The 121,068-nt window shown below is 40.4% G+C and overlaps 1 protein-coding gene across 4 annotated transcripts; it reads right to left on the bottom strand.

Annotated features, from left to right (window-relative positions):
- Nucleotides 1-368: 368 nt before the first annotated feature.
- LOC105026828 (son of sevenless homolog 1) lies at nt 369-101,183 on the bottom strand. Of its 4 annotated transcripts, XM_029122203.2 has the most exons (24): nt 100,179-101,183; nt 78,161-78,286; nt 74,435-74,566; nt 71,317-71,481; nt 70,798-71,007; nt 63,360-63,503; nt 62,694-62,804; nt 62,069-62,167; nt 58,034-58,161; nt 48,904-49,565; nt 28,585-28,666; nt 26,001-26,123; nt 22,260-22,363; nt 20,598-20,820; nt 16,400-16,519; nt 15,039-15,201; nt 14,544-14,661; nt 14,124-14,296; nt 12,027-12,143; nt 10,560-10,610; nt 9,292-9,562; nt 4,654-4,698; nt 2,124-2,245; nt 369-1,897 (listed from the first exon to the last, which is right to left on the bottom strand). In XM_029122203.2, exons 1-24 carry the CDS (start codon nt 100,263-100,265, stop codon nt 1,331-1,333), a joined length of 4,143 nt encoding a protein of 1,380 aa, XP_028978036.1. In that variant the 5' UTR covers nt 100,266-101,183; the 3' UTR covers nt 369-1,330. The 4 variants fall into 4 exon arrangements, with proteins under 4 accessions (XP_028978036.1, XP_028978037.1, XP_012988438.2 ...); XM_029122204.2 differs by lacking the exon at nt 4,654-4,698; XM_013132984.4 differs by lacking the exon at nt 10,560-10,610.
- Between the last annotated feature and the right edge of the window lie 19,885 nt (nt 101,184-121,068).

Raw genomic sequence — 121,068 nt, 5'->3', positions numbered from 1 at the left:
ATAACAGGTATGTAGACAATTTGGAACACGCGTACATTATGCGCGGGAGATCAAGTTTGCATATTACATAAAATTTGTGTAATATAAAAAAAAAAAACTAATTTATTAGACATCAAGTTAGGATTTGAAGTAATATTTAACAATTGTTTTGACTAATCACAATATCTATCTTTTTTTTCTGCAACCCCTAAAAATATTCTTCACAATTTCTTTCTCTGATTTTTCTTTGGCCCATGAAACAAGGGTGATTGTGTTGGCACATCAAAAAGACTGCACGGTAGCATTAAAATAATATACTAAACACAGCAATTTTGCATTTTGAGTAGTAGCTACCTTTTTACTAGTTTCATGGCCAACTTGCAACAAGAGTGGTAGAAACACTTTTATTCCCTTGTTTAAAGAAGGCAATCATAATTTTCTTTACATACTCATTGGCCAAACAGAAATTAATCATAAGATAAAAGTACTAACACAAACAAAAGAACAATCACTTCTTGTGTTTCTTGAATGCTTGAAAAGTACCTCTTTGGTGTGGATAGGTACCTTAAATCATGGTACTGTAGTCAACTAGTGGCACGCACACACGCTTGCTCGCCTCTGATTAAGAGTCTCTACACAAAACCTAAAACAACATTAACAACAAGAGTCCCTTTTTCGATCCGAATGTGGTGGACAGAACGGTGTCCTTTGTTATGGGTAAGTCAAATGGGTTTGCGACACCCTAATGGCTCAAGTTCTCTCTGGTCTGTCTCTGGTCAATATGGGTAACTTTAGTCAATTGTTCAACCCTATCACATTCCAATATGTCACAACACTATTCAGTTGGAGTCTGTTCAAACTGGTCAACAGTCTTTATCGTCCCATCATCCTGCGTGCAGTAGACCTGTGTGGTCCTGGTTCATGTTTATGTAAGGGTAGTCCACCAAGCTCATGGGCAAGCAGTGTTGCAACCGATCCACTTAAAAAAAATGTTTTTTTAAATGAAATAAACATTGGACAATGACAAAGATACATACAAACAAACACAACAATCAACAAAGAAATGAAACCAACAGTAAGACACCCGGAAGGGTTTTTTGTAGGCAATCTCCAATGGTCTGCACTTGAATGAAAAAAAGACAATCATCTCTCGTTTGAAGGGCACATGATTATTTTGCCATCTAGGTAAGAATTTACGCTGGCACTCTTTTTTTTTTAGCGCGTCTTAAAGTTGACATAACAATTTATTACATTTTTGTTCAAGTCTGAAGTCTTTAGTGTTAGTTAATTTCAGCCAAAACCCCAACGCCCAACTTCTCTACTCCCTCCCCAATTCACACACAAAGTCAATTTAAGAGGGGTTGGCATTCTCCAGCAGAGGGAGGCCATCCCGATGGACAAGAGAAGGATGTGACACAGACTCCCTTTTGTATGTTTTGGGGGGGAGCTTTGGGATGGCTTGGGAGGCACTGCTGGTGCTCTGGCGGGGGGGCACAGGGGGTCCGGCTGAACCTCCCAGGGGGAGAAGGGCCGAGTCACCAGAATAGTCCGGGCCACTGGGCCCAAGGAGCGGAGGAGAGGGCAAGTGCTTCCGCGAACCCAGCGAGGGAGAGGGGGTGGGGGGTGGCGGCGGCGTGAGTGGGCCGAATGGCGAGGAAGGAAAGAAGGTCTGGCTCAGCGTGGGTTCATTGCTGCGGGCACGGCCCTGTGGAGGCGGCTGCAGGTGTAATGGGCTACTGGAACTGGAGAAGACGTCCGGCGTTCTCACAGGCTCCCGCGGTGGAAGGGTGGGCGGACTGTCGGGTGGCTCTGACACTGAGGTGCGCTCGGCTGAGTGCGAGTAGCGTGGCGAGAAGGCCTTGGTGGTAGGCTGCCGCGGGGGGATAGCCGGAGGGCTGTCCAAGTGCTTGGACATCATCTGGATTGGAAGAGATACGCAGATTAAAAAGGAGAGCCAAGGAGAAGCACCAACGTCATGGAGAGTTCTATCTAGTTAGTTGAGCATGGTGTTTTCAACCCCAAGGTTGTGTGTTTGTGAATGTAAGTCATAAACCATGCCAAATATCTATCAATCAAATCCCCCTAATGGTACATTCAAGTCCCTGAAAAACAGAAAAAATGGAATGATAAGAAAAGGTAGTCACCTTTGAAGGGGAAGACTCTGCGGGCGCAGACTCAGGGCGTCTGCGAGGGGGCACGGGCGGGGGGACGGGGGCTTCTTCAGTGCTTCTGTGAAAACTCACCATGGAGGAAACCGACGACGACCCTGGGATAGGAGGAATTCAAGTTTCACAAATCAGTAACACTCATTCCTCAAATCTCAAAACAACTCAGGGATGAGCAACTCTGGTCCTCTGACAGTCACTATTTTGCCTAGCACTGGACTGATCCAAGGTCCAAATTAGACACTGACTACAAAGAAAGACAAATCAGCAGACTGTCAAGTGGTATACCCTAAAATAAGGAGACGCTTATGCCACCAAAGAAGGGAGTTGCTCATCCCAGCTCTAAGCTTTTCAAATGTTTCAGATTTTTACTGTCGCAACTTGGTGCCACTGTAAATTTAAGACCAGCGGGAAAATGATGGTAATCCAGAAACTTTTTGGAAAGAGATTACAGAATTTATGTTTAAGGAGGCAATCATGAGTGAACTACAGTTAGGTCTATTTGGATACTGATAAGTTTTGTTATTTTAGCTGTTTACCAAAATATATTCAATTTATAGTTGAATACTGAATTTGGGCTTAAAGTGCAAACTCTCAGCTTTAATTTAAGGGTATTCACATCCAAACTGGAGGGTTTAGGAATTACAGCTCTAATATGTAGCCCCCTCTTTATCAAGGGATCAAAAGTAATTGGACAATTGACTCAAAAGCTGTTTCATGGACAGGTGTGGGCTATTCCTTCATTATTTCTTCATCAGTTAAGCAAGTAAAAGGTCTGTGGTTGATTCCAGGTGTGACATTCGCATTTGGAAGCTGTTGCTGTGAACCCACAACAAGCAGTCAAAGGAGCAAATAGGTTAGGCTGCAAAAAAATAAAAAGTAATAATCAGAGAGATAGCAGGAACATTAGGAGTGGCCAAATCAACAGTTTGGTACATTCTGAGAAAAAAAGCACACTGGTTCTGAAACTCAAAAAGGTCTGGACGTCCATAGAAGGCAACAGTGGTGGATGATCATAGGATGCTTTCCATGGTACAGAAAAACCCCTTCACAACATCCAGCCAAGTGTAGAACACTCTCCAGGAGGTAGGCATACAGTGGATATAAAAAGTTTACACACCCCTGTTAAAATGCCAGGTTCTTGTAATGTAAAAGAATGAGACAAAGATAAATCATGTCAGAACTTTGTCCACCTTTAATGTGACCTATAACGTGAACAATCCAATTGAAAAACAAACTGAAATCTTTGAGGGGGAAAAATCTAAAACTGGTTAACCTGGTTGCATAAGTGTGCACACCCTCTTATAACTGGGGATGTGGCTGTGTTCAGAATTAACCAATCAGATTCAAACTCATGTTAAATCTCATTCTTTTACATCACAAAAACCTGGCATTTTAACAGAGGTGTGTAGACTTTATATTACCCACTGTATCATTATCCAAGTCTAACATAAAGAGAAGACTTCACAAGAGCAAATACAGAGGGTTCACCTCAAGAATAGAAAGGCCAGATAAGACTTAACGAAAAAATATCTAAAAAAGCCTGCTCAGTTCTGGAACATTCTCTGGAATTCTCTGGACAACCAAGATCAACCTCTACCAGAATGATCGGAAGAAAAAAATAAGGAGAAGGCTTGGAACAACTCATGGTCCGAAGCATACCGAAGTATTAAAAATGAAAATGTTATTTATGACTGTGTTTATTTGTCCAATTACATTTGAGCCCCTGATATAAGGAGACTATGAAAATCATTGCAATTCCTAAACGTTTCAGACAATATTTTTGTTCAACCCCTTGAATTAAAGCTGAAAGTCTGCCCTTCTATTGCATCTTGTTTTATTTCAAATCCATTGTGGTGGCATACAGAGCCAAAATAATAAAATTGTGTCAGTGTCCAAATACTTCCGGACCGAACTGTTTATCATGGTTGGGATAAATTCCAAATAAATTCCAGTCAACTCAGGAAGAACCCAGAAAAAATGTCCTTTAATGTGTTTCTACATGCATCAATTGAAAGTTTGACTCAGATTAAAACAAAAGTAAACCCAGAGCTGAACTACATCCCATTGAGTGATGGTTTACAAAGAGGCTTGGAGCAGAACCTCACAGTGACAATGTATTTGGGACAGGAGAATGGAATGGGGTTGAAGTTACCCTAGAAACTAATCCAAGGTCAGTTTAGCTGGGAGGTTGCCTGGTAATGATGTGGTAAAGAAGTACACTGATCCTAGATCAGTATCTGAGGGCAATATCGACTTGGAGCTACAAAACAGACAGGCAGAAACGGTCCATGGTGTGGATTGATAGTGAGACGGAAAGGCGCGCCGGTGAGTGAAGGTGGGAATGACGAGGGGGATGTTAGCTGCATGCGGTAGGTAGAGGCAAATGTACACAGGTGGGGGTTCAGAATGAGCGTAAAAGAGTGGAATGAGGTAAACAGTATAATTGGATGGGGTGGGGTTAAGTGCTACAGTAGATGACACTGACAACACAAAAGGTAATACTAACGTGGGCCGTGTGGTAAGGAGACCGGGGCAAAAATGCTGTCGCAGTCTGGGGAGGGCAGAGAAGAGAGGAGAGAAAGACAAAAGGCCCTGAGAAAACAGATTGAAGCGGACAGACCGGTATTGTTTCGGTCACACCTACTCCTACGTGTAAAGCCAGTATATTCACATGAAGACCAATCAACAAAGTCTGTTTTGTTCAAGTAGTTTTGCTTGGACCTTGTGTTGAATTGACAACTATGCAAATGTCATGTATAATTTAGGTTATCCACCCCCAGAATGTAAATAACATGAAACTACCATCAATGTGGCTAAACACTATGTACTTGTGGGCAACATAACTTTACCAAGACCTAACTTGTGGTCTGTCTGTAAAATCTCAAAATCATGTAGGCAAGTATCATAGCTACAGTGGGGAGAACAAGTATTTGATACACTGCCGATTTTGCAGGTTTTCCAACTTACAAAGCATGTAGAAGTCTGTAACTTCAACTATGAGTGACGGAATCAAAAACAAAAACCCAGAAAATCAAATTGTATGATTTTTAAGTAATTCATTTGCATTTTATTGCATGACAAGTATTTGATACATCAGAAAAGCAGAACTTAATATTAGGTACAGAAACCTTTGTTTGCAATTACAGAGATCATACGTTTCCTGTAGTTCTTGACCAGGTTTGCACACACTGCAGCAGAGATTTTGGCCCACTCCTCCATATAGACCTTCTCCAGATCCTTCAGGTTTTGGGGCTGTCGCTGGGCAATACGGACTTTCAGCTCCCTCCAAAGATTTTCTATTGGGTTCAGGTCTGGAGACTGGCTAGGCCATTCCAGGACCTTGAGATGCTTCTTACGGAGTCACTCCTTAGTTGCCCTGGCTGTGTGTTTCGGGTCGTTGTCATGCTGGAAGACCAAGCCACGATCCATCTTCAATGCTCTTACTGAGTGAAGGAGGTTATTGGCCAAGATCTCACGATACATGGCCCCATCCAACCTCCCTTCAATACGGTGCAGTCGTCCTGTCTCCTTTGCAGAAAAGTAAAGAATGATGTTTCCATCTCCATGCCTTTTGGTTGGGATGGTGTTCTTTGGGTTGTACTTATCCTTCGTCTTCCTCCAAACACGGCAAGTGGAGTTTAGACCAAAAAGCTCTATTTTTGTCTCATCAGACCACATGACCTCCTCCCAGTCATTGGCAAACTTCAGACGGGCCTGGACATGCGCTGGCTTGAGCAGGAGGACCTTGCATGCGCTGCAGGATTGTTATCCTTGACGGCGTAGTGTGTTACTAATGGTTTTCTTTGAGACTGTGGTCCCAGCTCTCTTCAGGTCATTGACCAGGTCTTGCCGTGTAGTTCTGGGCTGATCCCTCACCTTCCTCATGATCATTGATGCCCCACGAGGTGAGATCTTGCATGGAGCCCCAGACCGAGGGAGATTGACCGTCATCTTGAACTTCTTCCATTTTCTAATAATTGTGCCACCAGTTGTTGCCTTCTCACCAAGCTGCTTGCCTATTGTCCTGTAGCACATCCCAGCCTTGTGCAGGTCTACAATTTTATCCCTGATGTTCTTACACAGCTCTTTGGTCTTGGCCATTGTGGAAGAGGTTGGAGTCTGTTTAATTGAGTGTGTGCACAGGTGTCTTTTATACAGGTAACAAGTTCAAACAGGTGCAGTTAATACATGTAATGAGTGGAAAACAGGAGGGCTTCTTGAAGAAAAACGAACAGGTATGTGAGAGCAGGAATTCATACTGATTGGTAGGTGATCAAATACTTATGTCATGCAATAAAATGCAAAATCATTATTAAAAAAAATTCTGGATTTTTGTTTTAGATTCTGTCTCTCACAGTTTAAGTGTTTCTATGATAAAAATGACAGACTCTACATGCTTTGTAAATAGGAAAACCTGCAAAGCGGCAGTGTATCAAATACTTGTTCTCCCCACTGTATATAGTTCTGGTGCTGGAGATAGGAGATAACACAATGACATGTTACAATGCTTAAAAAAAAATATACAAAAATGCATTCCAGATCACCCAATCAGCAAATAGAATTGTATGGAAATACTTATCTAGAAAATATGCAAAACATTGTGACAACATAAATATTTAGTTTACATTTCTTCAAAGTACACAGTTTGCCATCAGATTAATAAACTTTGTTCCATCAACTACCATGAAGCTGCTTCAGTGTTGCACTGTCGACTATATTCTGACAACGTGTCTACTTTTAAGGTCTTTTTTTTCAGGTTGACTAATTCCTGATATGGATATTTCAGTTCAGCCTGGTAACCCTGCCCTGCTTTCAGACTTGCGTTGCCTTTTGTATTATTGTGGAAAAATAATACTTATATTTTCTAGCTATCTAGCCACTCAGGCAAACATTTTCCTAGCATTGCAGTGGGCTTTGTAGTCAACATGATTCTCAACAGATTTCTGAAAAAATAAAAATCCATGTTTGATAACATTACTATGGCGTCAAAATGCACACCAAAAAAATAATTCTAATAATTACATTATTTAACAATGATTATCATAGGAATATGTGGTTTTGGTTGGACTTACACCTTCACAACAAGAGACTACAACGTATTCTTAAATCTTAGATCTACTGGCTAGATATTAATTTGGGATGGGGCTCTCCGCAGTTTAATGCAAGCAGGGGCAATGTACCTGTTCAAAAACACACACCCAAGTGTGGACACATGCAAGAGTTCTGAAAATGGGGACGTTACTGATATAATGTGAATTACAGGTTAATGCAGAATGGGTTAGTAAGTTTGGAGTTCGTGTCTGTACATAGATAAGGCTAGTTTGCCAAGTTATGTTTTCCCTGAAAAATCCACAAAGATAACACTCAACTGCACTTCAACTCCTCAGAGATATTGCACTGTTCCTTCTTTCCATGGAGTAAACGCTGATCTAACTATATGCCTAGGCTTTTGTGTAAAAAGTATCATTTTATGGTAGTGACCTTACTTACTAAAGTATCTGTCATCTTTGATTCCCGCCCAGCAAACATTTCATGATATTATTCATTATATACCAGTCATACACAAACTTCACTAAGTGAGCTCACCTCAAAACAACGATGGAGTCACTCTGACTACAGCCTAGTAAAAATGGTTGTTGTACTAGACTCATAATGTGTTTATGAGCCAGCTATTTCATAATGAAAAGGAGGTAATTGTCTACAAAAACATACTTAAACTACAGCATAAATCACTGCTCAAAAAAACTTAAGGGAACATTTAAATCACACATCGGGCCTCAATGAAGGAAATATATTAAAGATCAAAATCTTAACTGTACATTGTGGAATTTGTTTAGAACAAAATGACGTAACAACGGAAACCGAAATCACCAATCGATTGAGAGCTGGATTCAAACACAAAAATCTAAATAAACAATTGAAATCACAGGCTGTTCCAACTTGCGTGAATTTCATCACGACAACTCAATGTAATTCAGTAGTGTGTATGGCCCCCACGTGCCTGTATGCACTCCCAATGTCTGGGCATGCTCCTGATGAGAAGGCAGATGGTGTCCTGGGGGCTCTCCTCCCAGACCTGGATCAGGACAACAGTGAGCTCCTTGACAGTCTGTGACGCTACTTGGCAATATCGGATGCCCCAAAACGTAACGTCCCAGATGTTCTCAATTGGATAAAGGTCTGAGGAATGTGAAGGCCAGTCAATGGCATCAATGCCTTCGTCAGCCAGGAACTGCCTACACACTCTGGCCACATGAGGCCAGGCATTGTCCTGCGCAAGAAGGAACCCAGGTCCCACTGCACCAGCCTAAGGTCTGACGATTTCATCCTGGTATCTAACAGCAGTCAGGGTACCGTTGGCTAAGCGCATCGAGGTCTGGGCGACCCTCCAAGGATATGCCTCCCGAGACCATCACTGGCCCACCGCCAAACCGTTCATGCTGGATGATGTCACAGGCAGCATAACGTTCACCATGGCTTCCTGAAACTATTTCATGTCTGTCACGTGCTCAGTGTGAAACTGCTCTCATCGGTGAAGAGAACGGAGCACCAATGGCAAACCTGACAATTCTGGTGTTCTCTGACGAATCAGTCGGGGTGGATAAGGAGAGAGCAATTGTCTGTGGTCACCACCTGTAAAACCATTCCCTTTTTGGGGGTTGTCTTGCTGTTGCCTCTTCCAGTGCACCTGTTGTCACTTGCACCAAAACAGGTGATTTTGATTCACAATCACTTATGATTCCTAACTGGACAGATTGATATCCCTGAAGTTTAACTGACTTGGTGTTATACTGTGATGATTACATGTTCCCTAAATTCGGACTGGTGTCGTTCTTATTACAATAAATGAGTATAAAATAAAGCAAGAACTGCCTTATCGAAAGTCAAGTTTGACGTATTCTTTCACTAGACATTGTGTCAGTATGGACCGAACTCTCTGGGAACTAGAGTACCACTGATCTGACATCAACTGCTCAATAAGGTTGACGCGAAGAATTGGAAACGTTGCGTTCACTTATCCTTCAGTATTCATCAAGGAACTGAAATTCTAAATCTTGAAATAGAGTCTAACAAACTCCCCCACATTTTTTCAATAGCACCCACCTGCCCCAACCCCAGCACAACTGCTCCAAGGACAACTTACTGGAATGGAAGGGGCTTGAGGGACCCTGGGGCGAGTCGAATACGCTCCCGACGTCTGTTGAGCTGGAGGTGGCAGAGGCCGGGGGCGGCGTAAGGGGCGTGCGGGGCGAGTTGGGTGCTGAGGCAACGCTCTCTGTTTCACTGTCGGGGATCCGGCTGTAGCTGATCTTCCGTGGCTCATTCTGCAGTGGCGTTGGGTGGCGCATGGTACCCGGGCGGACCGAGGAGGGGCGCACACCTGGCGACTTAAGCGGGCAGGTGTATTTCTTTGCCTGAAAGAACAAGAGAGAAAGGGGGGAAAAGATGTGAGTCAGAGATGCCTTACAACAATTCATATCAGGGTTACTCAACAACTGGTGTCTGGCTCTCAAGTCCTGCTGGGTTGCATTCAATTCTGCTTAAGAAAATGTTTTCGTTGACAAGCATTTCAACAGAATGACACCAAATTCTTGTAATAGGGACTGACAAGAATTGCAATGATTTGTTTGGTGGAAATAATACACCCTCCGCTTTTCTCTACTTCTTAATACATAGTAGACAGGTATGTGCCTCTCTAAATCATGTCCAATCAATTGAATTTGCAGCCGGTGGACTCCAATTATGTTTGAGACATCAAGGATGATCAAAGGACACATGATGCTTATGAGCTCAATTAGGAGTGTTACGGCAAAGGGTCTGAGTATTTATGACCATGAGATATACGTTTTCTATTTTTTTTTAAAGGCATACATTTTTTTAAACTGGTTTTTCGCTTTGTTGTTATGGGGTATTGTGTGTAAATAAATAAATATAAACTACAAATTAAGTTGATAAAATAACCAAATGTGGAGAAAGTGAAGGGGTCTGAATACTTTCTGAAGGAGGTGTTTGTCTTCACGCTTTTTTAATTGAAAGTGTAGAAAGAATCCAACTCCACGCCACAGTGTATATGAGGGCTATCCAATTCCAGTCCTGGAGAGCCGAAACATTTCTGGCTTTATCCTCTACTAATAATATGGGACTGATTCAGACCTGAGATGCCAGGTGAAGGCAATCAACAAGCAAGTAGAACAAAAAGTGTTTCTGCCCTCCAGGACCAGATTTTAATAGCCCTGACGTATACGCATGTCGGAGGCAGCGTATTAAAACGCAGGACCAACCCGAGGCCCCTGCTTTTCTTTTCTACTTTCTGGTTAATTGATCAGTTCATGTCAGTGATTGGGGAAATATCTGGTTAGTGTGTTACCTATAATAAAACACAGGATTAAATTCTTCCCGCTAAATGTCTACCTTAAAAGCGGGGGCGTGGCTTCCATAAAGGCGGCTGGGGCGCCGCCCCACCTGGCAGCAATGAGATAAAAAATGTAATTCCACAAATAGAACTAACTACAAAATTAGATGTACAGTCCCCTCCAAAACGAATGGTGCCCATGATATGGATCAGACACTTACATTTCAGTCATTTAGTAGATGCTGTTATCCAAAGTGACTTAGTGCATGCAGTTTAAGATAGACTAAAAGGCTATATTAGATAGACACTGGTAAAGAGCTATATTGTAATTTTCTAACATATTACATATTTCATAATTTTAAGTTTAAATGGATGCTCCAAAACTCTAAATGTCAACATGATTGGTACCATTGTTTTTAGAACTAAGTGCATCCTCCTGTTACAAGGATTACAGCACGGAGCCTTTTCCTATAGTTTTTCTTTGTAAATGAGAGATGATAAGATATTGGTTAAATCGAAGAACATTCCTCAATACAGATACTTTAAAGATCCTTGAAACATTTTTGGTCTGCTCTTATGGACTGCCCTCTTCAATTATAACCACAGTTTTTTAATGGGATCCCACTGTGTAGACTGAGATGGCCATTTCAAAATGTTGATTTTGAGCTCAATTAACTATTTTGTTGTGGATCTGATGTGTGCTTGGGTTGACGTCTTGCATATGTTCCACTTTCAACAAGTTCAGAAGAGTCAAGTGTCTTAACGCTCCATAATTGTTCAAAATAGTTAGTTGGCCGATAATTGTGGACGGAAGACAAAGATACGAAACTGGGTCGTATTTTTTAGATACATCGGCTGGTGGGGCCCCTGGAGAGGTTTGGGAACCACTGCTCTACACCATAATACTGGCATGAAGCAGATTACATTTAATCAGTGATTTACTTGAATTCAGAGCAACTTAAAGTGCCTAGGAACAATTCCCAGCAGAGGTAAATTGGCCACAAACCACAAAACCCTCATGCCCCACTGCTTAAATAACCATCTACATGTACTAAAATAAACCAATTCACACAACTATTGTGTAGCTTGTGTAAACATTTTTCAAAAGACCAACAAACATGTGTCACCTGAACATTCAACTAATAATGATGATATAGTTTTACAGCAGAACCAACACACTCATCTAAGGTATTTATTCTGCCAAACAGAACTTCATAGTTGAAGGCCATTTAGTTAAACAGATTTTATTCTGGACAGAGGTAGGTGCCTAAGTGTTTTGTGAAATAGAAGAAAACAGGAAGAGACCTACCAGAATTTGTACAGAATAATAAACATTTTGTTTGGCGGAATGATTACACCGTTAGTGAGCACCTTCAGAGGCACTTTAAAGGTCTGAAGCAACAATGAGTCACTGATTTACAGTGGATTTCCCATCCGTATTGTGCATTTCTTCTAAACGTAAAAGTCACATTCAGGGAAGCCTAATTTCTAAGATGAGGCAGCGCAGTGAATAATAAAACACTTACAAATCGAGGCAACGACCGGGCATTGCGAGGCTCAATCTCCAGCGACTTGTTGAACAGGTAGTCAGCAAACTCCTTCTCTGCCTTGTCCTCCATTGGGTTCAGGTTCTCAAAGAACTTCTATAACAGAAAGGTAGAAGGCTGTATCAGTAAGACAAAAATAAATCACTGTTGATGTCCAAATGACCATAAACATGAGGCCATGATTACATACCAGGAAGTGAATCCTAACTTTCAACTGTCACTCAGTTAAGCACTCAATTGAAATGCAAATTTTTCCAAGAGACTAAGTCATACATAATGATGAAAGAGCCCACGAATACTTGTCAAAACACTAATGATAAATACATTGCTCAAAAAATTAAGTAAACATGTAATCTTCACATTATAACACCAAGTCAATTAAACTTCAGGGATATCAATCTGTCCAGTAAGGAAGCTTAAGCGATTGTCAATCAATATCCCCTCGTTTAGTGCAAATGAAAGTGACAACAGGTGCACTGGAGAGGCAAAAGCAAGACAACACCCAAAAAGGGAAAGTTTTGCAGGTGGTGGCCACAGACAATTGCTCTCTCCTTATCATTCCTGACTGATTCTTCTCAAGTTTTGCATTTTGCTAGTGTCCTTGTCACTACTTGTAGCATGAGGCGGTACAAGCCCATTCAGGCTGCACAGGTAGTCAAGCTCCTCCAGGATGGCACAGTAATGCGTGCCGTCGCAAGGTTTGCTGTGCCTCCCAGTAGTCGCAAGAGCATGATGGAGATACCTGGAGATAGGACGTTACACAAGGAGAGCTGGACAGGGTCGTAGAAGGGCATCAACCCAGCAGCAGGACCAGTATCTGCTCCTTTGTGAGAGGAGGAACAGGAGGAGCCCTACAAAATGACTTCCAGCTGGCTACTGGCATGCAAATTTCGGACTAAACTGTCAGAAACAGACTCCATGTGGGTGGCATGAGGGCCTGATGTCCATGCAGCTTGATTGGCATTCGCCAGAGAACACCAGAATTGGCAGGTATGCCATTGGTGCCCTGTTCGCTTCACAGATGAGAGCAGGTACACACTGAGCACATGTGACAGATGTGAAAGTCTGGGGACACCGTGGTGAACATTATGCTGCCTGCAACATCATCCAGCAGGACCCCCAAAAACATTTTGGGGGTACAGTAACTGAAAAAGGTTGGGAGACACTGTTTTGGATGATGTGGGCTAAAAAACCCATGCATTTATACATCTTGCTCGAACTTCAAACTTCTACCCCACAGTCAGCACACAGCTTCGGGGGTTTGTCTGAGCAAGACCGGCAAACAAAAGGGTTGCACTGCACACAGTTCTCATTGGTCTTGTTCTGTGTGCACTCGGCGACTTGACACTTCTTGCCAGGGGTGAGCTGCCGAGGCTTGGGAAAAGGAAAAGTGGGACATGGAGCCTCTTTGGCATCTTGCTTCTTGGCGTTCATGTAGTTTTCACAAATATCACATGCAAGATCCATTATGAAATGTCTTCTTCTGAATGTCTTGTTGAGACACTGCTTGTACAGCACGTGCGCGTTGATAGCAGCCAGGTCTAAAAGGTTTTAGAACACTGCAACAGTCCAGTGAAAAGAGCCTCCTTTTACATCGTTGGTATTTATTTTTGTGAATAATTATTTAGCCTAATACGTTTGTAGAATCTTACCCTTCAGTAAAATAAACAGAGAAAATTCAAAGAGAGATGATAGGATGTGTGCCATATGGTTTTTCTCTCCTAATAAAAACCGTAATGGTGAAATACGTTTGTTGAATTGATAATTGGTGATCGTTGGTATTTTTTTTTGTGAATAATTATTTAGCACAGTAAAAGCCCAATAGTAAAATCCTAGAAATAAGTAGTTGATGAGTTCCATGTACCCCTTTTATATCATGTTTTTTATTGATATATACATAGCTACCGTCTAAAATTCTAAATATATAATGAATTTTTAGCCCATAATGCTTTAGCCTTAGGTTGGTCCATAGTGAAAAGACTGATATTGAAACATTCTCCAAAAGGGTTAACTATGCACGCTGACCAAATGCAGTCTTCTATGGAACAAGCACCAGCATAATTTTTTGCTCCTCACCCTGATATCGCTCTCAACACGTAAACAGTAGGGCTGGTTCTGGTACTGCTGGATCTCGCCAGTGATCTCGGCCACTTTCCGTCGCTTGCTGAAGTTGATCAGCTCTTTGCCGTGCCTCTTCAGGAAGTCTGGGTTGCCCTCCTCTGTCTTCAGGATATTTGTCAAGTAAATCCCTGAGGAGGAGGAACGTGAGAAAGGACAATAAAAAGCAGAGCAGTGATAGTGATGTCCGTGGAAGGGTCATTCCTTTGAACGCCTTCACTCGGTCAACGCTGACTGTGCCTCTTGGGTAGAATTCCCGCGATCGCCTAGACTTCATAATAAATGTATAGAACATTTTCTGGAAATGTCTGAAAAAGGGATGCTAACTTTCTGTTCACTGTTATAAGAATGGTAGAGTAAAACTATTTTAGAACGAACCAAAGAAGGGCACACAGGGGGGATTAATAGAGCGTAGTTTTGCCAAGTACTTCTTGTAGTGGTCCTCGCTCAATTCATGGGCCTCCTCCAGGATCTTCCGTTGTCGGCTTGGAATTTGCTAGAAAAGGGAAGAAAGTGATCTTCAAATAAGATATCATACATTTATATTTAGCCTCATGTAACCACATTTTGTCTTTTGCCCCCTTCCAACACACACAACTCTCCCCTAAAAAGGAGCAGCAGCAACGGTAACAGTCTTGCAGTTGCCTGAAACACTTGCAGGTTCACAAAGCAGTACTTTTTACAAGGTGATTTTACTTCACAATTCTCAATGACATTGTTGAAGCATTAGAAGGAAAAACATTTTTACCACTAAAACCCCAAAATATACCAGTTTTGCAAGACTACTTTTACTCTTCAAATCACCTGAAAGGCTTACGATCGATTAATAAAAAATAAAAGAGTAGAAGAAAGAACCCCTGCAGCCTTGCTCACTTCAAAGGTGTGGTCTAGCCGGTAAACTGGTGAAGAGTTCATGGCACTGACCACCTCCAGCACACCATTGAAGTTGTTGAGCTCCTGGAACACCTGCAGGATCTCAATGATGCGGGCCACCACCGCCGCCCGCTCCTCCAGGTTCTCGGTCTCCACAATACACCTGGGGGGTGGGGGGGGGGGTTGGTTAATGTGAAGTCTGACAAATTAGGAATGGTCTGCTTTGGAGAGCCCCACTGAGTTGGATGAATCAGATTTTACGGTGTAATTTTAAAGCTACTTTAAAATTGGATGACTTGGTGCATGTATGGCAATAGGGGGCCATTAGACGACATTTTACTTAAAGAAGTGTTTAATGTGTAATTGATGTGTGTCAACGTATATAGTGTAATATATAGTCAGATTATTAACTTCCACAGCTGTTGGTTGAGGAGTGACAAAATGTATGCATTAATACTAGTGAACAAATATTTGCAAATGTTATTTTCTACCTTCAAGCAATAACTTTGCCGATAGTCATATAATTTGGATGTACTTACTACTATTGATTGGTTGTACCACCTCATTATCTTAATATGAATGCAGTAACTTCAAGTTGCTCCGGATAAGAGTAAACACACTAAATAGCTATTATGGTGGTGGTTTAAAATTACAGTTTGGTTTCAGTCAACTTGGGAAAAAAAGGTTTAAAAAAGGCAAACGAAATAATTTTCATATAACCAACTCAGTTGGCCCTGAAAACTAATCAGGAAAACGAATCAGGAAGTCCCTAAAGATATTTATCTCTGAAATGCCTGGCGTGATATCAAAATGTAAAATCGGACGGGATTAGCAGCAGCAACTGATGTTTGTTTCCTTTTGCACATTGAGAGTCAACATGGGGTGGCTTGTTTTGGAAGTTAAATTGATCCACATACGTAAAATGTACTTGTTGTTTCTATTTGTTCTTTATTTAGACAGTAAAGAGAAGACGCTCAGTTTAAACCCTGGTCTCTGGCGATGAGCTGTGCATGTGACTCCTGCTGATGAGTGTTACCACTGCATCACACCTCTCCATGTAACATTTTGATTTGAGTAACTCAGAACCTCTCACTCTGAGCGATGTGAGTGCATGAATATTCTTACTTGATCTTACTGGTACCCACTAGGAATCGAACCCACAACCTTACGCTATGTTCTACAAACTAAGTCGACAGTAATTAAACATAAATCATTCACAGGACACCCGGATGAACTGAAATGTAAAAGTGGCATAACATGCAAAATTAAGTTACACCAATCATCTTACTAAACACTTTGTCAACAGTAAGTGTAGGGACTACTGTGGTATTATTTGAGGACAACACAAACGCCAGGCTTACTTTTCAAACCACAGTGTGAGGTTGGTTGTGTGGCGGATCATGCGCAGCAGGTTTGGAGAATTCAGCTCCTTGTCCTCCTTCGTCCACACACTGCCCACAAGCTCTGACGGCTGCACCGCCCTGTAGATTGAGGACAGGGTTAGTGGTAAATCAGAGACCTAGGAGTAGATTACCATAGTCTACACTGCTCAAAAGAATTTAGGGAACACTTGAATCACACATCAATGAAAGAAAAATATTCAAGATCTAAATCCTTACCGTAAATTGTGTAATTTATTGAGAACAATAACTTAACAACGGTCAATGAAAACCAAAATCATCAACCGATTGAGGGCTGAATTCAAACCAAATCAAAATCAATGTTAAGAATTGAAATCACAGGCTGTTCCAACTTGCGTGAATTTCATCACGGCAACTCAATGTAATTCAGTAGTGTGTATGGCCCCCACGTGCCTGTATGCACTCCCAACAACATCTGGGCATGCTCCTAATGAGATGGCAGATGGTGTCCTGGGGGATTTACTCCCAAACCTGGATCAGGACAACAGCTCCTGGAGAGTCTATGGCGCTACTTGCTGGTGTTGGATGCACCGATACATAAGAGCATCCCATGCCCAGCTTTAGTGCAGAAGAATACAAATTGTCTGCCAGTATAATGCTGCATTCATCTTGCCATCAATTTTCACAAGATTCCCTGTGCCTTTAGAGCTCACCCCCCCCCCCCCTCCCTCAAAACATCAGTGAGCCACCACCATGCTTCACAATGGGGATGGTATTCTGTTCACTATAGGCCTTGTTGATCCCTCTCCAAACAGCGCTTATGGTATTGACCATAAAGCTCTATTTTGGTCTCGTCACTCCAAATTACAATGTGCCAGAAGCTGAGGCGTGTCAAGGTGTTGTCAGGCGTATTGTAACCAGGCTTTTTTTGTGGCATTGGTGCAGTAAAGGCTTCTTTCTGGCAATTTGACCATGCAGCTCATCTTTTTTCAAGTATCGTCGTATTGTGCCCTTTAAAACAACTACACCATCTTTTTCCAGAGCAGCATGTATTTCTCATGAGGTTGCCTGTGGGTTTTTCATTGTATCCCGAAAAATTCTTCTGGCGGTTTTGGCTGAAATCTATCTTGGTCTACCTGACCTTGGCTTTGTATCAAGAGATCCCTGAATCTTCCACTTCTTAATAAGTGATTGAACAGTAATGACTGGCATTTGCAAGGATATCTTTTGATATCTTTTCCATCATTATAAAGTTCCATTTGTTTGTTACGTAGGTCTTTTGACTGTTCTTTCTGCTCCCCATGGCTCAGTATTTAGCCTGCTCAGTGCATCCATGTGAGAGCTAACCAACTCACTGACTAGTTAAATACAGACACTAATTGCAATTTAAAAAGCCACAGGTGTGGAAAATTCACCTTTAATTGCCATTTTCACCTGGGCATGTCACCTTGAGTGTCTGTAACAAGGTCAAACATTCAAGGTTATGTAAACTTTTGATCAGGGCCATTTGGGTGATTTCTGTTATACTTATGATTTCAAAAGGAGCCAAACAACTATGAGATAATAAATGCCTTCATATGATCACTATCCTTAAATAAGAGTTTTTTTGCATGATCAGTCATATTTTCAAAATCAATGCCAAAGTTTCACTCTTTCTGCTAGGGTATGCATCCTTAGGAGCACAACTGTAACATCCCAGAGGGTCTCAATTGGATTCAGGTCTGGTGAAGGTGCGGGCCAGTCAATGGCATGAATGCCTTTATCATCCAGGAACTGCCTACACACTCTGGCCACATGAGGCTGGGCATTGTCCTGCCCAAGGAGGAACTCAGGATAAACTACACCAGCGTAAGGTCTGACGATGGGTCTAAGGACTTCATCCTGGTATCTAACAGCAGTCAGGGTACCGTTGGTTAGCGCATTGAGGTCTGTGCGACCCTACAAGGATATGCCGCCCCAGACCATCACTGACCCACCGCCAAACCGGTCATGCTGGATGATGTCACAGGCTGCATAACGTTCACCATGGCATCTCCAGACTCTTTAATGTCTGTCATGTGCTCAGTGTGAACCTGCTCTCATCTGTGAAGAGAACCGGGTGCCAATGGCAGACCTGCCAATTCTGGTGCTCTCTGGTGAATGCCAATCGAGCTGCATGGTGCTGGGCTGTGAGCAAAAGTCCCACTAGAGGACGTCAGGCCCTCATGCCACCCTCATTTTAGAAGGCTCTGGCAGTGCTCCTCCTGTTCCTCCTCGCACAAAGGAGCAGATACCGTTCCTGCTGATGAGTTGATGCACTTCTATGGCCCTGCCAGCTCACCTCGTGTAATGGCCCATCTCCTGGTATCTCCTCCATGCTCTTGAAACTGTACTGGGGGACACAGCAAATCTTCTTCCAATGGCACACATGGATGTGCCATCCTGGAGGAGCTGGACTACCTGTACAAACTGAATGGGCTGCAGGTATAGCCTCATGCTACCAGTAGTGACAAGGACACTAGTAAAATGCAAAACTTGAGAAGAATCAGTCAGGAATGATAAGGAGAGAGCAATTGTCTGTGGCCACCACCTGCAAAACTTTCCCTTTTAGGGGGTTGCCTTGCTTTTGCCTCTCCAGTGCACCTGTTGTCACTTTCATTTGCACCAAACCAGGTGACATTGATTCACAATCGCTTATGATTCTGGACAGATTGATTCTGGACAGATTGATATCCCTGAAGTTTAACTGACTTGGTGTTATACTGTGATGATTATATGTTCCCTTAAATTTTTTGAGCAGTGTATAACATGTCATTTGACTGACGCTTTTATCCAAGCAAGAGTTACACAAGCAAGAGATACAAGACATTTTAAGTGCCTGGATGGTTCCTCTGATCCTTTGGCACTGGCTTTTTTTGTTGTTCCAAAGGTCAGAAACAAAACATTTGATGAGGCTGAGATCTGGTTTTTGAGCACTCGTGTAAGTAATGCTAAAAGAAGATTTTTTTTAATCGCTGCAGCACTTGCAGGCCACAACTTTCTAGTATCCTGTGTGCTGTGCCACAACACACTCCCAACTGACTGTGTGTCAGTGGATAAGGGCACACATCTACTTAATCCTGTCTTTGCAGCATTGGGAGCTTCCAGTACCAGCAACATGGCTGGAAATACCGGTGGCCATTTTGGTTTCATAAGGTGGGACTGTTCTCTTGTTGCGGGGAACAGACTACAGTCACCCCATAGGCAGATTCTGGGTCAGTAAGGCTTCCCCCACTGATATATAAAGATTGTGAGTGGGGAAGCTGATTCCAGATCTGCACTTAAGGAATCTTCACCCTGGAGCGTGGGAAAGAGATGTGAGGGAATATCCTTGGGTACGGCCTACCCTGGCTGTTCCCACAGGCCCAGTGACCTAAGAGGGGAAACGTGTCCCCTCTCATTGGTGTTACACTACTGTGTGCATGTGAAAAGAATTGTGTGTGTAAGGATATGTCGAGGTAAATGGTGTGTGTGTGACCTTTATTGTACTAAACAACTTTAAAAAGACAATGGGGAAAACATAGAAACCCGACAAGAGCTAGAATGAAGACTGCATCAAGTGTGACAGATCACATAAGGATGACGTCCACTTAACTTAAACAATATCAACTTGAAGCACTGTTCAATGTAAGAAACCCCTTGGTACAATCCGTGTGTAACAGCAAATTTTTTTATCCTCAAATAATATTCAGAACTACAGTTGTAATGCATCTTTTTTTTATTCATCTGTAGTAATTTAGCAGATGCACTTATATCCAAAGTGGACTTACAGGAGCATATATACTTTGGATACATTGTCGGCTCTGGGGTATGTGCAACTGATTTGTTTAATTTACCGGCCCAAATTCCTTGCGCACCAAGGCATCTGCTGCCCAAGGTAAAAGAACTGTCAGGACATAATGACCAGGTATTTGGAGGAGTAAATGAAGTGGTACAGTCTCCTTCTTTCATTCTGCATCTTCCAAATAAATATGTGAACATAAGACATCATGGCTTTCTTCTAGCCTGGCACTTACACACTTGAATAAAGTGATCAGCAAGACGACATCTTCGCTGTTGCACCTGGATTGTACCAAGGGGTTTCTTACATTGAACTGTAGGTCAAGTTGATATTGTTTAAGTTAAGTGGATGCCATGCCACAGACTGCCATGGACGACCGTCCCGTCATGATAAGCATACCTGTAGAAGTCGGACTCGAGCAGTGTGAGCTGACGGGCGATCTCAATGGGGTGGAGGGTCATGAGGTCAAACTGGTCCGTCTGCCCGGGCTTGCTGAGGTGCCACTCGATGGGCGGTGGTGAGCTTTCAAAGGTGATGTTGTGGCTGGGCCCGTTGGCCTGCGCCTGCTTTTTCCTTTGGATGATCTTGGTTATGGACTCCACCCACTTCTTCATGGCTTTGCCTGAGAATAAAGAGGAGTCAAAGAGAGGTAGATTGTCACTCAAAGGAAAAGAGACTAAAGGAGAAGAGTGAAGAGGAAAGAGAAATAAAGAGAAGAAAGGTCCCAAGTGGCACAGAGGTCTAAGCTGAATCGTGGCAACAGGTAGTTTGAATCCTGGTCGCGACATACAGACAATACCCAAAGTATTATAGAGGGGGTAATTTGGCTCAGTGCTAGCTAGAGCTGTTGGACAAATGATGTTGGACAGGGTTGCCTTGTCACGCTGTGGTAGGTTGGGTCCCTGTGAGCTCAAACGTGGTTGTTGGCCGGGGAAGGCTCCTCCAGCATGTATGTGCTGGCAAATACTTCCTGGTTAAGCAAGCAGTGAAATACGAAGCTAAGTGCATGGCAAGATGTGTATTAGGGTACAAATTACTTTTTTCTTTCATTCGTAAATTACATTGATACAAAATAACTATGAATAAAGGTGACAATAACTTTTTCATTAAGTGAAAAGACGAGAGAAAACCAGAAATAGTCGCAATACTGTATAATCTTAAACAGTTTTAGTTTAGGCTTACCCTGAATGTTGTAGCCAGCTAAGTTTCTGTCTGTCTTGACCCAAAAAAGCATGCCCAGGTGCGTACTTCAAAAATCCACAAGAAATAGTCGCAATATAACCGTAAACAGTATTATTGTGGCCCACAATTAAAATGTATAAAAGTTCTTGTTCTCACTAGATTCAAACTCAGGTCTTCCACATAAGAGACACTGTCTTTAAACACAACGCCAGGGCATTAAACGTTTCATCAGTCACTAGACACCACTGAGCATTGTGTTAAACTGACTAACGTTTCTTATTAAGTTTACCTCCACTACAAAAAGCGTCTATGAACTGTATGGCTTTTGCCACTGGCTTATTAGCCAGTAATAGGCTTCCTAGTATCTACTAACATCCTAGGAATAGTCATGAGAATTTAGCAATTTCTAGCGAGACTGAAGGTGAACTTTTCCATTCCACAAACAGTCGCAATATAACCATTTTATTTCAGGCTTACTATAATGTAGATACTGAAGGTTATAACCAGTGAAGTTTTAGTCTATGCGGAATAATTCATAACGCATATTTTGTTTCGACTGTGAGGAGATACGAACACGGGTCCTATAGTTTGCAGGTCCGCTTCTCTAACCACTACGCTATATAACAAGGGGTACTCAGTCAGTCAGTCAATCAGTCACTAAGAGACATTCGCTCTTTTTGAAATAACGATTATATAATGGTTGGGGTCGCGAGAATTTTTAGATATTGAAATGGGGTCGTCGGCCAAAAAAGTTTGGGAACCCCTGGCTTAGCCCAAGTTCCGCATCACAGTGAATGCATGTTAGCTAGACCAATGCAGTAGTTCTCAAACTGTGTACCATCGCACACTGGTGTGCCTTGCCACCATCTATACACATACCTCTCACCAACGCGATGAACTCCTCCAGACGTTTGAGCAGCTGGCCATCCCGCTCAAAGTCATAGAAGTGATGTTCCACCCAATGGCGGCATACATTCAGTACTCTACAAAAAGACAGATAAAATAAGCGTTTGACCAGAGAGGTATACCACAAAGGAGCACTTTATTAACTTCATACACTTACATAAAAATCAAAAAGGCTAAACATTTTGCATTTCTGTTGTCAAGTGGTTAGACTCCAGGCTCTACGCTACATTTTTCGCTCTCTTCAGAAAAGCAGGGAGACATTCTCTTTGTGCTCTTTATAACTTTGTCCCTCCTACATGTGTCTCTCACTGTTTCTAACGTATGTTAATTAAGCAAGAAAAATCACAGAATACTAACTCCAATCTCATACTTTTTATTTGATTAGACTCCATTTAAAAATTTCAGATTGTGACCTAGCCTAGCAGTTATACACTGTCCACCAGAGAGATTGGCCCCCTTGGTAATGATGATTAAAAAAGAGGCTATAGGAAAAAACTTCCTTGTTATTAATCAGCTTGATCTTAAACAAAACTCAAGGAAATATAACATTTAATTGAGACAAACATACAAAAAAAGAGTGAAATAACTGAAAACATGTCTTATATTCTAGTTTCTTCAAAGTAGCCACCCTTTGTTTTTTTGATAGCGCTGCAAACCCGGATTGACTGACCTTAATTTGTTAAATAATGATGGCCACTCGTTTCTCTTTACTTAGCTGATTCTTGCCATAATATGAATTCTAACAGTTGTCCAAAAGGGCTGTTGGCTGTGTATCAACCTGACTTCTGCACAACACAACTGATGGTCCCAACCCCAATAATAAGGGAAATAATTCCACTAATTAACCCTGACAAGGCACACCTGTGAAGTGAAAACCATTTCAGGTGACTACCTCATGAAGCTCATTGAGAGAACACCAAGGGTTTGCAGCGCTATCAAAAAGTTTTCAGTTATTTCGCACTTTTTTGTTAAGTACATAATTCCATATGTGTTCATTCATAGTTTTGATGCCTTCAGTGAGAATCTACAATGTAAATAGTCATGACAATAAAGAAAATGCATTGATTGAGAATGTGTGTCCAAACTTTTGGCCTGTACTGTACATTCTACAAATGCATTAGGATAAATAATGATTCACAAAACGAAATACCAACGATACCAACGTATCAATTCAGCAAACATATTAAAGGTTACTGTTTTTCATCAATACAAACGACAAATTACTTTATATTTTCCTGTAGGCTAATGTAAATCATTCTTTGAAACTGTGTACATGTTGTTTACATTCTTTTACAGTTGTCACATGTACATGTCAACCTCCGGAACCTCACAGCTGCTATCCTGGCATTTCAGTTGCATATGCTGCCTTGCACGTTCAATTTGGACATCTATATATCCCACTTCACATACATTATTCTTAATTGTTTCACTTGTACATTTTTTGCACTCTTCTATTTGCACCTCTGGTTAGATGCTAACTGCATTTTGTTATACTGTACTTGTTTAATGATAATAAAGTTGAATCTAATCTAATGAATAGCAATGACATTAATGGATGAATGGGCGACAACCCCCTGAATCAAACCAGACATCTATGTGACTGAAGTGTAATGATGAAGAATGATGATGAGGGTATAGGAATTGTATACAGCCATCAGCCACAACATTATGAGCACTGACAGGTGAAGTGAATAACACTGATAATCTCATTATCATGGCACCTGTCAGAGAGTGACTTTTATTAGGCAGCAAGAGAAAATTCTGTCCTCAAGTTGATGTGTTAGAAGCAGGAAAAATGGGCAGGTGTAAGGATCTGAGTGACTTTGACCAGGGGCCAAATTGTGACGGATAGACAACTGGGTCCGAGCATCTCTAAACCTGCAGCCATTGTTGGGTGTTCCTGGTCTGTAGTGGTCAGTACCTAAAACAAAGTGGTCCAAGGAAGGAAAAGCGGTGACCCGCCGACAGGGTCATGATGCACGTGGGGAGTGAAGGCTGGCCCATTTGGTCCAATCCAACAGACGAGCTACTATAGCTCAAATTTCTGAAAAAGTGAATGCTGGTACTGATAGAAAGGTGTCAGAACACACAGTGCATCGTAGTTTGTTGTGTGTGGGGCTGCGTAGCCGCAGACCAGTCAGGGGGCCCCCATGCTGACCCCTGTACACCCATGCGCACCCTTTCATGGTAACGGTATTCACGTTTAGTTCACAATGGCAGACAGAACCAGACGACTCGAGGCCCTGACAACATTGCAGATGCTGCAAAAAGAGGTAGTCAGATTGAATTAGATCTTGAAATCCACATCTCAGATTTCGGGTCTTCATCTGATTCTGATAATGAACAGCCAACTCCAATGCCTGAGCCTCTAAATTTCGTTATTCATGTATGTCACGGTGTGGTATGCAAGGAGCCCAGGTGCAGGATGGATGTTAAACAACGGTTTACTAAGCTGAAAAGCGTAATGCTTTATACAATGAAGGGCAAAACGGCGAGAACTGAAAGGAACAAGCACACTAGGTGAGGCAAAACAACGAACACACAAACAACTAGCAGAGAATACTCCACAAAGACTCTGACAAACACAAGGGCAGTTATAGGCTGTGGTAGTGAGGATCTGGCGTTCGTAATGATAATGTCTCTTATTTTACCTTGTACATCATCAAAATGAGATAAAAGTGAAAACTAAATTCTAATGGATTTATCTTTGAATAATTTAAGTGCTGTGTAATTTTCATTTTGTACATTGTAGGGCCTAATAAACAAATTTACTATAATGTAGTTCTTAGAAAATCGTTTTATGTATTCTTTTTTTAGTTGTTTTTTTCATATGATAAGACCTTCAATACAAACACATTCTTGTTTGTTTTCAAATTAATTAACCATTTAAAACAATATTTTTTTAAGACTATTCCATATAGTTTGATGACCCAGTAGATGAACTAATGCTCTGGCTGGATGGTGAGGCTGCAGAGGAGAATGTCCATGCTAATAGGGCTGATTCGTATACTAATGACCAGAAACAGCGTTCGGCTCTGGCTGATACTGTTAGTCTGAAAGGCTTGGCTGTTCTAGTGTTAACGGATGCTTATCGCGCACATGGGTTAGAGTGTTTTAGCTGTTCATTTAGCTAGCCAGTGTGTGTGTGTGTGTTACACTGTACAGACTAAATTGGTGCCAAAGTAAACATTTATCGGCAATACAGAAATAACAATGTTACTGTCTAGCTCCCTTACCTTGGTGGGGTTAGTCGAAATATGTAATCTGTAAAAAGATGGAGCACATCTACCACGCAGATTGTGTGCATCCATTCAATATGAGACAAGAGTTGCTAGCATTACTGTAGTAAGCAAAATTTAAACAAGTGTACAACCAATGCAGGAATTTAATGTTTCGGATGACTTTTTTTTTTCCATTTTCTTTTGCCTTAATTTGGCTTTGACTTTGTAAAGACAAACACAAACCCTAGAATAATTATTGACAGCTCTCTAATGCCTGTACAAACAGACCTGACTAACTAGACACCCTACAAAACCTACTTTCCAAATAAATTTTGTGCCCTGAAATATGAGACTATGTATGAAAGGTATTTTCATTTCTAATGAAAAATACAGTAAGTACACAGAAACCCTCAATTAAAAGCTGAAAATCTAAACTTAAATGAACATAACTTCTGGAATTCAGTGTCGTTTATGGGAAAGGTTGAAAGGGTACCTGAGTTGGACTGGCTGGACAAACTCCTTACGAAATCGCTTCAGTTCAGCGCTGAGCGGTTGGTCTCCGTTCTCTATAGCCATCTGGTCTGCCTCTGTGGGCTTGGGCTCGGGAATTTCAAACCTGGAATGTTGAAGAAAACAAAAATCCCAACTGAAATCTGGGATATAGAGTCATGATAAAAAAATATTGGTACCCTTGCTCTCTTAAAATAATTCAGATTATATACAAAAGATATGCAAGTTGAAATTGGGGTTTACAATATTCACTGCTATTATTAAAGAACCTGTGTTTTTGATTCACAACCAAATATTTCATTTTATATACATTTTTGATATCCAAGACAAAAATGATTTGCCTTTAGCTTAAATAACTACAATCAAGCGCTTGCTATAGCCATGGATTACTTTTCTGAACATATACACTGGCAAATAGTCCCAGTCTAATACTAACTGCTCCAGTTCTCCCAGATCTGAAGGTTGCTTCCCAACTGCAGTTTTCAAATCTCTCCAAAGGTTTTCAATAAGATTTATAGTGAACTCCAGAAGTATTGTGCTTCCACAAAATTAAGCAAAAGTGAATGAAAAAGAATATTCTACACAAACATGGAGTAAATTTTTCAGCTCAAATATAAGTGGAAGCTGTATAATTTCCTTACAATATCTGACAAGATAAGCACACACTTTTGGAGGGATCTTGGAGCACATGCAGCATATTTCAAGATCCTTGAAAGTCAGTTTTGTGGACTGCCCTCTTCAATTCAAATGTGTCAGGAAGTGTGTCAACATAACTTACAACTAAACAACCACTTACCATTTGCTAGCTACCAATGACATCAACGCTGTGTGTGGTGGCTACAGTAAATAGTACCAGTCACCAAATTCTGGTGGCTGTTTCGTCAGTATGCAGTCAAAATAAAATCTATGCTAGTGTGACGGATTACTGAATGTAGTTTGAAGTGCTTTTTGAGTTTGGTTCTGCTTGCAAAACAGCATTTGTGGCTCAGGATGTGCAGTTTCAATTCATGAATTTGGACAATGCTAATAATGCTAATTATAGACTGGGACGGATGTAGGAAAAAAAAAGGAATTTCACTCAAATATAAATCTAAGCCGAATTATCCCTTTGAATTAATGATGCCATTAATCTTAACAAAATGCCAATAGTAGCAAAATAGCCCCAGTGCATCAGTGATGCACTACATTGGGAGTCAAGTACTTTTTGTTGTATGTAGTCCCCTTTTGTATTTTTCACTTCTGACCACAACACACAATTCCAATAACGCTTGGTAATTTGTGGGTTGGGCTCAGTAAGGGCTTCTTTTGTGTAATACTTACAAAAAGTTTGTTGACAAGGTGGTGGTGTCAAAAAGTTGACTTGATATCACTTTGATTCCACCAGACCCCTAAAACTCAACTATGGACCATGAAGCCAGTTCCAGTAATAAGGGACTTTCGTACTGAGACACCATTATGAGTTAGAAAAGAAAACAAGCTGTCTCCGGACCTCATATTATAAGAGTTGAGTCCCCTGCACTAGACTGTGCAGTTCTGAAACTGATGTTGGATTCTTCTTTGCCAAAACTGCCATGACAACTGTTTTAGACTTCTGAGACTTTTTGGATAATTGCATAGAATTTCATAACAGGAACAACGTTGTTTGCTTTTATTTTAAATATTATTTAAGGATTCTAATACTTTTGAAATCTAAAAAAACATACTAATTGGTTTCTGCTGTTCACAGGAAATCGTTCCAGAAAAATTAGGGCAGGTTCAGGTGTGTTTAGGCAAATAGCAATCAGGCTTTCTTACATCTCTCTCAGCAGTGGTTCTTCTACCATACAACCCCTTTCACTGAGTTGGCAACATATTGGTGCAGGTTGAAACTATTGTACCTTGTGCCTGAAGGTCAGCTTGAATCTGTGTGGCAGTAAATCGAGGTAATTGCTCCACCATTCAAACAATCCTTCCCTCTCAAATTTCATCAAGTTCTCTCTTGCAGCAAAATGAGGTGAGGTCGGCTACAGAGGCATAGGCCTTAAACGTCTTAATTACATTTCATATGGTGGAAATAGAAACATCAAGGTCTGTGGAGATGGGCTTGTAGCCTTGACATTATCCATGCTTGGCAACAATCTTGTCTGACCTCCTTAGACAATCTGGTTGTCTTTTCTCTATTGAAACTTGATGAATGATTGATTTTCAAATTGAAGGCATATCAACAGCTTTAAATCAAATGATTTCTAAATATACCTAGGTGTCAATAAAATTGCCTGGGACCTTTAAGGATTTCTTTGTGACATAAAATAAGACATTTTCTGTTTTTGTTCTGCAAACCAAAGAAAATCATTGAATATCAAAGTGCAAGCCAGCCAACACATTTGGCCATGGACTCTATTTTCACCAAACACTAAGTGGAAATACTGGACACCATTAATACATCTGTATTTTGCTCAAGAACTAAGTCAAAAACCAAGGACAGTTTTTTTCAGAAACAGAAATCATTTGCCCAGCTGAAAGGCAACCAGGAGGGTTTCTGTAGAACTACAGTGGAGGCCAAGTCCAGAAGGGTCCATTATTCTCACCTCTCCATGAGAAGGCCCAGCAGCTCCTGAGGTTTGCAGAAAGACCTGTACGTTGTTAGAAATGTTCGGACGAAATTGGGATCTGCAGGAAAGAAAAAACCAAAGGATCGTCAACCATTCTGTACATCATGGCCAGTGGCGTGCAAGTCCCTATATTGACCTTACATGACAATGAGCTGATCAAGACACATTGATTAAGTTTGCCAGCTATAGATCTTGTAGGGTAAACGGTATGTTACTGAACCATTCGATACGCCTCCTATGTTCAATATCCTCGCATGAATCACAGCGTTACGATATGCAGGACATTTTCCTATCATTTCCAGAACTTGCTTATGGCGCAGGCTGTTAGGGGGCTCCTGAGGGCCGACAAACTTTACTCCGCAGCAATGTCTCAAAATGTGTCAATCGCAGTGAACGAAATCCCCTCCCTCTTAAACAACCAATGGACAATTTGCAATGATATCTCAGTAGGAAACCACGGAGAGCGCTAGCAAGACAGAGAGAAGCATATTTGAAGAGGCACCACCGTCTTTCAAATCAGCTGTGTGGGAGCATTTGGGGTTCAGTGTTCAATAAAGTGTTAATTTCATTAACAAAAACAGTGACAAAAATATTTGTTAAATACCTATTTTTCACTGGCAGTTGACAAGACGATGAAGAGAAACAGAAAAAACAAAAAATACTTTATTTTGGTTGAAAAAAACGAGACTAGACGAAATTCTTTGTGACAGCAGTCAAATGTTACTACCATAGTTTGACAGGAGGATTTTGGGAAGACCGGTTTCTCTGTGTTTTTATTCATGAATCGCTTTCAGATGTCATCAAAACACATTTGAAAGAGCATCATCCCAACATATACACAACGGCAAAAACTGTGGTGTGGTGCCTGGAGACTTGGGTAAACCCTAATTTGTTAACTAACAACCATTGTTTAGAATCTTCTGTTCTCAGACTACTTTTTAACGGGAACAAGTAACATAACACATTAGTTAAGTAATCCCTTACTAGTTATTTTTTCAAATAAATAATACTACTCAATTTCCCTCAGTTCAACCTACGTAGCTTTACGTGGGATTTCTTATCTCTAGTAGCATGTGGCAACAAAGGACAAAACAATTGTCAGCACCTGTGAAATTTCCTAAATGTAATTAGTCAGTACAAAAGGCGTACGGCACAAGAGTTATCGTTTGTGTAGCTTAATTGACATGGATGGAAATATAAATTGGAAATGTAAGAACAAGGGGAACAGAAGATTCAAAAATCTTTAGACACTGTAGTTGACCAGTCAGGTTCTCTGTTCTCTTTCTCATGGGTTTTCATATGTTTAAACAAATTGTTGGTGTTGCCACAGTAGCGCACAACTCTCCTACATGCATCGCTGTTTGCTATGTTTTCCTTTATAGCTGTATAATAGCTCCACACGTTGCTCCTCTTTCGTTCAGCAATGGCATTCATGCATGCAATGGTAGACCAATGGGATTGGCGGTAGCAGCCAGTAGTCTGTGTGCCCGCCGCATTGTTTGAGTTCACAGTCACAAGCAACAGCAGTGGAGCTGGAGAAGCACTTGTGTAGAAACAACAGCAGAAAGTTATTTGCACAGAGTCAGGAGTGTGGCCGCATGGGAAAGCAACGTTTCCAATTCTCCACGACAAGCAACTGAGCAATTGATGTCAGATCAGTGGTACTCTAGCAGCTACCTTTGTAGTTATTACTCTGTGTAAATAGACTGATCATTGCATAATATGAATTCAGTATTAAAATAATTAACATTTGTGACTAGACTAGCTACTAAAAGCAATTGCACACCTACCTGACTAGCTAGCTGTCCTACTTGCGCCAACAATCATTGCTAATCTGAAAACACAGGCTACTTATTTCAAATGAAAACACTGAGTCATCATTTTTGCTACGATATATGATGTATTTGCTGTGTTGTTGTTTCCTGTGTTGTGCATGCCATAGAATGCACATATTAGAAGAAAAGCTGAAAAATCTGGTTTATTTGTAAAAACTATTGAAAGAGGGAGATGATGAGCAATTTTGTGTATGGTTCTGGAAAGTATATTTTACAGCGTTTATTTTGTTTTGTTTTAATTTATTTGGTGCCTGTTGCTGGCTATTATTTCATATATTTTGAAACTAAACTTTTTTCTTCAAGTTTCTAAGTACACAAAAGCCATTTAATTTTCAGGGGCCTAGTAAGCTGAATGTTGAATTAATGTATTGAATAGGCTAATTGTTTGAGTGCTCTCTTTTGAACTGCTTGTTTATTAGACTTTCTGACAGTGTTATTTTTGTAAAGCAAGCTTTACCTTTTTTCAGATACAGGGCGAGCCTGCTGTTCTTTAATATGAAACTTAGTAAATAATAATTAATAATGAGCTAATTTAAAATGAGTATCTGCTCATTTTTAAGGTATTTAATAGGTAACTGTATCTTGGCCAGTCGATTTTGTTTTACTTTCTCTTGTTAAATAGCGTAGTGGTTACAAATGCAGACCGGCAGCCAATAGGTCCCGCATTCTAATCTGGTTAACAGTCTAAGCAAATTATGCATTGGGGGTTGTTCCTTCAGTAGCTAGGTTATAGTAAGCCTATATTGTGACTATTTCTGGTATGCATCTGTGCATAATTATTGGGGTAATATAGGTTAGATCAAAACCCTTTGGGCAGTAAAATAGTGGGGGTTTCCACTTTTCTCGTCTTATCACTTGACGAAAATGTCAGTTATCGTCACCTATATATGATAGTTATTGTATCAATGTCATTCACAAATGAAAGACAAACAAACATTTTTTGCCATGAAATAGCTTTGGCTGTGTAAAGTTCATATTCAGTCTCGCTAGAAATTGCTTAATTCTTATGACTACTCCAAGTACTAAGGTAGATACTAGTAAACCTTTAACTAGCTAAAAAGCTGTTAAAACTGGCAGTATACATTGCATAGATGCCATTTGTGGTGGAGGTAAACTTTATAAGAAAAGTTAGTCAGTTTAATACAATGCTTAATGGTGTCTAGTGAAATAGTCAAACTCAGCGTGATGTTAATGCGTGACAAAATTATCTAATGTTGACCTGCTATACCAACACTGGGAAAATTCATAGCACCGTGGTGTATTGTTAAAGACACAACCATTTATGTGGGAGACCGGGTTCGAATCCAGGGTGGGCAACAACATTCATCACTTTTAATTGCGGGCCGGCTGAACTAGGCTTGCCTGGTTCCTTTTCTAGTTTAGTTATGCAAGTCGGTTTAACACATTTTTGCTGTCCAAATGATGTAATATAAAACAAGAAAACACTGACTTCATCATTATTACCCTCGCATATAACGAATCACCGTGGTTGCTGTTATGTTTTGCTGGGATCACTTGCCTGAAGGACAAACAATGTTTGATCAGAAATAATTCTCTGTTGGACAACCAAAGCTGATCCTAAATCATCCTCCATTATTTCTAGGAAAACAAATGCCCCTTCAGTGCTATATTAACAACAAACTCGTTTAGAATGTTAGTTTCGCACACAAAAAAGTAACGTGTGTAGTTAAAACTGGACTATATTCATTTCGGATCACAACGTGGGCGGAACCTGAACGTCCTGTATGGTACAGATATGTGTACCATTACACCCCTAGTATATAGGAGGCTAGTATGCCAGTATTTGGATCGATTGGGACATACTACAGTCATAATATTGCGTCTCATTATTCAATCATTTTGTCACACATTAACATTGAATATTTAGCTAGACAGCAGAGGCAAAAATTCTGACCTGGCACTGTAGCCACACCAGCCCACATAATATCGCCTGCACATCCCCATCCACGGACACACGCATTCGCTGCTTATGTTTCTAAACAGATGGTAGTGCTACTAAAAGCAGTACAGTTACATTTTGCACCGGTAAAGGTAAAGAAAACTATGAGCAAACAGAAAACACCATGGAGAACCACCATGATGGTAAGCGCCCTAAAAAGAATGTAGGAAAGCGGAACGTAAGTGGAGGAAAACTCAACTTCAAATCCACTATGACATCTATAAACAAAGCCTTGGTAGCTTCAACAATGAATTATGCAGGGCCAGACAGCAACATTTACCGGGAATGGTCAACAAAAACATCAACAATACCCGCACTCTATTTGTCATGGTCGACAAGCTTACAATCCCAATAAAGCAGATAGCATCAGAACTCATGTCCACTGTGAAATGTAATGATTGTGTGTTTCTTTAGTGAAAAAATTATAAGTATTACACAGACCATCAGAACTACACAGTCTATCAAGGACACTGTACCGTCACCACAACCACCAAGACCTAACTTGGTTATAATGTCACATTTTAATACAATTGATGAAAAATCTCTATAAGAAACAGTTTGACATTAAAGCTTCCACTTGCGGTCTCGACACACTGCCATCAGACTTAATAAAAAAAAAAAGTACTCTATAACAATGGACCTACAGCAAATAGTTAATAGCTCTCTGCAATCCGGCATTTTCCCAACATCTCTAATAACAGCTGCCATTAAGCCCCTATTAAAAAAAGAGAACACTGGATGCATCTATAATGAACAACTATAGACCTGTATCAAATCACCCTTTTATAGCCAAGATCATTCAGAAGGTTGTCTTCAATCAACTCAGCAATTTTGTGAACTCAAGCGGTCTCTTAGACAAATTTCAGTCAGGTTTCTGACCTCACCACAGTACTGAAACGGCCCTGATTAAAGTTTTAAATGATATACAGCTGAATACCGATTCTGATAAAATAACAGTTCTGGTTCTATTGCATCTCAGTGCAGCATTTTACACTCTAGATCATAGAACACTTATAGATAGGCTGGAAAATTGGGTAGGACTCTCTGGGACAGTCCTTGATTGGTTCAGCTCTTATCTAGATGGCCGGAGTTACTTTGTCACCATTGGGTGGCTATGACATGCGGAGTACCACATGGATCAGTTCTCAGACCGCTTCTATTCAACCTCTATATGCTACCTATTGGCCACATTCTACAAAACAACAACATTAACTACCACAGCTATGCCGATGATACTAAAATATATATGGCTCTCGAAACGTATGACAACAGCTCAATAGACTCTGTGTCACTGTATAGAGCACATAAATAAAAGATTGTGTTTGGCAACAAAAATAAAAGAACTAGTATTAGTAAAGAGCTGGATTCTCGGGCCCTTAAAACCAGGGATCAAGTGCGTAATCTCTGTGTTCTGATATGACTTAAATGTGAGGTCTATCAAAGCGGTAACCAAAACAGCATTCGAACATCTAAAAAATATATCCAGAATCAAAGGCTTGGGTGTCCCAAAAAGACCAAGGTTTTATCTCTAGTAGGGTTGACTACTGTAACTGGACTCCCAAAAAAGACTGTTAAACAACTGCAGCTCATTCAAAATGCTGTTGCTAGAATGTTAACCAGGACCAAGAGAACAGAGCACATCACTCCGGTTCTTAAATCTTTGCACTGGCTTCCAGTCAGTTACAGAATAGATTACAAAATGGTGCTTTTAGTTTTTAAATCTCTGAATGGTTTAGGACCAGAATACATTTCTGATATGTCTGAAGAATATAAACCGAGCAGGGCTCTTAGATCAATGAACACAGGTCAACTAGTAGAGCCCTGAGTCCAAACTAAACATGGAGAACCTGTGTTTAGCACTTATGCTGTACACAACTTGAATAAACAACCAGAAGTTCTTAGACGAGCCCCAAACGTTGTAAATCCATGTTAAAAACACGTATTTTTACGTGCACTTTTTCCTGTGTTTTTATCAAATTTTGTATCTTTATATGTTTTCTTATTGTATTTTTTTTATTCTGATGTTTTCATTTGTTTGAAGTTATCATTTGAGTATTTGTTTTTATGTTATTGTTTTCATATATTTTTCTTTGTAAAGCACATTGAATCACTTCGATGTATGTATGGTGCTATATAAATAAACTTGCTTGCTTAAACCTTTAATCCATAAGTGACTGGTAGACGATGCTCACACATTAATAACAAATATAACACAGTAAAATATGTTTAAAAAATTCAATAATAATAAACAATGGCTGTTCATCTAAGTCTGTTGTACTGTAGTTGTATACTGTCTGCTATCACTGCATTTTGTCTGCTATCACTGTCTTGACTATCATGTAACAGTATGTTTTTCTTTGTTGTCATTATCTGTTTGTTTGGTTCTACATGATTATCTCTGTTGCCATTCTCGAAGAACTTTGTCAGTCTGTTTGAAGCTCCTTGTTTGTCTCCGCTGTCACTGTGAACTTTGCTTGTCTGTCTGATTCTCATTGTTATAATGTACAGTTACGTTTTAATCAATATACAGTAGGGAGAACAAGTATTTCATACATTGCCGATTTTGCAGGGTTTCCTACTTACAAAGCATGTAGAGGTCTGTAATTTTTATCATAGCTACGCTTCAACTGTGAAAGACGGAATCAAAAAAAATAATCCAGAAAATCACAATGTATGATTTTTTTAAATAATTAATTTGCATTTTATTGCATGACATAAGTATTTGATCACCTACTAACCAGTAAGAATACAGGCTCACACAGACCTGTTAGTTTTTCTTTAAGAAGCCCTCCTGTTCTCCTCTCATTATCTGTATTAACAGCACCTGTTTGAACTCGTAACATGTATAAAAGACACCTGTCCACACAATCAAACAGACTCCAACCTCTCCACAATGGCCAAGACCAGTAGCCAGAGTGTAAGGACATCAGGGATAAAATTGTAGACCTGCACAAGGCTGGGATGGGATACAGGACAATTGGCAAGCAGCTTGGTGAGAAGGCAACAACTGGTGGCACAATTATTAGAAAATGGAAGAAGTTCAAGATGACGGTCAATCTCCCTCAGTCTTGGGCTCCGTGCAAGATCTCACCTCGTGGGGCATCAATGATCATGAGGAAGGTGAGGGATCAGCCCAGAACTACACGGCAGGACCTGGTCAATGACCTGAAGAGAGCTGGGACCACAGTCTCAAGCCAGTGCATGTCCTGGCCCGTCTGAAGTTTGCCAATGACCATCTGGATCATCCAGAGGAGGAATGGGAGAAGGTCATGAGGTCTGATGAGACAAAAATAGAGCTTTTTGGTCTAAACTCCGTGTTTGGTGGAAGAAGATGGATGAGTACAACCCCAAGAACACCATCCCAACCATGAAGCATGGAGGTGGAAACATCATTCTTTGGGGATGCTTTTCTGCAAAGGGGACAGGACGACTGCACCGTATTGAGGGGAGAATGGATGGGGCCATGTATTGCGAGATCTTGGCCAACAACTTCCTTCCCTCAGTAAGAGCATTGAAGATGGGTCGTGGCTGGGTCTTCCAGCATGACAACGACCCGAAACACACAACCAGGGCAACTAAGGAGTGGCTCCGTAAGAAGCATCTCAAGGTCCTGGAGTGGCCTAGCCAGTCTGCAGACCAGAACCCAATAGAAAATCTTTGAAGGGAGCTGAAAGTCCGTATTGCCCAGTGACAGCCCCGAAACCTGACGGATCTGGAGAAGGTCTGTATGGAGGAGTGGGCCAAAATCCCTGCTGCAGTGTGTGCAAACCTGGTCAAGAACTACAGGAAACATATTCTCTGTAATTTCAATCAAAGGTTTCTGTACCAAATATTAAGTTCTGCTTTTCTGATGTATCAAATACTTATGTCTGGCAATAAAATGCTAATTAATTACTTAAAAATCATACAATGTGATTTTCTGGATTTTTGTTTTAGATTCCGTCACACACAGGTGAAGTTGAAATTATTCTTTGTAAGTGGGAAAACCTGCAAAATCGGCAGTGTATCAAATACTTGTTCTCCCCACTGCGTGTGTCAGTCTCTCTCAGTGTTGTCTTCCTACCTCTACTGCAATTGACCCTGGTGCAGAATGTGGGCTGTCTGCACCAGGCCCAGCAACATTCTATTTGTGAATAGATGAACACATGATTCAGACAAAGGAGAACAAAAGTAAGCCAATGGCTTATAATACCTTATCTAACAGGCTATACAACAACTATTGCAAATGAGTGCCTTTCATGGAAGCCTATGTTCCACCCTACCTAAGGATTAATTACATACTCTATGTATGCATTTATTCAATGTTTTATTTAAATACAGGAGTAGCTACTTGTGTTTACAGAAGTAGACGGCTATTGCTATAGTTCACGGTTTCAACATAGACTATATTGCAAGTATTGCAACTATATTGTTAGACTATATTGCAAGTAACCTAGTCTGCTTACCCCATCCTGTCTTATCTGCTGACATTTCAGTCAAGCGATTCAGTAACATGCTAGCTAACACTTGTAACTATGTAACCAATCATCACAAAACAATGAAATATTGATATAGGAGAGGTCTACGCTAATTAGCTGAAGCAGTTTCATACAATATACCTTAAAAAAAACACTGGAGCTAACTGGCAGATGTAGCGTGCACTGCGTGAAAATGACTTGAGCTAGCTGTCTTTTCTCTGTTTTCTTCCTACCTCCGCTGCACTACTGTCCATGGCTGCAGCTTCAGCAGCAACAGTTCTTTTATCTGTCTCAGTCTCAGACACAGCACGCAAAACAGCCAAACTTAATCCTTTCAAAAACATTGAAATCATTTAATTTTACTCATTCGGCAGTGTCGGACTTAAGAGCTCTTTTTTTTTTTCAGGGGGGTTGCGGTTGGTGGGTGTCCCTTTGGTTGATGACTGGCAATGTGGGTGGATTGATTTCCTGCCTGTTGGGCCCTGTCAGGGGCCTCCCCCGGGTAGGGCCACAGTGTCACCGGACCCCCCCGTCTCAGTTCCAAGGTGTTACGCTGCTATATTATTGTGCTGGGGGATATGAGGAATGCACTACTAACTTTTCTCAGTCTCCTCCAGTTTTAAATTTTAGGAGGAGATGAGGTCCTGGTTCACACCTGCGGATTACCTGGTTTGGGGGGCCCGTTGCTGTCCATGTCCTTGTCCACCTGGTCATACTTCTGACCTAGTCTAAAATCAAATAGACTCTGGATTTAGCCCAGAGAAATGTATTTATTATTCCAATTGGACTCTTAATATCTCACCCGGCACAGCCAGAAGAGGACTGGTCACCCCTCTGAGCCTGGGTCCTCTCTAGGTTTCTTCCTAAAATTCGACCTTCTTAGGGAGTGTTTCCTAGCCACTGAAATTCAACACTACTGTTGTTTGCTCCTTGGGGTTTAAGGCCGGGTGTCTCTGCAAAGCACTTTGTGACAACTGCTGTTGTAAAAAGGGCTTTATAAATAAATTTGATTGATAGATTTTTTTTTTATTTCCCAAACACCACCTTTCCTTTTTTTTATTATTATCTAGTTATCATTTTCTGTTCTGACAACACTAATCTAGCTTTACTGACAATCAGCTTGTGTTGCACTCATCTGATGACACGTTTGATATTGCCTGATAGTCTCAATCTGAGCAAGCTCTGATGGGGCCAGCCCATCTAGGGACCAAGCTGGCTGTTGCCCACTGGGACAAATGCTTAATATAGATTATTAAAACCACAGTGAAATTGTCATGAAAACCTGTCCTATGTGCCACCAGCCTGTAAAAATAATTGTTATATACTTAGAGAAATCTGACCAGACCAACCAAAAAAGATGGTCCGGCCCCTCTGGCTTTTGCCAGAAGGCCAATCCGACCCTGGCTAGACACCATTAAGCATTGTGATCAACTGACTAATGTTTCTTATGAAGTCTACTTCCACCACAAATTGCGTCTATGAACTGTATGACTTTTCCCACTGGACGTTTTAACAGCTTATTAGCCAGTAATAGACCAACTAGTATTTTACTACTTGGAATAGTCATAATAATTGAGCAATTGCTAGCAACACTGAAAACTTTATACTGTCAGAGCCATTTCATGGCACAACAACGTTTTCCTTTCATTCATGAATAACATTGATACAATAATTATCAATATAAGTGTTGATAACAGACTTTTTCGTCAAGTGAAAAGAAGAGAAAAACATGAAAACTCCTCTTTTACTGTGCCAGGGGTTGTGGTCTATATTACCCCAAAAAGCATGCACGGATGCATACTTAGAAAATCCACCAGAAATAGTAGACTATCCGGGAACTTGCGGCATACGATTTTCAGCGTACTATGTTGAGACATAATAATCTGGCATACTGTATAGAACGCAAGCATGCGATTTGAGATTCAGCCATGTTCTGTGTCTAACCGTGATTTTTTTCTGAATAATTTCATAAAATATATAGTAATTATTTAACTCTGAATAAACTAATGAAACATGAATGGACATTATTGCATAGAGATTTCAAATGTCAGCTTTCTTTTTGAAAAGATATGTTTATCAGTGAAAAGTGCTAAAGCTGTTTTGTTCTTTATTGCTCTAATACACTGACATACACCGATCATCCATAACATTATGACCACTGACAGGTGAAGTGAATAATAAATTACCACTGGTTCAATACGACGGCGAAGGATAAGAAGACCGTAAACAGAGTAATCTGCAAGCATTGCTTTGCCCCTGCTGGCTACTCGAGTGGAAACACTAACATGTCATTCACACCAAAACCATACCGATACTGTGACCCAGAAACCGTGATACATACTGTGGGCTCACTGTACCATTGCATTCCTAATAAGTATTTAGTTATTAACCTGTTAATATGAGTGAGAAATGCTTCAGGGATTTGTGATATATGGCCAATATACCACGCCTAAGGACTGTATCCAGGTACCCTGCATTGTGCCTTTCCTCAGAACATCCCTTAACCTTAACATACTGGGAATAGACCACACCCAAGAAGTTCCTAAAAGTAAGTTGCCATTTTACAGTTTTTCCGAAGTGTCTTAAACACATGTGAATACAATTTAAATATTATTTGCGCCAAGACTGACCCGCACCCATAAAAAAAAACAACAACTATCTTACAGTTAGAAGAGGGTCATTAAAGGTGGTTCACATGATTGATCTGTCCCTTCACCGGGGGCCGGCTGTGGTGGGGGGGTACAATAGACGCCTCAGTGTGGATATACAAACAATCGGCCTGGAACGGTTTCAGCCAGGAAACAGACGCTGCTCTGACGCACTCAGGCACACCAGTACCACACACACACACACACACACACACACACACACAATCTTAAAATAGATTGTCCGCCCGCACTCCCCGCCTCCTAAACACACTGTCTAGATACACCATGACAGAGCAACAGGCTGTTGTGAGGCTGGGAGTTGCAAGACACTCACAGCATACCTTGTGGACACAAATGAAATGGATATGTTGTAGAACATTCGAAAATCTGTTGTCTATTACATGAAACGATGGATTATTTACAATGGATGGGAGAACAGAAGGCATAGCTCCTTGCAAATTGTCATCCAAATTGTCATCCAGGACAAATAGATATTAGTGAGAGACAGACAACAGACCATTAGACCGACAGAGACAATGATGGAGAAACCAACAGAAAGAGTGACCAAACGACAGATAGAGGGAGAGAGTTGGACAGGCCAACAAACAGGCAGAGACCAACAAACAAGAAAGAGACAGACAAAGGGGAAGAGATAGACAAACAGACAAGACAGAGACTGACAGATATGGTCAGCTTTTAACTTAAGCAATTCAGAAGTAAAAAACTGACCATATCTGTCAGTCTCTGAAGAACTATGTACACTATGGTTCAAAAGTTTGGGGACACTTAGAAATGTCCTTGATTTCCATGAAAACATACATTAAATTAAATTTGACTGAATAGGAAATATAGCAAAATGAATAGGGAATTACAGCCTTGCAGAACTTTGGCATTCTAATTGTCAATTTGTTGAGGTAATCTAAAGAGACTTCACCCATGCTTCTTCAAGTACCTCCCACAAGTTGTATTGTCTTGATGGGCACTTTTCATGTACCATACGGTCAAGCTGCTCCCACAACAGCTCAGTAGGGTTGAGAAGGTGACTGAGCTGGCCATTCCATTACAGACAGAATACCAGCTGACTGCTTGTTCCCTAAACAGTCATTGCATAGTTTGGAGCTGTACTTTGAGTCATTGTCCTGTTGTAGCAGGAAATTGGCTCCAATCAAGCGCCGTCCACAGGGTACGGCATGGCGTTGCAAAATGGAGTGACAGCCTTCATTCTTCAAGAACCCTTTTACCCTGTAGAAATCTCCCTCTTCACAGACACCAAACCACCCCCAGCCCATCACACTGCCTCCACCATGCTTGACAGACAGCGTCAAGCACTCCTCCAGCAGTTTTCATTTGGTCTGCCACTCCCGAATGTTCTTCGTTGAGACCCAAACATCTCTGGACAGACTCTACACATCATCTGTCTAGAGTCTGTCCATAACACTTTCTTTTCCCAATATTTCTCTGTCCAGTGTCAGGGTTGTTTTGCCAATTTTTCTTTTTATTGGTCAGTCTGAGACATGGCTTTCTCTTTCCAACTCTGCTTAGGCCAGCATCCCAGAGTTGCCTCATCACTGTTGACGTTTAGACTAGTGTTTTGCAGGCACTATTTAATGAAGCAGCCAGTCGAGTACTTGTGAGGCATGATTTCAAAGGGGTTTTCAATTGGCCTTTTCAAATGATAAACTAGCAAATACAATGTGCCATTGGAACACAGGAATGATGGTTTCTGATAATGGGCATCTGTATGCCTATGTAGATATTCCATTTAAAAAAATGATATTTCCAGACACAGTCATTTACAACATTAACAAAGCCTACAGAGAATTTCTGATAAATCTGATGTAATTTTAATGGAGAAAAGAATTGCTTCTCTTTTGAAAAAAAATGACATTTTTAAGTGACCCCAAACTTTTGAGGTTTGTAGGGTAAATTGTTTAATAGCTGTAATTGACTTTAACTATGTGTTAGCCAATAAGTACAGTAGTACTTAAAAATCCATAGCTTGGAGATACAGGCCAACAGACAGTCTAAGAAAGACAGAGGGACAAAAGAAACAGCCAAACAACAACAAACCGACAGAAGAGAGAGGGAGAGTGAGAGCGTGACAGTCCTCTCTCCTATGCCGTCTGCAGGGTGGAGTGGGGTGTGGTCCAGGCACAAGGTGCATCGTACAGGAAACACCTTTTTCCCCTTCCAAATAATTAGCCTGGGGGCGTCACATAGTGTCACGCGCACATGAACCTTTTTTCCTGAAAAGGCTTGTTTCCCTTGACTTATTAGAAATCAGTGGCACACAGACTGTTGGAAAAATAGTGGCCTATTTTCAGGGGAGGAAGTTTATACAGGGGTGTGAGCAGGACAGTCCACCCATAAGAGGAATGCTCTCTCCTGGCTTTGTATTGTGCTGAAATAACCCTGAGCCTATGTTTATGGAACTCCGGTCCAGGCCAACCCCACAGTAGAAGGCTTGGTGTAGTCCAAAGCGGACAAGCACTGATTCAACCACCCAAGGATTTATCACACTTACTGGTACAGTGTACTAATGGACCGCCAATGAGTAGCTAGTTCTAGTGTCCTGGGGTGGTCCAGCGGTCTAAGCCGCTGCCTCCGGTGTACATGTACTGCTGCAGCATGGGTTTGGATCCGGACCAGTTTTTTAGCAAAACCTCTCTCCTCCATCCTGCCAAACTGTCTTTGTCTATAAAAGCATGTGAAAGGCCAAAAATATATTAAATAAATAAACAGTGCTCTTGGATTTCAGGGATGAATGGGATAAACCCAAAATGATGTGTACGGCTTTTGTGCTAAACAAAGGAAAACAAAGGAACATGATTTTAGGAAGATTTTTTGCAATACCTTGGATAATACATTGAATTGTAATAAAGGGCTCAACTGTACTGAGTCTTGTGGCTTCCCTGTAGAAATAAAGCAAAAAGTAAATAGTGATGCATTGGAACACCAACTTAATTCAGAATGTTTTCCTCTAAGGATTATTAAAGAGCCACATGGAATTTGAGTGATTTAGATCTATTAACTCACCTATACCAAAATAGTATTATATGTTTTAACTAATAAAGGACTTTTAGGCACCATCTGCTACAGGTCCAATCATTGCCCTGTATTTGGAAAGGTAAACTGACAACCATAGAGAAGAATATGAAAATACAACTTACAACTGGTAGGCTATGTAGGCCCTTCTAAATACATTTAGCTGTTATTGACTCTGCATAGTTTGCTACTTCAAACTTAAAATTATGGATGGGGAGGAATTCGATAAAGTAATAGCGCAATATTGATTTTGAGAACATTAAAATTGATTCTCAAATTCCAAAATATTTTTTAATTGTTAGTATATGTTTATGTATCATTTTGCACTTCTGGTTAGATGCAAACTGTATTTCGTTTTACAGTACTTGTACTTGTCCAATGACAAAGTTTAATCTAATTTAACGTTTTATTCTCCAGATCATCTATAACACACCCTCCATGACAAATGATATACAGTACTTCGTATTGACCCACATTGAACCGATTTCATTACCTGGACGTTGTCAACTAGCAGCGCAGTACATTGTGGTTAACATTTCCTTAACAACCACTCGATGCACCACGATAACCTCTACGCGATTGGTCCACAGTCTCCCACAATCTCTACTTTCTTGAATGTCACAATTTCAGACTACAAACGCAGCCTTTAGTTGAACACGGTCAGTTTTTAACTTCTAAATTGATTCCCGGCTATGTCATTTTTTACATGCTGACTTTGTATCAGTATATACACTGCTCAAAAATATTAAGGGAACACTTATATCACACATTGGGTGTTGAACAAAATACAGTGCTAAAAAAATTAAGGAAAAGCGCAATCATCACTGTATAACACCAAGTAAATTGTCACTTTCATTTGCAACAAAACGGATGACATTGATTCACAATTGCTTATGCTTCCTAACTGGACAGATTGATATCCCTGAAGTTTAATTGACTTGGTGTTATACTGCGATGATTATGTGGTTATTACATTCTCTGAGCAGAGTATATACCTACCAGAGCCTATTGGGTATATACCAACCAGAGAGCGTTGCAGCGGCAAAACAGATTTCCTCCTAAAAATTCCACGTTAGATGCTATCTAATTATAACTACTGATGAATCATAGATGTTTGTAATATTTGCCTTATTTAACTCTATATTTGTATATTTATTTTAGGGATGTCAAAGTTATTGTGTAAATGTATGCGATTAAATTTAAATACTTAATGCCGTCTACTTTTTGTTTTATGAGACTCAGAGCCATCCAGCAGGTGCTGGCATGATCATGGTACCCACTCGCACTTTCCAGGTAACTTTATTGGCAGTTAACTTACCCTGAGCGCTTCACTGGTCTGTTTTTTTTCTTCAATAGAGCACTGGAGAGTACACATTCATATTGTGAATCCTGTTTGCTCAGCACTAGTTTATGAACTCTGTCCAAACAAAGTGTTAGTGTGCTACACATCTATTAGTACAATGGATGCGGGGAAATTAGAATATCTCTCCTTGCGTCACACACCCCAGTCTCTCTCATCGAACGAGAAGGCTAGCAGTGCCTCCCCTAACTGTAACCCTCTGCACCAACTGGTCCCCAGATGCTGTCTGCATGAATCCACCTGCTGACACCCTGCTTGTAGCATGGTAGGTTGTCATTATTTAATATTTTATCTAAGCTAAGCATTAATGTTGTTGCTAGCAGGGTTTCCACCAAAACATATTTCACTAGTGGAATTAACAAAAAACTTCCAAGCTCTGCATAAATTACAGATATATATACACACATTAATCAGTGGATATATATGTATAAAACGATAAAAATAATGAATACAAACTTTTCTATTTAAAAAGCAGTGCATTATGGTAAAGACATACCTTGTTTTATTGCAAACTATGGACAGTGCTTGACCTGGAATTAAATAAATGCAAGTTGTCAATGCCCTTAATTTAGTTTAATATACATACAATGTCAATCCATAAATTAACACAATAACTGGCTGTATCTAAATGGAGCCCATGTAAAACTAAACATAATCTGGCCATCTCATATTGTATCCTTGATTAAGGCACCAAGGACAATATGCTATGTTAGGCAACTGTATAAAACACATATCAGCCCCTCTTATCTGGACAGCTACAAGATGTGCAGGCATTTAACCCATTTAATCACACCTAAGCTGGTCAAGTTATTGTCATTTGATGTTTAGGCTGAAGTGTGGTTAGAATAGGGTTTAGGTGAATGCATGCAAACATTAGATTTCCTGAAAGATGTTAGCCACAATCAAATACTTCATAAACTATTACATTTTCCCAAATTCAGCCAAATGCATGAGGCTACTTGAATAGGCAAAGACATAAGGTAGTCATGGTGGCTAGAGATGTTATATACAAACATTAAATCCGTAAATTCATGAAACAGTAAAAGGCACATCTGAAATTCATGCAGAGTACAGTTGTTTGCTAATTTCATTATGAGAATATGCTTTGGTGGAAACATTAACGCTTAGCTCAGATAAGCAAAAACATTAAATAATGACAACTTACCATGCTACAACCAAAGTGTTAGCAGGTGGATTCATCCAAACAGAGCTAGGGGAGCCATGGCTAACATTCTCGTTTGATGGTTTTTGTAGTGAGACTGGGGTGCAAGCCGCAAGGATAAATATTCCCATTTCCTCACATCCATTGCACAAACGCATGTGTAGCTTACTAATGTGTTTTTAGGCTGTTGTTGTTAAACTAGCGCCGAGTAAACACGACTCACGACATCACACTCTCCAATGATATATGGAAACAAGAAACAAGACTAGCCTAGTTCAGCCGGCCCACAACCGAAAGGATTGCCATCAAAATCCTGTTTTGCCACTGGCCGTTTTAATAGTTAATTGGCCATTCGGTTGACTAATGTTTCTTACTAAGATTACCTCCACCAAAAATAGTGTCTATGTATGGCGTTTGCCACTGGCCGTTTTAACAGCGTATTAGCCAGTAATTAGCTTTACCGGTATCTACTAACGTACTGGAATCGTCATAAGAATTGAGCAATTGCTAGCGAGACTGAAGATTGACTTTTCCACGCCAGAAACAGTCACAATATAACCGTATACAGTTTCAGTTAAGGCTTACTATAACGTAACTACTGCATGTTAAGCCAGCAAACGTGTGTGTCTATCCTGACCCAAAAACGCATGAATGGATGCGTACTTCGAAAATCCACCAGAAACAATTGCAATATAACCATAAACTGTTTTATTTCAGGTTTTAATGCAGATACTGTTTTAGCCTGCGAAGTTTGTCTATATGGAATAATTCATAACGCGTACTTCGCTTCACCTGCGAGGAGATACGAACTTCGGGATTGTTCAAAAGTATGCTTCTCTAACCACTACGCTATTTAACAAGGGGTAGTCGTCAGTCTGTCACTCACATAGTAAGAGACATTCGCTCTTCTTGGCCGGCTCCGCTTACGCGGTTCGGCAAAAATAACGATTATATCATTTTTCTTCACATGGTTGGGGTTGTGAGAATATTTAAATATTGAAATGGGGTCGTCGCCCAAAAAAGCTCTGGCTTAGCCTATGTTCCACATCACAGTGAGTGCATGCTAGCTAGACCAATGCAGTAGTTCTCAAACTGTGCGCTGTCGCACACTGGTGTGCCTTGGGAGCTGGCCAGTGCATCGGAAATGGTTCTATTTAAGATTTACATAGCTATATTCATGCAGTCCATATTTGAATTATATTTTTTTGGTCAATATTCTCACTGGACCTTATTGGCCAAATGTAAGTAACTGTAACTGTTAGACACAGGTGTTGTTAGACTCCAGGCACAGGCTATATAATTGCTTTTTTTCAACTTTGTAATTGAAATCATGATGAAGGCGCAAGCCGAAACACGTTGTGTTTTTATATGATTATCTAGCCAGCACATTAAAGGCTTTTTAACTTTGAAATCCACATGAGTGCCTGGAATTTTTTACGTTACAAGGTGTACATTGTTCTTTGCTTTTTGTCTATCATCTCCACTCCAAGTGCACCTGTGGGGGTTCATCATTTTTGAATACCTGATGTGCTCCTGTTACAACTTTTTTTCAAATGAATTATTTTAATAGTTTGACACTAATTAATATATATTTTACTCAGAGGAATGTGTTATTATTACCCCTTTGGTATAATCCTATTATGTACATTCTTCACACTAAAACTCCAGTAACAAAACTAGGAAAAATAGCTAATTATTGACAGTTTTATATTAGTATTACATGTTTTTGGAAGAATACAGTTTTTCAGTAGGAAGAATAGTAAGTGTTTAGCATGGTCAAAGTAAACAAAGCAGCAATTCGTAATACTGAATTGCAATACATATCATATCGACAGCTATGTATTGTGAAAATATCATAGTGAAGGTCCCTTTCATTTCTCAACAGTCCACAAAGGGCTGTGTTAAAACAGGAAGTTCAGTATTTTATAACTTGATGTTAAATTGTCTCTCACCCTGAAAGTAGTATAGATGTCCAGACATTGCAAACCACTGTTTGGTGGTCTTAAAACAAGGGAGGAACCATCTGACATTTGACCTTTTAGTCATTTAGCAGTTCTTATCCATAGCGACAGCCATACGTTAAGCTGTAAGACACTGAGAAAATCACTTACACACTAAATAGCTAGACTAATTACAAGCAGGAAGAGGTCTGCTACAACTGAATGCTTCCACTACTAAACAGCAACGTAGAGATAACTAGGCCTTGTCCTCTGGATTTTTTTGTTTGTTCCTTATCAGTTCTTGTTTGTTATCAGAAGCTAAACTGACACTGAAACAAAGCAGGTCATCAGATCTTCCATTCTGACGTCAAACATAGCCAAATATTTACAAGCCATGTGAAAACAAATGGATGCAAGAATGACGAAAATGGGGGGAAAGTGTTTGGCCTTTCACTATGTTCTCCTTAATGTTTAGCCCATGTTGTGTTTGCACCAAGCTCAATGTTGTGTGTAAAGGATAAGATAAATATGCACTTCAAGAATACAATCATACAATCATTCATATTGGCCAGGGGTCAGCAAAATAACAAAAGATTCAAAATGCAAGTCAAGTCCCTCAGCCTGTTTATTGTTTAACCTAAAGCCATGAGAAGTTACTAGCCATATCACATACTGAAGCCTACCTAATTGCAATTGTCAATTTGTATTTCACACTCCGCATCAGTGATAAAACTGTTGATCTAGAGATCAACATTTTAAGTTGAGAAGCAAAAATGTAGCTAGAGAAATCTGAGAACAGCTTTTTGGGACAAGCTGTGTTTTCCATGCAATAGGACATAAGAGGATTTTGTATATTATTATTGTTTATCCAGGGTAGTTCCTGCATTTAAAACCCAAAAGTGACCACCTTTCCCAAATCTCGCACCGCCTCTGTGTGTCAGCATGGCAAAACGTGACTTTGCACTCATAAATAACATACCAGCAAAATATGACAGCGAATGTGACGGTTGGAGGAAGCATTTTCTATATTGGCAGCTTTGCAGATGGAGAGGTTTCCCAGCCAATTGGGCTAATGTTAATGAGCTTGGGAGGGTTGATTTACAGATAGGTAGTATAGAACAAATAGCGTTTGAGCGGTTTTTTGTGGAGTCCATGGGAGATTTTGCAGTTTACGGTAAATGAAATCTGGCAGCCTTACATACAGGACCACACTTGTCCTGACATAGCGGAGATAAGTAAAATCAGAAAAACAAGTGGATCCTAGTTTTCTTTTACACACAGCCATGTCAAAATATTTCAGTAAAACTTAATAACCCCTACACTACATACAATCTGCATAACAGTTTAACATTTCAGATAACATCTAGCCTATAATTACAGATTTTGTGAGAATTCGCAAGACAAAGATGAATTCACTAGACAAAAAAAGAATCTGATTAGGGAGTAATGACACCATAAACATTACATATACAATATACATTGTAAAAACTATACAATTAACACAGGGGAGCGAAGATTGGGGTACGTCCTTTGCCTAATTTTGAGCCAGGAAAACCTGTTATCCACATTTTTTTCAGGCATTTCATATGAATAGGAAAGTGGTGACTGGGAACAAAAACATTGTATTCCTAGCTTTGTATTTATTTGATCAGAAGGGGGATTTTTTATAAATGTAATTTTAGCAAACCGTTGAAATTCCTCTGTTGTGACCCTGACTTTGAACACCACTTACTGAAATGTGGAGAGCCACGTTTACCTATTAAACCTGTTACTCAATAACAAAAAAATCAACCACACTCCATTGTTCAGAGCAGACTTCTGCTCAGTTCATAACAAGTAGGCCTGGGAACCATTGGTGTGTGTGTGTGTTACGTGCTCATTCTCTCACCTGCATACATGTGGAAGGTAAGCCTCTCGATAAGCTTGAGTACCGTGCCCGCCTTGATGATGGGAATGCCTGACTTGGACTGCACGTTCTCCTCGAACACCACATTCTCCTCGGAGTCAGGCGTGGCAAACCGGTAGAGCTCTGCCCCAGGCAGCCTCATCTGCTCCTCCTTCTCCTCTTGCAGCATAGCAGAGTCCAGCATGCGCTCCAGCGTTGAGCGGTACTGCAGGGAGATGAGTGCAGCCATCCAGCCATTTTTCTCCTCAGCCGACTTGGCAGCAAACACCACACTGTTGCCGTCCTTAAGGATGATCTCGAAGGCGTGCCGGTATTCGCCCTCTTTGTCGTCCTTGTCATTGATCTGCACCTTGCGCATGAAGAACTTCTCCTTGAGGCGGTACTCAGCGGTAGACGAGGCGCCGGGCAGGCGTGGCTGGCCGTGGTTGGACTTGCAGCAGACCATCAGGCCGTCAAAGAGGAATATGTGGCGCTCGTGCTTTGCACCCACGCGTGTCAACGTGCCCTCCATGATGAACTCATTGCAGCACTGGCCAATGTCCTTGCCCTCCCAGCCATCAATGTTCTTCTGGATCTCGTTCATCTTCTTGATGGCTAGGTGCTTGCCCTTCATCTGCTGGCTGTAGAAGCGGCAGGCCGACTCGCTGGGTGTGTCAAAGAGACAGAGAAAAAGAACATATGAGTGTGAGAAAGCAATGTGAAGGAGAAAAATAGTAACAGAGAATCTAACAATGAAAGAGAAAAATAAAGAAAATGTGTAAATGGAAAGAAAGTCTATGAAAAAAGGAGGTGAAAGAGAGGAAGGTCCCATGTCCAAAGCTCATTGACAATGGGAAAATAAGGTAACAAAGCCAGCAAGATTGAGCTGACTATCAGTGTCTGTAAGTGGGTGGGTTTCGAAACCAACAAAGTAATAGTTAAATATGTCTATGGGACTAAAGAGAAACTGAATCTATTTCTATGAGACATACTTACACTACAGATTACATTCAACATTCACATTTAAGTAATTGAGCAGGGGCTTTAATACACTGTATGTACATACAGTTGTGCTCATAAGTTTGCATACCCTGGCAGAAATTGTGAAATTCTGGCATTGATTTTGAATGTCTGGCCTTGTTACAGACACACACAGGTGAAAATGGTAATTAAAGTTGAATTTCAAACACCTGTGGCTTTTTAAATCGCAATTAGTGTCAGTATATAAATAGTCAATTAGTTTTGGATAGCTCCCACATGGATGCCATGAAATGAACTGACAAAAGACCTGCGTAACAAGGTAGTGGAACTTAATAAAGATGGAAAAGGATATAAAAAGATATCCAAAGCCTTGCAAATGCCAATCAGTATTGTTCAATCACTCATTTAGAAGTGGAGATCTGGGATCTCTAGATACCAAGTATAGGTAGACCAAGAAAACTTTCAGTCAAAACATCCAGAAGAATTGTTCGGATACAAAGAAAAACCCACAGGTAGCCTTCAGGAGAAATACAGGCTCTGGAAAAAGACAGTGTGGTTGTTTCAAGGAGCATGATACTACGATGGGTCAAAAATGGGTCGAGTTGCCAGAAAGAAGCCTTTACAGCGCCAATGCCACAAAAAAGCCTGGTTACTATATGACCGACAACACCTTGACACGCCTCACAGCTTCTGGAACACTGTAATTTGGAGTGACGAGACCAAAATAGAGCTTTATGGTCACAACCATAAGCAATATGTTTGGAGAGGGATCAACAAGCCCTATTGTGAACAGAATACCACCCCCACATCTCAAATGTGCGGTTCATGCAAGACAGCCAAAGACTTTGCATGACCTGGAGGCATTTTGCCAAGACAAATGGGCAGCTGCACAACCAGCAAGAATTTGGGACCTCATAGACAACTATTACAAAAGACTGCACACCGTCATTGATGCTTAAGGGGAAAATACACACTATTAAGAACTAAGCATATGCAGACTCTTGAACAGGGGTCAGTTAATTTTTTTTATTTGTTGCCATGTTTTGTTTTATGATAGTGCCATTCTGTTATGACCAACAGTTGAAAGTGAATTCCATGAGAAATAAAAGACAGACATTTTTTTTTGCCTGCTCGCACATGTCTTTAGAAATTGCACATTCTCCAAGGGTATGCAAACTTTTGAGCACAACTGTACACATATACATATTCTAACTTTTTTGTACACACCAATTAACTGATATTAAATGAGGAATTGGTAAGTTTAGCCGTCTGGCATCTACAAAGGCAATCGCAAGAACAATGCGTTTATGACAGCTTCAGCAATTAACTAGAGAACACCTAAGTAGCTTGGCAAACTAACTTTCGTTATAAAACGTGTGGTTTGGAATTTCCATTTTTAAAGCCTACTTATTCTTGGTATAACTGAGGAAGCAAATATTTTTGTATTCATGTCCTAAGTTGTGGCGCAGGATACACAAATTACATTGTGTGATTTGTAACAACAAATTACACCATGTACAGCAGAGATTGATCTTTAATACATATCCTTCATCGAGACCGGATGTGTGATTTAAGTGTTCCCTTAATTTCTTTGATCAGTTTATTATATTTGAAGGGCATTTACATTAATCCAAGATCTTTCCACTAGCAGCCTTAACCTTATGGGAACATGTAGTAAGAAGAGAAAAAAATATAAGTATAAGCATCAGTGGCAAACTATCATTTCTCCAAGGCAGCAACAGACCTTGCCAGAGAATTGGCAACTGTGCACTGATTGTGTTGCCTATTGAACAGAAGTACAACTTATTAAACCCAATGCCTAAGCATAAAGTCATGGATGGAGATTATAACAGGAAAACCAACACAAATCTTTCCTGGGGACCCACAGCTATCCCATATATTAGCTGTATTGCTGAGCTAGCACACCTGAATCAAATAATTTAAGCCTTGGCTACTTGATTTAGTAAGCTAGTTCAAGGCTGCAACAAAAGTGTTAGATGGCTGGGGGTCCCCAGGAGAGGTTGCTGAACTATTGTCTACAAAGGTCATTCTGTCGTGTCTTTGGCATGTTCTTCTTTTTTTATTGTATCCCAGGGTAATACAATTGATAAAGATCTTGTTTACATACATCTTTAAACATTGGGTTTGCTTGTTTCATTTTTGTTCTTAAACTCAAACTCTGCCAGTGACAAGCATACCCATAACACAATGCTGCCACCACATTACCTGAAAACACAAACAATTACATTCACTTTGGATTACCGTCCTGAAAGACAATTAAAAGAACAAAGCCAGCGTACAAACATAACACAAATGAGCCATTCTGTTTGCAACAATGCAACACTGCCAGAAACTGCAAATATATATATTTTTTTAACAAATTCACAAAAGTGAAACCTCATGCATTTTCAAGTGTTACAGGCAGCATCTCTCGTTATGTTATGGGTATGCTTTTCATCAGCGGAGAATGAAGAATATTCCAAGATGGAATAGAAAGAAAATAAATATTGCTGTTCATCAATGGTTGCAAACCAAATTTACTAAGCTTGGGCAATTTTAATGAAATAAATTGATATATTTTGCCTTAAGAGTTTTGTGCAAAGATGCTTTCACAGAGAATAAACTGTGTTGTAAGGACATAATGCCATCTTATATTTTTATTATGCATTTTAATACAAATATTCTATGACAATAGTTCCTTCTCTTTGAAAATGTAGGTTAGGTTGTATAAATCAGCAAAATATTCTAATAAAAAATGTTTGCCAGAAAAATATGAATACTGCAAAAATTGTGTGTTTGCCAGACTGCATAAACGAAGCCAGCCAAGAAGAGCGAATGTGTCTAACTAAGTGAGTGACAGACTGACTAGTCCTTGTAAAATAGCGTTGTGGTTACACAGACTCTCATGCCGGGGACCAGAGCCTCTCCGCAGTCCAAGCAAATGATGTATCAGGATTTGTTCCGGATAGACAAAAACTGGTCACAAGCTTCAGAAGGTACATTATAGTAAGCATAAAATGAAATTACTGACCGTTATAATCCCACTATTTCTGGTGGATTTTCAAAGCAGGCATCCATGCATGCTTTTTGGGGCAGCCTAAAATACAATAGCTCACAACCCCTTGTGCAGTAAAAGAGGGATTTCCACGAATCTCGTCTTTCCACTTGACGGAAAAGTCAGTTATTGTCACCTATATTGATAGTTACTGTATCAATGTCATTCACAACTGAAAGAAAAATGAATGTTGTTGTGCCATGAAATGAAATGGCACAGAACACATTATGCATTAGGATTAGTTCAGAATAGACAAAAATGTTGCTGGATACAACCTCCTAAAATAAAACTTAAAATAATCCTAAAATAATACTGTGACTATTTCTGGTGGATTTTCGAAGTATGCATCCATGCATGCTTTTTGGGGTAACATAGGCTAGATTACAACCCCATGGTCAGTAAAAGAGGAGGGGTTTCCACAATTCTCTCATCTTTTTTTTTCATGATGAAAAAATCGGTCATTGTCACCTACATTGATAGTTATTGTATATCGTTCACAAATGAAAGAAAAACTAGCGTTGTTGTGCCATGAAATTAAGTAGCTTTTGCTGAGTAAAGTTCATCTTCAGCCTCACTAGCAATTGCTCAATGCTTATGACTATTCCAAGTAGTAAGTTAGTTTCATAGATATAAAAAATATTTAAAGGTAATTCTGAGGTCACTCAACCCCCCAACATCCTCCAAAATCAACCAAAATATTATTGTGCTGTTAATTTATTTTGTTTGTGCTTCATTCATGTTTTTAATATTAGAAATTCGATTTTAGGGGATGACGTCAGTCCCCACACATGCTCCAAATTCAACCAAAATATTCTCTTTGTTTGTGATTAGTTTGTGTTGGTTTGTGTTGGTTTGTTGGTTTGTGCTGTTAAAAGTTTTGTTTGTGCTGATTCAGTGTTTTATATATCAGACATTTAATTGTAGGTGTTATCAGCCCCCCAACCTGCTCGAAACTGCCTCAAAATAGGGTGATGTTTTAGACCCCAATAAAATTCCAGAATGCTGCTGATGATTACTGAAAGACTATCAAAATAAAACATTTTCTCACACATTTCAAACAAACAGACATAGCACAAAAAACAAAAACAAATTACAATTACAAGTTAACTTTGTTTTAAAGAGCACAAACTCTTTTTTAATTTAACTTTGAATAATATAATTTTTCTCCCATTAACAATGAAAAGAAAAAAACAAACGTCTAAGTTTGCATAAAACTATATATTGGAACGAGATTGAGCCAGCTGTCAAATTAGGTGTACAGCTAATATGTTCATAATAAAGTAAATCAAGAAATACAAGTTTTTATAAACGATAAGGGGAAGTGTGTGGTGTACATCTTTAGGCAGATGCAGGACATCATTGTGATCAAGTGACAACGTCATCAGCGAAGCACAACATTACTGCTTTTTGGCTAGCTAGTGAGTGACAGTTTGTTGCTGCACAAGCGAAACATTTGCACGCAGACAACTTTATTTTAGTCTGACAGACGAAACAAACCAGACAATTTGTTGTCTAGTTAGCAATTACATTTTCCATATTTGATTAATATTGAAAGAAACGCGAGAAAACAAACTAGTCAGCCGGCTATACAGCTACTGCAACCATTCGAGCTCCACAGCTGATGTGCATGTCAATCAAGTTATTAGGACAGGGTGGTTGTTGTCATCTAAAAGATATTACCAACATTTCACAGCATAAAATATGGACATTATCGCTTTCAAAGAGCATGAACGTTCCTAACCTTGTATCACCAAACAACACAGAAACAATCTCTTCTAACATAAAAAGTAATGGCCACTTTGGCATTTTGAGTCTATGAAGTCTATGAATAAAAAGTCAAATGACAGCATACCCTTTTCTGGTTTCTTATTAACGACAACATCCATGGGAATACAGTAAGAGGCTTTTATCAGGTAGATTGTGACATACACACAACTATTATTGTTCAAGAAACAAGCCCGTTCAGGGACCGCTACAGTAGTTTAAAAGATGGCTGTTGACAACATAAATAAACATTGACCCTAGAGATCAGAATATCGATACAATATTGTGAAAAAATGTATCTTGATTTTACATTAAATCGTTGCATTGGCACAGCACTACCTATTACTGGCTGACAAGCTGTTAAAACGGCCAGTGGCAAAAGCCATACAGTTCATAGATGCCATTTGTGGTGCAAGTAAATGTTAGTCAGTTTAACACAATGCTTAATAGTGTCTAGGAAAATAGTAAAACTTGGTGTGACGTTAATGCGTGACCAAATTATCTAATGTTGAGACACTATAATGACACAGTGGTTAAAGAAACAGCCTCTCACATGGGAGACCCAGGTTCGAATCCAGTTAGGGCAACAACATTCATTCCTTCTAATTGTGGGTGGGCTGAACTAAGCTTGCCTGGTTCCTTTTCTAGTTAACTCTCTACTATATGTCTCAGTTTATGTCCTTTAGGACCACAAAGTAGAATTTCTTTTTTTAAACAATCAATATATTCTCATTACACATACCAGCCACTTTATTAGGTACACCTATCTAGTATAGGGTAGGGCTCCCTTTTGCGTCCATTTGCTTCAAGATTTGACATGTTGTGCGTTCAGAGATGCATTTCTGCAAACCACTGTTATAAAGTGTGCTGATTTCAGTATTTGTGGCCATTCTGTCAGCTTAAACGGCCATTCATCTTAGACCTCAGGATGTTTTTCACCAACAGAAATGTATGTTTTAAGTTAATCGCACCATTCTCGGTAAAGAGAGAGACTGTGTGAAACTTCCAGATCAGCTTTTTCTGAGACATGAGAACCATCACGGCTGGCATCAACAATTATACCAACAATACAATGATATGACAGTCAAAGTTGCTAAGATCACAGGTCTTTCCCATTTTAATGATTGCTCAAATAACTAAACTTCTTGAAAATGTCTTTGTTATATTAAGTTGCAGCCTCATGATTTGTTGTGTGGGTATTTGAAATAACGAGCAAGTGTACCAAAATAAAAGTGTCCAGTGAGTGTACGCCACTGTCTTTTAGAATTTTCATTATTCATTATGAAGGAGCATGAGAAAGGTAATGATTGACACGTGACAAGAAAGGTAATGATTGACACGTGACAAGGACAAAACTAAACAGAACACCAGAAGGCTTTGCAGCCACCAAAACCAGCATCTCTCCTCCTTCGTTCATAATCAGCTGAGAAGTAATTGTAATGATTTTGATTCAAAAACCAAATACTTAAAACAACAGCAAATCCGGCTTCATTTCAAATTTTTGCTTTTCTAAGGTTAAAGACTCATTGGGGTTATATACTCAATTGGGTGAGAAACAAACAAAGGAGAAAAAAAATAAATCAACAGGTGTTTACCAACCGCAAGTCTGATCTGGAACTACTAGTAAACAAATCGGGGGTAGGGGAAAAGGAGCTTACTTTGTTTTGTTTTTTTGTGGACGCACGATAACTCGCGTCAGCGCTCCCAAGAGGTGGCGGGGGCAGTCTGGGGAGACTTGTGCGGGCCCGTCTTCATACCAGCACCTCAAAGAACTGGGTGACTGTCAACCGGCCCACCTTAGCTTCGCTGAGAGATAGGGTGCATCTCTGAAGGCAAGGGATAAACTACACTGAAAGCTCGCCCGCAAACTACAATTCCCAGTTTCAAGAGACTTTAAAAACTACATACAGAAATAAACTAAATAAAATGTTGCCCATGGAGTCTGATAACATTATATTTCAAGGGCATTTACAAAAATCCAAAATCTTTAAAGTAGCAGTCTTAACTTGAAACGGAGCATTTTTTATATTCTTTGTTTTTTTACAAACATCAGTATCAAACCATCATTTATCCCAGGCAGCAATAGACTTTGCCAGAGAATTAGCAACTGAGCGCTGATTATGTGTTGCCTATTGAACAGCAAGCTTGCGCAAGAGCAAACATGATTCAAATGGCTGTAACAAAAGAACTCCTGGTTTGTTCTTTGTTCTGGCTCTTGCAATACAAAGACCCAGAGAGACAGGAAAGGTGTAGCGAAAACGCCACAGTCGACAAAGGTAAACCCAGTGAACCAACTCAGTGCATATTCTCAGACAGTCCATACTAGCCTCCAGTGTGTGTGTTACCAGCATGGGGTGCAAAGACATACCGTACGATAAGCCATCCTTTACCCATGAAAAAAAAGGGGGAAAAAACCCCAGCAACAAATAGGCACAATAAAATCCAAAATAAAGATACCCTACGTCCTCATACTGTACGCCCTTCGCTGTCAAGCAAATAAAGGTCGAGTGACAACCACGTGACCAAAAATTGTGGAAAAATATTAAGAATTTCTTAATCAAAACAAAAGGAAAATAGAGAGAAATAAGTGGTCCGCCGTGTTGGGATGCCAAAGTCCACTGCTGAAAGCAATGGGATTCGCACTAACCCCCAACTCAATCTCTCAGCTTTTTTTCCCTTTCTCAAAGCCAGGAACAATAATACCAGAACAGGACAGCCCAATTCCTGACGCAGCTTCCCTTTGACAACACAGTAGCGACCCCCCCGCCCCCCCCAATCTATTTTAAGTCCAGAGGGAGGCTTAGGATTGAGTTAGGGTGGAGGAGTTCAGAGGATGGGAGGGGTCAGTAGTATGACATGCTGTGTGTGTAAATTATGTATTTATTGTGCCAAGCAAGTGTTAACGGTACTTTGCGTGTATAACTACATTTACTTTCTTATCCAGGATGACTTCTAAAATTACAGATGGGGTTCCCTGCCATACCCAAGGGCAGACCTTTTCATTAAATTGTTGGATCAGGGGTTCAAACCAGCTGCCTTTCAGTTATTGAACCTATGCTATAACCACAAGGCTGGTTATGCCACCACGCCAGCGCACACTTAAGGCATATCCACCTACCGGGTCTGTGCCAATGACTATAAAGTAGCTTACCATATTTTGCTTATGGATTTCAGTTACTGCATCTGTAAAAATGAGTGTGCATGTAAGTGTGTGCATGTATACATGGTTTTACTGTGTATGTGTGATGCATCTTAAATAGTATGGTTTGGTGTTGAGAACCAAGCGTGGAGTGACCAGGAGGGGTTAGAAGTGGACCATGCTGTACTGGTTACCTTAACCTCCTCTTGGCCATGTTCTTGGAGCAGATCCTCTCCATGCTGCTCTGTAGGTTGAGCAATGCCGTGATGGCCTGCTTCAGACACTCCTTGTCTTCCTCATCCTCGCTCTTCTCCTCCAGTTGCTGAGGGGAGGGGGGGGGGTGAGATGATAAAATGTAGGGTCAGGTGGTTTCAATGGGGTGGTTTAGTCAAGGATCATGACGTGGCATAAAGCCTAACCCATGAGCAAGATTAGAGCTAAAGAAAGAATGGGTTCTCTTTCCATTCCCCCAACACCCCCATCTTCCACTAGTTCCCTGCCCCCTCAACTCCAGGACTTTCATAATAATCTAACTTTCTAAATGTATGGAACAAGCAAATAAACTATCAATGTTCAACTGATAATATTCTACATTTGATCCTTTGCCAAATCCAACAGAAAAGTATTTGGCCAAATGTATGTAGGTGAAAGGGCCTTAAGTAAGCAGAAAGTAAACACTGAACATCACAAAGAAAATTAAAAGATTGTAACAATGCGTTAAAAAAAACTAAATGAAGGGAACACATGAATCACACAACCGGTCACAATTAACAAAATATATGATTGATTTGAATCTTTACTGTACATTGCGTAATTCGTTGAGACCAAAATGACGTAACAACGGTCAATGGAAACCAAAATCATCAACCGACTGAAGGCTGGATTTGAACTCACACCAAAAATCAAATCAAACAATTGAAATCACAGGCTGTTCTTGTGATAAAAAATTAAGGGAACAGGTAATCATCACAGTATAACACCAAGTCAATTAATCTTCAGGGAAATCAATCTGCCCAGATAGGAAGATTGAGAATCAATGTCACCTGTTTTGGTGACAACAGGTGCACTGCAGAGGCGACAGCAAGATAACCCCCAAAAAGGGAATGGTTTTGCAGGTGGTGGCCACAGAAAATTGCTCTCCCCATAGCCATCCAGACTGATTCTTCTCTACTTTTGCATTTTGCTAGTTTCCTAGTCACTACTGGTAGCATGAGGCTGTACCTGCAGCCCATTTGGGTTACACAGGCAGTCCAGCTCCTCCAGGATGGCACATCCATACGTTCCGTCACAAGAAGGTTTGCAGTGTCTCCCAGTACAGTCTCAAGAGCATGGAGGAGATCTCAGGAGACGGGCCGTTACACGATATGAGCTGGACAGGGATGTTGAAGGGTCCATCAGCTCAGCAGCAGGAACAGTATCTGCTCCTTTGTGCAAGGAGGAACAGGAGGAGCACTGCCAAGACCCTACAAAATACGGGCTCCTCGTGTGCATGTTTCTGACCAAACTGTCAGAAACTGACTCCATGAGGGTGGCATGAGGGTCCGACATCCTCTAGTAAGACCTGTGCTCAAAGCCCGGCACGTGCAGCTCGATTGGCTTTCGCCAGAGAACACCAGAATTGTTAGGTCCACCATCGGTGCCCCCATTCTCTTCACAGATGAGAGCAGGTTCACACTAAGCATGTGACAGACGTGAAAGAGTCCGGAGATGGCATGGTGAACGTTATAGTACCTCCAACATCATCCAGCATGTTTTGGCGGTGGGTCACTGATGGTCTGGGGAGGCATATCCATGGAGGGTCACACAGATCTCCACATGCTAGCCAACTCCTTACGCTGGTAAAGTTGGCACTGGGTTCCTCCTGGTGCAGGACAATGTCCAGCCTCATGTGGCTAGAGTGTGTAGGCCGTTCCTGGATGATAAAGGCACTGATGCTACAGACAAGTCCTCACGTTCACCCTGAATCCAATTGAGAACCTCCAGGATGTTATGTATCGGTGCATCCGACGCCGCAAAGTAGCACCATAGTCTGTCCAGAAGCTCACTGACGCCCTGATCCAAGTCTGGGAGGAGATCCCCCAGGACAGCATACACCGTCTTATCAGGTGCATGCCCGGATGTCGTCGGGAGTGTATACAGGCACATGGGGGCCATACACACTACTGAGTCACATTATAAGTTGCCATGATGAAAATTATGCATGTTGGAACAGCCTGTGATTTCAATAGTTTACTTAGATTTTATGTGTGAGTTTGAATCCAGCCCTGAATCGGTTCCTGATTTTGGTTTCCATTGACTGTTATGTCATGTCATTTTGTTCTCACCAAATAACACAATGTACAGTAAGGAATTTGACAGCTGGCTGAGAATCTTTAGTAGATTTTGTTCATCAAGAACCTTTGTGTGATTTAAATGTTCCCTTAATTTGTATGTAATATTCAAAAGTTTGGGGTCACTTAGAAATATTCTTGTTTTCTATGAAAAAAACACAAGAAACGAGTTTTAAAAAAAATATATAGCAAAATGAACAGGAAATATAGTCACTGAGAAATAGAAAATGTGAAATAACTGAATAATTGACAAAATAATTGTCCTTCCAACTTTGCTTTCATCAAAGAATCCTCCATTTGCAGCATGGCTGGCCCGTCTTAGTTACTAGGTATGTGGTTGTTATATGTATAGGTACTGTTTGCTAATGGCATGGCTAGTCTGGGAAAGTTATCAGTTAAAATGTTCGCTTTCGTTTGAGATTGTGGTTATCCTTCACTGCCTTCTTCATTTGAGTGACTCACACAAGTGTTTTTATGTTTTATTGAAAAACAACACCAGAAAGCCACGCGTCACATCACCGCTCAACTCTTGACTGGTCAACTGTGCGCGCAAAGAGCTTCAAGGTAGTTATTTTCTGCATGTGCCAGATTATGAAACAACTGGAGGATGTGGAGTTTATAATGTGATTTTTTTTAATGGGTTCTTAAATATTTTCTTTTTATTGGCCAGTCTGAGATAAGGTTTTCATTGCAATTCTGCATAGTAGGCCAACATCCCGGAGTCGCCTCTTCAATGTTGACAATGAGACCCATGTTTTGCAAGTACTATTTAATGAAGCTTCCAGTTGAGGACCTGTGAGGGGTCTGTTTCTCAAAGTAGACACTACTATATTTGTCCTAAACTTTTGAACGGTAGTGTACAATCATTTTATCTTAGGGATCATTTGTCTTTGAGAGCAGCTACATTTCTCCAGCCCCATCCATTAGCTGGGAAAATGTGTCCTTCAAGATCAGGTAAAGGAACAAAATACTATCCCACATTCACTATGAAAGATAAGCCAAGCTGTACACTGCCGACATCACCAAAGGAACGCTCTAAGCCATTCTGATGAACTTTTATTCAGCAGTGAAAGTAAGTCTTAAGTTAAACTAATAATAAGTGCTGTAAGTGCCAATAGCTAACTTTGGAATTGATTGTTGTAGTACTGTAATGAAGGAACCATCAAGTACAGTGGCTCTCAAAAGTATTCACCCTATTTGGATGTATACAACATTTTATTCTGTTACAATAAGAAATAAAAAATGGACTTAATTAGCAACTGATCTACACAAAAATCTACAAATTACAAAAAAATATAATTGTTTGTAAAACAAGAAAAACAAACATGCCAGAAGCATGTCAGACACTCTGAATGCATGTGGAAGAAGATTCCATGGTCAAACGAGACCAAAACAGTGCTTTTTGGCCGCAACGCTAGGCATTACCTTTAGCGCAAGCCTAACTGGCCCAGTCCAATCCCAGACCTCAATCCAATTGAGAATATGGGGAAAGAGGGAAAAAAATGAAAAAAAAAGAAACAAGGGCGGTTCACCATCCAATTTGACAGAGCTTGAGCAATTTTGCAAGGGGGGAATTGTTGTATGCAGTTGTGCAAATCTGGTGGACACTTATCCAAGTAAAATAATGTCTGTTATTGCTGCCAAAGTTGCCTCCACCAAATATTGACTCTATGGGGTGAATACCTATGCAATTCATTATTTTCAGTTCATTATTCGTAATGAATTGGACTTAACAGTTGGAAAAATCCTAATTAAGAAAGTTTTGGTAGGTGGAAAAGTCCAAGGGGGGTAATTACTTTTGAGAAGCCCTAGAGGCATTTAACTAAATGGTCTGTAACTTATGTACTCTGTTTATATGTCAAATAAAACCTGATAATACGAAATCTCACGCACACATACCTTTAAGATCTCAAAATAGTGGAGACAATGATAGACGGGAGTCAGGAGCAGCCGGGGCAGGACGTACTGGACTGCTTCCTTAAAGCCTTCGCATATAGACTGGGGTCAATACAGAAAAATGAACAGTTAACTTTGTGACATCCTATCTATTGAGGAAAACAGTGAATGTATAAACTCTGTCATTTAATGGCGGCAAAAATTCTATACGGTTTCCTCAATTCCGCTTCATGTAAGAAATCAAGCATACAATTTGAAGCTAAGAAAGGAGTGTATTGGTTTTGAATGTCTTGTATGTTTGCAATTTATCTAGCTTTTGCATGGCAGATACGTTCTATGTTTAGCAACTTTAAGCACACCTAGAATATTTTTCACTTGTTTACATCACGCCCATCGAAAAAAAAAAAACATGGACAATTGATCCTGAGTTTTGTAGGAAAGCTGTCCATCCACCAAAGGATTGGTGGATGGACAAAGCACTGTTCAGCCTGGGGGTGTGGTCATTGGCCTGGGGGTGTGGTCATTGGCCTGGGGGTGTGGTCATCGGCCTGGGGGTGTGGTCATCGGCCTGGGGGTGTGGTCAGTATATAGGGGGTGTGGCCAGTGTGCTGGGAATATGGCCTCTGACCTGGAGGTAGAAGGCGGCTCCCGGTTTGGACAGCTGGCTGAGAAAGTGGTCGTGGAAACCAGTCCGTAGGATGTCCTGAGCATACGACTCGTAGGGGTCGAAGGCCAGCTCCTGGAAACAAAGATGTACAATGTAATGAATGTCAAGTACAAGTGATGTGTTTCATTGTGCATTTCTATAAAAAGAGCGAGCAGAGGAATGTTAATTGTTATCATGATGACAAAGGCATGGTACATTGTATACCTTGCGATCACTTGGCGTTCATCTTAAATAAGATCGCTAAACTCAAACCTACCGCTAGCATCTAGTGATTCGACTTGTTGAATCACTAGCTGCTAGACGTCAGCTCTGAACCAGAAAACGAGAGAAGTCACTGAGAGCAGGAAATAATGTATTTCTCGTGCAGAAAACTGATTGCTCTCTCATCTGGAAGTCAGAATCCTACCTTCTCAAACCCCTAAACCTCACACTAGCCTAAAACCAAATACACCTTTTTGCCTGTAGACGGAAGTAGCCTTTTTCCTTGTGGGGATGCAGGGTAAAACATTCCTCGTTTTACAATCGTTCTGAGATAGTATAACAGTATATAGCATTGTATAAAGAATTGTTGATCCCTGTCATGTTAGTTATACATCAACACAAACACACTGCAGCCATGACACACACCTCGGCCAGGTCTTCAAAGCAGCTGCCCACCAGCGGATGTGGGCTCCCCTCATCGGTCATCTCCACTGTGTCTTCGATGAGGCCCAGCAACTTGAGTGTGACCTCATGGATGTCAACGATGCGGCTGAAGATGTTCTCCACGTCCTGCAGGACCATAATATGGAGACAAGCCAAGAAAGAGAGAGACAAGCCAAGAAAGACAGAGAGAGACAAGCCAAGAAAGACAGAGAGACAAGGTGAGAGAGAGAGAGAGAGGGGGGGACGACGACAAAATCAAGGATTAGCTCAGAACAAAACTCTGAATAATAGGCACTCAATTAATTGTTTTTTTTAAAACAAAATTTTAATATATATTTTGTTAGGCATTTTATGGATTATTGGACTGAACATTTTTGTTTTTGCTGAATCAACACTGGGCCCGATTTGAGTCCATGATTCAGCAGCTTAGTCTGCTGGACCACCATGGGTCACTTTAAAATGTATTCTAAAGAAGATTTTCACAAACCTTTCCTTGGGGGGGCCAGAGGAGAGGTTTGGAAACCACATAGTAGTGTGATTACATTAGGTAACTTTAGCTGAGGAGAAGACTGAACATTTGAAGAGCATGTTGTAAGGTAATGCTTAAATTTAACAAAACCGAATGACACTCACTCCGCTCCTCACTCCAGCTCCACTCACATACCTGTTCACACACCTGATCCAGTGGCCCACGGGTGCAAAACACAACAAGATTAGCAATGCAAACAAATGTTGAAAACACAACATTAACAAAAAGGAAACTACAACACCACAACAGTAGTATCAGCTGACAACATGACAGCATTAGCCCAGAATACAACAGCATTAACCCAAAACACAACAGCATTTGCAGAAACGCTGCATTTCAAGTTGCTCACAATGGAAGTGCTCCAGACCACTAGGGGCAGTGCAAAGTGGAATTAGTCTGGTTTCCACCAGACATCCGGCACTCTTACGTTATTGTTTATATCACCAGCTAGCTATCGTGAACACTTAAACTACTTTTTGCAATGCGTATGTTAACATTTCTGCCCCGCGAAAGATGTAGTAATGAACATTAATTCCCGATCGATGAAGAGGTCTGAAAAAGATGATTGGTGGCAGCACATGGTGACAACCATTAAACACACAAAGGTATGCAGTAAACATTTCATCGCCAGTGACTTCGCAGAGGAAAGTTGGGGGATTGTGTTACCTAAAAAAAAAGGTGTGGTTGGTGTGGTTCCTACAGTCTTCACACGGAATACTGCAGTCATATTCAAGAGAGACCTGCTGTTTGGGAAAGGTGACCCGAAACCACCTGCCCCTACAGAGGAAGACGAACGAGGAGAGAAATGTTAGCTAACAACGATGGACTGTGCAGTTTCTGATCAGATCAAGACACATGATTACTGTGCAGGCCCTGATCCCACAGCCCTGGATATGGCAAACCAGGAGAAAGCAAGGGAAATTCAGGAGCTTCAAAAAAAATCTGGAAAACCTGACAACACAACACTGCTTTTGTGTACATGGATTAACTGGGTCTGTCAAAGACATATTATTTTATAAGGCACAGAAATGTTTTCCTATCCAGCAATCCCACAGTCCTCCTGTATCTCCTACGATGTTATTCAAAACGAGGACACCAAATCTTACCACAAGTAAGCCTACTGAATGAATACAGTCTTAGCGTTAGTTATGCAAAGCAGTGTAGAATTGCAGTAAAACCTGAAATGTATAACTAATATAGTTGTGCATACCCTTGGAGAATTGGTAATATACAACTCCGGAAACAATTTAGAAACCACTGCACCTTTTTCTTTCCTTTTCAAAAAAATCTAAAAGAAAGGTTTTGAGTGAGGAACAGAAGCGTTCAATTTTCAGTGGTCTCTTAATTTTAACCCTTCTGTTCCTCACTCAAAACCTTCCTTTTCAACTTTTTTGGAAAAGAAAGAAAAAAGTGCAGTAGTCTCTTAATCTTTTCCGGACCTGTATGTACCATTTGTAAAGAAAACATGAGTGAACAGGCAAAACACGTCTTTTATTTCTTAGGAATTCACATTAAACTGTAGGTCATAACAGAATGGCACAATAATAAAACGTGTCAAAGAAAAAAAATGAACTGACCCCTGTTCAAAAGTCTGCATACCCTTTGTTCTTAATACTGTGTATTGCCCTCTTTAGAATCAATGACAGTGTGCAGTCTTTTGTAATAGTTGTCTATGAGGCCCTGAAACATTGCAGGTGGTATAGCTGCCCATTCGTCTTGGCAAAATGTCTCCAGGTTGTGCAGTCTTTGGCCGTCTTGCATGAACCACACGTTTGAGACCTCCCCAGTTAGGCTCGATGATATTAAGGTCAGGAGACTGTGACGGCCACTCCAGAACCTTCACCATGTTCTGCTGTAACCACTGGTGTCAACTTGGCCTTGTGCTTAGGGTAATTGTAGTGCTGGAAAGTCCAAAATCGCCCATGCCCAGCTTTCGTGCAGAAGAATGCAAAGTTTCTGCCAGTATTTTCAGATAACATGCGGCATTCATCTTGCCATCAATTTTCAAAAGATCCCCCGGGCCTTTAGAGCTCATATAACCCCAAAACATCAGTGAGCCACCACCATGCTTCACAGTGGGGATGGTATTCTGTTCACTATAGGCCTTGTTGACCCCTCTCCAAACAGTGCTTATGGTTGTGACCATAAAGCTCTATTTTGGTCTCGTCACTCCAAATTACAGTGTGCCAGAAGCTGAGGCGTGTCAAGGTGTTGTCAGGCGTATTGTAACCAGGCTTTTTTTGTGGGATTGGTGCAGTAAAGGCTTCTTTCTGGCAACTCGACCATGCAACTCATTTTTGTTCAAGTATCGTCGTATCGTGCTCCTTGAAACAACCACTGTCTTTTTCCAGAGCAGCCTATATTTCTCCTGAGGTTACCTGCAGGTTTCTCTTTGCATCCCAACCAATTCTTCTGGCAGTTTTGGCTGAAATCTTTCTTGGTCTACCTGACCTTGGCTTGGTATCAGAGATCACTGAATTGTCCACTTATAAGTGACTGAACAGTACTGACTGGCATTTGCAAGGCTTTGGATATCTTATATCCTTTTCTATCTTTATGAAGTTCCATTACTTTGTTACGTAGGTCTTTTAACAGTTCTTTTCTGCTCCCCATGGCTCAGTATCAAGCCTGCTCAGTGCATCCATGTGAGCGCTAACAAACTCATTGACTATTTATACACAGACACTAATTGCAATTTAAAAATGTTGCATGATCAGTCATATTTTCCAAATCAATGCCAAAATGTCTCAATTTCTGCCAGGGTATGCAAACTTATGAGCACAACTGCATCTGAAATTATCAGGATGTTACGACCTATATAGGCTGCAACATTAGCTATGTCAAGTCTAGTGCTTCTTGATACCTATAGAAGATGGGCAGTCATAGTAATGAGACTTCAAGCAAGCAGACAGCTCCATGTCATCCAAAGCTATTGGATGACATGGAGCAAATACTCCCTACTGGACTACTTAAAGCAAACACTCCCAGTCAGTTTCCTTCGGAAGATTTGTAACCTATGCCCTCCTTGTGGTGTTCCAGGATTTGATTGAGGTCAACAAAGACCAAGTTAGTTGAGTCACCAGTGCCAACACGTCCAAGATAAGTATTCCTTATGTTGTCAGTTACTGAAAACCAGTAACTGACAACATCATTGAATAAAGAATATTTATCATACTGTTATTTTTACTTGTGTTTAAATCTATTATTCTTTACTTTATTTGTGTTATAGACCCAACTTAATGCAAGGAGAACATAGTTAGGTCCGGAAATAATTGGACAGTGACAAGTTATTTTGTCCGTTTACCAAAATATATTAAAGTTACAGTTAAATAATGGATATGGGCTTAAAGTGCACTCTCCCCATTTAAATTTTTAATTTGAGGGTATTCACATCTTGAGCTTGATATTCACATCTAATCTCTTTTCTAGGGATCAAAAGTAATTGGACAATTGACACAAAAGCTGTTTCATGATACCTTTGTTATTTCTTCAATTGAGCAGGTAAAAGGTCAAGGTGTGTTCTAACCATACCCTATTCCATCAGCATACAAGTTAGTTGGTTTTCAAACCTCCATGCTATCAACTGGACCAAGCTTCACACCCTAAAGAACAAGGAGTAACATAACTTTTTGCAACAGACTTACTATCACATAGAATAACTAACGTATGTGCATTGTTTTGTGCACTGATAAGACTCATGTACTTGGCTCGTGCCAATGTTGTTCTGTCTCTGTGCCGCGGTGAACTGGTTGTGCAGCAGAAGTGTTGAGTAGTGAGAAGTATGCCGTCTGGTAAAGAAGAGCAACCAGGTAGTTACACATAGCACTTCCTGCAACACAGGACCAGTGGCTGTGAACCACTGTCACTGGTACAGAGTGCTTTAACACCATCCATAAAGTGACGAAAAACATTATGAAGTGCAGAAATGAAGAGGACATGTAATTTAACACAATGCATCCAGGTTAGGACTGATGACATGCACAACTCAGGCCATCAAGTTTGACTCTCTAAAAGCAAGACAGAGTAGGCCATAAAGACAACTAGAGCGGGTTAAAGGTTCTCTCCTGTTCAACAACCCTAAGTTATGTTACTGATGGAGTGATACAAAAATCTAGTGATAAAATTAAATGTTAACACTGTCTCCTACACATGTTGACCAGAATGAGTGTCCTACAAAATATGTTTTCTTAGCAATGTTGCTAGTATCTACAGTATCTATCATCTTTCCCTAGTCGCATGCTGTGCGGCTTTTCGCTCTTCCTCATGGACCTGTGACAGACAGCCTCCCCTGTCAGTGTATCTTTGTTAGATACTGCATAAAATATATGAAATAATAGTTATTGTTAGGCATTACAGCTCACTAGCATAATTATACTGCAGACTAACACAAATACAAACACTTAGAGCTAGATTCCCTCTAAGATAGTTAACATGAACTACCTAACATCAATGTTAAATTCACTGAGTAGCTAAGTAGTTCAATTAGCTAGCTAGCTAAAACGTGTGATTGCAACTTACCTTCATAGTTGTCCATGTAGCTTCCTACATACTTCTTGAACCCATTTTTCTTTTTGCTAGCTGGAGTCTCGGAAGCAGATTTAACTATTCGATGTACATCACTAATGTTAAGTTTAGGCACGTCCTGTAGACCTTGTAAAATAAAATAAAAACAGCTACATAGCGCTAACAATATTATCGCTACTGGTTTGTAATATGCAGAACTGGAAACTGACACACTGGTAAGAAGTGGCCGTGGAACGTTCGGTCATGGAATTGAAATCATTCCGAATTTCAAATCGCATACAACAAGTACATAGGTGGCGGGTACATACTGTTTAGTAAATAGTAAGCTACTATGCCAGTATTGGGACTGATTGGTGCATACTACCTCGTCATTGCATCTCAACATCAGATCATTTTGTCACATATTAACATCACGCCAAGTTTGAATATTTCACTAGATACCATTAAGCATTGTGTTGAACTGACTAACGTATGTTATGAAGTTTACTTCCACCACAAATAGCATCTATAAACTGTATGGCTTATGCCAGTTTAATAGCTCATCAGCCAGGAATAGGCCTACTAGTATCGTACAACCAGGAATTGTCATAAGAATTCAGTCATCTAGTCATCTGAACCTTAAGCTCCCTCCAAAGATTTCTAGGTGATTAAGGTCTGGAGATTGGCTAGGCCAATCCAGGACCTTAATGTGCTTCTTCTTGAGCCGTGTGTTTGTTGCCTCCTTTGTTGCCTTGGCTGTGTGTTTTGGGTCATTGTCATGCTGGAATACCTATCCACGACCCATTTTCGATGCCCTGGCTGAGGGAAGGAGGTTCTCACCCAAGTCATAGGCAGCATTCCTCCTCCTCCAAACACAGCGAGTTGAGTTGATGCCAAAGAGCTCGATTTTGGTCTCATCTGACCACAACAATTTCACTCAGTTCTCCTCTGAATCATTCAGATGTTCATTGGCCAACTTCAGACAGACTTATACGTGTGCTTTCTTAAGCAGGGGTGCTGCAGGATTTCAGTCCTTCACGGCGTAGTGTGTTACCAATTGTTTTCTTGGTGACTATGGTCACAGCTGCCTTGAGATCATTGACAAGATCCTCCCGTGTAGTTCTGGGCTGATTCCTCACCATTCTCATGATCATTGCTACTCCACGAGGTGAGATCTTGCATGGAGCCCCAGACCGAGGGAGATTGACAGTTCTTTTGAGTTTCTTCCATTTGAGAATAATCGCACCAACTGTTGTCACCTTCTCACCAAGCTGCATGGCGATGGTCTTGTAGCCCATTCCAGCCTTGTGTAGGTCTACAATCTTGTCCCTAATATCCTCGGACAGCTCTTTGGTCTTGGCCATGGTGGACAGTTTGGAATCTGATTGATTGCTTCTGTGGACAGGTGTCTTTTATACAGGTAACAAGCTGAGATAATGAGCACTCCCTTTTAGAGTGTGCTCCTAATCTCAGCTCATTACCTGTATAAAAGACACCTGGGAGCCAGAAATCTTTCTGATTGAGAGGGGATCAAATACTTATTTCACTCATTAAAATGCTAATCAACTTATAACATTTTTGACATGGGTTTTTCTGGATTTTTTTGTTGTTATTTTGTCTCTGACTGTTCAAATAAACCTACCATTAAAATGATAGACTGATCATTTCTTTCTCAGTGGGCAAACGTACAAAATTAGCAGGGGATCAAATAATTTTTTTACCTCATTGTATTTAATTTCATGGCACAACAATATTCAGTGTTTTTTCATTCGTGAATGACTTATTTTACGTTGAGTGACTTCACTTGATATTTCAACCACAGGTAAAACACCAAAAGAAAAAAAAATCTTGCACTGCCCCTAGTGGTCTGCAGCACTTCTTTTGTGAGCAACTTGACATGCAGTGCTTCTGGAAATGCTGTTGTGTTCTGGGCTAATGCAGCTGTGGTGTGTACCAATGTTATGGTGTTGTGAGGTAATGCTATTGTGTTGTCACTTAATGTTGTGGTGTTGTAAGCTAATGCTGTTGTGTTGTCACTTAATGTTGTGATGTTGTGAGTAGTTGACTGTTTTCTGAAATTCAGTGTTTTTTATAAAAATTTCATTTTTGTTAATGTTGATGTGTTTTCAACCTCTGTTTGCATCGCTAATCTTGTTGTGTTGTGCACCTGTGGGCCACAATTTCCTGTACTGCTCCCCTGCCCTTCACCAGGCAGATAATTTTTTTTGGAAACGGGAGGCGTCCAAGTTGGGAGGAGGGAGGAGCAGAGCAAAAGTAGAAGGAACGAAAGGGAGTGTCGGGGGGAGATAAACGATCAAAAGTCAGGCGTGTTGGAAGACCACCAATGTAAGTCCGTGTGTGCACGAGTCTATCTCGATCAGAACTCACGTGATGGGAGAAAAGCATGGCATTGGAGGCGAAGGGCTCGCGGAAAACTTTGATGATGAGGTTAAGATCACGCAGGTACTGCCGGACCTCTGCCATGAAGGTCTTGACAAGGTCGTAGTAGGTCTGCTCCTCACTGGCAGAAGGCTCCTCGTCCATCAGGGGGAAACCACTGATGTCCTCCTCATCCTGGTGGAACATGTCCATGAGAACCTAGGGGAACAGAGGACACCAGGGACATTCTTATAACTTACTCCAAGAGGGCTGTCACTGTTCATTTCGGAAGCCATTTTAATTATTATCAGTCAGAAATCTTCAGAGACTCAAGTGTCTCTCTCTCACACACGGACACGGGCAGTAGTTTTAGAAAGGCACACAGACATTCTTGATCATTATTTCAGCTTATGCTTTCTCACAACGACACACACGTAGCCAATAACAGCAGCCTTTATAAACCAAGCATATTTAGAAGAGCAGCTTAGAATACAATACAATGCATATGCACATTGGCAGTACTCTCACCTTATCCGCACACATTGCCACCGTAATGTCCTGCTGCGAGATCTCATAGTGGCGAATGTTCCTCACGTAGTTCCCTGCCAGCTTCAGGATGTCTGCTGAGATGTACTCCAACACCGCCACAATGTACACCGAGACTTGGTGGTCAATTTTGTACCCTAGTACCTCCTGAACAAGAGAGGAATTATGATAAAATATAGACTATAATGTTCACCGACACCTTTCAATCGATGTCCCTCCAGAACTTAAAAAGAAAAGATAAAGGGAACATTGACTATGGGTGAAAGCAGGGTAAGTGTGATTTGTATTGTTAAACAAATGTAAACAGAGTATGCCTTAGTAGTACCCAGAATTAATAAAGTGCTTTTTCAGAGTAAGAGTGTGTTTCAGTTTCACATCATTAAACAGCAAATTAGTACAACTTGTACTTTCCCACAGTTATGTGAGACAGCAAACCAGTTAACAAGTACTTGTGGATCAGATCCATGTTTTAAAACCCATGTTGGATTAAGCAATAAGTAGCATTGTAAAATGTACATTTACATTTCACTAAATTATCAGGAACTCTTATCCAGTGGAATGTAAAGGAGCAATTACTGTTATGCAAATGAGGTTTGAGATTAGAAATTACAAAAGGAAATCAGTCAAATAAAAAATTCACTGGACCAAAGTCTATAGAGAAAATAGCTTTGGTAAGCACAGAAAATATCATGCTTTTTTTATTTCAGCTCATTACACATGGAATCAATACTTAAATTAACAAAAACAAACAACATGCAAAGTCAGTCATCAGATGTTCGTCCTGGCTATTCAACCAGTGACTAATTCCAAAAACAGTTCTGTGTCTCCCCCTAGTGGTTGCTGAGAAAACTGGCCACTTTTTTTTTTAGCCTGCACTCAGCAGGAAACAAAATTGAAAACCCAGCTTAACGCAGGGCTCTACACAGTGCTAAAATGTACTTGCGTGTGCAACTAAAAATATATGTGTAGGAATATAGAAAAGATAGCATTGGCATATTAGCATACCTAACACGTGATGTTGCAAGGGCACAAATGTGGGGAGGTTTGGTGTAGGGAAGGTTCTCATCTGCTCTTGGTGTTTAAATCCTCCCAGCTGTGGTAATGTCTTGTAATGTAGCTTGCAAAACTCTGAAGTATACTATTTGCCCAAAAGTATGAGGACACCCCAACTAATTATTGAGTTCAGGTGTTTCAGCCAAATCCATTGCTCACAGGTGCATAAAATCCAGTACATAGCCATGAAATCTCCATAGACAAACATTGACAGTACGATGGATCGTACTGAAGAGCTCAGTGACTTTAAACATGGTACTGTCATAGGATGACACCTCTGTGAAATTTCTGCCCTACTAGATCTGCCCCGGTCAACTGTAAGTGCTATAAATTGTGGAAGCGTCTAGGAGCAATAACAGACCAACTACGAAGTGGTAGACCACGGAAACTCAGACAGCGGGCCCGCAAAGTGCTGAAGCACATAGCAGATAAAAATCGCCTATCATCTGTTGCATCACACACCACAGAGTACCAACATCTGCACAAGAACTGTGCGCTGCGAGTGTCAGGAAATGGGTTTCCATGGCCGAGCAGATGTATGCAAGGCTCACATCAACATGCGCAATGCCAAGCGTCAGCTGGAGGGCTGTAAAGCATGTCGCCACTGAACTCTGGATAGGAAATGTGTTCTCTGGAGTGATGTGTGTGGTACATGCCAGGAGAACGCTACCTACTGGAATGCATAGCGCCTACTCTAAAGTTTGGTGGAGGAGGGATAATGGTCTGGGGCTAATTTTTAGGTTTTAGACTAGGCCCATTAGGTCCAGCAAAGGGTCATCTTATTGCTATAGATACAAAGTCATTTAAGACAACTGGATGCTTCTTTGTGGCAACAGTTTGGGGAAGGCCCTTTCCTGCTCCAGTATGACTGTGTCCCTGCGCATAAAGTGGGGGTCCAGAAACACATGGTTCGACAAACTTGAGTGGCCTGCACAGAGCCCTGACATCAACCCCACTGAACATCTTTGGGATGAACTGGAGCGGTAATTGCAAGCCAGTCTTTCTCAACCAACATCAGTGACAGACCTCATAAATGCTCTTTTGGCTGAATGGGCACAAATTCCCCCAGAGACACTCCAAAATCTTGTGACACCCAACACTGTGGTGGCTGTTATAGCGGCAAAGGGGGGACACTACATATTAATGGCCGTGAATTTTGGAATGGGAAGTCCAACAAGTTCATATAGTTCCAGGTACTTTTGGCCACATAGTGTATATGCAGTTCACACGTTCTGCCACAAAATCATAGAAGCAAATCAGGCAATGACTGCAGAAGCAAATAGTATCAGACACTGCATGCTCCCAGCTAATATTTAATCCACACATTATTGAAATTATCCCAACCCTGTTTAACCGCTACAGTCTTAAAAGCAAAACTGAACACATTTGACAAATTCATTTTCAGCGCGTTGCTTGCACAGTCTTTGGTGCAAGCATTTGATCATCAGCTGATACGACTGGGCTTGCTTGTGGACAAGTTACCTCAGTTCAGCAATTGTGCCTGCTACACAGAAAATGTAAACAGAGTTAGAACATCATTTGGATCCATTTGTTAATTGTATTATAAAGTAACAGCATTACCATTTTGCAAAGGCACATATATGCCATTAAAGGAGGATTACACTAAAGATATATAATTTTCAGGACACCATTTTTTTTATTCTGATATGATTGAATGCAGCCTTGTCCCACAGGCAACCATCCAATCTGGGCGAGGCTGAACTAATATGCACCAGCACATTTGCTCTTTTAACACCTTACTGCAGCAATGCAGCTGTACTGTGAGGCAGTGTGGTAGACCAGGAGCACTATATATACACACATTTCAAATCAATGACCGCATACAACTCTGCTGGTTCCAGTCTTTGGCTAATCTTCTGGCTGTTAAAAGCCTACATGTGTTGCTCACAGGTAGCTTCACTGTGATTGCCCACTGAATATGACCCTGGTTTTCCAGAACCAATATTTTTTTTTTTATATTCAAGTGGCCACCTTTCTTCCCGAAAAGTCTGCACCACTTTATGTTATGTTTGGGACTGCGGCTTACCTTCAGCAGCGGGTGGATCTTATCCACAGGCAGGGCCAGTGGATTCCTCCTCTTCCTCTTTTCGATTGCTGCCTGGGCGTCAGCAATGGCCCACTTATCAATGGGGTGGGGAAAACTCTTCTGTACTCGCTCCTGATGGTGGATAAAATGGGGGGGGGGGGGGGGGGGGGGGGTGAGGGGTTACAAGAGTAACTGCAAGAGAGCAAAGGCTCGACATTAAGTTTCATAATGTTCAACAAACAAATAGCACCGTGAAGTACACAACTTTTGGACAGTCCTATGGGCCTGGTTCAAAAGTATTAGACTACCATAGTGAATAGGGTGCCATTTTGGATACAAGCAAGACAAGCCCAACTGCATTAGGAATTCTCTCTAACGCATGTTCCCTAGTACTCCATTTAATCTGCATTCATAGGCAAGCCAAACATACCTCCTCCTCCTTCAAATTCTCATATGACACTTGACATAAACATTTCCATGCCTTTACCATAAAAGACATTCCACATGGGACTACTTATGTAACAGTTCCGGTCAATGGGTTTAAGGGTGAACGAACGCCTATGACTGTTTATGTCAAGTGTTTTGTCACATCTCCTCTGCAGGCACTATCAGAACTCCCCTTTTGTGGCAGGTGAGTTAGGCTAACAGCTAGACAATACATCTACAGTATATGCACGGAAACCTTTATAAGCACTACATATCCATTCATATACGCTAATTTCAGTCACCTCAAGCTGACATAGTCTGATGCATATGCATTTACATTTGTTTCTGTTAGGTTACACACACACACACACACACACACACACACACACACACACACACACACACACACACACACACACACACACACACACACACACACACACACACATATATATACATATACATATACATATATATATACATATATATATACATATATACATACATATATATATACATATATACATATGTATATATACACATATATATGTTAGAATAAAACATGAAAGATGTGGCTACGAAGTAATTATGGCCAAATTTATGAATGCGTTATGTAGTCCTTATGTACAAAGACATAAACCAGTTTCCCAAACCCGGTCCTAGGGCCTCCCAGCAGTGGACGTAGTAGCTTTTAGCCTATTACTGACACAGATGAATCAAAACATTAAAGGGTGACAATGAGTTGCTTTAATCTGACATCTAATGCTAGGGCAAAAACCGAAACGAGCATCTCTGGGAGGGCCCAAGAGTTTGAGAAATGTGGACAAACAATACAAATTCCCTGCAATCTGTTAGATTCAAAGGGTCACAAATTACAATACACACACATACAAATGAGTGTGGTCAGTCTCCATTCCAGGCAGGTCAAAGGGTTAAAGAGGAAGGTCAGGTCAAGGACCGAAGTTCAAAGGTTATAGACAGGGAGAGGTCAACAGAACATGGGAGGAGTAAACATGGTAAAAAAATAAATTTAAAAAAAGACCACGTATCCATGGTTTGACTTTACCATGCCCCATGGCTGACGCCATGGACAATAAAAGCACCTGCGAATTTCACGTGATCCATCTGCTCGCAAAATTGAGTCGAGGTGGACGAAACAAAAACAAAAGCAAGATTTCAGATTTTTTCTGCATTTTGTGTTGTCAGTTATCAAAGCAGAAACAGAAAGTAGTGACAGTAAATTAAACATTGTGTTGAGTGACAAGAAAACTTTTTTTTTTTAACAGGTAATAAACAAATATGCAATGCTCCTCCTTCTGTTCAAATGCTTTCTAAACAATCTGAAAGAAATAAGCAAATATGCAAAGTAATGTTATGGCAAAACATAAGGATTTGATTTCATTTGCAGGCAAACGAAGTTTGACAGAAACTGTGTGGAGAAATATTGAATATTAAACACCACAAAGAATGATAATTTCCCTTTTTGGGGTTGGCACATCATTACCTTCCTCTTCTGGTGCAACACTGACATGACAGCAGCTGTTGTAAAAAATATATATATATCTGCTACTGGAAAAAATATTACACTATATGGCCAAAAGTATGTGGACACCTAACCATCACACCCACATGAGCTTGCTATATGTCCCATTCTGAAACCATGGGCATTAAAATGGAGAATTGTCTAATTGTCCAACTGTCTAAAATGTCTTTGCATCCTGTAGCATTAAGATGACATTTCACTGGAACTAAGGGACATGGTCTAGGGCTGTATTTCAGGGTTTGGACTCCTCCTCTAGACTTTAGAGTAGGCACTTCGCAATTTGCTTCCGCTACACCCAGATTCGTCCATCAGGCTGCCAGATAATGAAGCATAATTAATCACTCCAGAGAACACATTTCCACCGCTCCAGAGTCCAGTGGTGGCATGTTTTAGACCATTCCAGCCGACACTTGGCATTGCACTGCCATTGCCCGCACATGTTGTTGTGAGACTCACATACAGCTGCTCCGCCATGGAAACCTATTTCATGAAGCTACCAAACACAGTTCTTGTGCAGATATTGCTTCCAGAGACAGTTTGGAACTCTGTGGGGAGTGATGCAACAGATGATAGGCGAATATTACGCAGTACAAGCTTCAGCGTTCGGCGGGCCTACTCTTTGACTTTGCATGGCCTACCACTGTGGCTCGGCTGTTGTTGCTCTGAGACACTTCCACTTCACAATTCTAGCACTAACAGTTGACTGGGGCAGATCTAGTAGAACAGAAGTTTCACAAAGAGACTTGTGGCAAAAGTGGCATCCTATGAAAGTCGCTGAGCTCTTCAGTACGACCCATTTTACTGCCATGTTTGTCTGTGGAGGACTCATGGCTATGCGCTGGGTTTTAGGCACCTGTAGCTGAAATAATTTATAGGGGTGTCCCGCCATTTCTACCCAAATCCTTTTCTAGGTTTGGCAGACATGGTTTCATTAGAGTCTCATTGGAAATTCATAATATCATGGCCATTATCGCAGTTCCATTTGCTGGCTTAATATATTCACTCCTGTCAGCCAAAAAAAAATTAATTATGTTTTGTTCACTGAGAAAAAAAGCAAATGGCTAGCTAATCAAAGGGTTCTGCTCATAAAACCCAAATATAAAAATGTATGAAATCTTTTAGAGCTACAATTTTGTTGTATTTAATGTTTGAACAGACACTGAAATGAGTGTTATCAATGCAAAACGGTCAACCTCAATTCCTAGCCTATATATAAGGATCCAAGCGACAGCACTTCCCACACAGCTTCGCAAAGAAAGTGCGCTTCTCTCCACTGCTTTATAAATGTCTGTACACCTCACACACAAGACTGACCCAAACATTTTGTAACGTAAAACACAGCTACTGCGATCTTCTATGTTCCATCAGTTCTATTTGGGCTAACTCTGTAGCATCTCTTAAATGACACACATGATAGTGATAGGAACGCTGTGATGCCACCTAATCATAAAGAGTTTATGATTATTCTTGTTTTTAAGGATGTATTCCCAGGCATTTGTGCGGTTATGATTGAGACAATGAGAAAAGATAGGAGTTTTTGTTGAAAGAGCCACAGTCAGATTGCAGCAGCAACACACATGCACCTGTGCATCAGGGGCAGCAGCTTCTCAGGTTTTTTCCCAGAGCTACCAACTGTTATTGTTTTTGGTCCATGTCAGCAGAACTCGACTGACACTCTGTTAAAAGGGGGTCAGTCCAGTATTTAGGACCAGATGGTGTGAAATTACTGGTGACAGGAGATAAGTGGTGCTCCTCACCTCTACGTCCTGCACACTGCGTGGCTGCGCCTGGCAGAGCATGCTGAGCAGTAGCAGGATGAGCTCCTCGATGTACTGCAGCGCCTCCTCCTGGGACGACAGCTTGGGATGCACCTGGCTCAGCACCTTCAAAGACAAAAACAGGGGAAGAAAGAGACAAAAAGTGATAGGCAGAATGACAGAGGAACAGTATGAATTGATATTCAGTATGAACTGATTAAACAAAAAATGAACAGTTAAAAATATTGGATTAATAGAAGAATAAGCATCTGACAAGTCAAATAATGAACTGTGATTAATAGCGCTATCTAATGTGGGTTGTTGTAGGCCTGTAACAATTGTTTAATAATTGTCAAACCGCAGGTTCTTTTGACATGATCGCAGTTTGTTGAAATGCGGTTAAGGCATTTTTTTTATATTACCATCTAAAAGATATTACCAACATTTCACAGCATCAATATAGACAACACCAAACATAAATCTGCGGTGTATTTGTTACTCAACACGACATCATTATCGCTTTCAAAGATCAAGGACGTTTCCAACTTTGTACCACCAAAAAGAAACAGCCTCTTCTAAAGTAGAAAATCGTGGCTGCTTCGGCGCTATCATTTTGAGTAAAGAAATAAGTCAAATGCCAGCATACCCTTTTTCTTATTTCTTATTAATGACAACATCCACAGGAATACAGTAACACATTTTTATCTGGTAGATTTTGTAATATTTACACAAATATTATTGTTAAAGAAATACAGCCGTCCGCGGACAGCATTCTAAACCCAGGAAGGCCATCGATGGCCGCTATGGGTTCTAAAGGGTTTTAATGAACCCTGTGTTCTGTGTACACACTTAACTCTCACATTTAGAACAACCTACATAATTCCTCCTTCCAGATTAAAAGGTATAAATAACTGCCTTATTAATTGCCAGCTATAATACCATGTGGACTAACTCAAAAGTAGCCTACTGTACACAAGGCAGCGTTTAACAGCAGTAGAGAGGAAGCATGCGTGACCAGTAACTTGACTTACGTTGCAGACTGCAAAAATGGTTACAAAGCTTGGTAGGATGCTTCTGTTTGATTTGATATAAAAAATAACTTGTTTTTAATCTTGGTGCTGAGCTAGTGTCTAACAGCTTAAAAGGTATGACTATAGGGTAAACCCCGATTATGTGTATTTGCTGGAACATCCAAATCACACCACTGAAATCATGGAACACTCTTTTAGGTCTCCCCTTTAGAATAAGACCACCCCCAACGTTGATGGTTAATTTGAGAGTGGATACTACTTTGACCTGTGCAAGATGTTAGTCGATAGAAAAACCCAGAGGAGGAAAAAGAGGTGGTACTTTTGTCCAAGTGAATAGGCTACAAAATTGTGTATTTGCCGGTCTCTCACTGTGGTTATGATGGAGATAACTAGTTGATTTCAACGCCAGTGCAAAGGTCCAAATCGAGAGGAGCTTTTGGAAAATACGATAAATTAAATTACATGTCTGTTCCCACTCACTGGCACTGAAATTAACCCATTTCAATGCAAGGACTGATGGGACAGACCCGCGAAGACGAGTCGTTCTCGTCTCATGAAACCATTCTGATACTGGACGGCTAACAGCAGAACAGCTTTTTTGCTTTGCAGCACGCTGGGTTTACGCGGGTTTAAGCAAGATGACGAGTCACTCTTGTCACTCCTGTCCAATCAGAAGTCTTCTGTGTTTACACGTCACCTTTTGGTATCGCCGCAGCTCGCTTGGAACCTTAACTGAGCAGGGACAAAAAAAAGCATCTGGTACCAGGTGTTACGCTAACATTTGCCCAGTGGAAAGCAGAATAGGCGGGGGGAGCAGAGTCGAGCTGGTACATAGCAGTGGAAAAGCTCCAAAGCGAGTAGAATCGAGGCGAGGCAAGTAGAGTTGAGTCGTTCTCATGCAGTGGAAGAGAAACAATACTTTCAATGATTCCAGATGTGTGTGCCTTTTGCTTACTTTACGATCACGTTAGTTGTGCCTACCTCGAATGATTTCTTGCTCAATTTCACCCAAAAAGAGTCGCAGTGTTTCGTTATGCAAACTTTCGTTCGTTCCGATCCTTCATATAGAAACAATCACAACTGTTTGCTGAAGTTAATTTACTATGTGGTTAGTCTATCAGGGAATTTGTGGAGTGGGAAATGGGTGCTGCGCTCGCAGATGGAGGAGTAGGTAGAGTGAGAGGTCTACAAAATGGAAGAACTCATTATATTTCCCAAAGTTAAATGCATGTGGTGTCAAATTAAAGATGTGCTCTTTAAAATAGTTAACTTTATTTTTATTGTAATTTCTATTGGTTCTTAGTTTTTGTGCTATATCTGTTTGTTTGAAATGTGTAAAAATAATATTTATTTTGAGAATTCTCAGTACTCTATAGCAGTATTTAAGAATTATATTGGGGTCTAAAGGGTTAAAAACATATTGTGCTCTATTCAATCAATCACATTTATTTGTAAAGCCCTTGTTACAACAGCAGTTAGGGGAAGAGACAATAGATTTTATTTAGCATATTTAGAACAGAAGTTCACCTTCATTTCAATCTTTTCATGCTTCCAATGTTATGGTAGGCCTAATTGTTGTGTCGACCACCTGTCGCTGCTGCACAAAAACCAACTCCACCTATACTTTGTCATGGCTACCACAGATACAATTCCCTAACAATTCCTCAAGTGAACTGGGATGGCTTTAAAAAAAAAAAAAAAAGCTAACAGATGGAGGAAATGTTATATCTGCAACTGAAATAACGACAATCTGTTTTAATTAAATAACAAGCAATATGTAATCATCTTAACTCACAGTTTATTAAACCATTTTTGTTTATGATCGTGTTTGGACCTGGTCAGTTTAACCAACGCACAAGTAGAGCACAGGCGAAAGGGCTAACAAGCAAAATAACTTCACTTTTGAGTAACAGACTGCAACTTCCAATCCAGCACCTATGCCCTGCAGATTTTCTCAGAAATCCCCTCATGGTGATGGCTGAAGACAAAACTCAGAGGGTAATCATGTTATAAAACATACAACAAGAACAACAAGAAGGTAACCTAATGCAAGAAAACAATAACAATTGTAGATAGAGTGAGAGGAGTGCTGCAACCAGTGTGAAATGTCCAATATTCCCTTTCACGATAAACCAGCAAATAAAAAGTATGTTGGCCAAATGGAATTCCATTGCAGAAAGTATTTTTTTGCCTAGTATAATAGTGGAAGAGAGCATTGCAGAATAATTGGGAGATCGATAAGAATTGTGAGATAAAGTCAGTAGAAGGAAGTTAAACTGCTGTTGGAAATCCCTCCATGCTGAACAAAACACAGAACTAGGGCTTCGGTTCATACAACTGCAGTAAATGTTATTATGACAAGTTAAATTTGAATGGGCTTTTTTTAAATATACTGCTGTCTCACACAAAAGATATTGACAAGAGCTAAGAAAAAGTTTTAGGCATTTATAAAGACAACCACAATTTTATCATACAAATGAATATGCAATTTATGCATAATAACACGAAAAAAACAATCCTACTAATTCTTTATAATGCATAAAAACAAATCTCCTAGCATTTTCTGCAGCAGACTTTGTTCATGTCTACAGGCTCACATTAATCATTCTGCCTGAAACTGAAGAAATGCCAATCAGGAGAGGAAACATTTTTCTTGCCCACTGTCATTTAAATAATGAGAAAAAGGATAGTAGCGAAATAGGAAACAAATATCTCAAAAGGTTTACATAAGAATTAAAAAAAATGTATGGCTTAAGAAGGCCCTGTTCAATTTTATAAGCTTTTCTATTCTCTTGAAATTTACTACAGTGGAATACAATTTGTGGTGTAATCTGCGGTGAAGTCATACTGTGCAAGACTTGTTGAAATAAGGCCTACTACGGTTTAATTATTAATTTCAAATTAAATGTATATTTATAAAGTTTTACTTAAGTGTGCCATATAATTGGTTTACTAATGTGTTTACAATACTCACGCAAATGTAACACTCCATGTGCACACTACATACGCCTCCTTCATGGTTAAAAAAAGATGATGGTTCTTAGACAAGGTGGTTGGGACAATGTGTAATAATTTCCAGCATAATGAAAAAGCAACAAGAACTGTCTGACAGATCAGGAACACACTACAGAAGGTTGGTGCAGATGAATCAGCCACTAGCATTCAGAGAAAACTGCATGAGCCGAACAAACTGGACTGCAAGGTGCAAAATCATAGTAAGCCTTATTAAGATTTGGCCTGAAAAAAACCAGATGACACAAACATTTATTAACATGTACTACAATGATGGCAAGAGGAAAGTGTGGAAAGAAAAACGGAACTGGCATACCAAGTTATCTGCGAAACAGAGTGAAGAGGGTGTTGTGTTTTTTGGCTTGTATGGATAACACTGGAACTGGCTCAATTGTCTTTGTTCATGATGTTGATGGCAGCAGTAGGATGATTTCAACAAAACTTGTGTTCAAATATTGATGGACTGTATATAGGGCATGCTATGCTTTACCGACAGGAGATTAAATTAAAAAAGATTGAAGAGATAGTTTTGCTGAAATGTCTGGATTTAAACCCATGCTGCAGAACCATTTTTGCACTGGAGCTAGCAGTTAGGCTACAGAACGACCCTACATCACCCCATACAATTGTGTAACAACATTTAATGCAATGGTTTAAAAAAAAAAAAAATGAAATGGTTTATAAAAAATGCAATGGCAAATTAATGTGCAAACAGATTTGTAAAAAGTCATTAAAAAAACAGAACTGCATCCAATAACATGGTTCATGATCTGCAGATTTTACATTGAATTTCTATCAAATGTAAATCAATACACAATCAACTAATGAGAAGCAGAATTGTAAACCAGTTGGTTTCAAAGTGAATGCTGATGGGATGAAAGTTGTGGTATATAAAACCCTATACCACAGGTTGAACTACTTTCTTTAATGGTAAATTACCTTGGTAATTGATTTAAAATGGCAATAAGCTAAATGGTTTTTGGTATGAAGCCAATACACCACAGCAGGATCAGGAGTGGTTAGCAAAGGTATATTGGCCATATACAGAATACAGACATTTTCTCAGTTAGGCAGTTGTATTCAAATCTGGCCCTCAAAGCCAGATCCACTTGATTTTTCCAATGCAACTCCTTAATAAGGGACTTAGCCTTCTGTTCTACCGGATCATTAATTGCATCCAAAGGGTCAAAAAAAGACCCTGTTTAATAAGGGCTTACAAACGTTCGTCTATTCGAAATGATTGCACTATTCAAACATCATCTTGGTTGAAACATTGCACTTGTAAAATCAAGGGTGGCGTGTTTGGTGATGGTCTGTACACTTGTAGCCTGAACAAACAGATTTTTCTGGTTGACAAAAATTACTTTTATTGAAAAGTTTGGACACCTAATAGGCACTGAAATACACAGGAGCCCAGGTTGAAAATTGCAGTTGCAGCAGGGGGACACAGATGAAACCAGGGCTAAGCAAACGAATACAGCCACTTGGGGAATTTTGTCTGGGCAGAGAGTCAAAACATAATTTAAAAAATGACAAGTAACACCAAGAATAGATTAATTTACTAGGGCCCTTGAATGGCCAGCAGTTAAGTTGTGCCTTGCGGTTAGCGGAGTCATTGCAAGATCAGATTTCAAATGTCGATCAGGGATGAGCTCAGGAGTGCTGTCAACGGCAATACAATTGACCAGAACTGTTTTGGTTTGGGGTATGACTCACTGAATATGGATGCCTTGCCTGTTTGTGCTGTAGCAACTCCTTGTGGCTACGTGCTCATCTGTTAGGTTAATCAACATTATATACAGGAGTGTGCGTTCCCCCTGCAGGGAGGAATTCCAGCATACCTGACTACTGTAATGGCCTCTTTACTGGATTCCCCAAAAAGACTGTAAAACAGCTGCAGCGCAGGTCAGCTAATAGAGCCCAGAGTCATATCATATCATAGTAAGCCTTATTAAAATTTGGCCTGAAAAAAACCAGATGACACAAACATTTATTAACATGTACTACAATGATGTATAAGGAATACTTTATGCTGAATTTTTTTTTACAATAAATTGTATTGGACGAAACACTCAGGAGTTTGTAAAGTTACAAATATAATGGGAAATCAAGGGGCACTGTGTGCTAAAACCAGCAAAACTATATTTTCTACCCCCTCTTTAACCCCCAAGGCAACACACTTTACTGTACATAGAATTTGTTTTGCCTCATTAGTTCGTAGCTAGTGGGTTTTATTAAGAGTCTGGGAGGTGATTCATAACTGTTTTAGAGAACGGTTGATTGAGAGTGAGTATTTAGGGAATTATTAGGGAATGGTGTTAAGACAGCACTGTCAAATAATGTTAAGAAATAAAGTCCAGAAGCTAGAGACTGGTGTACAGGTAGGACGTTTTAGCTTTCCGCATCGAGACCTTTGTGTCGTTGATTCCAGTGTGTCGGCCTGCAACCCACCTCTAAATATTCACAAAGCTTGCAATTCTCTCACTCTTTCAACCATCTTTGTTGTTCTCTTCCATTAATACCGTGACTAACACATACTGTATGTTTTTGGCTTATGGCAAATATGGATATAAGAGAATAGACCGGCTGGCCTGGGAACGCCTCGGTGTCCCCCCGGAAAAGCTAGAGGAAGTGTCTGGGGAGAGGGAAGTCTGGGCATCCCTGCTTAGACTGCTGCCCCCGCGACCCGGCCCTGGATAAGCGGAAGATGATGGATGGATGGAGAATAGACCCTTTGGCATGTTGCTTTGTTGGTTACTCACTGCTGTGCGCTGGCAGACCAAGACGTCACATACAGCATTCAAAATATAAATTATGGCATCGCCATCAACAACAGCTGTCGAACATCGTCTGATCATCAAGAGATGATTTTCATCAACAGAACAATTCAATTAAAAAAAACAACAAGCCTCCAGTTTCATGTCAGTGTCCAAATGTCACGCCAACAACCACCTGTCACACATCCCACTCTTGGCTGATATTAATGGTTTTCCATAAAACCACAAATGTAACCTGCAGTCCTACCCTATTGGCAAGCAAAGCAAGAAGCAACATAAGCAATTCCTGCTTAAAACAGGTTGTGCACCAACTCCTCAACCCACAATTCAATTTGTCCTGCATTTCATGAACCTTTTCTATCAAGTTGGTATCTACAAGAAAATACATAAAACTTCACTCTAGGTTGGAAATGGGTCAAATTCATTACGGTTGGAAAAAATCTATGTTTGCAGCAGTACCTTGTGGAGTGGAACTGCTGCCTCAATCGTGATCTCAGTGACGAGAAAATGACAAGAAATCAGCATAGATGCTGGGGTGTCCTTGCTTTGCCTAGACAGCCAAGGAATCCTGTCAGAGCATGACTAAACAAGCACTGAGCGTCTCTACTCCCCTAAGAGACCAAGATCTCTACTCAACTTGGCAGTACTTCAGAGGCATAGAAGGATAGTTACAAAGGGGGAGAGCAAATGGGAAAGAGACAGTTTTGGAGACAGAGGGAACTGAGGATTAAGAAAGGGGGAGAAAGAATTGGTGTTAGTTTGGAGGGGAAAGTAAAGATTAATTACATAGCGGAAAAAGCAGGTGCTGGGTTTTGTCACTGCTACTTTTTGATTCAGCAATTACATTTTCTGTCCAAACCATTAGATCACAAGCAAACACCCTAAATGTATCTGTACGTGAAAGATAATCTCTAAGAAAGTAACCTGAATCCAGTACCTGGCTATACTAAATTTGATGAATAGTTATGATACATTATTTGGTTCTAGAATTAGTTGGAATGACAATTAACTAATGTCTGCATGGATTCCGGGTCCCTCTTTGTTAAGATTTTCCCCATCTGGGTATTAAAGATAAAAGGCTATATTGCTCACTTTTTAAAGCTAACTTTCTCCCGCTAATGTACAATCTTAAAACAGACTGCTTTATAAAAAATAACTGCAATGAAAGAACAAATCGCTTTACATATGTACCTAGTAATTTATCTGGGACTAGAAACCACAGCACAGATAAAAGCACCTTTCTAAACCAGAAATGGTGTCAGGATTGGCTCTATATATTTTACTATTATTCAGTGAACATCCACACTATCACATTTTGGATTGATGACATGATTATTGCAACCACTTTTCTACTGGTGCAGCGCTCCAGAGTAATTATCTCATCATACAGAGACCAAACCATACGTGGATGCAAATTTAGCAGTTGGACCAGTTATTTCTGCTCCAAAAATGAGGAATCCTTCCATTGTCCTTTCTAACTTAGTGTTTTCTATCAGAGTGGGATTTCTGCACAGTAGAGGAACTATAGTTGGAATTGACTATTGCCTCTTTTTATATATTTATATAACTGTGGAAAAGATATAAAATCTCTACTGGCCCAAAACCTACTGGTCCCAAAAAAATTCTAAAAGAGTAATTTAACACAGTTACAAAATATAACCAAATACTTTTGTTACTTAACATGTTCATCATTATGAAATGCATTCTGGATATATAAAACATACAATATTTTTATATTTCTTTCATCACATTTCAAATTATAAAAATTGATAAAAAGATAAGTGTTTTGTTTAAAAGTCAAATGTTTTGTTGACTAACTCATTCATCCCCGAAGAAACTAGGCAAACAGCTAGTCCATCTTAAGGCTGATTTATACTTAAATTAGTCAATAAGTGTGCACAAGGTCCGAAATGAACACCCGCCAAGCGCCAAATTAGGGTAGATTTTAAATCTCAGAAGGCTATCCACCACAATGGCAGGTAAATGTTTTTGCCCAATGTTTCCTTATATTTTGTAATCAGAGCGGCGGACAGCGGCGCTGCTAAGTTGTGATGCACTGCAACAGAAAAACCAGTTACTATCACAAGAGCATAAGAGAAGAGCAACAACATCCTGCATCCGAAATTCCAGGTATCAAGTTAGTGAGTGAGGTCAGAGAAAAGACTGGGTGTCTGTGCGTGCGCACGTTTGTGTTGAACAGTCAGCAAGGTTCTGTCACATTGACATGAAGAAGATACCTTGGGTTGTCGCTCAGACGATGGCTAAGAAGTTAGCTAGCTAATGCTAAATGCCCAATGTCCACTGGAACTTGCAAATCGCTAAATCTCTGGTGAGCTGTCGCTGAACATTCCCTAGCGTGCACAGTGCTGACTCGGGTGGGGCATATATTCCAAATGTATGCCAGCAACAACCAGTACAGGGGAAACATAAGTATTAGTATTTGCATGACTCCACTACTAAAACGTATTACGACTATGCCAAGTCAATGATATGTGAATGTTTAAATAGCAATTTACTTGGTTTTACATTATGCATCTCTCACCCATGATCTCAATGATCTCATGCATCCATTTTTTAAATTATATCTCTATGAAGCCAGAGAATCTAATGATGGGAAAACCGGATACCGGAATTAAGTTTCTCATCTATTTGTTTTTAGCTAGCGAGTAGAAAACAGAAGGGAATTCAAGATACAGAGAGCACCTGCGCTGCCATTGGATAGTCGCTGAACTTCGTCTCTGCCCGCTTGCTGGAAATTAGCATAAAGTTTAACATCTCAACTGTCGCAGGGAAATTTTGTCTCTGAGAGTAGTACCTCCCACTGTCGCCGTGATTCGACTTCTCTCGTTGGAAAAGAATGAGAGTATGCCACTTTGTAGCTCTAGTGAGCGGAGTGTGCACAAGGTTAACGGTCCCAACTCGATAGCTACAATGGATTAGCATCACTCAGGCAACATTAGAAATGTGTCAGCAACAACAAGACCTCCTGTTTTGTATTTTGCCTACAAAATAAAAGTATGCGGTGTGTAGTGTGTATTGTGCACATCTTCAAAGTAAAACTATATGGGATCAAATATAAATTAAACAAATTACTATTTAAGTAATACGTTATATAAGGTAAACAGGTTAGTATATTAACACCCCCCCAAGCGGCAATGCGGGTAGATTTTCCGTTTGGTGGGAAAATCTCAGAAGGCTATCCGACCCACTGGCGGGTGAATGTTTGTACCAAAATGTCATGTAATAAAATATCTGGCATGATGACTCAGAGGAAATTACTCATGTTTGGCATTACGTGGAAATTCACCCACTACTTCGGTAAGAAAATATGCATGCATTTTTGAAGAAATGCGGTACTAAGGAGCTGGTAGTCCGATGGACAATCTGGTTTAAAACTCGTTCTTCGGACCTTGGGCAGAATTTTCTGGTTGCAGCTAGCTAGCGCCATTGTAAGATAATCGTTTCTGTACTGACAGTAAAATGGTAAGGATAATTGAAGCGAGTGAAATCTCTCACACCGAAGACGCTATCATGTCTATAAGCTATGTTGAATATACGTTTAAAGGTTAGCTATGGTAATGCTGCCACTTGCGTTTTAGTTTTGTGAATTATTAGACATGTAGCAAGATAATGGGTTCATATTTTGGATTGTAAACTAGTGAGCCAGTGACTGAAGCTAGGGTAGAGATGCTGGAGGAAGAGCAGACTGAGGGACAGCCGGCAGGAGTTGGAAGACAGTGGCCCAGAGATTAGTGAGACATGGACAGAACCAGAGACAGCAGTGAGGAAGGTTTTGATTTGGGGATGCATCCACTAAGTGTAGGTAGTTATAAAGCCTTTAATAAATAAGGCAAATCTCAAGAAATACACGTTTTTATAAATGATTTGGGGAAGTATCTTTTGGTTAGACGCAAGACATTGTGATCAAGTGACAACGTCGTCAGCGAAGCACAACATTACTGCTTCTTAGCTAGCTAGTAAAGGTAAGAGCTTGTTGCTGCACAAGCGAAACATTTGCGGGCATATTACTTTATTTTAGTCTGACAGATGAAACAAACCGGACAGTTATCTAGTTAGCAATGGCATTTTCCATATTTGAATGAAATCTGAAGAAACGCGAGATAACGAGTCACTTGGCTACACAGCAACTGCATCGCAATACTGAGTAAGCAACCATTTGAGCTCCACACTGATGTGCTTGTCTACCAAGTTATCACGACAGGGTTGCTGTTGTCATCTAAAAGATACTACAAACATTTCACAGCATAAAGTATGGACAACACAAAACTCAGGAAATTAGCTTAAAAATAAACATATCTTAGGAGAATTTGTAGGTTTTCAAGAAATTTTTGTAAAATCTTATTAAGATGAGGGCCCACAGGGTTCAACATTAACTATATGGCCCGCTGACCCGGGGCCAGTAAGACCTAAGGTCGGGCCAGTAGACAAAGGCAGTCAGTCACTGGCTCGGAAGGGCCAGTGCTCAATATCCCCATTAAAATTCATAGTATCATATTAAAACATTTGCTTGTCATCTTTGTCACACTTCATCCTTTGATTTTCACTTGTTCTCTCATTAAAATGCATCTGTGGCGCTTTTTCTCCCCCCTGGGTATGGTATAGTATCGGTGTTGTCTTTTTGACCAATAATATTCAATGGCTCATTTGTTTTGACCAATCATAGTTCAAAGTGCATTCTAGAGCAGGACCCAAATATGATATCGTACCAAGCAAAGGAAATGCTTGGTAAAGAACAAGTTCCATTGGATTGAAAACAATAATGACAAAGGACACGTACTGTACTCCCATTCATGTTGTGCGTTCCCGACAAAAGCAGATAAGGCTGGGTCGTTTAAGGGAACAAACAACTACCGTAAACCTGCTCTTAAAAAGTGCCTTATGCAGCATTTAACAATAAAAATATCCAATAATAACCGTTACATACCAACAGTTATCATTAAAAAACAGTTTCTGGCAGTGTCAGGACTGACACAATCCCCAGTGCCATGGTTGCAAGTAAAAAGTAGAAGGCCGGGACGTTTGTAAGCGTGAACTTCCTTGAAGGTGTGTGAGGTGAAGGCCAATGACAAGCTTTTTTGGGGTTCATGTTGCCTACACTGAACACTTCAGAAACTAAAACATACGGAAGGAACGTGAGCATAAGGCAAAAGAGGGTACATTTTAAATTTGACGGCGATGAAGAGTTGGCTACCTTTCTACTTGACAAGTAGGTTACATCGCCTCATTCAGCTACTTGGCTAGGCAGTCAAAGAAACCTGTGTTAGTTACTTGATGATGAGAGAGAAACAATACTACGTAGAAAATCATTCGATGTTCTTGTTCATTATATTTGTATGAGCACAGATACGTTTTAGGAAGGTTTCTCCTAAGCCTTTGGTTGAGACAATAAGCTAACAAGCTTAGTTGTGTCCGAGCAGACACTCATTGATTCACTTTTTTGCTGTAGAGAACCTTTCTAATAAAAAACTGATGTTTTATGTTATTATTGTAAATTTGCTTTTGCTCATTAGCTTTGGAGAGGGTTTGTGTTATAAATCTGGGAGGGAATTCATGAACACCTTTAGAGAATGGATGATTGAGGGAGTCCTTAGGTTATTAAGAAATGTTAAGTAAGTATTGTCAAATAATTTAAGAAAGTTGACAAGGAAGAGAGACCGGTGTAAAGGGATAAGATTACTGCAATACATATAAAAAACATGTTTGTAGCATCACATAGAAAATAATGCTTTGTGAGAATTGGAGGATTGGAGATTGTAGTTTCAAGAGGCAGGCTACAGTATGATGCCGAGGCTGTGGTGACGAGTTGTTCTGTGTGGCCAGTATGCTAAACATAAAAAGAGAAACAACTAATTTTGTAATGGGGAAAAAAAAAGTTTGTATTCAACATAACTTATTATCTAAATGAAATGTACTGAAATTAATGTAAATGTGACACAAAAAGGCAATTTATTATTTTGGCCAGAAGAAATTATGCTTGGCCAGTATATTTTTTCATCGACCAGTCCTTTTGGCTGGTGAGGCAAAAAGTTATTCTCAGACACTGGTTATGCGGCTGTTATAAGTCGTGCAATCACCCAACAGGCACCTGCATTTAAATTTCTGACCAGTACGGTCAAGGGCCCTGAAAGAGGATTGTCAGCCATCCACTTGGCTGTCATGTAGACCAGGTGCTGTATGATAATGGCATGGCTGGTCAGGGACTGTTGGCGAAAATTGTCAGTGCCTTTGTAAAAGACCCACATTTGTCCACTCTAGCCGTCTACACATTATTGTTTTTCAGTAAAACGACATAGTGCATCTGAGTTCCATCAAAGTTGGAACAGATACATTATTTTTTTCACTGAAGTAATCATTTTCATTAGAGCTCGTAGTGATCCTTTGCTGCCTTCTTCACTTGAGTGACTTGAGTTTTATTAGTCCAGACATTTTACTAGGGCCATCATTATTGTCGAGCCCTGCACCAAGGAAATGTCTATATGACATTTCAATTTCCACAGAATCTCCCACATAGATTTGAAGGGAGAATTTATCCTTAGAAATACTTGATAAATTGGGAGAATAGCGTAAATATGTGCGATCCTCTGGTTCTAGAGGTTCTGTGAAGTCCCCAGATTTTCTTGGGAGTTACAGTGGCACTGAGAAGCCTGACCCCACCCAAATGACAATGTCACAAATCAGCAGTCAATGGGTAGTGTTAGTTGTATGTCTACTATTGGCAATAATGAAAGCATTTTGCCGAATGAATCAATGACTAATGTATCTCAGATATTCATGAGGTGTCAACTCAAAGATCCCTTCTATGATTCTGGTTGTAAAAGTAGCACTTACAAGGAAGAACACTCAGACAACTGTGTACTAGTTCATGTTTGCGCAAATATGTGCACCACATAATTAAAACCACTCAGCTTCAAACTTGGAATTGAATGGTTGATGTATGATAGTGATTCTACTTTTAGATCATGTACATACACACATTCAACCCAAATTGGGAGATAAAGGTTAATCATTGGTAAAAGCCCTGGAATGCATCTTTAAGTCAACTGTCACAGCCTAACAAGAGTAATTATGACTGCTTTATGGCGTCAGCTACACCTGGCCTATATCATGCTAAAAGCAGTTTAAAGAAAGGTCTATTGCTTTTAGGTAACATATTGGACCTTATAGTTCATTATTGCAATCAACCTGTACTGTTTTTTGAAGGAGTCTTACAGGACAATACCAAGCAATTCCATAATAAATAATGTGTAGAAAACACAAGTGTAGAATAGCAAGACAAGGGGAACCATGGTTGTCATGACCTGGGCCCTCAATGTGAGACTGGCCGTGGTCTTTATTCACTAACCCTCATGGGGCTAAAAGGGGACACACTGGTGCAATAAATACGGTGTAAACAATGTTGAACTAACGACAAACACCAATCCAATACTTTTAAAGCCATGAAGGAAGTGAGTTAGTGAGCAAACTTTGGTTAGAAGGGCAGAGGATCGAAACGTGGCCAGAAACATACTTCAGCTTAAGTGCAATATTCTCCCATCACAAGGCAGAGAAAATGCCCAGTGGACATCTTTGATGGAATTAAAGAGCTTGTTGTACTTGGTATATAAAGCCTGAATGTGTGGCTATGACGCACAAGGCTGCAGCAGTGCAATTCGCTCATAAAAAAAGGAACAAAAAGCACTGAGGGGGTTTCTATAGAGCTTTAGTAACAAGGCCAGGGTTGTCCAATGACTCCCTTCCCCACAAACAACATACATCTTTCTCATCTTCAATATTCATCTTTCGTGGGTATGCGTAGGTGCTTTCAGAAGTGGGTTCTGAGTGGGAATGATCATCCTTTAAAAAAGGATAATTGAACACTTTGCAAATCCAAGGTCCCTCTCAGACCACAGGTTAAGAGTGGACCAGGTGACAGCCATGACCAGAGTCTGAAATCCACAGAGTAAGCTGCAGATACTGTGAATCAAGTTTGGTGATAAGAATCATTCTAAATAATGCTACTACTGCCTTTCTGAAATCTGACCTACCTAAACACCTGGTGAAAGGGCCATTCAGCACCACAGCCCAAAAACAGCATTGTGCAAGAGAATTCGGGATGTAGCCCAAGCAAATCCACGCACACTCCCCGAAAATACCGTAGAGTCACTGCACTCAAAGTTCAAATAAATGGAACTTTGACTCTTGAAGTCGCTGACCTATCGGCTTACAGTTTTTGATGGTAGCTGAGTTCCCACAAGGACACAGCACCACACTGAATGCATACAAGGACCCCTCTAACTAGGCATGGGAAATGGAGGGATAAGGCACTGAGTTGGGACTGCAATAACTGTATAGCATCAATCGAATTTTAAGTTATTCATTTGTTTATTTATACCTAGCCACGCTAGTTATTGAAGGAGGGATGGTAGTTTTCAATATAAATATGATTTCTTACATACAACACTTACTCAGAATGTGATTTTGTGTTATGGTGCTATTTGCTCAAGGTCTAGGCAAGCCCGAGGCCCACATGAACTCTTGATGTCACTCTAGGCCCATAGGTTGCCAATGACAACCAGGCCAGGGTAACAGTGGACTTCTCTATCCATCTTCTTAAACAAAGCCAGGCTCAATTTGGGGTCCTTGTCCATGCTCTCAGCCACTTTCTCGTGAGTCCTCATAGAACTGAAGAGCCCCAACAAGTGTCCTATGCTGCAACTTGGTGATCTAATTCATTTTATCTTACCAAAAGCGAAATAGTGACCATTCCGAGATATTGCTTTCCCCCATCCAGGTCCTTTCAGTTGTGTGCAAGTTCATGTGAGATGTTTGGTGAAAGGTGGCGAAGAGCGGAATGGATCTGGGGCCAGAGTTGCTTGTTCCAGGCAGGTGGGTGTGGTGGAGAGAGGGCCTTGGTTCCTGCATGTTAGACTAACCCAAAGCTATGCTAGGAATTTCATTCCCAGGAACCCCAGCCAGTGTGGACCTGTATGGCAATATGCAAACAGGCTTGGGTAACAACAGAAAGACAAGCGGGAAACACCGTCTCGAGGGACAACTACTCAACTTGGACATTTTAATTATTCCATTAATTGTGATCTCCAGAGTAAAGGCAACAGGTAGCATGATTCAATGTTAAAGCCAGGATTTTAAAGCCATTATCAGTGCAACTTTAAAGTATTATAGTACATATGAAAAAGGAACTCTTTTAATCTCCAACTTTAGACTCTGTCCCCTGATACAGACAACAGCTGTGTTTAAATTTTTTTTAAAAATCCTGACAAACAAAATGGACAAATTGCATTAAGTAAACCATTTCAAACTGAACTTCACTAAGATTGGAAGTATGGGAAGGCTTGAAGACAAAGTCCTCCTCTTGGCAATGCCTCTCCTGGCATGGCAGAAAAACTTGGTATTCTGGTTTTGGAAAACAAGGGCCAGAATAGAAATATAATTTAAATAGTAGAAATATAAAAGTAGTCATAACCAAACCAACCAAACTTCATTCCACAGCAGGAACCTGGACCATGCTCATCCACTGGAGCGCATGAATGTTATACCCCGTGCCAGCACATTCCAGCCAAATGTAGCCATTTCTGAAGCTGAGAGGCCAATGCCAAAATCAATAGGGTGAACCAAGGGTGTGTCCACTTTGAGCGGCTCAGTGTGGAGTGTGGAGAAGCTGGCCTTGCCGTAGGGCTCTTTTGAAGTCATCCATAACAGCTCCAGGACTTGTTGATACAGCTTGAGCATAGAAAGGAACACTGGGGAGCCGAGGGGGGTGGATTGGATAAAAAAATGGGCCAAAAAGCACGTCGCAGAAATGGCCTGAATGCAACCCACTGGGGCTATAAACTCCCCTCTTATCTCCCACTCTCTGACTTGAACTGGCCTCGTGCATAGAAGTCTACATTCCTGCCATGCCCATTGTGTTTAATAGGAAAAGTTTCTCCTGCCATGCCCATTGTGTTTAACAGGAAAAGTTTCTCCTGCCATGCCCATTGTGTTTAATAGGAAAAGTTTCTCCTGCCATGCCCATTGTGTTTTAAAAGGAATCCTCAAACTTCTGTATTTGCCAGGCTTACCAGTCTACAATAGATCTGTACAATTAATCAAATTATCATCGAAATATTCAAATCACCAACTTCTGCTATTTTCAGTTGCAGGTGATGTTTGCCTAACAACCTATAGCCACAGAAAGAAGTGCAGCAAACGCAATTATGTTAAATAAAACACACATACACACACACACACACACACAAACACACACACATTGAATGAACCTTCCCTTTACTGGGATTCAACATGTGACATACACTCACCTAAAGGATTATTAGGAACACCATACTAATACTGTGTTTGACCCCCTTTCGCCTTCAGAACTGCCTTAATTCTACGTGGCATTGATTCAACAAGGTGCTGAGAGCATTCTTTAGAAATGTTGGCCCATATTGATAGGATAGCATCTTGCAGTTGATGGAGATTTGTGGGATGCACATCCAGGGCACGAAGCTCCCGTTCCACCACATCCCAAAGATGCTCTATTGGGTTGAGATCTGGTGACTGTGGGGGCCATTTCAGTACAGTGAACTCATTGTCATGTTCAAGAAACCAATTTGAAATGATTCGAGCTTTGTGACATGGTGCATTATCCTGCTGGAAGTAGCCATCAGAGGATGGGTACATGGTGGTCCTAAAGGGATAGACATGGTCAGAAACAATTCTCAGGTAGGCCGTGGCATTTAAACGATGCCCAATTGGCCCTAAGGGGCCTAAAGTGTGCCAAGAAAACATCCCCCACATCATTACACCACCACCAGCCTGCACAGTGGTAACAAGGCATGATGGATCCATGTTCTCATTCTGTTTACGCCAAATTCTGACTCTACCATCTGAATGTCTCAACAGAAATCGAGACTCATCAGACCAGCCAACATTCTTCCAGTCTTCAACTGTCCAATTTTGGTGAGCTTGTGCAAATTGTAGTCTCTTTTTCCTATTTGTAGTGGAGATGAGTGGTACCCGGTGGGGTCTTCTGCTGTTGTAGCCCATCCGCCTCAAGGTTGTGCGTGTTGTGGCTTCACAAATGCTTTGCTGCATACCTTGGTTGTAACGAGTGGTTATTTCAGTCAAAGTTGCTCTTCTAACAGCTTGAATCAGTTGGCCCATTCTCCTCTGACCACTAGCTTCAACAAGGAATTGTCGCCCACAGGACTGCCGCATACTGGATGTTTTTCCTTTTTCACACCATTCTTTGGAAACCCTAGAAATGGTTGTGCGTGAAAATCCCAGTAACTGAGCAGATTGTGAAATACTCAGACCGGCCCGTCTGGCACCAACAACCGTGCCACGCTCAAAATTGCTTAAATCACCTTTCTTTCCCATTCTGACATTTAGTTTACAGTTCAGGAGATTGTCTTGACCAGGACCACACCCCTAAATGCATTGAAGCACCTGCCATGTGATTGGTTGATTAGATAATTGCATTAATGAGAAATTGAACAGGTGTTCCTAATAATCCTTTAGGTGAGTGTACACTAGTGGGAACTAGGGCAAAGAATAACTGTTTAACTGCAGCATTCCTCTATAGTGCTCTCATCAGTATCTTCCACATAGGACCAACTTCTCAACTTAATTAACAGTGCGCTGTTTTCGCAGTGTGAGTTGAAATAGGACAGTCAAGCGTCATTTTCTTTTCCAGATTCACATTATGCTGGACTGTGTCATTAAATCATCTGTTCCTGGCTAGTCCATGTTTCTTTCACTCACTCAGAAATTCAGTTTAATTTCTTTAACTACCCTGTCAATACACTTTCTCAATACCGAAAGGAAATTAAGCATACAAGTGTTTTAACTTACTGATAGCAGTGTTTCCTATAGGATTCTGTTTTAACACAGGGGCCATCTATTTTACCAGGGGCTTCCAGGGGAATGTTTTTCTCTGCTTCATGCATAGTATTGACATTAATAAGAATTGTGTATCAAGATGAACTAACCTTTTCAATCACCAACCACTCTGCCAGTTAGAATGTACATTTTACCAGCCAAAATGAAAGTATTCCCCCAATTGCACCATGAAACAACAAATAAGAATGCAGATTTTCTAAATGTTTCTAATAATTACTTTGTCATTTTTTGCCAAAATCTTGTGTCCTGTGTTTAAGCAAAATTATTACAGATGAGACAATGAGCAGCCCTTTAGTGTGGAGAGTTACTATGGTAACAGAACCAACCACAATATTTCCTGGATTTACCCTTCTGTGGTGCCACTTTGTAGCTTGAATCTGATTACTGTAGCAACATCACATCTTCCCTATAAGTTGCAATATAAATTCAAACTAAAACCAACAAGCATGTAAACAAAACATATAATAAGCATTTGAAACACTCATAGGTTTTCTGAGAAAATAAAATCATCTTCGACATGGAAAAACAGATTCAACTAGTCTGCAAATGTTGATGTGGCCACTATGCTTTATTATAATTTGAAATAGGTAGTCTCTCTCACAAATGTTTTTCAACTTGCGTCTCCCCTGGAAACATACATCAGTAAACTGATCTAAAATGGCATGTAACATCAGCTACTGTAAGCTTGCATGACAATTGTGTTGATGTCAGACTGCACCCTCAACCAAAAACTGTGGATTGGACATTTTGAGACCATAAATTGTTGATCATTTGTTTTGGAACAATGCATCCTAAATGGAAGCTGATGATTTAAAACACAACATCAATAAAGGTTCAATTAAGAGCTAAACCTTTTTCTCATCATTTTGATGTCACTAAATTGGATTTAGATTCAGAAAATGTTTACCAAGCTAGTTAATATTAAGGGAAGACGTTATAATCTGCTGAATTTTAGCTGGCCAATGTTTACATTCCTTTTTTTTTATATTAGCCTACAAGCCCCTATACTGTAATCTCCATGCAGTGGTAAAATCATAATCACCGTTCAACCTTTGTTCATCAATATGGCTTTTGTGTCAGTGACCGCGACAACCACATGACCGAGTGATAGAAGAGCAATTCATGAGTAAGATTGTTTTGCCATGATGACATAGATTCAGTAAAGAGGTGCGGGAAACACTGACTGTTATTGATTCCAACTTTCTCCATTCAAATACATAGATAAGGCTACTCCCAAAACTGTCAACAAATCAGCTCCACAAACTTAGTGATCACATAGTCATCAACTAAATTGATCGAACATTTCAAAATTATCCAAAAGTATCAACTCATGTATTTATTGTATGTTTTAACCCATTTAATCCAACCGGTTAACAGATAGCATCAGTCTCCAGATATAGTGTTTTAGGATCTAGAGGAGTTACATACATTAAGGCATGACTTGGACATGTACATATTTCTGGTTTTATTTTCATTAAAATTGCCACAACATTTAAAAATCGCAATGTCATCATTTGGTAGTGTGTACTACATATTCATATTTTTTGCCCTGAATTGTAAATTCAGTCACTAACAACATGTGGGAAAAGTGAAGGTGTCTAAATACTTTCCAAAATCAATGTAGACTTTTCCCTCTGTGATTGTATTAATATTAGGGTACTGGAACAAGGGTGTTAGAGCTTTGGGGTAACAGGGCCAAGGTGTGTAAGTAGTCAGGTTTAGGTGTGTGGTTAAGTGGGTGGAGGTATGTAGATACTGGGGCAGAGGAATATAGATTAATGTCTGTAGAAATGGTTGTAGGCAATATATATGTTCTCATCAGTCAAAAACGGGAAAGATTAAACGTTATACTTTTAGAAATGAATCAATTAAAGCATTACAAATTACATTATAGGTTTACTAATTGAACAAGACTTCTCTAAAAGGAAATAAAAAAGTTTTACAGTCATGGGAAACAACACTTGCAAGATCTGATGGAAGTTCAACAGGTAGGCATTCACATGCTTGCACCATATTGCTCAAGAAAACCTACCCATATAATCTCATTATTTACCAAAACTGACAGAAAACTTGCTTGGCAAACCAGAATTAGTGAGGGTAAAAAATATTTAGGCCAAGGAAACACGTGTCACATATGATATTTTAAATAAACTAGAGAAAGGATGACCTTCTCCGACCAGTAACATTTTACTTGAAAGTTGATCCTTGAAGGTTTGTTAACCACCCAATACACCGCCACCACCTTCATAGAACTATATCAGGCTGTCCCAAAAAAGTCACGACCCAGGCCTAAATATCAATACTGAGTCATAATATACTTGGAAAAAGGTCTGTGTCAATCTTGATTGGCTGTCACCCAAGTATATTAAGTTTCAACCACATTTCTCTTCAAATTCCAAGCAAGTCTTAATGTGTTATCGGCAAGTCTAAATGTGCTATATCACAACGTTAAAGGATACATTACTAATTTAGCATTCTTAAGCCACAACTACTGTGACTTTTTCCATGTCAGTAATGCACAAATAGACAGTTATTGCTCATGGATAGGTAAATAGAGTAAAGAACACATGGGAATTGCTTGTTTCATGATGACTAAGAGTACAATTCCGTATTCAGGGATGCTATAAGTAGTTTATTTAGACTGTCTGTGAAATTAAAGTCCTAGCTTCACTGTTGCTACAGACCACTTAGGAAAAAGTGTTTCACTGTTTGGCTGAGGATGGACGACGTCCTGTGAGTGTGCCTGCATCCTCCCCCACCCACAGAAGCTGCCAGTGCAGTCACACTCAAGGCAAGCTGACTGTGGACAAGACGTGCGCATGGCATGCAATGACGCTGATATAGCAGAAACTGATAAAGGGTCATTTTGAGTAATGGTTAAATAATGCAAGGGGAAACAGTGACGTTTTGAGTTTAGGTCTGCTTTGTCTATACACCCCGTAATGAGCGTGAGGTACTACAAGAGAAGTAAACCGACTCGACTAGCTAGGCTCTGTAGTGTTTTCAATAACAGAACAGTAGTCCTTTAATGTTGGCACATTCAACCGCTATTTAGTCCAACCAACCCGGGTACTGTAACTGACAACATGTGTTGTAATGAGAAATGGCACCATCAATAAATGGAGCAAAGATCAATTCAAAACCACACAGTCCAGTTAAGCTACCGTGTGTGTTTGGCAGGCTAGCGTTAGTTGCTAGTTAACATAGCTAACGACACTTGCAATGCATACACTACTAGTTGTCTAATCTTGTTTGTTCACTTGGCACCTGCAAATCTTTCGCATTCTCGCCTACCTTGTTCAGAGATGGTACCAACAGCCCCCGCCATTTCGGTGCGTTCTCCTCGCTGAAAAAGTCGTACTGAACCTGGGCCGCTTGCATGGCTTCAGCTGCCCGTCTTCGTGCGCTATCTTCCAGCCAGCGAGCGATGTGTTTTAACGGCCACTTTTCACATCAAAACAGTACTGTATATTGAGGCCCGCAATTTGAACTGAGAGGTGCAATATTCTGTGCGGCCCACTGCCTCAGAATATCCATCCAATGAGCATTCTTCTACCAAAACAGCTAACATTGCATCGGCTGTGTACAGATGTTGATAACCGTCTCCAGCTGCCGAGGCAGTAGCAAATTAGGCTTGCCCTTTCTACCCCACGATCATTAAAAATACACTCTATTCGCGACAATAAAGTCACGGAACTGAAATGCTAACTACCTACTGTAGCTGGCGTTGCCAGAAAATTATTCCAAAAATGAACTGGCGTCGTTGTTGGTGGCAAAAAGCTAGCTAATTTAGGCAGCAGGCTAGCTTAAGTATAAGTAACATTAGCAACAACGCTGGTGATGTTAGCTGCAGTAGCTGATCGATCCGAATCAGGAGATGGTTAGCTAGCAGTACTGTAACGTTAGTGACGAACTAGCAATCTATGGACTGTTGCTAGCAAATTAGCCAGCAAGTATCCACGTTGGTGTTGTATGTCACTTCACGTCTCGTCTGGCTTTTTCGGCCAGTTGAATCATTCCGGTTCTATCATGGTCGTTTTGGGCAAAAACCCCTCTTCGGTGCATAATCGCCCATTTTCACCGAATCTTCGGGAGGTTGGAAAACCTTGTTATCCTCCATGAAAATATAATTCACAAAACATCTACGGCTTATTTTGTAATTTGTTGGAGGTTAACGAGAAAACCAAGAGTCCAAAGAGAGGCTGGTCAGCCTTTTATTATTAATTTACTTATGCTATGGTCAAAATGATATATTTGGAAGATTGTTATGACTCGACTAGGATGCGGTTGTTGGTAGAATTGCACATGCGCAATGAATGATGACGTATATAGGGCTTGTTTTGAGTTATCATAGGAATTGCGCCTGCACAAATTCGCAGATATACAAACCGGGAGCAAGCTGTTGCATTAAAATGATTGTACGATCCGTCTAAGGGAAGATCAATGATTACCAACGATGCAAGTGAACTAGTGCATGTCTTGACGTCGCAGACTTGGGTAAAAAATACCAGAGTACGCATCATTTACGTTTGTCATTTTGCTGGCACTCACATCCAAAGCGACAAACGTTATTGACTGCATACATCTAATAGCTTATAATACTTAAAAAACGTATGGGGTTACATGATAATGGACTAATTTGTAAACTGATACATGATGACAACAAGTGTCATCTGATTTTTTTTGTGATAAATGAAAGTAAGAAAACCACTTTCAAGTCTCATCTCAAAGATGGAACAATTTGAGATGAGATGACATTGCAGGGCAATGTCACTGAGATATTCACTGGGATTAAATTGGGATTTGGTCTATAGCAGGGGTGTCAAACCGGTTCCACGGAGGGCCGAGTGTCTGCAGGTCTTTGGGTTTTCCTTTAAATTGGTTCCCAGGTCAGACCTGAACAACCAGGTGGGGGTAGAAATTAACCAATTAGTGAACTCATTAATCAATCAGGTACAAGGTGAGAGCGAAAACCTGCAGACACTCGGCCCTCCGTGGAACCGGTTTGACACCTGTGGTCTATAGAATAGAGACAACAGTGCCCCCTACTGGCCGTCCACACAACTTCCTGCTGCATACATTTACACTACGGTTCAAAAGTTTGGGGGCACTTAGAAATGTCCTTGTTTTCCATTAAAATAAACATTAAATGATTTCGAATAGGAAATAGAGGAAAATGAATAGGAAATATAGTCATTGACAAGGTTAGAAATAGTGACTTTTGAAAAAAATTCCTCCATTTGCAGCAATTACATCCTTGCAGACCTTGCACCTTGCAGACCTAGTTGTCACTTTTTTGAGGTAATCTGAAGAGATTTAATCTCATGCTTCCTGAATCACCTCCCACAAGTTGAATTGGCTTGATGGGCACGTCTTATGTACCATATGGTCAAGCTGCTCCCACAACAGCTCAACATGGTTGAGATCTGGTGACTGTGCTGGCTACTCCATTATAGACAGAATACCAGCTGACTCCTTCTTTCATAAATAATTATATTACAGTTTGGAGCTGTGCTTTGGGTAATTGTCCTGTTGTAGGAGGAAATTGGTTCCAATCAAGTGCCATCCACAGGGCATGGTGTTGCAAAATGGAGTCCTCCACCATGCTTGACAAATGGCGTCAAGCACTCCTACAGCATCTATTAATTTGGTATGTGTCTCACAATGTTCTTTGTGATACAAACACCTCAAACTTAGATTTGTCTGTCAGTTTGTGTCTTGTTTGTGTTCTTTTGCCCATCTTAATCTATTCTTTTTATTAGCTTTTTCTTTGCAACTTTATTTGAAATAGTTCAGTTTTCAGATGTGCTGACAATCACAAAAAGGTTTTATAATGATCAGTTACCGTTTTAGAATGCTAAACTTGGATTAGCAAACACAATGTGTCACTGGAACACAGGACTGATGGTTGCTGATAATGGGTACATCCATGTACCCATGTAGCCATTTCATAAAAAAATTGCTTTTTCCAGCTACAGTGCTCATTTACAACATTAACAATGTCTACACTGTTTTTCTGATCAATTTGATGTTATTTAAATGGTCAAAACATTAGCTTTTTCAAAAACAAGGACATTTATAAGTGACCCCAAACTTCTGAATGGTAATGTATATTAAAAACATTATTTTACAAATGTACATTTTGGCTTGATGATCGCCCAGCAGTATAACGATACCCACTCCTTTCAATTTCCAATCTGAATTTTGTGAAGTACTTTGTTTGCAATAATGGCCTTGCATCATCACAGGAACTCAATCTATCAAATATATTTAATTAATCCCTTTTACATCAGCAACTGTCTCAAAGCACTTCAAAAAAAACCTCAGGAAGATACCTAGAGAGGAATCAGATTGAGGGATGGCCAGTGCTCTTCTGTGTGCGGCGGGTATTAGAGTACAAGACCTATTGAATCACATCAATGTTTTTGCATTTTCAAATGACCAGTAGGTCAATAAATGCATCTGGGTTGTCTCTTCCAGTGTCTTCAAACAGAATTTAGAGCTTTAGAGCCAGGAGGACAAGGACATGGACGAACAGGTGGGCTTTGGGTCAGGGTTTTTGTTAGCTGGCAAATGCCGGCTTTTTGCCGGTATCAGTTGTAGTTGTCTTGCAGATGAAAATATCAACAGCCAAAATGTGAGGTGGGAAATATGCCAAAAGAATGAATAAATAGATGAATAGCATATTAAATAGCCTAATATTTTGTGACCTATATCATCTGTTGCCAAGAAAACAACGAGCCTCCATTTACGCTTACAGTAAGACATTACTGAGTGTTTGGTCAGATTCAAAAGCCACACACAGCTCCAGCTAGTGATGGGAAGTTCAAGTCACTTTACTGATCTGGATCTTTTTGATTCTATCAGTAAAAATAACAAATCTTTCGACTAATTTCTTTCATTTGTGTCAGCCCCCGCCCCGACACACCTGCACCCCCCCCTCCCCGGGGAAGTCTAGCACTCCCTCAAATAACTGTCTAAGTCGGGCTACACTTGTTATAGGCTAAAGATGGGAATGTTATTGTACAAAACCACACCAGCACAACTTATTGTCCAGAGTCAAAATCAAGAGGCAAGATCAAGGATCAATTTATATTGAAAGAAATAATTTGAAAATGTTAGTAAAAGTTAATTTTAAACTTAATGATATTTCTGCTATCATTATAGCTTTTAAAAGGTGATCAACAGACCAAATACCTTTTTTTGTCTATTAGCCTGATAATTAATCAGACTTGGAGATCCAAAAGACTTATGAAATCTTCTCCTTAGTCATTGTCGTTCCTTTCAGTGATCGAGGGAAGAAAAGGACCATGTGAAAAAGTTTATTAATACATTTGATCAGGTTAATCGAGTCCTGACAGTTACAGTATTACCAACAGATAACAATCACTTGACAGCTGAATAACAGCCTACTGTCCCAATAATTATTGTAGCTAACGTTTCCTACTTTGGAACATTAAGAATGATAATAAATGAGATACTTGGAGATCAGAAAGATTGAAAGATTTATTTCCTCATTAGTCAATCCCCTTCCATCTTTCTCAGGTGGTCCAAAGTGCCTAAAGATCCATAGATAATAGTTTGTTTATTTTTTACTGCATTTCGTTGTACTGAACTGTTCAATAACAATAAATTTGAATCTAATCTCATTTCGTTCCTACCGGGGAAATTCGAAGAAACCGTTGATCATCGTTCATCCCAGTGAACGAGATTCGAAGATCCTACTGAGATGAATAATGAATCACCAAAACGATTCATTCAAAAAGAACGAATCATTCGCAAACGACCCATCATTAGTTCCAGCACACGATGCCGAAAGGTCGAAGGCGATGCAGACATCCCCGGGCCAGATTGAAAAGAACAACAACAAGAAATTGAGGTCAGCAAGATCACATAAATTCATGAAGTAGTTATTTGAAATAGCCTATATTCGAAATAGCCTTCCAACGTTTAATATGCAATGGGACAACATACACTGCCGATTTTGCAGGTTTTCCTACTTTCCTACATTTTTATCATAGGTACACTTAAACTGTGAGAGACAGAATCTAAAACAAAAATCCAGAAAATCACATTGTATGATTTTAAATTATGAATTTGCATGACATAAGTATTTGATCACCTACAAATCAGTAAGAATTCCAGCTCTCACAGACCTGTTAGTTTTTCTTTAAGAAGCCCTCCTGTTCTCCACTCATTACCTATATTAACTGCACCTGTTTGAAATCATTACCTGTATAAAAGACACCTGTCCACACACTCAATCAAACAGACTCCAACCTCTCCATAATGGCCAAGACCAGAGAGCTGTGTAAGGACATCAGGGATAAAATTGTAGACCTGCACAAGGGCTGGGATGGGCTACAGGCAACAACTGTTGGCGCAATTATTAGAAAATGGAAGAAGTTCAAGATGACGGTCAATCTCCCTCGGTCTGGGGCTCCATGCAAGATCTCACCTTGTGGGGCATCAATGATCATGAGGAAGGTGAGGGATCAGCACAGAACTACATGGCAGGACCTGGTCAATGACCTGAAGAGAGCTGGGACCACGGTCTCAAAGAAAACCATTAGTAACACTACGCCGTCATGGATTAAAATCCTGCAGTGCACGCAAGGTCCTCCTGCTCAAGCCAGCACATGTCCAGGCCCGTCTGAAGTTTGCCAATGACCATCTGGATCATCCAGAGGGGGAATGGGAGAAGGTCATGTGGTCTGATGAGACAAAAATAAAGCTTTTTGGTCTAAACTCCACTTGCCGTGTTTGGAGGAAGAAGAAGGATGAGTACAACCCCAAAATCACCATCCCAACTGTGAAGCATGGAGGTGGAAACATCATTCTTTGGGGATGCTTTTCTGCAAAGGGGACAGGCCGACTGCACCGTATTGAGGGGAGGATGGATGGGTCCATTTATCACGAGATATTGGCCAACAACCTCCTTCCCTCAGTAGAGCATTGAAGATGGGTCGTGGCTGGGTCTTCCAGCATGACAACGACCCGAAACACACAGCCTGGGCAACTAAGGAGTGGCTCCGTAAGAAGCATCTCAATGTGCCGGAGTGGCCTAGCCAGTCTCCAGACCTGAACCCAATAGAAAATCTTTGGAGGGAGCTGAAAGTCCGTATTGCCCAACGACAGCCCCGAAACCTGAAGGATCTGGAGAAGGTCTGTATGGTGGAGTGGGCCAAAATCCCTGCTGCAGTGTGTGCAAACCTGGTCAAGAACTACAGGAAACGTATGATCTCTGTAATTGCAAACAAAGGTTTCTGTACCAAATATTAAGTTCTGCTTTTCTGATGTATCAAATACTTATGTCATGCAATAAAATAAAACTGGTTTGAGTACCTGAGTGACCCTAGGAGCTATGTTGTCTGGGGCTATATGCCCCTGGTAGGGTCTCCCAAGGCAAACAGGTCTTAGGCGACGGGTCAGACTAAGAGCGGTTCAAAACCCCCTTAATGATGCGTACAATTTTGAGTTCCGTGACATCGCCCGGTACGGCGCAGCCGGGGCCCCACCCTGGAGCCAGGCCCGTAGTAATATGATTACTTCTAATCAAATATTAAACTAACTGAACAGTAACACACCCATCAAATTAGTTATTGCTTAGCTAAACCATTTCAAAATTGTAAGATTTATTTCACTCAACCATAACCATGTTAGATTTCGCATAAAACATACTTTTCAAAAACCCAATTAGACCAACTAGATTATTTGCGTAACTTCTTTAAGTACTTATTTAATTTGCTTTGAACTCTAAGTTCAACTCTTTTCCAGTAAAGATAATCATTTCATACAATCCCCCCTGCTTTCACGACAGAGTCAACGGAAAATGACTCAAAGTGAAAGCAGAACCATTACCGGACGGACCTGAAAAATTAAATTCTAACATGCATTCAATAAAAAGTCGCAAACTGAAAATCTAAGAAAAACAAACAAAAATCAAAAAAACTATTACACCACACGGTTGCTCGTGTGAAGGAAGCATATCGAAACATCTCCCAAATTAGCATATCAAAATTTGCATTCCCACAGGCAATGGCCAAACTAAGTTGAGACCAACAAACATCATGACTCAATTTACCTCCTAAAGTCTAGGGAATGTACTCAATTTAGATGTAAGTCTATGTCATTCAAAATAGTGGCGGTCAGCCAAAATCGCTACTTCCATGCATATCTCATGCAAAGACATCGAATTTGTTCTAGCAATTAACAATGTTGGATGACTTAAGGTCTCCACCCTTACTACAATTTGATTAGAAATCATAAATGTAAACATTAAAGCCAGTGAGAGGAAAACTTATTCAGCTTCCACTTAATGTTTTATCATCCCAAAACTGAACATGCTTATGTTGGTAAAATTACAATGGGTGAGAACAGGCTGAACACTCGAATTTAACCCTTAGTAATATGCTACCTTGATATAATGTTAAGGGTGGCGGAAGCCATCCCAGTGGACCTGCCCACCCGTCCTGAAGCTCTGAGCTCCACACATATATGGTGAGCCATTAGCAAGGCCAAATGTTTGTTTATGGTCCCCAGACTATCCTATCAATTTAGGCAACATCCGTTGTTAACCGGAAATTTTAGATTTAGTGTCCAACCCATCTAATATTTTTGCAGTTTGTAAAAATGTGCTTATCATTATCTATACAACAACTCAACATTAGGGTGGAAATTAAGAAACTTAAGAATGGCAATCCAGGCAGAAAACAGATTTATGACGTCACTATAATCAAGATACAATAACTAATCCAAAGGAAACTCAATGTAGCCTTAAACACCGTTACATCAACACCCTATTTGTTCACAAATGTACCATTCCAGAATTTAAATTCCATGAACGAGTATCATGCGTTGGTTTTAAAAAACACAAGTATTATCCCAGTTATCGTTGGTAAATACATATAAGAGAAACTATATTATTTAACCAAACTCAATTTAGCATAAAAAAATAGGTCATCAAATTTTGTGGGGAGTAAACTCGCTTTTGCTGTGCAACCCTCTTCATAGGCCATGACTATTGGATTCAAATGCGGCCCTCATGAAATGCGTGTCTCCTTAAGGTTCAAGTCTATCACCAGGTGGATACTTCATTCTACCACTTATACAATATATATGGAGAGCGAAAACACAATACGATAACCTTTTGTAAGACAACCATGAGACTATTTTACCAGATTAGAAAATCACTGTACCAAATTCTAATTAATCACTAGGTTTCAGGCTACCCACTTGTGCTAGCGAACAGCTCAGCACACAACAGTCGGCTACCACGTGGTGGGCCTTCCTTAAGGCCTACCTACATCGTCGTGAGACCCCCCTTGAGGCCTTACAGTTTTAAACATTATCATCAATGCAATAAATACGTTTGACTCAAAATTACATACATACACATGACAAAGCACAACAAAACAGGTTATTTCTTGAATACCTATTAAAACATGGTCAAGCATGACAGAACAAAACAGGACTATTAAAACATGCTATATAACATTCAAGTGCTTTTCATACTACATGTAATATTCAATTAAATAAGCTTGGCTATTACAGAGGAAGGTGATCAGGTTTCCTTGATAAGTTCCAGCTTCATTTAATGGTTAGGCACGATACATTTTAGGAAAAAAACATTTAAGAAAATCAATGATTATGAAAGAACACCTCAGTTTCTAGTATCGTCCATGATTCCAGAGACCCCATCTTGAGACTACTGTCGTTCCCATAGTGTACCAAATTAGAGAGGCAGCATTATACCAATTACCAATCTATCCCATTTATTAAATTTAAGACATTACTTTCGCATACACCCCAGTGGACACCAAACAAAGCAAAACCTTGCGATTTCAAAACTCCCAAGGTAACAACAACCTTGAACAAATACACATATCCCACCAAGGAACATACAATGCAGCCAATCGGAACCCCCGTGCACAGGGATTTCCAAAATGGACACATGCATTTACTAGATAATGACCACAAACAGATAATGACAAATGCCCGGGACTCGGGCCATAATCACATACAGAACAAAGACAAATGGCACGCGCATACACAACATCATTAGCATAACAACTGATCCAAACCATAAAGTGACCAACAATTTTGGCAATTTACAGGAGCAAGCCCTACTCCTTCCTACAATCTGAAATTGGTGGACATAGAGCCTTGACAAAATCCGCGAGGTCCCCCCGAGCACAGCAGTAGCCATAGACGCGCAACAGATATAGCCCCTTAGCCATCAGTGCCCTAGCTATGTGGTTGGAAACCAACCCGAGGCCTGCTCACCGCTAGCCCATAGGACCGATTCTCCCCTACCCTTAACACTGGTTGCACGGGGAGACATAGGGGCTCAATTCCCCTGTAGTTGAAAAACAAACGAGACACCCTTCTCGCAGTCCGCACAGACAGTTGCAAAGAAACCAATTCCACCAAAAGAGAGCTATGTAAAACCTGCACGAATCAACCCGCAAGAAGTTAGCTGCATGGGAAATGGTAGTCAGGACATGGAACAAAACAAACAAAGTACACTAACTACAGCCACCATGACTGCAATACTCCAAAAAATAACTCCTATCCACCATACTTTCTCAAATCCATCTATCAACTTCCACAAAACCATCAAATCTGCCTTATAAAAACCAACCACATTGTCTACTAAAGCATATGAAAACTGTATTAAGGAACAATCTCACCGGTTGATGCTCCCCCTGGTCCGTCTCCTGTCTGACCGTCCGCACACCTCCCCCAGGCGGTTCAGCGTTCCTGCGTGTTCCCGTTGGATAGCTCGCGGCAAGGCCAAAGAGAAGCCGAAACTGTCTCAATTCTTGAGGGAACAATACATCTGTACAGCCGTTGTCTTGATTCACACAGGCATCTTCCCAAATCCAATGTCCAGTCGAATGTCTAGCGGTAGCTTCATAACTTTAAACGTAGCGGTTAGCATAGTCTCTTCCTCAACCCGGGGTCTGTAGTCTTCTTTGGTCTCAGCCGCAAACACTGGAGATTACGGATGTGTACACCAGGTGTGTACAACTCCCCACTTATGGAACTTTTCTTGACTCAAACAACTAAAAAGGTCCATAGAGCTTGGCCACGTCGACTGTACGACTCCAACGATGCAGTCGCCGGGGAGGATGGGACCATGTATCGGTCCGGTTGAAATCCGCGGGGTGGGGTGACGGGCGATCAGAGGAGAACGAGCCATCTAACCTGAGCAAAAAAAACTACAACACAGATCAATATACTCCACACAAACTTTCCCAAAGCTTCCATCAGTCAACACTCTCTACACACCGTAGCCTACGCCTTCCAAACAACTTCACATCATGCCACCTGCAACTTCCATACGTTACCACGTCCATCAACACCCAAGCAGCCCAACAGGCCGCGCATCCATCACCGAACGAAAACACCAGTCGCGAAAAACCTAATAACACTCAAAGAACAATTGTTCACATGTCCAAACACCATAAACAGAAACACCATCGCTGAAAACTCACCACAACGCAAAAAAAAAAAAAAAACGCAGCGAAACAAACTCTATTCTATTAACAAAACCCATAACCATCCAAACCTAATGTGCCCTAACACAAATACCAGCGCCCTAACGCTTTCATCTCAATCAACGTGCCCTAACATCGTCGATAGACCCGTCGGCCCGTAAGTGAGAAGGCCCTAACCTTGTCTGCAGATTTTAAATGTGCCCTAACACATACACTTGCGCCCTAACGCAAAAAGGAGCCCTAACCCGAAGTATACTCGCGCCCTAACGCAAAAAGGAGCCCTAACCCCTAGTATACTCGCGCCCTAACGCAAAAAGGAGCACTAACCCCTAGTATACTCACGCCCTAACGCAAAAAGAAAGTGCCCTTACCTCCCGAGTTCGAAATTTAAGCCCAGGTACCTGTACTTAGGAATCACAAAAAGTAGGAGACCACAGGATCAGTAATCCCGGACGAGCCCCCAAATTGTGATGGTAATTCCATGTATCAACACTCGGAGTAAGGGACACAGAGACAAAGTTCTCTTTGTACATCATAACCGTTTTATTAATTATTATGCCCAGAGACTATTATGAGAGACGCGTCAACCACTTACACACACATAATCGTCTGAGGAGTCTCTAACTCAATATAGCTCATTCAACCGTATATATCACATAGGAAAAAGGGGTGTGGTAAGATGCTGCCATCTGTCTCATGTCAATCAAACACCTTTCCCTTTGTTCTATCACACAAACAAAGTTTCTGCCAGTATTTTCTGACAACATGCTGCATTCATCTTGCCATCAATTTGCACAAGATTCCCCATGCCTTGAGAGCTCACACACCCCCAAAACATCAGTGAGCCACCACCATGCTTCACAGTGGGGATGGTATTCTGTTCACTATAGGCCTTGTTGATCCCTCTCCAAACATTGCGCTTATGGTTGTGACCATAAAGCTCTATTTTGGTCTTATTACTCCAAATTACAGTGACACTAGCTGTGAGGTGTGTCAAGGTGTTGTTGGGCATATTGTAGCCAGGCTTCTTTCTGGCAGTTCAACCATGCAGCAATTTTTGTTCAAGTATCGTCGTATTGTGCTCCTTGAAACAACCACACCGTCTTTTTCCAGAGCAGCTTGTATTTCTCCTGGGGTTACCTGTGGGTTTTTCTTTGTATCCCGAACAATTCTTCTGGCAGTTTTGGATGACATTTTTCTCTCTCATCCTGACCTTGACAGTTATTTTCTGCTCCCCATGGCTCAGTACCTAACCTGCTCACTTCATCCACATGAAGAGCTAACAAACTCACTATTCATACATAGACACTAATTGCAATTTAAAAAGCCACAGGTGTTGGAAATTCACCTTTAATATCCATTTTCACCTGTGTGTCACCTTGTGTGTCTGGTCAAACATTCAAGGGTATGTAAACTTTTGATCAGGACCATTTGGGTGATTTCTGTTATCATTATGATATAAAAAGGAGCCAAACAACTATGTGATAACAAATGCCTTCATATGATCACTATCCTTAATATCAAATATTTTAGAAAAAATTGTGTCCCATCAACTGCTCTCTGTATTAGAAAAATAACAACATATTTGAGATTTTTTATCTGATTTCCGGAAGTACACAGCACAGAGACTGCCCAGCTTAGAGTCACAAATGACCTCTTGATGACTGCTGATTATGGTATGTGCTCAGTCCTAGTACTCCTGAACCTTAGTGGGTTAAGACAGTGTATCTGTCAACCCAGTTCCCATGGACTGTGTCCTTAACCCACACCCTCCTTCTGCAAAGCTAGAACCCACCATAAACACCTCCCTGCCGTCAGAACCAACCATAAACATCTTGTCAGGTCATTCTGCTTCCCACAGAAGCAGCACGTCAGTGGTCAAGCCACAGGCTCCATCCCAATATGTTAAACACACATTTCACCTGTTACTTTGAAGTATTCGCTGCTTTGGATTTTGAGTTGATGTGTAAATAATACACAAAAGTTCAAAGTAGGCAGAGCGAACGTGTTGGTTAATTACCAGTCTGTTTAACTTGTTAGGTGATGCAAAAGGAATATGTCAATCTCTGAAAAGTTATATTCTACCCTCACACATATGTAGGTGATTATGTGCTCCCTCTGGTCCCTCTAGCCCAGAGGTCAGTCCCATTGCCAGGCCTTTGACAGCTGGACCAATACCCACACTGAACAGCAGACATGGAGACCCAAAATGTTGGCAGTGTCACTGCTACCATGGCCATAATGTCTGGATTTAAGATGAGGAAAGTGGAGGCACAATGTGGTGGTTTAATAAATGTTCAAAGAAACCAGAGGACAGTTTAGATGACAGAATTTTAAACTGCTGGTAACATAAAATTTGTCTTTGACTCAAAATGTATTCCATATTAATAAATATTGTTGTGTGCCAATATAATGCTGCTTATTACAATGGTGATTCATTGTTAAATACAGGTTATTCTTTTTCATTTTTCCCCCTTGAAGATTTCAGTTTGTTTTTCAATTGAATTCTTCACATTATAGGTCACATTAAAAGTGGGAAAAGTTCTGACATGATTTATCTTTGTGTGTAGACTTTTTCTATCCACTATCCAAATGGACATCTTAGGTGTGCTTAACCATTTTCTGTAATTAGAACATTTAAATTTTCTCATCTCTGCCATTTAATACTTTCAAAATGGGATATTACTTCTTGGCTTTACCTGATTCCTTCAGAAGTCTGATTGCTATATCTTTCCTTAGCTTGTTTATGGACTCCTTTCGGGGACAGAAGTTGCTCTCTCAACCCTCCAGGATGTCTTCTGCAAACTGATGACAAAGAAAAGCCTATATATGTATATAGTATGTATGTGTGTGTGTCTCAAATCTGTATCTGTATTTGTACTTCATAAAGACCATGCAAACTAAAACACCACATGATGTGCTGTCTAACTGTATTAGGTGAGACACAGTTTCACATTGCCACTTAGAAACTCTGCATCCCTTTGTTCACATGAAAGCCCTATAGCCAATATCAGTGTTTGTAAAATTATTATATTTTCTAAATATAATACCTTCTAGATATGTTTAAAAATAAAATTCTTTGGTTAGATTATATTCAAAGACATTGCACAGAGTAAAAGTACTGGGACAAAAATAATTTAGTCTAAACCTGATAGAGTACATTAACTGAGAGAGAACTATGGCTGGAGCCATGTGCAGTAACATTCACATTTTTTGAATGAGCTACCCATTCAAGGCTGTTTCTATATTTTTTACTAATTTCTGCATTTTAGAATTATACTGATGACATCACAATATGAAATTACACATGGAATTATGAACTAAATGAAAAAAAGTGTTACAAAAAAACTACATATATTTTAGATTTTAGAGTATTCACAGCAGTCACCGTTTGCCTTAATTACAGCTTTGCCTAATATAGGAAAATAAATTCTACAAATTAACTTTTAACCAGCCAGTTGGTGACCACGTCAGGTTTAGAGAATTTCAGTTACAACATAACGTGTTATTTAATGGTTTTGATCACTATTATAATAACATTTTGAAATCTATGAAAATAAAGCAATCCTTGAATGGGTAGGTGAGTTAAACTTTGTGCATCTCAAAAGATTTGAAAATCGTGGAAAAGTTCATTTCTTTCCGTAATTCAAATACAAAAGTGACACTTTTTTAAACTCTATAGATTCATTATAGAAACTGAAACATTTCAAGCCCTTTTTGTTTCAATCTTGATTATTACAACTTACAGCTCATTGAAATAAAAAATTCAGTACCTCTAATTATTAGAATAAAAAAAATATATTTTAGAAATGTCGACCTGAGAAGAGCTCTAATCAGCTAATTAACTCAAAACACCTGCAAAGGTTTCCTAAGTATGTTAATGTATGCACTCAATACTTGGTCGCGGCTCCTTTTGCACAAATTACTGCATCAATGTGGCGTGACACGGAGGCAATCAGCCTGTGGCACTGCTGAGGTGTTATGGAAGCCCAGGTTGCTTTGATTGCGGCCTTCCCCTCATCTATGTTGTTGGGTCTGGTGTCTCATTTTACTCTTGACAATACAGCATAGATTCTCTATGGGGTTCAGGTCAGGTGAGTTGGCTGGCACAGTAATATCATGGGCAGCAAACCAGTTACCAGTCTATTTGGCACTGTGGGCAGGTGCCAAGTCCTGCTGGAAAAGGAAATCATAAAGCTTGTCAGCAGATGGAAGTATGAAGTGCTTTAAAATCTCCTGGTAGACAACTTAATTGACTCTGGACTTGATAAAACACAGTGGACCAACACCAGCAGATGACATGGCATCCAAAATCAACACTGACTGGAAACTTCAAATTGGATTCTATGTTTGTCCACTCTTCTTCCAGACTCTTGGACCTAAAGCAAAATTTACTTTCATCTGAAGAGAGGACTTTGGACCACAAATGTTGTGATGTTGTGTCTGGTTAAGGAGTGGCTTAACACTAGGAATGTGACACTTGTAGCCCATTCCCTGGACACGTCTGTGCATGGTGGCTCTTGATGTACTGACTCCAGCCTCAGTCCACTCCTTGTGAATCTCCCCCAAGTTCTTGAATTGACTTTGACAATCCTTTCAAGGTCGCAGGATTCAAAGTCTACAGACAGTCAGGACACCTGTTTAGATGTCCCATCTGAAAGACGGCATTCCTATGCAGGCCATTGGGATTTGATCTTTAGACTAGAGGGAGGAGTGCCCCCTTCTGATTGTAGGGGAGATACTGGTCTTTCTGGAGCGGCCCTGAACATTGTGTGGTACCCAAGGAACCTCTTAAGTAAAGGGCACCAAGTGATCCAAGCTGATTTTTGGAGAAAAAAAATCATTTTGCATCGGTTAATTTAGCAGTTTTGCCCTGTAGAAAGGAAATCGTGAAGTGGCCAAGACAATCCAAGTTTCCCCCCTTTCCTCTGATTGCTTCTGCGGTTTTGTCGCAGTACTTTGTCACCTACTGAAAAGGTGTGGCTGACAGCACATGCAGCTCTTTTTTGGGCCTTTGATTTTTCAGATGATAGTTTGGTATTAACCCTCACAGTTTCAAAGATTTTGCCTTGCATTTCAACACTAGGGGAAATTCTCTCTTCTTGAAGTCTCTCTTCAATAGTTTTGTTGACCTTTAGAAAAAAGGGATAACTGGATATTCTGGAGAAAACCTTTCTATTTTGAAATACTATTGTTTAAAGGTTATTAAAAACATTTTAGAAAAATTCATTAGCTCAACATCAAACAAGGAATGCACTACTTAATTTCCGTTTAAGAAAATGAATGTACAGGGACCTGACAGCCCTTAGCAAAGGACCCAGGACCCCATATTCCCGAAGCACCCTCCACAGGACGCCGCGAGGGACACAGTCGAATGCCTTCTCCAAATCCACAAAACACATGTGGACTGGTTGGGCAAACTCCCATGAACCCTCCACCACCCTGTAGAGGGTATAGAGCTGGTCCAGTGTTCCACGGCCCGGACGAAAACCACACTGTTCCTCCTGAATCCGAGGTTCTACTATCGGCCGTATTCTCCACTCCAGAACCCTGGCATAGACTTTCCTGGGGAGGCTGAGAAGTGTGATCCCCACATGTGTTTTGTGGATTTGGAGAAGGCATTCGACTGTGTCCCTCGCGGCATCTTGTGGAGGGTGCTTCGGGAATATGGGGTCCTGGGTCCTTTGCTAAGAGCTGTCAGGTCCCTGTACAACCGAAGCAGAAGCTTGGTCCGCATTGCCGGCAGTAAGTCAGACTTGTTCCCAGTGCATGTTGGACTCCGGCAGGGCTGCCCTTTGTCACCAGTTCTGTTCGTAAAGGGCCTGCATCTTGCAATCTAAGGTTAGTTTGCAGCCGAGTGTGAAGCGGTGGGGATGAAAATCAGTACCTCCAAATCCGAGGCCATGGTCCTCAGTCCGAAAAGGGTGGCTTGCCCACTTCAGGTTGGTGGAGAGTGCCTGCCTCAAGTGGAGGAGTTAAGTATCTAGGGGTCTTGTTCACGAGTGAGGGAAGGATGGAACGGGAGATTGACAGACGGATCGGTGCAGCTTCTGCAGTAATGCAGTCGATGTATCGGTCTGTCGTGGTGAAGAAAGAGCTGAGCCGGAAGGCGAAGCTCTCGATTTACCAGTCAATCTACGTTCCTACTCTCACCTATGGTCATGAGCTTTGGGTCATGACCGAAAGGACAAGATCCCAGATACAGGCGGCTGAAATGAGCTTTCTCCGCAGGGTGGCCAGGCGATCCCTTAGAGATAGGGTGAGAAGCTCGGTCACCCGGGAGGAGCTCAGAGTAGAGCCGCTGCTCCTCCACATCGAGAGGGGTCAGCTGAGGTGGCTTGGGCATCTGTTTCGGATGCCTCCGGAACGCCTTCCTGGGAAGGTGTTCCGGTCCCGTCCCACCTGGAGGAGACCCTGGGGAAGACCCAGGACACGCTGGAGGGACTATGTCTCCCGGCTGGCCTGGGAACGCCTCGGTGTCCCCCCGGAAGAGCTAGAGGAAGTGTCTGGGGAGAGGGAAGTCCGGGCATCCCTGCTTAGACTGCTGCCCCCGCGACCCGGCCCCGGATAAGCGGAAGATGATGGATGGATGGAAAATGAATGTAGACATTACAATGTATAATGAGCTATTACTTAATATCTAAAACATTTTCAACCATACTAAATCCGGTTAATATCAGAAGAATAATAGTTCATTACATGTAGAGTACATCAGTTCATAATATTCTAAGTGTGACCCAGAAATCTATTGTTATCAAGGGTACACCTACCTCAAAACATTCCGTTCAAAGTCCAAACATTAGAAAATACGGTGAATAACGTGTTTTGAATAGTATTTGTCCTAAGGCCAAAGACAACAGCATCCCCATACTGGTCCCATGTCTATGGCTTCTGCTGGCAAAGTTTGCTGAATGCCCTAAAAATGTTTAATGTATTATATATTTTATATATTTCACATAGAAACAGAAAAATCTGTAAATATACAGAACCATATTACACATGACAGGTAACAAGTGATGTCAAATTTTTCTTTCAGATGGATAATTTTTTTGTGTGTTCAATTGAATTAAATTAGTCTTACCTCAGTATAGTGCCGTTCATCATTTCAACTAGTCCATTTGTTTGAGGATGGGGAGCAGAGGCTCTGTGTTATGCCCAGTTGTTCACCAACATTTTTATTGACCTTTTTCTTAAGATTGGTCAGTTATCAGTGATTTATAACAGTAATTTTGCCAAATTTTAAACTTAGACATTCACACAAACTAAAAAGTGTGATAACAGACCCCGTTATTATTTAAAGAAATGAAATAAAATGTAAACCTGATTTACAAACGTTCTGCCTTGATCTGTTAGAATTCGTTTAGAAGCACCAAACATGTAAAATGTCTTAGTTATACACAATGTGAGTTCCTCTGCAGTTTTGTTAGAAATGGGGAAAGCCATCACCCATTTAGTGAAATAATCAACAAGGACACAAATGTATTGGTTTCCATTTGAGGTTCTTGTCAATATCCCTACAAGATCTATACCAACCAGCTCCCATGGTTCCTTGACCTACAGAACATTTAAGTAATATTTATTTGATTATCATTTTGGTGTACAAAAACAAGTGTACATTAAGTATTCAGAAACGTATTTTTTTTGCATGTTTAGTTATGTTACAACCTTATTGTCATTTTTACCCTAATCTATCTACACAATGTTCCATAATGACAAAGGAAAAAAGGTTATCAGAAACGTTTGCCAATTTAATTCACCCTGTAGTTTCTGTATGTCCTTGTATTGTGTCTGAATACTTATTTAAATTTATTTTTTTAATGAACATTTACAAACAATTCTAAAATCCAGTTTTACTTTATCATTAAAAATGTGTGTCTATATTGAAGATGGAAAAATGTACGTTCTTCATTTTAGAATCAGGATGTAAAAGTGCAAAAGTGAAGGGGTCTGATCACGTTTAGAATGCACTGTATAATGCCAGGTACAACTTCAAACATAGAACTATGGGAGTGAATTTCTCCTCTTGTATAATTGAAATCTTCTTTCCTTGACAGGTAGGGCACTGTGTTCCCTGCAGATGCATTAAAACAGTAAAAGAATACATCATGTAAATACACAATTTAAGTCTGTGACATCCAAGAAATTTCATACATTTCAAAAGAATTGAAGACTTTTCAGAAAATATGATTTCACAGGTATAAGCCTGATTAAAGTTAACAGAGTTGCTGTTTCCACTGCATAAAGGAAATCAGTGATTGTGGGGCACTGTCTGACTTCATGCTGTATACACTGATGAGCCAAAACATTATGAACACCTGCCTAATATGCTGTAGGTCCTGCAAAAATGTGGTGGCAGATAAGAAATTGTCAAAAGTATGAACTGACAAATAAAATTTAGCCTACTATATGCCAATTTTTAAAAAATACACTACACATATTAAAGCCATTTCACACTATCCAAACTACCTTGAATCACATAGTGTTCAGCACGCCTCCAGATGACAAATGTTGCCTCTTTGTTGGCTGTCTCAGGATATATTCCTTGTGATTTGTACATGAATATTTCTCTGCACATAATGGGATCCATGATCTTCCTTAAAATAATATAGCATTCATGTGATGTAACTCTACATAAAATGAAATACGCTATTAATTTGGTAAACATTTTCATATATTTTATCACAAAATAATATTAATTAAAAGATTAACGCAGACATAACTACATTTAGTTTAATCAACAAATACATGTTCTCTGTTAAAAATAAATAAAGTACTTAGGTACATTACACCGTGTGCAGCACTACCTAAAACAAAGAAAATGTAACACATTACTCCTGTACTAGCATCCTTACACTGGCTGCTGGTTAGGGCAGATTTTAAGGCTTTATTGTTAAGGTATAAATCAATACATGGACTTGCTCCTACTTACCTCGATGAAATGATCCAGCCATACATACCAACACGTAACCTTAGATTGCAAGATGCAGGCCTTTTAATTGTACCTAGAATCTCTAAACAAGGAGCCGGAGGCAGGGCCTTTTCTCATAGAGATCCATTACTGTGGAACGATTTGCCAAATAAGGTTAGAAATGCAAACTCAATGCAAACCTTCAAGTGTCTACTAAAGACTCAACTCTACAGCATGGTCAATGATTAGGTGTAGCCAGGCCCAGGGGCGTGAAGGTGACCAGAAAGGCTTGATACAGTCCACCCTTGCTGTCTTGCCAGGTGGGCTCTCATCGCCACTAGGATGCCCTCCCTCCCTGTCCTTGTCCATCTGGTCATGCTTCCGACCTGGACTAAGTTTAAATAGACTCTAAACTCAGCCCACACCTATTTATTAATTATTATAATTGTACTCTTAATATGTGCACCTGGCACAGCCAGAAGAGGACTGGTCACCCCTCTGAGCATGGGTCCTCTCTAGGTTTCTTCCTAAATTTTGGCATTCTCAGGGAGTTTTTCCTAGCCACTGAAATTCAACACTACTGTTGTTTGTTCCTTGGGGTTTAAGGCCAGGTGTTTTGTAAAAGCACTTGGTGGCATCTGCTGACGTAAAAAGGGTTTATAAATACATTTGATTGATTGATGTGAAATATTAATTGATTAAACTAATAGGTTGAATCGGAAAAAATGTCCTGGATATTTAAATAAAAGTGGACCCTCTCGTTTTCGAGTCCCCTGACAATTAATGATTAATGACAATAACAAAAAACGTCTCAACAATTCATTTACAATTAATTTGTCCGTCGATAATACAGTACATTGGTTATGTGAAGTCTTAATTTACTTAGACACGCAAAGACCAAAATGCGTTGAATATACTATAGGATACGGATGTAAAATAATGCTCTTTTGCTCAAATAAAATGTTCTCATTAACTGGGTTTGTTGTGTAAAATTTCTGTAACAACATAATTTGGCGATAACGTTATCAACCTCTACATCCCATCTATGTTTTTGTGAGCCATTTCCACCGTTAGCATTCGCTGGTTAAGTTGAAGTGCTTTTGTTAATTCAATAGCATCTTTTTAGATCCACACTGCGTCCCACAGGAGAGAGGCGTGGCCTTTGAAGAACACGTAATCCTGCTATGATAGCCCAATCAAAAAATCGTTACTGCCAGCCAATGGGATAATTCCTGTGCCTTCACGTTTAACAGGTGTAGAGGGATCTAGAGAGCAGAAGTGTGGAGAAGGAAGAAAACATACAAACACGAAGCTCATTTTATTGACTGACTGAGGACCTCAAAGAAAATTGAAATGTAGTAATTACAAATGCCCAGGATGCTATTACAGTAAAAAATGAAGTGAAGACCGGGCAAAAAGTCCTAAATTCCCCAAAAGGTCCTGACTTAAAAGGTCTCAAACTGACACTAGTGCTGGTCTTCAGTTAGATAGCAATTTGAGTACACACACATACACACACCTCTACTAAGAATGCAAACAGTAGTTTACATTTACTGACAATGGTGACAGACCATTAGTCCAGAAAAATTTATTTAAAATTCTAACGTTATATTTTGATGAGACTGAACTGTAAGAACAGTACCTACTATGAGCAATGGTTACATTACGTTAGCCTGAACACAGTAGCCTAGTAATGCAGAAATTGACTTGTGACTAAGGTGGTATCCAACGACAGTGCCATGTTTAAAGTGCCACGCTTCAGTACGACCCATTG

The sequence above is a fragment of the Esox lucius genome, chromosome 9, assembly GCF_011004845.1.
Source record: "Esox lucius isolate fEsoLuc1 chromosome 9, fEsoLuc1.pri, whole genome shotgun sequence".
NCBI lineage: Eukaryota > Metazoa > Chordata > Actinopteri > Esociformes > Esocidae > Esox > Esox lucius.
This window is presented reverse-complemented; position numbering and strand designations above follow the sequence as displayed.

What these genes read in the sequence shown, in the direction of transcription:
- LOC105026828 (XM_029122203.2), bottom strand. Translation starts at nt 100,265, where the DNA reads ATGCAAGCGGCCCAGGTTCAGTACGACTTTTTCAGCGAGGAGAACGCA. An exon ending in TGGTACCATCTCTGAACAAG is followed by an intron (nt 78,287 to 100,178) that starts GTAGGCGAGAAT and finishes TTGTCTTTGAAG; the next exon opens with GTGCTGAGCCAGGTGCATCC. An exon ending in GAGCCGCCTTCTACCTCCAG is followed by an intron (nt 62,168 to 62,693) that starts GTCAGAGGCCAT and finishes TATTGACCCCAG; the next exon opens with TCTATATGCGAAGGCTTTAA.